The 144,131-nt window shown below is 36.8% G+C and overlaps 5 protein-coding genes, 2 long non-coding RNA genes and 1 pseudogene across 9 annotated transcripts; 4 read left to right on the forward strand and 4 right to left on the reverse strand.

Annotated features, from left to right (window-relative positions):
- Positions 1-5,049: 5,049 nt before the first annotated feature.
- On the forward strand, positions 5,050-8,020 carry LOC141282347 (guanylate-binding protein 1-like; annotated as a pseudogene).
- An 8,531-nt stretch (positions 8,021-16,551) lies between these two features.
- helz2b (helicase with zinc finger 2b) lies at positions 16,552-50,513 on the forward strand. Of its 2 annotated transcripts, XM_065266893.1 has the most exons (19): positions 16,552-16,708; positions 19,880-20,463; positions 22,405-22,512; positions 22,607-23,127; positions 31,024-31,662; positions 31,742-32,534; positions 32,757-32,832; positions 34,738-38,740; positions 38,836-38,921; positions 39,209-39,352; positions 39,597-39,752; positions 39,831-39,975; positions 41,123-41,260; positions 43,239-43,431; positions 43,772-43,906; positions 43,978-44,199; positions 44,749-44,908; positions 48,081-48,248; positions 48,705-50,513. In XM_065266893.1, the coding sequence occupies exons 2-19, from the start codon at positions 19,966-19,968 to the stop codon at positions 48,815-48,817; spliced, it is 8,298 nt and encodes a 2,765-aa protein (XP_065122965.1). In that variant the 5' UTR covers positions 16,552-16,708; positions 19,880-19,965; the 3' UTR covers positions 48,818-50,513. The 2 variants fall into 2 exon arrangements, with proteins under 2 accessions (XP_065122965.1, XP_065122973.1); XM_065266901.1 differs by lacking the exons at positions 48,081-48,248; positions 48,705-50,513 and having other exon boundaries at positions 44,714-44,829.
- A 9,653-nt stretch (positions 50,514-60,166) lies between these two features.
- ebi3 (Epstein-Barr virus induced 3) lies at positions 60,167-65,774 on the forward strand. The gene is made up of 6 exons (XM_065266915.2): positions 60,167-60,363; positions 60,491-60,694; positions 60,865-60,982; positions 62,735-62,913; positions 63,068-63,225; positions 65,241-65,774. Exons 1-6 carry the CDS (start codon positions 60,267-60,269, stop codon positions 65,388-65,390), a joined length of 906 nt encoding a protein of 301 aa, XP_065122987.1. The 5' UTR covers positions 60,167-60,266; the 3' UTR covers positions 65,391-65,774.
- An 83-nt stretch (positions 65,775-65,857) lies between these two features.
- Positions 65,858-70,112, reverse strand: odf3l2a (outer dense fiber of sperm tails 3-like 2a). The gene is made up of 4 exons (XM_065266924.1): positions 69,417-70,112; positions 68,612-68,722; positions 67,984-68,097; positions 65,858-66,517 (listed from the first exon to the last, which is right to left on the reverse strand). Exons 1-4 carry the CDS (start codon positions 69,463-69,465, stop codon positions 66,030-66,032), a joined length of 762 nt encoding a protein of 253 aa, XP_065122996.1. The 5' UTR covers positions 69,466-70,112; the 3' UTR covers positions 65,858-66,029.
- Positions 70,113-73,492: 3,380 nt separating this feature from the next.
- Positions 73,493-95,187, reverse strand: crlf1a (cytokine receptor-like factor 1a). 2 transcript variants are annotated; one of them, XM_065266936.1, is made up of 8 exons: positions 94,809-95,187; positions 90,278-90,556; positions 86,758-86,887; positions 86,036-86,205; positions 80,519-80,676; positions 78,991-79,159; positions 78,022-78,203; positions 73,493-74,640 (listed from the first exon to the last, which is right to left on the reverse strand). In XM_065266936.1, the coding sequence occupies exons 1-8, from the start codon at positions 94,864-94,866 to the stop codon at positions 74,617-74,619; spliced, it is 1,170 nt and encodes a 389-aa protein (XP_065123008.1). In that variant the 5' UTR covers positions 94,867-95,187; the 3' UTR covers positions 73,493-74,616. The 2 variants fall into 2 exon arrangements, with proteins under 2 accessions (XP_065123008.1, XP_065123016.1); XM_065266944.1 differs by having other exon boundaries at positions 78,018-78,203.
- Positions 95,188-113,266: 18,079 nt separating this feature from the next.
- keap1a (kelch-like ECH-associated protein 1a) lies at positions 113,267-137,759 on the forward strand. The gene is made up of 7 exons (XM_065266953.2): positions 113,267-113,587; positions 117,606-118,214; positions 126,484-126,840; positions 129,965-130,641; positions 134,891-135,096; positions 135,465-135,641; positions 135,726-137,759. Exons 2-7 carry the CDS (start codon positions 118,005-118,007, stop codon positions 135,899-135,901), a joined length of 1,803 nt encoding a protein of 600 aa, XP_065123025.1. The 5' UTR covers positions 113,267-113,587; positions 117,606-118,004; the 3' UTR covers positions 135,902-137,759.
- LOC135747165 (uncharacterized) lies at positions 122,555-126,246 on the reverse strand. The gene is made up of 5 exons (XR_010531717.2): positions 125,962-126,246; positions 124,938-124,968; positions 124,556-124,711; positions 124,327-124,422; positions 122,555-123,268 (listed from the first exon to the last, which is right to left on the reverse strand). It is a non-coding gene; the product is annotated as an uncharacterized lncRNA (long non-coding RNA).
- LOC141282295 (uncharacterized) lies at positions 137,506-140,187 on the reverse strand. The gene is made up of 2 exons (XR_012336819.1): positions 138,937-140,187; positions 137,506-138,773 (listed from the first exon to the last, which is right to left on the reverse strand). It is a non-coding gene; the product is annotated as an uncharacterized lncRNA (long non-coding RNA).
- Between the last annotated feature and the right edge of the window lie 3,944 nt (positions 140,188-144,131).

The following is a 144,131-nucleotide window of genomic DNA, read 5'->3' on the forward strand; positions in this document are numbered from 1 at the left end:
GCCAACAATCTCTGAATTGTAAATTTACATTAATAGTCCTTTATTAAGCCAATATTCATATTCTGACAGCATACAAAGAAAATAAGTTTAAAAACACTGCATTACTTTCTTGCATATGACGTGTGTGAATAAATAGATACACATAGTATACTTTAAATATTGGACATATATAAATATTGGACATAAGGAGATTGGTTTAAAGATGTTTAAAATCTCCAGCATGTCTCTTGGTGTGTCAGAGCCAGAACACAGAAATGGATGAAAGTAGCCAGATTTAGTGCAAAGGCTTATTTATCTCCACATATATTAAGATTATTAAGGCGACAGGCAGGGTTGTAGAAAGGCTACATGTGTTTCAAACTGTACACGGGAAGGCACGTGTACAGTGTACAGTTTTATAGGACCTTTTGCAATAAGACCACGTTATATTGTGCTAAAAAGTTTGCAATATAAAAGGTAAAAACAAATATATAAACATGCATTTAAATCCAGAACAAAAATGCCACTGTGAGTGTATAATGAGCACATTAAAAGCAAAAGTATTCATATAAAGGCATTTAATGTCTTGTATTACAATAAATATAGCTCTCATGACTTCACATAACAGCATAAATTCATGAATAAACATATAAAGAAGCAGCATTGATATGCAAACTGTACTATTATTACTTAAATAAAGGTAATAATACTGAAGTAAACTTTGAGGTAAATACGCTAAGCGCTAACCGCTATGTTTAAATAAGCTCAATAACAGTAGAAAAATTAAATTTTCTCTCAAAACGGACACTATAAATGCCAATAATTATATTTAAAGAAACTTTACATGCATACTTCACTACCTGTGAATATACAAAAAGTTATCTGAAATTATCAAAGCCCATCTGACGGTTATCCATCTTCACCTGCACGATCGCCTGCTTTGAGTCGCACCGAAGTGACGTCAACACCCTCTCTTCGACTGATTGGCTAGAGGAGGAGCTGTCAATCTAAAACTAGCGGACCAATGGCGACACTTAAAGTCTGCCCTGATTTGCATGAAACTCTAACTGCAACTTTTGGAAATGCAAGCGCAGAATGTGGAAATAAGAGCAAGGGAAAAACAGTACAAGCATAGAAAATTTTTTAACATGAGCAGAAAATATTAGAGAGAAGAAAAAAATGAAAAATATAAACAAAGAAAAATGTCATTTTGTATGCAATTTGGATAACTTTGCATTCGTTTTTCAGTTTTGTGCAATATAACTTTAAATCTGTTTAAAGTTTTGATTTGCGCTTATTATTATTAATAATATTTTGATTTGCGCTTATTTTATTCATGCATATTATTTTTTAATCCGTGACCTCAATACATTAGGCGGGAAATTTATTCCATAGAATAGCCCTGCCCTAGAAGCTGAAAACATCCCAGATCTTTGAGATCAGCTCATGAAAATGGGGGCAAAAACAAAAGTGTTGTGTTTATAATTTTGCTCAGTGTATGTGCTTAGCTTATCCGTAACTTGTTTTTACTTTATTTCATACAATATAAAGCAGCACACAGTATATTCAGTAAAGTGTTTCTGGGTGCTAAAACGTTTGCTAATCTTAAAAATATTAAATCTTATCCTTTTCATCTGCAATAAAAAGGCAACGCGATCGTCACAGCAGCAAGCAACAAGTGTCCGACTTAACAGCCCTGTTTTTAGTTTTCTTCCGATCTTCCAGATCTTGGCAGTTGATGCTAAACGTGGCAAGGCTTAACTAAGGATTTGTACCAACTACGCCACCCGGGGGCTACTCCCGGGACTGCCCTCAATTTAACAGCACACAGGTTCGTCACGACTGGGTCAGGTATCAGACAAGAGTTGAGTCAATCAGAAAAACTTCATTTAAAATGAATTCAATTTTATTTATAGTATCAAATAGTAAAAGCAGAAAAAAAGAAAAAAAGACAAACAACACTTCAGGGTGGGAGAAGGCCTGACGTTCGTTAAGCAAAAAGCACCAGCACTCATACGTGCACACACGCACCACAGCACACTACAGCACGGCACACCTCACTGTGAACACAGCACTGCAACCAAATAAGGAGCCCACCACCTTAGAGGAACAATCTGCTGGTACGGCCAACCCACTCCTGAAGAGAAAGCAAAAACAAATAAGTAACCTTTAAAAGACACAGTAAAAGGACATCACCTCTAACAATATGGGTTTTTGTCATAGAATCAACTGCCCCAAAAGTTGTCACTGTAGGCGCCGCGTCCGGTCACCCCAGCTACCAAACAGCCAGCAGGCTTTAATAGGCAGGAAGCCAGTACACTGGTTACAGAGTTAAAGAGAACTATACTGAGGGGAAACACCTCACAAGTCACCAAAATAATTAGAAAACAGTTAACTTAGCTAATAAAGAAAAAACAAAATTATAGCTCAAGACTTAAACCAATAAAGAAATAAAGACCAAAAGAATTTAGATTCCATTAAAGTAAGATAATCAAAACAGTAATCAAAACGAATAAAGAATAATTATGCTAATGAGAATAAATGACAAAAAAAAATAATACGAAAAAGACAAAACAAATTAGAAAATCAAAACCAAGAGAGTTCAAAGTAGAAAAATAACGACAGTCAGGTAATGACTTCTGTCACACGCCCATTTTTGAATCAGTTACTCACGCTACAGTTGGATAACACCACGCCCCAAGTCCAGACCACGGTCCAGCTGATCCTGTAAATACTGCAATGCTGCAACAATACACGGTTAGCATAGGAGCAGCGCAATGTTAATCAGCTGGTGTAACCCAGCAATCGCCGCAAACAACGGAGATCAGCAGCAGCACAGAGCGCCACCCGCCAGAAATGTAAATTTGAATGCCCAGCTGAACCAAGCGAAGCAGACAATGCAGAGCATTGCACGCAAAGCAGAGCACAGATGACGTAGCGCAGAACCCCTCAGTAGAGTTAGTACAGCCCAGATGACATAGCGCGAAGCGGCTGCAGATGAGCAATGCACGTAGCGCAAGAAAGCCACGCAGCCAGCAGCAAGCCCACTACAGCAACCCACTGTAACGTCCCTTGCACATTGACCCACACCTTAAATAGGAAAAAAACACACTTTACTCAATCGATCAATCATTACAGCCTTTATAACATTAGGAGTAAAGTCACCACATACCTGTATTGGAACTCACGAAGCACAGATGGAGACGTGTAATATAAACGTCTCCATTCACGCAGCGATTGACGGGTTTCCCGAAAAGCTCCTCAGTCCACCCTTAAGTCAATGAATTTCATAAAGCCCAGTGTAATACACCATAATCATTGCAAATCATTCACTGAAAGCAGCCCTTACCTTACTACCATTCGTACACAAAACCCCGGAAGTACGGCGGCTCCCTCGATGATGGAACAAACGCACCTGCATAATGTGAACTGAAACGCTTTTATAGGCAGATACATGATCATCAACAACACACGCATCAGCTGGCTAGATGACGTCAGGGGATAGCAAACCGTACTGCTACATAAACATTGTGACAGCATTGGCAGTTCACCCATCACTCAAGTGGCCACAGCCTTAAATATGCAGAACTTTAAGGCTTAATATAATTTAAATGTATAAGTTACAAAAAAATTCACCCTCTCAAAGTTGTCATGAAGGGCAAAATTAACTATATACACTAAAAACACTTTGTACCAGGCAACACATTTATTTCTGCTGTAAAGTTGGCCGTTTTAGCATGAGGGTGTCTATGGGATTAAGGGCGCACTCACATTATCCAAACCAAACCGCGCTCGGGCGCGTTTGACCCCCAAAGCCTGGTTTGTTTGACTAGTGTGATCGCTTCGTTCGGCGCCCGGGCGCGGATTGTTTGATCGCGCCGCGGCCGGGTTGCAGAGGTGGGCCGGAGCGCGGTTCACTTGGGCTCAGGCGCGGAAGTCTGTGGTGTGAGCGCAATCGCGCCTGAGCGCGATTCAAAAGGTGAAGACGTCAGTTGCGCGACCACTCACCTTCATCTGCCTCCATAAAAACCTTTTGATGCACGCAGTGGGGTTACGTGAATGTCCGAGCTGCGCACGTGACAGATCAACTAAGCAATATGATGACATGTGAGAGGGCTGTCTGTAATCGCGCACCAAATGACTCCGAATAAAAAAACACAGACTTATCATTACGGTGGGTTCCAGTGTTAAGAGAGCGCTTTACTTCCTGCTTTTACAAAACAATCGCATCTTAATGACGAAAGCGCGCCCGGACTCGGATCGATAAGAAGTACAGTGTGAGTGCGTGCACCTGGGGGAGTAGGGAGGGGTGGCAATCGCGCCCAGGCATGGTTTGGTTTGGTTGGGATAATGTGAGTGCGCCCTAAAGGGCGGGTTATAGTTGTGCATAGGTCCTACGCCGTGGCCGCGACGGCGTAGGTTCCACGTCGGTTTTCAATTATAGTTTTGCGTTGTTGTCCGACGTGCAAACACACGCGCAGACCGATGGTAGGCAGTATCCACACTTGTAACCACAGTAGCAGCGCGACCATCAGTGAAGAAGCAGCTTGGCAAGTTAACCCACAAACGAAGAAGAAACAGCAACTTGTTGTGTATGATTTGAGAAGACCAGCAATGATGGAAGTAAATGAACAGCGACTTTTGTTGCAGTTTGAGTTAAATCACCCCTCAACTTGGCCCATCTTTGTCTTCACCATCGCAACGGAAATACCTATGACACAGTTTTTTTACCTGACAAGAGGGGTTCTGGTGGACCAATCACAGCGTTTGCGGTCCGCGTAGAACTGACACGCTGTTTAAAATTTTGTGAGGTGCACGTCAGGCTACTCAGAGCTACGCACAGGCTACGGATAACCTATGGCGTAGAAATTAGCACAACTATAAATCGGGCTTAACTCCCATTTGGAGCCAGCCTCTAGTGGCCAGTCAATGGATTGCATTTAGTCACTTCTATGTTGGCTTTACCATAAAGATTGGAAGGTTGTCCCTTGGTTACCACACACTTTATTGTGAATGTGGCTGATTTTTCTTTTCTGTTTTCTTTATAGAATCATGGCTTGTGGTGAACTCATGTCAGCTCCAGTGTGTTTGATTGAAAATGATAAAAATGGGAAGCTGAGTGTCAGGAAAGAGGGCAAAGACATTCTGGATGGAATCAATGAACCGGTGGTGGTGGTGTCTGTTGTGGGACTCTACAGTACGGGGAAATCTTACCTTATGAACCGCCTTGCAGGACAACAGACAGGTGTACAATTTTTCCTTTAAAAAAAAATTTTGGACCAGAAATGCTAACAGCATCCCTGTCTGTGTACACTCACCGTGACAACCTCAAAACACTAACTATATGTGTTTTAAATAATAGAGATTTTAAACAGACATTTTAAATAATAGTGTGATTATCTTAGGCTTTGCTCTCAGCCACACTGTCGAGTCAAAGACCAAACGCATCTGGATATGGTTCATTCCTCACCCGTCTATGCCAGGACACAGAAGGACTTGGTGATGTGATAAAGGTGAGACTAGCAACACATCTGAATAATTTCAATAATAAAATGTTTATATGGTTAAGTATTTAACTTGGACTGGTAAGGAAGTTAGTTACTATTAGAACACTGGTCAGTTTGTAATAGGTTTATAGTGTGGTGTTTTAAAAGATTGAGCTATATTATTATAACCAACTCAAGACACTGAACTGTTTGTTTCAGGGAGATACTGAGAATGACAGCTGGATCTTCTGTCTTGCGGTTTTGCTCAGCAGCACCCTGGTGTACAACAGCAGAGGAACCATTGATAATGATGCAGTGCAAAGGCTTCAGTATGCTTTATTATTTTGCATGCATGACTTTCTTACACACAAATGCACACACATAAGATGCTGTTATTCCTGAATGTTGTGCAGCTATGTTGTGGAGCTCCCTGAGCAGATCAAGATCAGATCACCATCATCTGCATCAGAAGATGAAGAGGGGGAAGAAACTATTCAGTTTGTGTGTTTTTTCCCATCATTGTATGGTCCGTTAGAGATTTCAACTTGGAATTGAAAATTCAAGGAAATTTGTGTTACAGAGGATGAGTACCTCGACTTTGCCCTTAAGCTGAAGCAAGGTATTGCAGACAGTATTGCACACAAAGTGGACCCTTGTTTTGGTGTAAAATCTTTATGCAAATAAACACAAATATTGTCCCATAATATCCATTCTATGAGGACACTGATACAAATCATGCCTGAAATCAACACAGTGCCTACCGTGGCAGGCTACTATGACAATTAAAGCATTTACTACAACTACATTTTTACTACAATTATAGGTGATTTTAATAAAAAAAATTATGTACTGTACTTACAATTATACAACAGTTCTTTCAGGTTCTCGAATCTGATTGGCTAAGAGCTGTTCCCAGCCATTCAATATCCTACTGATAACACCACAGTAACCGTTTCACCGTTTGTATCATTCTGCCACCTACTGGTCATTTTAGAATTAGTGAGCGAGGCTTCTTTAAACATGTGAGTCATTCACATGACATATCTCTGCCGCCATGGGCGTTTTTGCTTAATATGGGCTTTTGTGCTGACATGTATGCAGTTTTGTTTCGTTTTTTCACCCCTATGCCTACTGTGTAGAACGGGTTTCCCCAAATCTTACCCTGTAGGGCCGGAGCACTGCAGAGTTTTGCTCCAACCCTTATCAAACACACCTGAGCAATCTAATCAAGGTCATTATGATCATTAGAAAATCACAGGTGGGTAAGTTTGATTAGGGTTGGAGCTAAACTCTGTAGTGCTCCGGCCCTCCAGGGTAAGATTTGGGGAACCCTGGTGTAGAATGTGCATTACTGTTTCCAGATCTTCACATTTAATCTGATCTCCAGCTGTACCTGCTTGACACTCTTATTCAGCCAAAGTTTATTATTGGCCCATAAATCTGCTTGTACTTAACAGTGACTAAGTAATGTTACACATTTGTTATATATTTATTTTACAGAATAAGGCACCGTTCCCTGATAACGCTCAGTCTTAGCCCGCTGAGGAGACTCAAAAAGATATATCTTACCAAAGTTGTTTATGTTCCTAAGTGTGTTCCCCGAAGTGTCCCTTAGGAAGCTTCTTAACACGTTGCCTCTAAATCCGACGTAACAATGGCGCTGTCCCAAGTGAAGGTGCTGAATTATTTGCGATCGATTGCTCAGGGATCGATTTTCCACTTCACGCAAAGGTGCATTACGGCATTAAGAAAGACAACATGTTCTATACAAATGGAACATTACTCAAACTATTCCAGTAACATTTATTTTAACATAGTTTAAGTTATCCGTAAATATAGACTATTAATTAATTATCAAATTGTCAGTAATACGGGTAGACAAACAATATTCCTAGCTAATCATCCACCCTCCTTATCCCGTTGTGCCACTTGTGCCGCGTCTTGACATGGGTTTAACGACTTTTAAAATTATGTAATACACTTTTATACTAATGGTGAGGTACTTTACAATCAGAATTGATTGGCAAAAATAGTTTTATTCATTGTGGTAGCCCTTGCTCATATAAAGGTTGGAGACCCCTGTGCTAGAAGCATATGAACTTGCTGAAATATACACCCTTAAATAAAGTTAAATGACTACTGTCTGTAACAACACTAATAAATCTTTCACGAGCTGCAGCTTTCCTTGTCGACTAATTGATTGATCTACAACAGTGTATTGTGATGTCATGAGAGGCTACACAGTTTTCAGCAGGATGGCTCAAGTAGTGTGAGGAGACAAAGTTCAAACAAAACAAGGATTTTATTATAGTTTTTGGGAATTAACAACAAAAATCATTCTGGCATCTTGTTGACCTTCAAGCATCAAACTTCAATGAGGTCTCTTCTCATAGTCCTGATTCCCTCAGGTAAATAAACATTCTTCTATTCTTACTTCAGTCCATGTAGATTGTGGTCAACCCAGTAACAAGCCCTTCTTCAGTCTGATAAGGATTTCCAACGGCAAGGTTTTTCCAATGTTAGTTTCTCCAGCTTTTGTGTTCCTCTTCTGCTAGTGCAGCTTAGAGTTTTATTTCTCAAACCCCACACACACACTGATTGTGTCTCTCACCCTTAAAAAGCCTTCAGCTCATCAGATCCTAATCAGTCTCAGCTGTGTGGGAATATTGATTTATTTGAGGGGTGACGTTCCCGACTAGCCCAGCAGATGGAGCCATAGCTGTTTGTGATTGAAGCCATCTCAGAGAAATGTACCGTCCCTCCAGGACACAGCCTCTAGTGACATCACACATTCCTCCCCTCGAGACCGACGTCCTCGTCGGGGTAAAGGCAGAGAAGAAGGCATCACGCCGGGAGAGGGCATCTGCATTGCCATGGCGCTTGCCAGCCCTGTGTACAACAGAAAAGTTAAACGGTTGCAAGCTCAAAAACCATCTGGTAACTCTACTGTTAGTTTCCTTGTTCTTGGCCATCCATGGCAAAGGGGCGTGATCAGATACCACAGTGAAACGTCGACCCAGGAGATAGAACCGCAGGGACTCCAGGGCCCAGGTTACAGCAAGACATTCCTTTTCCACGGTTGAATAATTCTTCTCCCTTGGAAGTAACTTTCTGCTTAGATAGAGAATAGGATGTTCTTCACCGTCGTGTGCCTGGGTGAGGACAGCACCTAGACCCACCTCTGATGCATCCGCTTGGACAATGAATTCTTTCTTAAAGTCAGGCGCCACCAGGATTGGACTGGAGCAGAGTGCTCGCTTTAAGTTAACAAAGGCTGCCTCTGCTGCAGGATTCCACTTCACCATTCGTGAGTGGCGTTTGATTGTCAGCTCTGTTAAAGATGTAGCTATGGTAGCAAAGTCCATAATAAAACGTCTATAGTAACCGGCTAGGCCCAAAAATGACCTTACTTGCTTCTTGGTGATGGGCTGTGGCCAGTCCTGTATGGCCTGCAGTTTGGCTTTTTGAGGTTTGACCAACCCTCGCCCAATGGTGTACCCCAGGTAATTTGTCTCATTGAAGGCCAACCTGCACTTTTTTGGGTTCGCTGTGAGCCCTGCCTCCTTGAGCGAATCCAGCACTGCTTGTACTCGGGGTATGTGGCTGTCCCAGTCTGGACTTTGTATGACCACATCGTCCAAATATGCTGCTGCGTACCTCTTGTGGGGAGCAAGGACTCGATCCATTAGGCGTTGGAATGTGGCAGGTGCCCCGTGGAGACCAAATGGAAGATGGGTATAATGGTAGAGGCCGTCCGGGGTGGTAAAGGCTGTCTTCTCTTTGGATGCCTGGGTCAAGGGCACTTGCCAGTAGCCTTTGGTGAGATCAAGGGTGGTTAGGAAGCGAGCATGCCCCAAGGAGTCTATTAAATCATCGACACGAGGCATTGGGTAAGCATCGAATTCTGACACCTCGTTCAACTTTCGATAATCATTACAAAACCGTACTGATCCGTCTGGTTTGGGAACTAGTACAATGGGACTTGCCCAGGCACTTTGGGACTCTTCAATTATTCCCATCTCTAGCATCTTCCTTACCTCCTCTTGTATAGCTACTTTTCGGGCCTCCGGCACACGGTATGGACGCTGATTTACCGTTTTGCCAGGCCTGGTGCGGATCTCATGTTGAACCACCTCTGTGTGTCCTGGAAGGGAGGAAAAGACCTCCCGGTTCCGATCTACGAGTTCCAGGGCCATCTGTCGTTGATGTGGGGACAGACTCTGACCCAGCTGAACCTCTTATCGCACCAATTCCTTGGTCCCTGTGGGGGGTAGACAGCTGAACATCGCCTCTCTGGCGTGCCACTTCTTTAAGAGGTTAACATGATAAATCTGCTCAGTTTTCCTTTACCCAGGTTGCCTCACCTTGTAGTTTACCTCTCCCATGCGTTCAATGACCTCATATGGTCCTTGCCAGGTTGCCAGGAATTTACACTCAACCATTGGCACCAGGACCAGCACTTTGTCTCCCGGCTTAAACTCCCTGGGTTGAGCAGACCTGTTGTAGGAGGCTTGCTGTTGCCGCTGACTGGCCTCTAGGTGTTCACGCATCATGGGATAGATGGCCTTCATTCTGTCCCTCATGTTCCCGACATGCTCGATCAATGTTCGCTGTTGGCATGGCTGCTCTTCCCAGGCCTCCTTGGCGATGTCGAGCAGTCCTCTGGGTCTGTAGGAAAGCAAGAGCTCGAATGGTGAAAAACCAGTAGAAGACTGAGGTACCTCTCTCACCGCAAATAGTATGTATGGTAACAGCTGGTCCCAGTTGCGTCCATCTTCCCCAACTGCCTTCCGTAGCATGGATTTTAGTGTTTTGTTAAAACGTTCGACTAAGCCGTCCGTCTGGGGGTGGTAGACTGAGGTTTTCAGCTGTTTAATTTTCAGTAACGCACAGAGTTCTTTCATCACCCTAGACATAAATGGAGTCCCTTGATCTGTCAATATCTCCTTTGGGATTCCCAGTCTAGTTGAGAGGAGGAACAGCTCTTTGGCGATTTGTCTGGATGTAGCCTTCCTCAGTGGAATGGCCTCAGGGTAACGGGACGCATAGTCCAGGATGACTAGGATATACTGATGTCCCCTGGAACTTCTTGGTAAGGGCCCAACTATGTCTAACCCAATCCTCTCAAATGGAGTTCCGATAATGGGCAGGGGAATGAGCGGGTTTCTATATGTGGGTCTCTGTATTCGAATACAACTAGAAAATACAGAAAGTTTGTGCATTATGAAGTTTTTTATATTACTCTTTTGATTATCATGTTAACCTTACATCGTTAATGTAATCACACATGGTAATCATCATATGTATTAGTTATCATTATTAAAGGATTAAATCATTTCCTTTGCACATCCTCAAAGTGAACTGGTCAGCTCAGGCCAGACTTGTTCCTGTTCTCAGTTTTAACTTCCTTATCCAGTTATATATCTGTCAATGAATCATTAAATATCATATATCACACTTGTTTGTCACATAAGATTGTTTAGATGCTATTGATGTTTGGAGGCGATTCCAAATGGTCCCTGAAATCAGATCTCTGCTGCTCAGCTCAGACCTCATCGAGACCAGGGGCGTCACTAGGCTCATTTTAGGGGGGCTTCAGCCCCCCTAAAATTCTGTCCAGCCCCCCTAAAAAATATTTGAATATTAATTTGTGATCGCTTCAGTCCCCTATAAAAACTCTTTAGAAAAGGCGGCATGCTGCGTCAAGTTCGGCTCCTCCCCTGATCTGAGTCAGCATGGATTTAGCGCGTTTTTCAATCCGCAGGGGGGCCGAGCAGAGCGAACATCAGTAGTACAGGGCGGACTGGCCATCTTGACCTGGCGGCTGTTCTAACCTGCCGTGCAGTCAGCTCAGGTTGACATGTGAAATAATATGATATGAATGAATGACGGACCTCTTAAAATCTACGAGTCAGTCAATCGCGGTGAGAAAATGCCACCACATGACCAAACGGCGGCAACCCACTGCTTTTTGACTTTATCTAACAAATATGCAGCGCAAAGGAGACGCAGAGAGAGACAGACGCAGCGAGATGCTGCAAAATCAATCACAGAAATATTCGCCAAGAAGGGAGCAGGTCAGTCAAGTTACCAGTAAAAGCACGCATCTATATTGCTTATTAACGTTACAGGTTTTTAAGTCAGGTGCTGGCGTGATGCATTGCTTTACAGTTGTTGTACTGAACCCATCAGGCAGATCATTTCATGCAGCGAAATACCAGGTTATTGTGAAGTGTATCCTTTAATAAAACTAGTTTTTTGTGTGGAAAAACTGGATCAAACGTGCAAATCGAGCTTTTAATGGGCTATTCACCTTATATTTGCAGTAAAATAACTTTTTTTTAAATCTAACAGTAAAGTAAAGTATAGCTTATTAAATATGTTTGTTTCATTTCATTTAAAATATTAATATTTCAACATTTGAACTCCTTCCTTTTAAAAAGTGTAAGGCACTTGTAAAGTATTTGTCTTTGGCATTGTGTATTCCTAGTCAGTTTTTGGAGGGTTCAATGTGGTATTTTTAATATTAGCTTGGCTTGCTTTACCTATCTTAACATTTTAAACAATACTAAAACGTATCAACAAGTAAAAGAAAATAAAACAACAAGTAAAAGAAAAAAGTTTTGATTAAACTATATCAGAAAGTAGTAAGTACCCATCCAGATAGTTTTATCCATTGTGGTAGCCCTTGCTTATAAAAAGGTTGGAGACCCCTGACCTACAGTATAGACATAGGGGCTGTTTCCCAAACAGGGCTTAAGTCTAGTTCAAGACTAAAATGCCTGTTTGAGTTTTAGTTCTTAACTAAAAGTAGCTTGCACTAACATATCTTAAAATACATCAGTCACATTGTTTTGTCTCAAGATGCACACTTAAGGTATGCTTGTAAAAACTACATAAACATCCTAATATATCTAAGGCCTTGTCCTGGCTTATCTAAACCCTGCCCTGAAAACCACATCATACTGCATTTTGACAACTCAGTATTAAGGTAGATCACTTGTTGGTCATTCCCCTTTTCTATATTTTAGATCTGTATAATTCCCAGATTAACACAGTGGCTATCAACTAATAATATTAACCTATAAGATTAGCAAATCCGGTTTATGTTTACATTTATGTTAACACACACATTTATCTTATTTTCTGGTTAAAAGTTTATTTTGTCAAAAAAATCCTATGTGAGCAAAGAAATGCAAACAGTAAAATTATGTGTTTGTACTGGAAATGTGTATGTGTATAGAGTGCCGAAGTCATGACGTCACTTTGTAGGCCAACCCGGAAGTTAGCGGCGCATGGGTTCCCTCGATCGAAAAGCCATTCATTTTTCCCATAGACTTTTGGAAAATCGCAAAAAATAAGATCTGTGTTCAACAAAGAGTTATGAACCTTACACGTTTTGTCTATCAAGATAATCTTTATAAGTTAAACGAAAATGTATACATTTTGAAGCCTAAATAAAGCCGTCAGATATAAAATGCTAACGGTATGCTATAAACGGACTACAGCGCACCGGTCGCGGATCAACGTCATCATCAAGCTTCCTCAAACTTTATTTAAAAAACATGATCTGCGCTGTTTATGGACACTTATCCACTTTTTCATGATAAATATTGCCCATTCGTTATTTCCAAAAATGTTAGAAATATTGTTTACACGTGCCTCTTTGAGATTTTTTGTTAATGTTTTATTTATTTATTAGTTTATTATTTCGTTAGTTTATATAAACCTTAATATTATTTTCTTTGTGATTAAGGTTATGATGCATGATCATTGTGCCCCAAATAAACTTTAAAGATTATCTTTCACTGTATTATGTTTGATTGTATGTTTGCATACCATTTGCTAATTCGCCAGAAAAAAAAACATATCAGAAGCCCTAGCTATTGCCGTATCAATTTCCAATCTTATGTACTTTTTCTTACTTAGACGATAGAAAACCATAGATCGAGGAGAGAGAACCACTATAAATCTGGACATAACAGTGCAGCTAAGATGCTGGTTTACTTACCGGTATTGTAAGGGCCAGCATGAGGGACAAGGTTTATCAAGTCTCATTAAGTAAAACTATGGAGAGATAGAGGAGTTAAATAAAGTGTTCTATGTATTTATAAGATAACTATACAATCTCTGAACAAACAGAACACAGTTAAATTCCAAACATTTAATATAATGGTTATATATATAATTATATATGTTGAATTTAAAGAGAATTGTCCAATAGCATCAATGCTTAAATACAATATATTATAATTAAACCATACATGTTCCCTAAATAAACCATATATACTAATTTTGTTCACATTTTCTATATATTTTTACCTGGTAATCCACAAGCCCCAATGTGAGAGCCTGTGTAGTAAATTTTATCTCACATTACTGTGAGCTGACTGGTGTATAGTTACAATAGTTTAACATTTAATTTTTGGTATTTGTTAGACAAGTGACTTACAGTGCATTCAAGCTATAGATATCAGCGTGTTTTCTGGGAATTAAACAAAAGTTAACAAAATGCTCCAATCACATATCCACAGAAACATTGCAGCAAGTTTTGTAGTAAACATCTTTATTTTCATAAAATAAATAAACTGAAAACAAACTATATACTATATAATTCACATGACAAGTCTCTACAGGGAAAGAAGGTATTTTTGCAACACAATGTGAATGCCCACATGGAAAATGCAAGTGCAAGTGTGTATAGTTGTGGCGAATTTTAATCAAGGTCCTCAAGGATGATTTCTTTGGGTCTCCTCCATCCAGCAAAGTACGTAATGGAATCCTCAAAATGAGCAACATATTCAAACACAGCACTGAAAGTATCCCTATCTGGCAATTCCGTCTCCATTCGAATCACACTTTCACTCATCTGAAAAGCTGAATACCTGTCATGACAGTTACTCGTTTGCCTTTGGAGTTAGTCTTTGAGAAGCTGAATCTCTGTTATGGAATGCTCTAACTCAATCTCAAGCTGGATTCTTCTTCTTCGTCCAGACTGCAGCTCTTCTTTAGTTGTGCTTTTATTTGGTTGTTCCTCAGAATTGATAGTGAGGGTTTGATCAGCCGGAGATGGTTCATCATCTTTGTCAGCCATAAATTGTAGCCATTTCCTCCTCTTTATAAATGGGTGGTGGAACATTTTTAGGCACATCAGCCCTATCCTGTCTCAGGGAGTATGAATGATCTTCCAAAATTTGTCCAGTGGGAACATCATTTGTGGATATAAACAAAACGGGGACATTTTATCCCCTGCAGGAAAATGACAGCTGCAGATGCGAGAATGGACACTGGGCATCCGGTCAGCTCGTCTAAGGATAAATTCAAAATAAGCAGTGTTAGTTTTATGGAAGTTACACCTTTACAAATTAAAATTACAAAGATCATACTTTACTACTAAAATAACAAAGATTAATATCATTGCTATCTAATGCCTAACTAGTGCTGTTTACAAATAACTACAACCATTATTATTAGTGGGTAAAGCAAAGTTGAATAAAAGTCAATAAACCAGGTATTATTTTGAATATTTTAATTAAACACATTTCTCGAAGTAACGTTAGCCTTTAATAAAACTGCAGCGGATCTAATCTATTAAACAGCAAAGTAAACAAGCTTTAAGATATTTTAAGAGAAAGACACAGGTAAGTTATTTTAGCTGTTGATTTTGTAATGAAAAACGTTTATTCTTGCTAACTTAGCCTTTTTAATTTCATCTGACCGTCAAAGTATCATATCATTCGCGTGTTGAGCAATATGCACCATTAAAGTTTGGTCGTGCATGGCCACATTAAGGCAGTAAATACGGTGTTCACATGGAAATCATCGTTGTGTTAGCTTACCTTACGGCACAAACGCTGGGGAACTTCGGACTGTACACGAGCATCTTTCATCGACGACTTGTGGTTGCATCTCCGGACAAAACAAAACATGTCAAACTACAGTCTCTCCACAGTACAACAATATTTGGAAAAACTACAATTTGAAAAGACTAAATATATAACGTTATGTATATTAACTGAAAGGTAAACTTGAGAACGTGAGGCTGAAAGGCTAGTGACAGATTTCCTGTCATGATGACGTCTAAACTCCCCGCCAAGGATGTAGTCCCTATTAGCAACTTGTTAGCAACCACCGTTTTATAGGCATAATAAAGTTTTAAAAAATCACAAGCAGATTATAACTGGTGTATTTTATGTCATAGAACAAAACGTGAAAATATTTAGAGGTTTTGTTAACCACAGACCTTATTTCAGGCGATTTAGCAAAAACCCATTCAAAAAACCCATTGACTTCAGGGCGAGGGAACCCGTAGTGCTAAAATGCTAACTCACTTCCGCGTTTTAGCCTACAAAGTGACGCCATTACTTCGGCACTCTATTTGCACAGTGAATAATGAATCAGGAAGTCTTCATTGTAAAAAATCTCCATTCCCAAATAAACATTTTCTAGTCCCATATATGACACACAGGGAATACAATGGAATAGTGGATTGCAATAAGGTTAGTAATAGTAGTATACAACCTAATAGTTAAATAATATTTTTTTAATCATACCCTTACTGGGGGCTGAGCCCCCCTAAAATGAAAATCCTAGAATCGCCCCTGATCGAGACTACACTAAATATCTCTAGACTAATAAAAATTTTATTTTAACAACAGTATTATGAAAAAACAGAAAACCTTACACTTGAGCAATAGCAAGAACCTACAGGCTCTTTTAGACCTACATGACTTTTGCCTGAAGAAGCCATTTTATCTGGCGGATAGCACTGGCTCAAACACTCTTTGTAAAGAATTTCTTTATGACTATAACAGCTTATGTGTCATAATGTTATCTGTAATACTATAATAGTATCTTAGTACTATTGGTTTTTTTTTTTGCAGAAATTTAAAGAGGGTTTTATTTGTGTGTATCATTGTAAAGTGATAGAAATGAATTGCCTAAAGTCCCTGATAGTAATAAGCTCCGGATCCGCCCCGTAGCTTATTGTTATCAGGGATGTTGGTAAACAGATCAGCTGACAAATGTAAACTATTTGATTGCTTGCACTTTCATTATGCAAACAAAAGGGGGAGGGCGAACGTGACCTCACCGTCACCCTTCCTCTGCGCTTCTCGGTAAACGAAAGTTAAGGAAGCGCTGAGATACCCTAATAAAGATGATGATGGGCTTGCATTTTATGTACTTGATGTCTGAGGTGATGAAGATGGCAGCTGGGGTGCATGTGACAGTGCGCGTAAAAGGTGAGTTCAAGACTTTATTCAATAGTTTAGTTTAGCGTGAAAGTGATGGGTGGTTCTCTTAGCGCGTGATCTTTATAATAGATGCGCGCGCTGTCATCGCTTTTTATTGTAGTTTTCGTCTAAGACGTCTGACATCGTCTTTCATTTTTTCTTTTAAATGTATGGATTACAAGAGTCTATTGTTGAACTTGGGTATGTTTAAGTCAATGTTCAGTGTCGTATCGCATCAATATGTGGTATTACATCAGCTGTTGAGTGTAAACAACTGTTAGTTGTAATAAATTAATATTAATAAGTCGGTTTTGAACAAGACGGCACGATTTGTCCTTTCATTAAATTTTCCTGATGTTTGAAAGCAATAGATGTTATATAAAGATGTTATAAAGTTAGATTTTAAATTTCATCCCACATGAAAAATATAGTATATAGTATAGTAAACTAAAGTATTCCTAGCTACTATAGTCCTTTTGAACCTACAATAAATACTACATTATATTATACATAAAGTACTATACTTAGTAAAATTGCTTTAGTATACCACAGTAGTATACTATAATATATGAATTTTTATAAGCACGTTAGTGAAATACTTTTTAACAACTATCAATGCCATTTTTATAATACAAATAAATGATAAATGGCTGTTAACAAATCTCTGTAACCAGGTCTTACTAAAGCAGTCAGACAGGTAATGTAAATACGGCTGTCTGCATTTAATGACATAGTAATCATAGCTTGATGTCTGCATACATATGACATGTGAGGGTAATTTGGGCACTTGGCCAGGTTTGTAAAAAAAACTATAAAAAGTGTAGTCAAAATGAAACAAAAGTAGCTGCTGAGTGGATTGTTGGAAGTTGGGTCATGTTGCTATTTGCTTATATCAAAAGATTTGCTATTTTTGATTATAAATTATGAGCGCACATGATTTTTATTTAAATAATAAAGCTCACAGATAAGACATTTGTAAAAGAAAAAAAACTCAATATTAAACAAATGAAGTTTTTAATTTCAATTTCATTTTGACTTAAAGGTTCTGTAACAAAAGTTTTTTTTTACTTGATTACTGTCTTTAATTAAACTTTATTACTCATATTAATGTCTATGTATAAGCTAGAGTTGTTCAAATCCAAATTGAAGTATTTTGGCATTTAGTATAATATGTTATTAGGCCTTAAATATAGCTAAACTATGTGCTCCAAAACTTTGACTAAATTCACATTTAAAATATATAAGCATTCAAAACATACAATGATTTGCATGATACTGCACTTGAACTGTGGTAACTGAGGTACACTTACTATTTTCAATGTTGGAGGAGTTAGCTTAAGTTTCTATTTCCATGGAAATTAAGTAAATGCATCAAAGCTGCACATTTCTGTTTTATCTGTATTTGACAGTCTTGATGGTGAAACAGTGGGCACATAGTATTTACTTTTATGTTGATTGATGATTGCACAGGGAGTAGGGACTAGGTAGGGAGTCTGCATAGATAAAATTTAACCATGGGAGTTGAATCCTCTGATATGAGTGTATTCTTTAAATGATGGCGACTGTGAGAGGATAGATTTTGTTTAAAAGGAATATTTTGAACAGGACAAGTCCACAAGTAGGTGGTTTTTACTGACCATTTTTTTTATTTCCCCATCAGTGCATAATGTGGTACAGCTATAGTATAAAACAGATTGGTGCAAATAATTGGTGCTTAGTTAGTAGAATCCTCTGAGCATTTTGCAATTTAGACTTAATGATATATTGACATACTGTAAAACTATCCCTATATGGCATACAGCAATGTTTATTCATCCTTGTAATGATCTAAAACTACCACAGCTTTACCTATAACGCTAACTAAAAATGTTTAAGAGATTATACAGTCAATCACAGGTTTCAGGTTAACTACACTACTATCAGTTTGAAAGCTGTTTATTCAAACCTTTTGTGACACTTCACATGCAATTTAGCATTTCTCTGGGTTTTACATAGTTAATATTAGTTTGCTACTGTGAAAATAAATTTTACAGAAAGTCAGGACATGATGACCCAGCATCTAGACCCACTTTCAAATCTGAAATAACAGATGCAGATTAAGCGGCGATCCCACAGAACGCGTTTACGGCAGGTGCAGGCTCGCGTTTTAGCTGCCTCCTGACCATGCGTTTTTGCAGGAGTGCCCTGAGCGGAAAAGCGCCTGACGTCATTTGCGTTATTTTCATTGTCCAATCGAATAAGGGGAGAAGAGGGCCAACGCTATCTCACGAGAATTCGTACATATTTTAAGAGTTGGCTAATTCGTTTTAATTCATACGACCACATTCGTAAGTTTTGATATTTGCCTTGACCCCTGTGACGTTGGGGTTAGGGGTTCGTTTTCGTTGTTTTTTTTTTTCACAAAATTTTACGATTTTGCATGACTAACTTCATATGAATTGATACAAATTAGCCAACTCGTAAAATATGTCTGAATTCTTGTGAGATTAGACTGGGGGGAATTTGGTTGTGCTATTACAAGGTTACAGTTGTTTGGAGTAACCGGAGACTTCACTGCACTCACTGTCTCCTGCATGTTTGTACACCTCCCACCCTCGATCAAGGTCAGAGCAAGCTCCCTCTTTTAAAAGTTCCTGCTATTATGACAGTAAACAGCAAAAGAGCACACACACTTCAATGTTTGACTGACAGGCCACGGTGGTTTCCTAGCAACATAAAAAGCCGTTCCACACTGCTCTTTTTTTAGGGGGTGGCACACCAAAGTGTTTTATCACAGCTGAAAATGCCAGGCAGACGCCAACTGTAAGTGCTTGCCAACTTTTTTCAGTTGTGCGCTTTGGTTGATAAGTCAGTGCAGCACACCCTGTGTTTAAAACGCGTTTGGTGTGATCGGCACCTATTGGATATTGGAACAACACAAGTCAGCTGAATCTGAACTTTACATGCAACTCGAGTGATACAATGATCTAATTCCAATTTTTGTTAAATTGCATATAGATACACTATGAAGTTATTAGAGAAAAATTATGTAATCATATAACGCTTTCCTTGCTTATGTACCTGTATATGTTGTTGTAATATTTTTAGCCAGTGAGTTTTATGTACTCCTTTAAATGCCATTTGTACAGCATCTCTGTTATATACAGAGGTTACCAATTCATTTCTATTTTCTCACTTTAGGTTGAAGTTACATTAATGCTGTGATGATCAGATGAGCAGCCAGTCAAGGAAGTTTTAGTCAGACTGAGTGTGTGACTTCTGCAACAATGTCTACAATGCAGCTTAAAGATGCTCAGCTGCAGCAGTTCATGCAGGTGTATGCGCTGAGAACTGCCTGCAATGAATGTACTCGCAAACACTCTTACATTTCCTACTCCATCCTCTCAGTGCCTCACCGGTGCTCTCAAAATCTAATGCTGGTCAAAGCGAAGGCCAAAGGTCACCGATGGAGCCCTGTATCCTGTCGGCCCTCTTACCCACGACCTAGACGATATGAAGTATGTTGGTTTTTCAAAGAGGAAGTAGGGTGTACTGTTCACCGTGACAAATGCACTTTTGCCAGAAGTACAGAGGAAGCGGCGGTGTGGAACCTGGAGAAACAAACAAGTCTAGACCACAAAAGCTTGATTCATTTGATCAATCAGAGGGAGAAGGTGAACGAACACAGCAGGCGAGAGGATGTTAAGTCGAGCTCTCAAAGTCTCTCTTTGTACCAGGAGAAACTGCTGGAGGAGTTCAGACGCAGCAGCAATGAAATCCTTATTGTGGGTGAAGCAAAAAACTGCACAACAAACCACACATTTACACAAACCCAGGGAGCACAGCTATATAAAAGCTCAGTTTTCTCAGTAGCACTTTTAACTTTCACTAAAAACATTCATTCTGAAGTTAAATAATCATAAATTTCCCATATGTAGGCCTGTGTTTTTTAGTGATATACAGTTTTTTTTAAGGCACAATATGTAATTTTATCCGTTAGAGGTCACTAAAGAACACCAGGGGCGTAGCTTTATAACGCTGTGAAAGGCACTGAACGATGTGATCTGTGCCAATTTGCAAATTAAATAATGTGACACTAAATCAATAAATTCAAATAAAGAGTAAACATTGCATGATAAATAATGACTAAAGAAATGCAAAAATGCAAAGATGAGTTGTATTTTGATGCTTGTGTTTCTTAAGGATCACAGCGTTGTCCAGGCAACAGTCCTCACTTCTGTTTTGTGTTAGTACTGTATGTCCCAGTGTGTGCATAGTGCTTTGCTCCGCACTCCAAAGTATGTCTATTACCAACACAAAAACTACATATTATAAGGGTACAATATAGACGGTTTCATCGGATGCACGTGCGGTGACGCGATACGCGTCTGGTCGAAACTTTACTTCCGGTTTCAGTTTGTTTATTGGTCTGACTAGTTTCTAAACTGAACTCTAATGCTGCGTTCACACCAGCCGCGGTAGAGGCGTCAAGCGCGAGTGATTTCGATGAGAGGTTTTTGCACGGTGCGGTCGCCTCATTTGCGCATGTAGTTCGTGCGAATGGCGCGAATTGAACATTGCCACGGGAAACGCGCGAGTTAAAAAAAAATTACTTTGGCGGAAAAACGCGCCGCATTAACCAATCAGGAGCTCTAGTAGTTACGAGATTACAGGAAGCGAGCAGAGTCGCAGAAGCCCCTCCCATCACGCAAATTTTCACGTGAATGTCTCAATGACTAGAATGTCATGTGCTGCTTTCACGTGTGAATGAAACGAGTAAACTCAAAATGTACAAGTGGTAAACTAGACACGGTAGACGCGAATTTCAATCAAACGCAGCTGGTTTGAACCCACAGTAACTGTGGGTTCAAACCAGACGTGAGTTCAACGATTTGCGCGAGTAGATTACATTCAAAGTCAATGCAAAGACGGGATCAGATGCGTCCTCGCGTGGGGCGACGCGATATGGGCGGCGCGTTTGCCGCGAAAACACGCGCTATTCGCCTCAAACGTGTCTTCGCCCAAGTTAAAAAATATTAAACTCGAGCATAAAATTTGCATGACACTAAGTTAAATCCTGTGAGTAATCTAGAGCGAGTAACGCGATGCCCCGCGTTTGGTGTGTACGTAGCATTAAACAAATACCTCGTCGAAAATAACAAATGTTTTGGTTTCCTAGGTAATCTACCTGTTTTTATTTTGCTTGTTATATAAACAAACTACTTTGAAAAGGACTTTGTTGTTATTTATTCTTAGCGGAGTATACCGTAAGTTACGTGTTGACCAAGAAAGCCGCTGGTTTATGTTGTTACTGCTGAAACTGTCTATAAGTAAGAATAATTGACGACGTGCTGTTGAATTATTTGAAAATAATGTACACCCACGTTACCACAAAAATTGCTCTGGTGCCTATTTTTAAGACATTTAAAGGGTTAGGTGTGTGGTTTACAGAAAAATAATCGACACCCATGGAACATTTCTAAGCCAGTCAGAATAAAGCATTCAACAGCCCCATAGTATAAGTAGGCTTTAAGTACTCTTTTCAGCATACATCACTGCGCAGATCAATGATATCAAAGTATCACGAGAGTGACGCAACTGTTAGATCAGAAGACACTAAAAATAAACTAAGACACATTTCAAAGCCTGTATCTTCTTGTAACGAGAAAGAATACATCTTTTCCCTAAACGAAACCAAAAATGTCAAATGTGTGTATATTTTGCAGATCTCCGAGCAGGTGGATGATGTGTGCGTTTCACACGATCAGAGTCTGATTGTAGACTGTTTACAAACAGACGGTGAAATAACATGGAGATTCAAAATAACCACTGAGGTCAGCGATATATCCACAGCTTACATTTTGCTGTATTATGCACCACCTGTGCATGTGTGTGCTCACATGCATGCGTTTATTTGTGTTTGTCTAGAGGTCTTTGGTGCATGTGGCTCTGTTGAAAGTGGAAAGTGGTGCTATTTTCTCCTTGGGTGATAATTTGAACACTTTCCCCCCTATAACACACACTCCAGGCCACCACCTCCGCTCCTCGCAATCCACATATGAGCTGAGCGTATGCTTTCTGTCTTTCCGCCCCGGTGTGTACGAACAATGGCTGGTGTTCGACTTCGACATGCGACCGGTTCTGCTCAGGAAAATTAAGGTGAGAGTCGGCGAGCAGTTTCATGTCCAGCAGGATGAAGAAGAGAACAAATGTGCTGAAAATGTTTCGAATGAACGCTGGGACAGGGGAAACAGGGTCATCGTGCCCTTCTACACCACCAGTCGAGGGGTAGACGAGCTGCTGCTTAGTAAATACAAACCACCCCAGATGAATCTACATTTCAGCTCCTATACAGATCACAGTTTACCACTTCGACAGGACAACTACAGAGAGAGAGCTCACGACTTCCTGTTCAGAGAGGAAATTGCTGAGGAGAAGCTCATTAGCAGGTACACTATAGTCTGTTTATTAAGTCTGCCAATTACTTTGTGCTATGGTGTAAATGTTATTGTTTGCACATACACTCACCTAAAGGATTATTAGGAACACCTGTTCAATTTCTCATTAATGCAATTATCTAATCAACCAATCAAATGGCAGTTGCTTCAATGCATTATGGGGTGTGGTCCTGGTCAAGACAATCTCCTTAACTCCAAACTGATTGTTAGAATGGGAAAGAAAGGTGATTTAAGCAAATTTTGGCAATGCCTTGTTGATGCTAGAGGTCAGAGGAGAATCCATCATGCCTTGTTACCACTGTGCAGGCTGGTGGTAGTGTAATGGTGTGGGGGATGTTTTATGGCACACTTTAGGCCCCTTAGTGCCAATTGGGCATTGTTTAAATGCCACGGCCTACCTGAGCATTGTTTCTGACCATGTACCCATCCTCTGATGGCTACTTCCAGCAGGATAATGCACCATGTCACAAAGCTTGAATCATTTCAAATTGGCTTCTTGAACATGACAATGAGTTCACTGTACTAAAATGGCCCCCACAGTCACCAGATCTCAACCCAATAGAGCATCTTTGGGATGTGGTGGAACGGGAGCTTCGTGCCCTGGATGTGCATCCCACAAATCTCCATCAACTGCAAGATGCTATCCTATCAATATGGGCCAACATTTCTAAAGAATGCTTTTTGAATCAATGCCACGTAAAATTAAGGCAAGAGGCCAAAGGGGGTATTAGTATTAGTACAGTATTAGTATGGTGTTCCTAATAATCCTTTAGGTGAGTGTATGTAGGCATGGTCCGGTTACCCGTTTCAAGGTATACCGAGGTTTCAAAGAGTCAAGGTTTCAAAAGCACAAAAATTTTCTGTGATACCATTTTCAAGGCATTATCTTTTTTTAATTATTATCATTTAAAGGCTTTATTTTTACTTGGCATACATGTTGCATAAATGTATTGTATACAGTTGAAAAGTTGTTTGTATATGCAGACATTTTTAAATAACACATTTTAGTGTTGCAATTGCAATACCACAACACTGTAAAACTCTTAAGGTTATCAAACCGCTAAAATACCGGCCCATGCCTATGTTTACATTAAAGGATTTACTTAAGGAAATATTTTTTGAAAGTCAATATCCTGTGGTGTTTATCAGTATTAATGGCTCACATTAAAGTTAAAAGTCTCCCTGTGGTGAAAGTGTTTAATGTTGCTAAGTGTTATATGTCTGTGGTGTTTACATTTTTCTTTAAGACCATTCATGTGCAAATTCAGCAGTCACCATCATTGCTGAGTATATTTACTTAAATGCAAATTTTCTATGCATTAAGCATGTCAACATGTTGACTGAGTGGATTAGGTAGTCGAGCTGGTATGATTGTGTAGGGGCAAAACTTATTTGCATATAGGCGGATTCACGTACGCACTGGAAAAACATTTACATGTCATTGTGAGTTTTAAGGGATACAATTATTGACAGGGGAGTACAGGGAATTATAGGGCACTTTGTTTGTTTTATTCAAAAGCAACGCTGTTGAATACTTAATGAGCAGTGGAGTTTACGACAACCATATTTTGGTTGAAAGACAAGCATTTGAAAGTCTGGAATCTGAGGCTGCAAAAAAATAAAAATATTGAGAAAATCGCCTATATGTCCACATAAGTTCCTTAGCAACACATATTACTAATAATAAAGACATTCATATATATATATATATATATATTTACAATTTAATTTACAAAATATCTTTATGGAACATGATCTTTACTTAATATCCTAATGATTTTTGCTACACATATACTCATGCTACTTATGACTCAAGCAGCATAAGTATATACTACTTGTGGTCCAGGGTCACAAATAATGTTTAATAAATAACTAAAGTGATAAAAGAGGAAAGGCGGGGAGGTGGATGAACAGGTTAGGGATGGGATGTGAACAAGTGGATTCCTTTATAATGATCTGTTCTTTAGTCAGGGAAGGACTAATCGAAGAAATATGTTATTATGAAGAATCTCAGTCTGTGAAACTGTTTCTGTAAATGATGACACAAGGCTGTAGATATTAAATTATTTCAAAACATACAAACACATTCCCAGTATCAGCCACACCTAAAGGTGTATGTTATCCTATACCAGGTTACTTCTGGATCATTGACTTTGTAAAGCTGAGTCTCCTTGACGTTACCATGACAAATTCAAATAACAGATTTTACTTTTAAATTGCATGAGAAGTGTAAAAATAAAGAAGATAAAATAAATGTAATTGTTTCTGAGTTTAAGTGTCAGAGGTAACAAAACTGAAAATGGCCACACTTTTTGTTTAATCAACTCAGATTTACAGATGAAGTTGACATATTTCAACTCATCACTGGACAAGATAAACAGCAAGTTAAAATGCACTGTAAAAAGTGTTTCTGTGCCTTAGTAGATTTAACCAAAAATAAATTGAGTAAACTGTATTAAAAAAATTTAATTCTTGTTTTTTTAATCAAAATATGAGTTAAAATAAAATAAAAATTGGAATAAATTGATTAATTCTAAATGAACACATTATTGAGTAAATTCAACTTAATTTTATTATGTATAATCGATTTAAATTTGTAAGAAAGAAATGTACTTAATAATTTTGTGTTAAAACTACATGAATTATTTTAGTAAACACAACTAACTAGGCAGTGGACTTGCAGTTCCCAGCATGCTTTGCATGGGACTGCATTTGGAGAGTGAAATTTGAATTGAAACTTTTTTTGTTTTGTTTTTAACTAAAAAGAAAGACTTGTTAGTGTTTAATGTTCATTTATCTTCGATATTTGAAAGAGTTTCTGTTTCTTCTTTGAATTTTAGTTACCATTGTTCAGAAAACTGGTGCTTGTGCATAGACTGCATACTGAAGTGTGTCGCGCTTTACAGCTGCCCAAAACAAAACTGAGTGGGTGCGTTTTTTGAATAAACGTTTCTAGCCCTCATCTCACGGCATAAAAACAACAACTAACCATAAATATGTTACCTGTACCAAGAAAGTAGGTTTATCTAACTGAGTAATACTAGTACAATTAGTTAACTCAACTCAATTTTATTGCATTCATATTAAGTAATGTTAGTGTGTTCAATATACTTAAAAAAGGTTGCAAGTTGACTCAACCTAAAACTTCCCATGCAGTCACTTGCCTCACTTTTTATAAGTTAGATCTAGGTATAACTTTTTACAGTGTGTTTTGTAAATCTGAGATGATTAAACAAAAAAAATTAAGGCAGCAAATAATTTTGGTAACACTTTAGTATAGGGACCAATTCTCACTTTTAACTAGTGTCTTATTAGCTTACATATTAGCGGTTTATTAGTGCTTATAAAAGACATATTAATGCCTTGTTCTGCATGACCATATTTTACATCCCTTAACTCAATCCAATACCTAAACCTAACGTCTACAACAACTACCTTATTAGCTATTAATTAGCAGTAAATTGGGAGTTTACTAAGGCAAAAGTCATAATTAATAATCAATAAGTGTTCCCCGTACTAAAGTGTTACCATAATTTTTTACAGTTCACTGATTCTGATAGTGACACGTGTCATATGGTTGAGCAAACCATGTTGATAAAGTCATTACTACTGTAAAAGCATTTTTATTACTAGGTCAGTTGCTGTTGTCATGACTAATTAAACATGGGCAGGGCTGCTTTTGTTTTGTATTGCTCAGATGAATTCATTGAGATAAAAAGACTTGTTGACTCAATGCCAACAGCTTCAACTCTGATACTGAATGTTGACTGGTGTCGATCTGGTTTCCTTCAGTAAAATACTAGGAAATCTAGAGAAATTATCTTTGACATTAAAACAACAATAGATACAGGCTAACAAATAAAAATGAATGATGAGTGTATTATGGTAGTATATGAATATAAATATCTGGGGATGGTAAAATTCCAGTGTACCGTGGGAGGGACACTGCATTATTTACCAGAAAACTTCCTCAAATACAACATCTCAAAAACAAAAAGCTAAACGTCACATATTATCTTTGGAAAGCTAAAATTCTTGTGATTCGAATGGTGTAAACTGTTTTAAGATACAATCAACACAGCAGGTACAATTTGTGTCCTTTTTAGGTATTTTTAAGCCTTTGTTAACAACTGAATTGAGGTGTAAATACAGGACTTGGGGTTGCAGAGATTGTATGCGTTAGCTTCAGCAGATTGGTAGCACAGAAGCAAAGCGAATTTTGGAAAAGGACAAATAACACTGCCTTTCTCAAAGGAATAGTTCATCTAAAAAACAAAAAAATATTGTGTTATCATTTACTCTCATTTTATTACAAGCCTTTAGAAATGTCTTTGTTCTGATGAACACAAGGAAGATATTTTAAATGTTTGTAAGCAAACCGATCAGAGGCCCCATTGACTTCCATAGTAGGAGAAAAAAATACCATGGAAGTCAATGTGGCCTTTGATTAGTTGGTTACAAACATTCCTTCCATCTTCCTTGTGTACATCAGAACAAAGACATGTATACAGGTTTGTAACAACATGGGCAGGGCCCAGACCGGCCCACTACATACCACCCATATTTGTGCAATCTTGACTATGTATACCACCTCAAAGCCATATAATGATTAAGTAGAAAAGTAATAGAGCTGACACGTGACATTAGAATAATATAATGCAAGCACTGTAAAAGGCTTTGCAGGTTTTAAAAATCTACTAATTGTCTTAGCCAGTGTGCACAATGTGTACACTAACCATTCTGACCACCTTATGATAAAACTGAGACCCGATAAGGATTTCTTGTCTAATGGTCACACCTTAATTTTGCAATTTCTATAGCATGGCATCTTTCTTGTGGACAATTTATAAGGAATTTTCCACTGTGTCTTAAACCTTTTTTGTCCCATTTTACCTAAAAGAAAATGTGCATAATAATTATGCACAGCTAAATATAAGGTCTTTTTTCCTTCAGCCATAATTAACAATAATATATGACTTCTAGATGATTATTTACGAAAAATTAATGGTTGCAATTAAGATTAATTTGTTTGGTTAAAGGTGTCTGGAAAAAACAGTGATCAAAATTTCAACGTAGCTACTTGATAATTCTACCCACACTGTATTTTATTGCCGTGTTATCACCATCATTTTGCAAACAGCCATTGGTCTATCACTTGTGTTGTTGACCGAGTTTTATCAAAGGGATATCTACACTAACGAGTGTATTAAACACAGTTCTGCTTACTGCAGGTCCACTAGCTTCTCCCTCGTCTCTAATTACTTTTTGACAGATGATGCACACTGACGCTGCATAGAGAGAGTACAGCGCATCATAACCTGAAAACCACGCCCATCGGGGGAAAACAATCCATCCGTCTCCATTAACTTTGTATTGCGTGAGGCCGCCTCCTTGTCATTTCTGGCTTTAAAGAAAAAACTGAATAATGCCTAAAAGTTGCTGTGTGACAAGGTGTACAGCTAACAAGCCAAAAAAAAAACAGAAATAAGTTTTTATAAGCGGTCGACACCAAAAAACAAGCGTTTAAAGACACAAAAGTGGAACACAGGCAACTTTTCATAGTACTACTACTAGTAGAACTGCGGCCACTAGAGGGAAAAGTAGTTGGCGATCCACTTTTTTTTCCTTAAAGGCTGGGTTTTACGGCTCGACAGCTTATAAAAATATATTTCTGGGTTTTTTGACTTGTTAGCTGTACATATTGTCACACAGCAGCTTTTAGGCATTATTCTGTTTTTGTCATTAGCCAGAAATGACAAGGAGGCGGTCTCTTGCAATACAAAGTCAATGGAGACGGCTGGATTGTTTTCCCCCCGGTGGGCGTGATTTTTAAATTAGCATAACTGGCTTTGTCTCTATGCTCCCAAAGAGACCAAACATTCTTTAAAGATGTGATTGGGCTAGCCAAATGTCAAATATAAAGAACCAATTGGCTGATGATTATTTGTTGCATGGGCCGGTCTGTCTGGAAAAAACATCTTACGCTGTCGGAGCCGATGGTGTAGTGGGCCGCGCTCTGACATATGTAGGGCCCTATAATTTCCGCGATCACGGAATCGCGGACGGTATCGCAGAATTGGCAAATTAACACAGAATCTAGAGTTAATGCGGAATTTCACGGAATTTTACATATTTTGAATAAAATTCTGTTTTTGTGTGGGAGACGAACGTATGTCTGGGGGAAATGCAGACCGGGGGAAGTAAATCTGCGCGACAAACTACCTCCGGTCGTTTCAGACCCCCTCCAAAACACTGAAACCATGGCGAAGCGGCTCTCCGCGACTCTGCTTTCGTCAGCGAAAAAATTAAGAAATGCGACGCTAAGCACTTAGTTCTGAGCAGTTCTCACATGACTTTTATGTGACCGGAGAACTGTTATTTTGTAAGTTTTGTCAACACTGTTCACTGTGAGCGCAAAGATACATGCACTCTCTGATCCACGTGCATCTCTCTCACATGCACACGCTCTCGCATCTGTCCAAACTCCGAACACAAATCCTCATGTATTTGTTCAGTTTTATGCATTTCAAGCGAGCTGAAGCAAACTAACTATCCCTCGCATTTAAAATATAATCATCTGCATCATGGCGCTGCTCTCTGTCTCTCTTTCACTCGCACGTGCAAAGAGCTGCGCATTCATGCTGTCCTAAGTCAGTTCAGTAAGTAATAATCCTGTGTATGTTTGTGAAGTTATATGCATTTCAAGCGATCGTGTATAAAATATGTATCGCGTTTCGCTGGACCGATGTGTTTAAGGCACTTCTGAAGGCACCACTGCTTTGACACCTTGTTGTAGCCTTCTGCAACAACACTAAAAAATGCATTGTATTGAGGTGCACGTGTGGGTGTGCGTGCATGTGCGTGTTTAAATGTATCTTGTACAGTCATTAAATAATCGTGTTATCCAGTTTTTCCCCAAATCATTTACATTTTAATCATTAACATTAAAGGCACACTCTTTTTATGACTAAAATAACAGTAAAGGGTAAAAAAAATAATTGGCCAAAATTAAAACTGATAAAATGGAATTTGCAAAAATTTAAACGGAGAAAACGGAATTTGGGAAAAAATAAAATGGAATTTGGGAAAAAATAAAACGGATTTTATAGGGCCCTATATATGGTGCAAATGCACTTCCGGTGACCCGAGTGTGAATCCCTCGAGGTCCTTTGCCGCTCCTATACCCCTCTCTCCACCCTCTACTTTCCTGTCGTCTCTCAAAAACGTCTCTCTATTATCTATCAATAAAGGTAAAATGGCCCCAAAAAGAATTATATAAAAAACATCTTATGCTAATTTAAAAATAAAAATGCATTACACCGCCACCGGGCCTTGCAGCGCCATCAATTAATTAAGCAAAAATAGAAGAAAGAAATGGGCAGCAATGCACAATGTATGAGTGTTATGAGCTGGTCAGACAAAAATAAGAGTGTATCAGCCCAAAAGGTACGACAGCCCACCTGTAAATTGCTCGGTGTGCCAGATGGCCAGTCCGCCCCTAAAACATGAGTGTGAGTAAATTATGACAGAATTTTCATTATGACAGAATCATCAAGCTTTAAAAAGCATACTGTGCTTCATCCAGGCAGGGCACTGTATTTTAGTTCTACCCCTGTTGTTTCTGAAGTCTTTGGCTGCCCATAGAACAGTGTGAGTCAATGAAGTCAATAGCAATCATTTCTGAGCTTACCTTAGCAGTTTTGTATAGCACCCACTAGTGTTCAGAAAAAGAAAAATGCCGAACATTGGAAACATGTTATGTGAATCTAAAACACATATAAAAGAGTACCACAAAGTTTTTTCTTATTAAAATTCAAGTAAGTGGCTTGTATTTGCTGATTGCAGCTGTAGTTATAGTCACTCCTGTGTTCTTCTTTTAACTTTCAGATTAAATGTCTGCGGAAGCGCTTCACTCTCAGAGCTGAATGTGTCACAGTTTTCCATTTCAAGGAGGCTGTGTGCTACACTTAAGGTCTCTTGTATACTTACCCCAGACACCCCTGAAGGGCTGATGCTAAAACGAGGGGTACAGATGGCTTTGGTGAACTCCATAGCAACATACACCAGTGCACCGGCGAAACATGCAAACCGAGTCTATGAGGCGTTGGTGCTCAAACCTGCTGCCAACGAGGGTCACATCAGCCTCGAGCTATCTGCAAAATCTGTGTCTGAGCTACAGTTGAAGAAAGATAGCAGATGTGAAATGGAGGTTCAGTTTCAGCTAAGCAGGTTGTGGTTCTGTCAGATGCACCAGGCTATTGACCACCTACCAGACTTGCACAATGTTCTGCCTGACCTCAATAACTGTTGTGTCCCTGTGAATACGACCAGACAGTCTGAGATGAACAACAAGCAGCAAATTGCATTGAATTTCATCCTTGGCAAGTGTGAAGGAAGCAAGGCTGCAGCACCCTTGCTGATATACGGGCCATTTGGCACTGGAAAGACCCTCTGCCTCGCGTCAGCCGCCATACAGCTTGCCCATCAGCCCAAAACCAAAGTGCTTATCTGCACATATACTAACAGGTACAATGTTACATTAATAAGAGATAATGTAGATACAAGAAAATACAATAAATCTAATCATCGGTTTTGCTCCTTTTAGCTCTGCAGATCTATATGTCAGTGTGCACTTCCATCCATATATTACGAAAGGACATCCAAACCTCAAAATACTCAGGATAAAGGCAAACAAAGGTGGGGCTTCCATCACAGCAACTGATGACATCACTCGTAAATATTGTCTCTGCTCACCAGATGGACAGTCTTTTATCTTCCCAACACAATCCGATCTAGAGTCACAGCGGATCATCATAACTACCACAACAATGGCGCGCCGCTTTCTTGACCTCAAACTTCCTAAAGGCTTCTTCAGTCACATCCTGATAGACGAAGCATCACAGATGCTGGAGAGTGAAGCACTCATGGCTCTTGGGTTAGCAGACAAACACACTCGAGTGGTTTTAGCTGGAGACCACATGCAGATGGCTCCAAAACTTTTTTCCGTATCTAACAACAAACATTCGGAACACACATTGCTCAATCGCCTCTTCCGTTACTACCAAGATCACAGCAGCAACATCGGCAAGAAAAGTCGGATCATCTTTAATGAGAACTACCGATCCACTGCGGAAATAGTGGACTTTGTATCCACTCACTTCTATGTAAGTGATGGCATCAAGGCCAAAGGAGATGTTCCTCGTCATCCCAAGCTATACCCTATGATGTTCCATCATGTCAGAGGGGAGTGTCATTTGGACTCCATCTCTATGTCCTGGTACAACCGTGCTGAGGTCAATAGCGTCATTAATGTGATCCAAGACCTTATGACTGACTGGCCAGAGGAATGGGGTAAAAGAGAACCAATGCAGATCTGTGTGTTAAGTGAAGGCCGGCAGGTACCCTAAGTGTTTATTACCCTGGTCAATGATTATCAAGGCTAAAAATTATTATTGCTGTCCCACAATGTCATATTTATGTTTAACATATAAGTTTGAAATCATAGGCTGTTGCAATCACACAATTAATGATCCTAATGAAAGTCATAAACCTATACTACAAATCAACAAATTCCATCCTTTCATTTAAATTTTACACACATTTCTTTTTAATCTTTTCAGGTTGAAATTATCAGAAGCAGTCTTCGTTGGAAAGGAATTCATGGAATATCAGTGCAGAATTTAGCAAACATCCAAGGTATCACTGAACTCCAATGTCAGCCATATTGCTTTGTCCTCTTGACACACAGTCTAGCAGGCATTGAGGCTGTATTTTGCAATTCTTTGTTAATTAAAATAAATAAAAAATTGTAATTGTGACTGGAGGCATCCTAGAGAGACGTTTTACATGCTTTAAAGGGACACTCCACTTTTTTGAAAAATGCTCATTTTCCAGCCCCCCTAGAGTTAAACATTTGATTTTTACAGTTTTGGAATCTATTCAGCCGATCTTCGGGTCTGTCTGTACAACTTTTAGCATCGCTTAGCACAATCCATTGAATCTGATTAGACCATTAGCATCGCGCTAAAAAATAACCAAAGAGTTTCAATATTTTCCTATTTAAAACTTGACTCTTCTGTAGCTACATCGTGTACTAAGACCAAGTAAAAGTTGCGATTTTTCTAGGCCGATATGGCTAGGGACTATACTCTCATTCCGGAGTAGTAATCAAGGACTTTCCGTCCTACCAGTGATCGGAAATAGTCCTTTGCTAACGAAAGTAACCAAAGGGACTATTTTCAGGCGCTGTGTAATATCATTGCGCCTGCTGCAGCCATGGTATGGAAGCAAAGTCCTTGATTATTACGCCAGAATGAAGATATAGTTCCTAGCCATATTGGCCTAGAAAATTGCAACTTTTAATTTTCCGTCGATCTTAGTACACCAATGTAACTACAGAAGAGTCAAGTTTTAAACAGGAAAAATTATCGAAACTCTTTGGTAATTTTTAGTACTAAGAGGAAACCAACTCAACTCCAACAAACTAATATAAATGGAGTGAATATTGAGAGTGTGGAACAGTATAAATACTTGGGTACTATTTTGGACAACAAATTGTCCTTTTCTCCAAACACCGAGGTTTTGTGTAAGAAGGGGCAGCAAAGATTGTATTGTTTGCGGAAATTACGGTCATTTCATGTGGACAAAACATTGATGAGTATGTTCTACAGATCCTATGTTGAGTCATTGCTGTCTTTTTCACTTATGTGTTGGTTTAATTCTCTAAATGTGAAAAATAAGAGAAGTTTAGAGAGAATTGTAAATCAGTAAAGCAAAATAACAGGGAGGAAGCAGATGTCTATGGCCCAGTTATACTGCAGAGAGGTTTTGGGGAAAGCCCAGAGTATAATGGGTTTGACCTTCTCCCCTCAGGCATTGGTACAGGATCATTATTAGCAAAACAAATCGTTTTAAACATTCATTTGTCCCATCAGCTGTGAAACTTTTAAATATGAGAAAAGGTATTTTAAATTATTTTGTGAATTTGGTAAATGTATTGTGTTGTTATGTTCTTTATGTTCTGTGTGATATACTTGTACTATGCTGCAACAAAATTGCCTTCGGGAAATGAAATAAAGTTGAACTGAACTGATTTTTGAGCGTGATGCTAATGGTCTAATCAGATTCATTGGATTATGCTAAGCTATGCTAAAAGTGGTAGTGCCAGACACAGAGATCGGCTGAATGGATTGGAAAACAGTAAAAATCAAATGTTTGTCAGAACAGTTAGTGTTGTGGATAGTGCTCCGGCATATGGTGCAGACGCGCTTCCAGTGTCCCGAGTTTGACTCCCGGCTCAAGGTCCTTTGCCAATGCCATATCCCTCTCTCCACCATGTACTTCCTGTCGTCTCTTGATTACTGTCTGTCAAATAAAGGCAAAATGGTAAAAAAAAATCTAATGTTTAACTCTAGGGCATCTGGAAAATGAGCATATTTTCAAAAAGTGGAATGTCCCTTTAAGTACAGTTACATTATAAAAATGCAATCTACTGTATATTATATATAACCAGTGTCTAGCCCCAAAATCAGTTGCTTGCTGTTATATTGTTTAATAGTTAGTTTTACAATATATTCTTTAAAAATGCCATGTGTTCTTTAGGGAAGCAGTACAGAGTTATCATCATAACAACTGTTCACACCAGAGACAGACTTTTTCAATCAGAGTCGAGCTGTCTTGATTTTTTTGATGATATCAAGGCACTAAACACTGCCATAACTAGAGCCCAGTCATTGGTGGTTGTAGTTGGAGATGCCAGTGCTCTTTGCTGCTTTGGCAATTGCTCAAGGATCTGGAAGTCCTACATAGAACACTGCATCAGCAAGGGCAGTGCCAAACCAGGCTACTTGACCAGAGACATCCTAGAACATGAAGTGTCAGAAATTCTCAAATTTAAAAAGACAGAAAGAGTAGCAAAGACTGAGGATGGTGTACCTACCCAGCCTGAAACTGATCTTATATTGAAAGAGATGATTGATGACTATGATAGAGACACAGACTCAGATGAAGACAATGAAGGTCATCCTGAACAAAAGAGGCTTTTATTCTCCTCCAGTGAAAAGGAAGACCTGTTGAAGCTGGTTAGGGAACGGCCTGGTATCTACAGACATGGAGAACTGGTAATGGAGGGGTACAATTTAGGTTATGTAGTTCCTTACGACAACCCTACCGAACACATTGCTATTAAAGGGAGAAAAAACTTTGGCATGTCTTTCCCCGGGGATGAAGTTGTAGTGGAGACAGGATACCACCATGAAGAAGGTAATCTTACTGGGAAGGTTTTAGGAGTCACAAATAGTGCAAGTTTCTCTTCCAAATTTGTGTGCACCTTAGAGAATGAAAACTACCAAAGACGGAGGAAAACTGACACAAACAATTTCTCCAAGATAATGATACCCCTCAGCAGGAACACCACCAAAATACGTGTCATGGTAAGCAAGAAGTCTCACAACTTTATTCCAATATGGAAACTTGAAAGGGGCAAATGGAAAATTTTAAGATATTTTCCTCTGAATGAAGACACAAAGAAGAGATATGTTTTTGTTGTTCAGATTTTTACCTGGAAAGCCCATTGTTCCTTCCCACTAGGTAGCGTTACAGAAGTCCTACCAATTGGGACAACATTGGAGGAGGGACTAGAGATTTTAAAAACAGAGTTCCAATTGACACCCTTACCTCTGATGCAAGAGGCTGCATTGTTTACCACACAAAACGATGAAACTGATTACAGCATGAGATCAGATTTAACGGGTTTAAAAATGTTCACTGTTGATCCAGAAGGAGCCAGAGACTTGGATGATGCCATAAGTGTTAAGAATCTGGGAAGCTGCTATGAAATAGGGGTTCATGTTGCAGATGTTGCTAGTTTTGTGACTGAGGGCAGTCCACTTGATAGCGCTGCAAAAGAGAGGGGAGCAACTTTTTACAGCCCTGGAACAAAACCTGTTTTCATGTTTCCAGAAGGTCTCACTACTAACTTATTCAGTCTCCTCCCAGATAAAAAGCGCAAAGTAATATCATTCATTGTCACAGTGGACAAAGAGTCAGGCTTTATCAGAGAAAAGACTTTTGATCTTTCCGTGGTAACGTCAAAAAAAAAGTTCACCTATGAGGAGGCTGAGGAAATAATAAGTCAGTATGATGAGAGGCTAAAGTTTGATACTTTAGAGGACTGTGTCAGAGTGGCTTATCATTTTGCAAGAAAACAACGCAAAGACAGGCTTAAAGAAAGCTGGGCCTATGCCCAACCAGATCAACATCGTAATCCAGGAGAGAGAGAAGCTCATCTAATGATTGAAGAGTTGAACATAATGTTTAACCACGCCATGGCAGACTTTCTGACCAAGAATGCAACCACAAAATCTTACACTCCTTTAAGGTGTCAGCTTCCTCCTACAGCAGAGCAATTGGAGAAAATCAATGATCGGCATAAAGAGGTCATTCCTCTCTCCTCATATCTGACATATCACATTGACAAAAACCGCATGGACTTGCGTAACACATTCACCTTCACTGTGCATTCTCCTGATCCTAACCCTCACCTACGAGATGCCATCTCTGTCAGTGACTCTGAATATCATTATGAAATTGGATTTCACAAAGCAGAATCAAACACGTGGAGTTTAACACCAGGAAAAAATTGTCGAGCCATTTCTTTAATTCTGAAAGTGGAAAACATGACAGGCAAAATTGTAGAGCAAAAATTGGCACTTTCTTTTGTAAACTCAAACAGGCTGTTATCCATTACAGAAGCTAACAGCATCATCGATCAGTTTGCAGAACATGACAGGAGCTTTGATTCTTTGGAAGGATGTGTCCTTGTGGCTTACCATTTCGCACTTGATCACAGGCGCCGAAGACCTTTTCGAGATGTGGACAATTCTAATCCTCCAAACAGCAAATGCAGACTAATGATGGATGAAGTGAATCTGATGTTTAAAAGTGCTTGTGAACATCTAACTGGTCAAATAACACCTTCTTCAAACATTTTTGACTGTACAGTGACAGCTTCACCTGAACTGGAACAGAGAATAAAAAGAGATGATGAGGAGTTTCTGCAAGCACTTGAGGAACATCTAGACTTGAACCATGAGCCGAATGGTGGTAATTTCATCATTCTGACATCGATGTGGGAAAAGATTGAGTCAGCAGCTTTGACATGTGACTTTTACAAAATGGCTGACCTTATTTCCGCAGATGATATCCATCCACAGCTGCTTCCAGCCGTTGTTCAGTTAAGGGCCAGTTTTGGCAAAGCTTTGTTCATTCGCTCCTTCTCCTGTGAAAAGGCTTTAGTTGGGCACTATTCATTACACCTGGACTCATACACGCATGCATCCTCACCCATACGCCGATACATAGACCTAATTCTTCAGAGACTAATGCATGCGGCTCTCACTGATGGTCCACTTGAGTATTCAGAGAAAGACATTGAGCTATTGTGTGATAAGTGTGAAAGAGGAGAGAATAGGGCGAAACAGTTTGAAAGAAAAGCAGAATCACTTTGCCTTGCTGTAAATCTACAGAAGCAAAGCACATACAAGTTGGCTTTTGTCACGGTTGTTCGGCCTGATAGCGAAAGTTTCAAATTATCATTTCCGTTCGACAAAGGAACTTACCCAGACAGACTTCCGGTTATGTACAGGGACTTACAGCTAGAAGATCAACCGATATTTGAAAGGCAACAAAAACAAATGAGACTGACTTGGAAAAAACGCATGTACTCAATGAACACAACCAATATCCTAAAGAGAAAACTGAGATTCTGTTCAGAGATACAGCAGAGCACATGGCATGACATTGTTGAAGCAGTAAAAGTAGAAAATTGGGAAGAAGCAAAGAGTCTCATATTGGCAGCAGAAGTAACGGAATATCAGGAAAGAGATGATGTGTCAGATAATTCCAGTTTGGATTCCGATCACACATTTACGTCTGAAGAGGATCATTATACTAATTTCAACCTCTGTTTGAAAGCTGGAGACACTGTGCAGGTCCAGCTGACCTCAGAAAATGAAAGAGGCTACTGGGCCCCAGCTGTACAATTACTAAATGTGAGGTCAAACTTTGAGATTTGTGTGGAACATACTCGCAGTCCTATTAAATGCTTTTCTAAACATGCAAACCGCCCATCCAAACCTTCCTATCATAATGAAGAAGATTATGTGCAGATATGGAAGCCACTGTGTGAAATGGAGTCAGCTGCGACTGCCGTAGATGACAGCGATTGTGTTGTAATAGAGAAAATGCATATAGACTGGACGCAATCCATGTTTGGTGAAACTAAAAGTCTATCTGGAACCTTCTCTTTACCTGTGGAAAATATCAAGAAATGGGCAATTGAATTTGACCTGGCCAAGTGTTTCCTCTGTATCCGAAAAAGAGTTTCAAAGCCGAACTCACTAGCTTCACAGCTTGATCCAGAGTACTTCACTTGGGTTGCACATGGTGTGACATTTCAGTGTTTGGATGAACCGCATACACTTCATACGGAGAACAAATCAAAGATTATACACTTTGACATAAAGTATGCATCCATGAACCTTCCAAAAGACAAAAGGGATGATACTTATACGGTTGAAGTGATCCCTAAGCTCCTTCCAGACATGTAAGCATGTGATAAATAACCTCATTACATTATACCACATCCATTATTATTCAAATTAAAATATAATGTGTGATCTTTCTGCTTAATTTATCCAGACGAAAAGAAAGCGCTGTGAATAATTTACCAGCAGCTAATGAACTTGTTAGAAACATTGCAACAGGACATCGAATTAGGAAAGATGGTATGTATGAAGTTAACTGAAATTATTATTAATTTATTTGGACAATGCCATCTAATACACAAAATGTGTTTTCTAAGTAATAAATATCTGTCTGTTTTTTGTTATTGTAAATTGTTGTACATTAAGTTTAAGTGTCGTACTTAAGTGGACAGTGTGCTAGTGTCTTAACAGATATTGATGTATATTTATCAATTTTAGTATCAATATTAGTCTATAAAGATATATTTACATGGACTATGCACATTTAGTCCATAGTCCATTAGTTTTATATACGTATCAATCCACAGGCTTTGGACCAGCTATATACCTGGAACGGTATGTGCTAAGGAGACAGACAGCACCAAAAGGTCTGCCTGAACTGAATGAAAGCCAGTATAATGCTTTGGAACAAGCTGTGAACGGCAAATTCACCCTCATTCAAGGCCCCCCAGGTCACACTGAGTATACATCATTTATAGTAAATACATACTGTAAATACAATTACAAGATGTATGTATATAAATAATGTATTTTAATAACATAAAATGTACTGTAAAGACAACTGCAAGTATTATTCAAATATACAAATAATGTATTTTAACTTAACTAAAGATTCTGATTTTGAACATCAGCGAAGTTCATTTGGTGAAAGTCTCAGGAAATTAACATCTTCGTTATAAAATTATGTGCTTATAGGAACAGGAAAAACAGTTGTGGGAGCTTACATCGTGTACTGGTTCTCCTATTTGAACTCTAAGAAACCTCAAAACCAGAAGGGAATCAATGACGAAGAGAAGAAGGAAGTTATTCTGTACTGTGGACCCTCAAACAAATCTGTGGATGTAATTGCGGGTAAGTATATTTGATAATATGAAGTGATGAGAAAACTGCTCTGTGTAATAATCTGCTAATGTTTGATTGTGTGTACAGAATATCTGCTCAAGTTTGGGGAGAATCTGAAGCAATTGCGTGTGTGCAGCAGACAGATGGAAATGAATGAGTTTCCTTATCCTGGGAGCACCCTCCAGATATCCCAAAAATCACTGCGTCAGGAACGCTCTAAACCTGAGCTCAGGTACTGCAGATTACAAATACAATAAAACAACCACATTATTCATCACACATTACAGTACATTAACAGTTATGCATTTGGCAGACGCTTTTATCCAAAGGGTATAACAGTGCATTACAAGATACATTTGATCAGTGTGTTTTCTACCTGGGATTAAAACCATAACATTTTGTAACGCCATTCTTAACCAACTGAACTACAGGAATACTTAACTCTTTCACCGCCAGCATTTTTTCATGATTTTCACAAAAGTTAAATGCCTTCCAGAAAATGCTTCTTTTTAAATATATAAACATACAATATATGAAATAAAAGAACAGACCCTCTGCTTTCAAACAAAAAAAAATCTGTTTCATCCTACCTTCATGTGTTCTGTTTTTATCACCTCACAAATATGTGTAGGTTTCATCAAAAACACAAAATTTTGAGCAAAAAGCTGAGATAATTCCATTTTTGTGAAGGACTTTTGATAGATATGAGATGCAGAGCGATCTTTAAAACATACACGGACATACAGCTGTTTGCCACAGGGCAATACTTCCGGTTTTTATAAGTTGTGGAAGAGCGTCACCTGGTGGATAATAGCGGTATTGCAGATTGACGAGATATCTCATCAATGGCGGGGAAAGAGTTAAAGGGTTAGTTCACCCAAAAATGAAAATAATGTCATTGATGACTCAAGAGTCTGAGAGCTTTCTGACCCTCCATTGAAAATCTATGTACAGTATACTGTCCATGTCCAGAAAGGTAATAAAAACATCATCAAAGTAGTCCAAGTGACATCAGTGGGTCAGTTTGAATTTGTCGAAGCATCGAAAATACATTTTGAAAGGGAATGTATTCATCTAAACCAAAGAACAACAAAATGCTCTAACAAATGTCATTGCCATGCAATAATACATACATAGCTGGACCACGTTAGCACACAGCATGTCAGAAAAACCAACACCAGACCATCTTAAGGACATTTGCATTTACTGCATCAGAACTGTCATATTTATGTTGCCACACATCGTGCTATTTTATTAAAGTGGAGTACTTCCAGACTTTCTAAACTTATACAAAACCTAATAAATACTATAAAAAGACTCTATAGTTGCACGCTTTATATCTGTTTCCTACTCAAACTCGTTTACATTCTTATGTTTAGGGACATAACACTTCATCACAGGATTCGGATGAGTCATAATCCTTATGCCCAACCTATACTGGACTTTGATGAAAGAATAAGAAAACAAAAAGAGAGTGAAAATGACCAACATTCACTCACAGATGCGGAGATAGAAGAGTAAGTAGAAATTTCTTCAGTATTTCCTTCAATTAAAATGCTTGGTGTCAACTGCAATCCAGAACACCTGTCTAAAGCCCTAATTGGATGGCAATAGTTTTGCATGGGTATGTAAGCTATTTTCAACACTTACAGAGGCTAGTCAGTGATTTTTTTTATTGCTGTGTTGGTGATGTTTTCCTCTAACCATCCACATTAATACTCCCAGCCCAATTACCTAAATTTTTGACAAACACCCAGGTTGTGTGGTAATTAAACTGCCCTCCTAATCCACATCTCGGAGTTAATAAAATGGAAACAAGGCAAAAGTCATTTTGTACATCCTTGTAGACTAAAATCACCGTATGGTAATGTAATGCTTCACGTTAATCTCCATCAGTGAAACGACTTTCTTGCATGCATTTAAAAATGAAAACCTTCATAACTGAAATGATGAAAAGTATTTATGGGAAATCTTTCATCATTGCTCCACTACAGCGAGTGGGAGCTAATACAGTAAGCACTAAAGAAATAAAGAGAAGAAAATCACGAAAACATGACCTGAAATGGCCTATTTTTATATTAAACAGGTAATACAATTATATAGTCAGGAAAATAAGTATTTGAACACCCTGGTATTTTGCAAGTTCTCCCACTTAGAAATCATGGAGGGGTCTGAAATTGTCATCGTTGGTGCATGTCCACTGTGAGAGACATGTGAAAAATATATGATTTTTTAACTATTTATTTGTATGATGCAGCTGCAAATAAGTATTTGAACACCTGTCTATCAGCTAGAATTCTGACCCTCAAAGACCTGTTAGTCTGCCTTTAAAATGTCCACCTCCACTCCATTTATTATCCTAAATTAAATGCACCTGTTTGAGGTCGTTAGCTGCATAAAGACACCTGTCCACCCCATACAATCAGTAAGAATCCAACTACTAACATGGCCAAGACCAAAGAGCTGTCCAAAGACACTAGAGACAAAATTGTACACCTCCACAAGGCTGGAAAGGGCTACGGGGTAGTGATGCAAAGTCCGATTCATTTCCGCAAACCTGCTCTTTTCGGACAGTTCGGCTCATTGAACCGGTTAAAAAAGCAGATTCAACAGTTCCTGACGTCATCAAGAAATGACATTGCTACGCATTTATTTTCTAATTACTTGTATCAATGAAACATTCAAATAAAGTCGTTTGTGTCAACACATTAAAACATTCAAATTAAAAGTTGTTTTTGTGAAGGCATAGCTGATTTATTGCCTTTCATTCACAAGTTAGTAATGTTTGTGGTCACAGTTTCAATCGCGGTTTGTAAATGCCAGATACCAGTTTTGACTAGCCTACAACTTGAATAAGATTCCTAAAAGACATTGGTGCACAATTGCGGAGGTGTAAGTATAAAGAATAAATAAACTTGTCTTTTAAACTCATTGGTCTTCCTTAAACAACTACAATATGATTTGCATGCACAATAAATCGTACTAAAACTAAAGCTTTTTAATAAAACAAGCATATCAAGAAACTAATAAAACAAGAAAATTCGCATATCAAGCTCGTTCAAATCCTCTGTGATTCATGCGCAGTGTCAGCAACTCATCCGTCAGAATAATCGGCAATCCTCGCCTCGGCAATCATCGACAAACTTCGTTTGGTTCTTTTTTAGTTTGACGTGCTATTTCAGCTGTGCGTCCTGCGTCATCAACCTAGAACCTATGGCCAAAACTAAAGTTTGATTCAGTTCGATTTGTGAACCGGCTCGACCGGTTACTTCCTGAGAACCGGCTCAAAAGAACGATTCGTTCAAGAACCTTACATCACTACTACGGGGAAATTGCCAAGCAGCTTGGTGAAAAAAGGTCCACTGTTGGAGCAATCATTAGAAAATGGAAGAAGCACATGACTTTCGCCCCCGCTCTCCCCTATTTGTATGCATGTATGCCTGTTGGAGTGCACAATGAATGCATGACACATGACTTTGTACTGTATATCCCCAGATATAAAAAGCTTTTAAATACTGCACGTCTGTATGAACTGAAAAGGCATGATGTCATACTGTGTACCTGCACGACTGCCGCATCACCCAACCTAACTAAGTCACTCAGTGCACAACAGATTCTCATCGATGAGTCCGCCATGGCAACAGAACCCCAAACACTTGTCCCATTGGTCAGCTTCAAACCTGAGAAGGTCTGAGACTAATCCATCTAATCCATGATGTTATACACATACATACATACATATATATTTGTCAATTTACAATTAAAGATTTAAGATATATTTAAATTGTATTTGCAATTGCGCTTCCTACATGTGGGTGTAAAAACTGTGACATAATTCAATTGCACATGGACTATTCTTTTCCAATTAAAATTTGGCATACATTGTACGTTAGCGTAAATGAGAATGCAAACGGTTTGCATTTGTGTTTGAATTATGTCACAGTTTTTACACCCACAAGTAGGAAACGCATTTGCTTTTTAATACTGGCCGCAAAAATTTTTCATGCCTGATCTTTATCGTCCTGCAGGTTGTGCTGTTGGGTGATCACAAGCAATTGCGTCCGATCGTGAAAAATGAGCATGTACGGAGACTTGGAATGACACGCTCCCTGTTTGAACGCTATATGGGTAGAGCACTAATGCTGGACACTCAGTACAGAATGGTACAACACTTACACACATACATGTTAACTTAAACAAATACCAAACACTTACTGTGGGCTTCTTTCTTTAGCAAGAAGACATTTGTAAATTCCCGTCTGAGGCATACTACCAGGATAAGCTCAAAACTCAAGTGGATAAACGGACCAGCATGCTGCACGCTGAGACTGAAACAATGAGACAAAGCAAGCACATTTTGTTTGGAGATATAAGAGGTGAAGAGATCAGTTTGGTTGTTTCAACTGCACGTGGGAATGAAAACTCAAAAGCCAACCTTGCAGAGGTTAAAAAAGCTGTAAGTGAAAAATAACATGTGCATACTATTTGCATCACATAACATTTCAACTTTTGTACTGATTGAATATATACTAAGGAATGAGTTTGTGATTATAAGTCACACTGACCAAAAATGTAGCCATCATTTTAAATGGAAAAATAACAATGGGATAAACCACAAAGTCCTGTGTTTTTAAAGCTTTGATTGTGTTTACGGTGCGTAATATAACTGATGTTCATGTTTCATGTGTAAAAAATGCAGTATTTTTCACACAATTGACTAATATTTTCAGCTTGTTTAGTGTGTGGTGATTCAACAGCAGCTTAGCTTAGCCAGAGCTGAGCTTAGCTGGTGACTGACATATTCCATGGGGCGGAGTTTTGTTAAAAAATCAAACTAATATTGACATAATTCAACCAGGAAGTAGTGGGCTGTAGTCCAAACCAGCCGTTCGCTGTAGGTTTTGAAAGGGGGATTCTGTTTAAGATATGTCCTTTGGCATTGAACTTTTGAGTTTTTTTTAATTTTCTAGATGTTTCTTAGGTAGGTTTCTGTGTTGTTGAACAGGTTGAAATCTGTACTCAGCTGATATCAGCGGGTAGTGTGAGGCCAGAGGACATTGCCATTCTATCACCATATAATGCACAGGTGGCGCTGATCAAAGAAAAATTCAAAGAAAGACACCGCCCGGAGAAGATTACTGTCACCACCATTACAAAGAGTCAAGGTAATACTCTTAAATCATGTTTCTTCTGTCTTATTAATCATATTTAAATTGTGATGATTACCAGTGATGGGAGTTACGGTAATTCCACTACTTTTAGCTGTAACAAGCATGTAACAAAGTATTTTTTTAAATCAAGTAACGCAATTACAATTACTGAAATTTAAATGAGTTTGTTACTCGCGTTACTCTATTTTGTAAAAAAAATGTCTGATCTAACGTCGCAGGACCGTGTTGGGCAGCGCAATGAATCATTAAACTTCATGGCCGACAGTGAATATAGAATGAACATGAAAAATATATATATAAATATATATATAAAAATATACCAACAATATATGATCTTAAATATCACGGATGCGGTAATGAAAACTGTGCGACTCCACTGTATTCCAAAGAGAGCAAGCTTCACAGTTTCCATTGTTTCCCCTAGGTTTTAGCTTTATATATATTAATGCACACATATATTGCTCATTCATTGTTCGAGAATGTTAGTTAATACATTTATATGATAAACAAATTTTAAATGATGCATTTGTTGGGGAGAATAATCCTTTTTTTTTTTTTTTACATATGTCCCCTTTAATAATATTATCTGTTCTGTTGTCAGACAAAAAACGAGTAGACTATAAAGTACTGACGACCCAGTCACACCTCGTGTTCACACCTCGTGTTTAATCCAGCTGTCCCTTTAACTCTGGTGAAATCAGAGTAATCTGATATAAAACGCGATTTATAATTGTCTGACAAAATCAGCATACATTTACATTGAAGCCTTAATGATGTTGATTTTCTCATCATGTCTTGTTGTGTCATGAGCTTTTTTATTTCAAATGTGAGTTTTATTGTATATCGCGTAGCCTTATCGTGCAGACAATTCGGTGCAAATTCAGAAATATGACAGCATAAACTGTTACTGTTACACAGAGTCACGTGCAGGGAGCGGGCATATACAGCATGATAAAGAGGGAGAGAATGCGTACGCTAACATTTCGTCAAGTCATGATAAACTCGATCAGCCGTCTTATTAGTCAGTAACATCCGTGACTGTTGATGTTTATGCAAAAAAGAAAGTAAATGGAGCAACGGACTTTGAAAACACTGTCACCTTTTCAGGAATGTAAGAGACAGAGGCGCCCGCTGCACGCCAACATGAGAGAGAGAGCGCGCGCGCGCAGTGTATTAAGCCGAACAGTAAAATATAAATGTGCGCACTCAATTGGATAATTGTAAACGCGCAAACACAGACAGAAAAGACATGCCATCGTGGAAATAAGAGAAATAACATATTACTTGAGGGCTATTTAGTTTGTTTAATAATATCACAAATTGTTCTCTGGGTATATAAAGTAAATCAAATCAAATTTACTTGACCTTCAAGGGGGGCGGGTCAAGCCGTTAGGAGGGCGGGGCGCCCCCCTTATATAATGGTAGAGGAAACACTGTTTTCCAAATTCTTAAAGAGACAGTATGCAATTTTAACACATTATAAATTTTTTATGTAAACACACAAAATATTTGTCTAAATAATATACATAAATAAACTAAGCTTACATATTAAGATTAATTCTAACAAAAATATTCAAAGGCCAAAGCAAAATAGGCTCCTACAGTATTACCATTCACACAGACCTTTAGTCCCAGAAAATACACCAGACAAGCTTCTGTGTGAACGCAAACACGTCCCGTAAATCTTCTGAGATCGTTGCCGGAAAGAGGACCTAGTAAGATAACCCTCTGTGTGAACAAGAAGCTGAAACAATGCCGTAATGGGCGTGTTGTAGTGAGGACGCGCTCGTCATCAAAACAAAAGTTATGGTTTAGCTTTTTTAAACGAGATCTACATGCAGATCAACATTCATGACAAGAAATGCCGCAAACTAGACTGAAGCAGTTATCAGGAAATGATAAATGAGACGCATAAACAATGACGCGCCTGCCGTAGTGAGGCAACATAAAGTTGGTTCATCTCTTTAAAATGAGGGATTTACATACAATACAACATTCATGACCAGAAATAACAGTTAACTGGACTAACATGGATATCAGGTAAGTTAGCTCGTCACTTACTACGCTGATACAGAGATCATTCAGCAGCATAAAAGAATATCGTGTCACGTGCTCATTTGAGCTTATAATAATCAAAAATGCCTGCGCGTCATTCCAACAAGATATATCGTTCAGCGCCTCAAAACAGGGGTTTTAAATGCATATTAACAATTACCATGAGAAATGTATGAAAACTGGATTAAAGCAGAGATCAGGGAGCTCGTCAAATATCCACTCTGAAGCTGAGAACCCCAGCATAGAAAGGTGTGTAACGCGCTCCTTTATAGTCTTATCATAAACAAATATGCACGCAAGTGGTTTTTGGAGAGAGAAATAATATATAATATGCGAACTTCAGACGCTGCGTAGAAGAGAGGGCAGGACTTTAAACAGGTCACGTGTCTTTCCGAGACCTTGCAGATGCCGGCAAATCATTAGCAGTGTGAATGAACAAAAAAATCAAACGATCCTGGAAAAATCCAGGATGCATTTTCAGTGTATTTTCCGGAATGTCTGTGTGAAAAGGGCTTATGTGATATATTTGAATCTAACGTGTAAAATAGCCCATCCATATAAGAAACTTCACTAAAATAATGCAGTACATCTAACAAAAGAGTGACGCCCACTGTGTCCTATCATTTTATTGTTTGACTGTTGTTAGGAATGTTCATATTTACATTTTTAAAAAGCAGACATAGATGTAACTTAAAAGTTACTTACTTTCCGTAGTAACTAATTACTTTTGATATACAGTAACTGGTAGAGTAATTAAATTACTTTTAAAAGAAGTAAATAGTAACTGTAACTAATTACTAATTTTCAACTTGCTCAACATTGATGATTACATTACAGAGTCAGGGGGAACTAACCAAAATGCTGAAACTACTAAGTTTCCTGTAACACAACTGGTGAAGCATAGTAAGCTACTGTAGTTCATTTGGATAAATAGCACCTTCCAAATGCACAAATGTACCTAAACTAGATTAATCAACAGCTTAGCTGCTTTAAATATTGTGTAGCTTTTCCGTTAAGAAGATACTTTTATCAATGTGTTGCTGTGTGAAACCGTTCAACTTTTATGTTACTGTTCCCATTTGACTTCCCCTGTATCATGATGTAATTGCAGGGAGCGAGTGGCGGTATGTGATATTATCAATGGTTCGCTCCTGCCCCAGCGAAGAGATTGAACCTATGCCTTCAAGAGAATGGCTCTCCAAGCACATTGGTTTTGTTGGTGATGAAAATCAGATCAATGTGGGCATCACAAGAGCACAGGAAGGGCTATGCATTCTGGGTAATCTCCAAGTTTTATTTGATTAATAATAGCTAAATACAGATCCCACTGTCACAAAAAATGTTTCAAGAAAATAACTTTGTTAAAGGTGCAATATGGGACTTTTAGTATAGAATCTCTTGACAGAAATACAATATAATATACATAACAATATTATCAGTGGTGTATAAAGACCTCACATAATGAACTGTTGTTTTTATTAGAGCCATTTATATCTATGTACACCGCGGGTCCCCTTACATGTAAGTTACCAGGGGTGAGCTGTGGACTGAACTGTTGGTTGCAATTCGCAATACTACCACTAGATGTCGCTAAAACTCACATTCTACCTTTAAATAAACAATATTTACTATTGGCAAATAAGTTAAGTGTAATAGTAAATGAGAATTTTAGAGTAGATTTGCAGTTTGTACAGTATGGTTGACTGATTATATGTTTAATTGGTTTGTGCTGTAGGTAATCAGGAGTTACTGAACTGCAGCCCAGCATGGAGGAAACTACTGAAACATTATTCAGGTTGTGGCAGTGTGGTTCGTGCAGACCAGATAATTGTACGCAATGTCCGCTGAATTATATTTTAATTAGGGATGCACCGAATATTCGGCCACCGAAAATTTTCGGCCCCAAATGGTCCAAAAGAGCATTTTCGGTTTTCGGCCAAAAGACATTTATCAGCGAAACAAAACGGCCGAAATGTTGTGATGACGCAAACAGAAACCGCGACCTGCACGTGCTTGTCTGAAGCAACATGTATGCGGTGTGGATGTATTTAACCACAAAAGGGCGCTAAAGTAAGCAGTTGTCTGTACTCACCGAGGCACATGCGGTTGAATGTGTCCGGTCCAGACGTGATCATGACAGTCCTTCAAAGATCAGAACTCTTGATGTGTAAACTTAAAAAAAAGTCGCGCAAATGTGTCTCATACTGTAGTCCATTAATAAACATTTGCCGAATAAAGCAATGAAAAATAACGTAACGTTTTTATGCTGCGCTGTTTGGGATTCGCCTTCGGTCTCTGTGTAGGCGCGCGTTTAAGTGCCCTCAATAGTGCACACATGAGTGAGACGCAAACAAGCGAACATAAAATCTTTCTATTATTGACAGGACACATATAAACAAGATTATCTCCACAGTATTCTTTTTCTCATAAAAACATTTGTTTATGTCATAAGTGTATGTATAGATTACACTCAGAAACCAGTCTCTGCTTATTTGGTCTTAAAGAGACAGTAACCTGAATTAACCTACTTAAGTCTGTGTCATTAATGTTAATCAAACAACTCAAGACAAAGAGAAGATCAGTTCTGTAGCTCTAAAAAATAATAATATATTTGATTTATACAATAAAGACAGTGTTATGACTCATTTAATTCGACTTCTGTACCTAATGCTAATGTTAGCCCTTATTAATGTGCAACTTTGTTCTTTTTTATAAATGTTTGCAATTTCTTTATTTGTTATTAGATTTTCCCAACCCCCTTTTTGCTGATCTGAAAAATAATCCAATCTGTGCCTCAAAAACCGTAATGTGATCCGAACCGTGAGTGAGTTTTGTGATCCGTCACACACCCCTAGTAAAGTTGGTACACAGTGATAGCCATAAATGCATTTGTACTAATAGTTGGCATAATAATTTATTTCGGTGTTTCGGTTTTTCGGCCTTGGTTTCCTCTTTTTCGGTTTTGGCCAAGAATTTTGCTTTCGGTGCATCCCTAATTTTAATTTATTTATATTTGTCCTAATTAATTTTTTCTACACTTTCAAACATACATTCCAAACTCCATATCATTCCACCTCATATCAAATGATCTTTTAATGTGTTATGAATAAGACATTTAAGACATCAGGGGTTAAAATGTGAATGTGAGTTTTTTTATAATAAGCCTATTTTATGCACAAACATTATAATTAAGAAGCTATTTCGAAGCACTTAATTTTGTGACTGCACAGATCTGGAGTTCAAGACAAGATTATATATTTTTCTCATTAAAATCTGAACCAAGATTTTTGGCCATATGATTATGTCATTTTCTATGTATTTTAAAGCATGAAAACTTGAGGAGAAATTACAGATATTTTAACTATTCTCACATTGACTGCAAGTAAAATAAATTTATTTTGTGATATGTACTGTTGAAAACCTGTATTGTAATGTTTAACCTACTTAGCAATTGTCTGCCTTTTACTTAAAAGTTGTTCAAATCAATTACACTCAATGAAATTTGGTGCCGCTTTTTTGTCAACAGAAAAAAAATATTTCTAAACCACAACATATGTCTGCTTTCATTATTTGCTGACCCTTGTGTTTTAACCTGCTGAGTAATATTCTGTTTATTAAGACATGTGATATCACACCACAGAAAATTCATCATCCCCTTCAGTTTGTTCAAATTAACTGCTTTGAACATTATGAATTTTATGGAGCAACTGTTAAACAGTTAAACCATAGACTTTTATTTTAAGTGCCTCTGCATCAACATTAACTGTTTGTTTGTACAAGGTTAGGTACAAAGTATCTCAAGTCCAACGTATTTTCATGCCACATTTGTTTTTTAATTGAGTTTGACTTGTATTTAACCCAAAATGTTTCTTGTAAACCATTTCAATGACAATGTGTTCACCATACCACCAAAACGAATTGATTATTGTTTGTGTGAGGTCAAAAATTATACACACATGATCATTTCTACAGTACATACCACACAGATACAGTAACAATTCTCAGTGATGTATTGACCTCTGGTGGTGGAGTTTATATTAAGGAAGAAGTCACATTACAGTCACATTACATTCTCAAAGAGCAGAATCGATTTTTTTTTCATATTTATTTCCGCAAACATTGAACGGAGGAATGAAAGCATTTTAGATTTTGCAAGCAAGACGTGTTGTGGCTTTTAATTTCTTTTTATTAATTACCCACTTGTAAACTGCTGTTCACTGTTCTTTTTTATTAATATAGTATGTGTATTAAATCTATATTCATTGAGTTGAATCGAGAATCGAGTATAAAAACCTACCTGAGAACCAGAATCGAAAATTTAATCGAGAATCGAAATCGAATCGATTTGATAGCTTGTGAATCGAAATCGAATCGATCTGGAACATCTGAATCGATACCCAGCCCTAGTTTACGCTGGTCTTTTTTAGCGTTTTAGAGAATCTGGTCCATCTCCAGATATCAGAACAAGGCTTAAAAAAGGAGATACCACAAAAAAAAAGATTTCAGTGTCACATATTTAAAATAATAGTTCAAAACTCCAATATAATTGTATATACATTTTAATCATCATTTGTTAAAAGGGTCATATGATGAGATTTTTTAAAGATTTTAAGATAAATATTTGGTGTCCCCAGAGAGCATAAGTGAAGTTTTAGCTCAAAATACCCCACAGATTATTTATTATAACATGTTAAAATTGCCGCTTTGTGGGCCTGAGCAAAAGTGTGCAGTTTTTGGGTGTGTCATTTAAATGCAAATGAGCTGATGAAGTGCAAACACTGATCACAATTACTGTGAACCTGGCTTGCAACTACCACCAAACCCCACAAGAAGAAGATTGCGCTCGTGTTGGCAAGACGCTTGACCAGGGGGGCAGGGTTTCATATTTTAATGAAGCTTCCCCGGGCTCCGCCATTGATTAGCCGACCCCCACCTGCTGTTAGCATTCCATTGACTCTAATTCACTTTGGCGTCACTTTGACAGCGAATAACTTTACATATGAGGTGTTTAAAAACTCCATTTGTCCATTAATTATTTCTAAAGAAACAGAGAAATGTATAAAAGGCTCCATTACCATGTATCTTACGTCATGGCCCAGTAGAAGCAGTTTTTGTAAAAATAGGCTAACGATTGCGTCATAACCTGTGACTTTCTGTCGCACAGTAGAGAAATTACCGTATGGACAGAAAGTGAAGCTCGTAGGCAATCTTTAACTGTCTATGAGGCAATCGGGTGGACGTGGAGGCATAAAGTCAAGGGAGATTATTAATAAGAATACTTAACAAAATTTGCTCCTGTTCAAGCTTGTATGCTCCTGTGTTCTTTTTTTTTATTATAGTTCGTTGAACTCCGTTCTTTTATTTCAATAGCCTACCTTACCATTTACGGTGTTGGTAATTATTTTGCTGCTAATTTCTGATCAGGAAGTGATTTGTTTGTTCAAAAATTATATGGTACTTTATTATAAGTATTGCTCTTAAGCCATTGTGCATCCTTGAGGACATTTTTGTCTTTTTCAGTTTAGTTTTTTGATAACTTTGCCTGCGTTAATGCTAACTGCATAAAATTTGCCACAGGTGTGCATTTTTATTGGAATTTTAATATTTCACCTTCATTTCCTTTAAAAAATCTATTTTCTACTAGGTACACAAAATACTTCCTCTCAGGACCTTTTGGACAAAAATGTCCCCATTGAAACCCATTAAAACTGCAATTTTTGATCCCGGTGCCATTCAACTATAAAATGATGCAATCTTTGTTAACAGGCTTTCATTCTGTTGGCAAGGCTTCAAAATTTACATTTTTACAATTTTTTTTACCAGATGGTGCCTTTTTTTAGGTTTGGCATATAAAGCAAATTATCGCTTTATTGTTGTTTTCTGCTTATGCATATTATAGAGCCAATTAGATATATTATGAAGCTATAATTGTGTGGGTGTGTTGGTATGGATGTCAGAGTGTGGTTTGTATGTGTGTATTGAAAATTTTATGTGTATGTGTGTGTGTGTGTGTGTGTGTGTGTGTACCTGGTAATTATCACGATGTGGTGACCAATTGTCCCCACAAAGATAGGAATACCAGTATTTTTGTGACCTTGTGGGGACATTTTGAGGTCCCCATGAGAAAACAAGCTTATAAATCAAACAGAATGATGTTTCTTGAAAATGTGAAGCAGTAGAAGGGTTTCTGTGATGGTTGGGGTTAGAGAATGGGGTAGATAAGGGGAATAGAATATACAGTTTGTATGGTATAAAATGCATTACGTCTATGGAATGTCCCCATAAAACATGGAAACCAGAATGTGTGTGTGTGCATGTGTGTGAGTGCGTGTGTGAACAGTTTGAATGAAAAAAATATATATTGTACTGGAAATCACAAGACTACAACCGCTGCAAAGGAGGTGTCGTTTTTTATCATAAAAAACAACAGTGGCATTGTGTAAACAAACCAGCATTTGAAGGGTTAAAATTCTGAAAATTAATTAATGTTTGGTCATTGTGATTAGAGCTGATGCTGGTTAAAAAAATGGCATCAGTGAAAGTGGAAAAAATATAAATCTATAATATTTTTATGACACTTTTTGGACATGGACATTTTGTCCCCTGTGAACCTATGTGTAACTTTTTTTAATTGATGCACAAGGGTTAACAGTCTGTGTGTTTCATTTTACTAGTGCAGTATTCCGTTCTCAGAGCATATGCTGTGCCCGCGTAAGTTTATTTTGAACTGTCCATATTGCACCAAAATGCTAAAATTAACTCCCTTTGCCTGAAGTTGATAGGATTAATGGTTCTCAACATATTAAAAATGCAATAAGAAAGACAGACAGACACAAACACAGGAGATTCCGTCCTCACGTTTGCGTTGTTCTCGTAGGATGCATGAGGCACGCTGCTTCCGGCTTGCACTGTTCTGCAGTTTATTAAGTTTATTAATTTTGAACGTGTCACATGTCCATACTGCATCAAAATGCAACACTACACTCCCTTGGGTCCGCAGCAACACGTGACATAATAAAACTGCAAACAGACATAAAAACACAAAGAGATTCCTTCCTTTAGAGAGAAAAATGTGTTCAGCCCCTCCTTCCGAAGCTTTGAATATTCGATTTGATTTCTACTAGAGCTTCAAAGCTCAAAAAATGCTATTCGGACCAGCCCTAACTCTTAACAGAGTCAATAGTTTTAGGTATAACTCATAATTTATATACTTCATACGTCTTGCAATTAAGTTTCATCAACCCTTTAAGACAGCATGCACACTATGTGCTGTCTGCTTTTTTCATGAGCTTCAATGTTTTGTTTACGGTAGTTGCTTGGTCCAAAAAAAATGCTCGCAACTTTTTCTTTTACTTTTGGTCTGCTTTACCAGGAAACTGACGGCAAACTGTGCAAAACATTGCATTGTTTCTTTCATTGCATCATTTTACATAAGTAAATGTTTGCTTCCAAGAAGTTAAAAAATTCAGTTTTCATTTGGCCTTAAAGCTAGAGGGCACAATCGCCATCTTAACGTCTTTTAGTGGTTAAGGTACAGCACTGGCCCGATCTGTAAAAGACATAAATCAGCAGAGGCCAAAAAATCAGATGATTTGAAAAACATAAGCAGAACAATGAAAGGTCCTGTAGAATGGCTTCAAGTTCAATGCTAGCAAATAAAGTAAAGTAATCCTTAAATAAGGCCTAACTCTGTCCTGGGTGAAATTACAATTACTAATTGTAATGCTGCTACATAGGGCTGTTAAATAATGGGCAATATCATAATCACGGTTATTTACACGGTTAGTATTGTCTCACAATAATTGTTTTACCTCTATCAAAAATTTTAATTGAAAATCAAAAACGATTAATCACACAACCCTAAATAACATATAAAACAAAACTATACCTGTAACATTAGTACACCTTGTCAGAACTCCGTAACATTGTTGAAAAACTCTTGCTATGCACATCAGGGACAAGCAGATTAGCTTAAAGAGTAACTAAACCCCTGGTCAGAGCCTGACTCCACCCACTGGCAATATTTGAAAAATGCAAGAAAAGTGGGCAGATCCCAAGGAGATAGAGGGGACGAACTAAGTGTGTGGTGAGATCGTAGCAAGGGCGTGGTGATCTTGAACCTGCTTACGTCATGAGTCATTTTTTGGACCCACCATCCAATAGAAAAATTAAACTGTAGTAGCCACCGTTCAACCTGAAGAGGGCAGCACTCAGACGTTTTTACAACATATATTGTATTATTGAAACACTTTACATCCAAATGTCAAAAAACTTACTAAAATCAATGAACAGCACTAATAAAGCATCATTCTTACAGATCATTAACTAAAAAAAGTTGGTTTAGGGTTTAGTTACTCTTTAATGAAGAAGAAAATTAAGAACTACTTATTATATGGATAATAATTGTTTTACACAACAAACTATTATGCTATTGGACATTTGGTAAAATGGCCATGGACAGGTGAATTCCTATTAAAATGCAATGGCAGCCAATACCCACAAGATGGTGCATGATGACTCTCGTTGTGTGTGTTGTGTGTGTGTGTGTGTGTGTGTGTGTGTGTGTGTGTGTGTGTGTGTGTGTGTGTGCGTGTGCGTGTGCGTGCGTGCGTGCGTGCGTGCGTGCGTTGTCAGTTACAGTATGGGAATAAAATGTCCACACAATTTCAGAAAACCTAATATTTGGTACTTAAAAAAAATCACATTCATCTTATTCAAACAGCTTCATACAAATAACTTTGTGTAAATGTAAAAATTCCAATAGGTTTATCTGATGATTATAGGGCAGAAAATATAATTAGCTCACTTTAAAAGCAATAGTGTCAAAGGAAAGAAACTGTAATGGTAAAAATAACAGTGCATATGAATACCATGCTGTATGATGACATTCTACTTCTTAAAGTTGTTAAATTATTATTTATTGTCCAAGGTCAAAAAGTGTTCCAGTAGCTCAATTGGTAGATCACTGAATTAGCACAAAGGTCATGGGTTTGATTTCCAGGAATAACACAAAGCGTATACATTATAATGTCCTTTAAATCACTGTGAAATGCATAAATAATTCTTTGTGCATTTTTGTCACAGTGTGTTTACTGAAATGGAGATATGATGGTATGGGCTGTATGACACTTTCTCGGGTCTCATGTACCAAGATCCGACTCATTCAAATTGTTTGTTGTTTACTGGCAATCAATACTTTTCCTTCATCAAGGCTGATCAGCACAAACCACAAATACAAAACGAGCAGTGTAGATAATGCCTCAACAAGATAAAGTTATTTCTGCTAATAAAACCTTACAGAATCTACACCGTAGGACGTGCGCAGAACCATAAGGAGCCCTTAAGCATTAACAATGCATCAGTGCACATAAAGCCGGTCTTCTCTACAAGCATTAAAACCCACAGTGATCTTGTTTTTCTTTTCAACATTCTTAGTGGATAAACTTTTTTACAGCATAAAGACACAAAATCTAGCCAACCAATACAATTATATCCTGTAATATGAATCCCAAAATTTAAGCATAATCTTAATCCAGTCTGTCAATATACCTAAGCCCTTAGTCTCCAATGATACTAATTTCTTAGTCTGCCTAACTCTCTGTCTCAGCCAAAGAGCTCAGACACAAAATATGTTTTCATTTTAAGTTGTTGGCTTTTTAAGGCTTACACAAATTAAGTTTTCACTTGGGGTTGTGAAAATACATGGAAGAATGAGAACAATCCCACACACTCGATAAACAGACACATTGTGCTGTTTACAGAAGGATTCTGACCTCATTATATCACAATCCACATGGTAGCTGAAAGCTGTTAACTGAATCCTGCAGTATATGTAAACTGTGAGGTTTTAAAGTATAACTGTGGGAAGGATGAAAAAGTTGCATCGTTACAAGCCGCTATTCAGGTAAAAATGCGGCCTTTACACGCTTGTTAAAAGATCCTGTTTCCCACTGTAAAGACGTAATTACGAGCATGTAACATTCAACTGCTTTGTGGTCGGACAGAATAGGTAAAAAACGGCAAATAAACTTTTTTCCAATACATGCTATTTTTTACATAAAACGTTAAAAACAGTAGATAATGTATGCATAAATGTATAAGAGCAAAACGTCAGGGTAGAGAAATCGTATGACAATTTCCCAACTCATATGGGCAGTTTCCCGAACAGGATTTAGATTAATCCAGGACTAGGCCTTCGTTATATTAGGACATTCAAGTCGTTTTTACAAACATATCTTACAAAAACACATTAGTGCTGTGCATATTTAGACAAAACACTGGCACTGATGTATTTTAAGATGATTAAAGTTAAGGCCGTTCAAACAACAATTTTAGGCAGGGACTAGACTTAAGCCCTGCCCCGCCCCATAGTGTCTACACAATAGACAAAATATTCTAACTAGAGATGCAGTGATATATCGGCCAATAATAGGTATCGGTCAATAAAAGCATTTTTCTCGCAATCGGCCGATAGTTTATGAATATCCGATAGTCATGGCCGATATATCCTCTCAATCAAAAGAGAACAGAAAAATGCAATGAATTTGAGCACTGTGTATAGAAAATTTAAAGTGCACCTATTTCATTGCTAAAAAAGGTAATTTTGTGTATTTGGTATAATACAATGTATTCGCGTGGTTTATGGTTAAAACTATGGATGCCAATTCATGCAATTTCCCATATTCCATGATCATTTAAATTAACGATCAATCAATCGAATAACCGTTAACAGTGCAATAAGCCTTTACTGAAGTGGCATATAGCCAATGACAATGTAGTTGGTGTTTTGATAAAATCATCAATTTGATCTCGTCATGAAATATAATGACTTATAGACACAGTATAACTCTGCCTCATATGGGCACTTTGCACCGTCGCATGAAAGTCTGTGCGCCAATGACAAAATAAGTGTTTCATTATCATCAAGTGTTATTTTTCTAGTTGTACCCTCAGAAGACCTTTGTTTATCATCCTGAAACCGTTTGGATTTAATTTGTGAAGGATGGACGCACTTTATTTGGACTTGAAGGTCGTGGACTATGGGTGGACCCCGTAACATTACATTTAATCAACTGAAAGATCTAAAATATTTTCTAAAATATCCGAAAATTTGTTTGTCTGAAAAACGATGGACATATGCAACTCGGACAGCTTGGGGGTGAGTAAATCATGGGTTTAATATCATTTTTGGCCGAACTATCCCTTTAATTCATGTTAAGTCATTTTGAGGCCCCCTGACATATTCCAGTGTTTCCCACAGATCTGAAATTTACTTGTGGTGGTAGCTGGTGAAAAGGGCGATCATTATTATCCACCGACAAAAAATGGTCTACTATACATGACATGTAACAAAGAACTAATAATGTGTGACACAACACAATACTTTGATTTATAAAACATTCATATTAATTTCACATTATAGTTCATTAATCTAACCACCCCAAACTTTTTTTGCCATAAACAAAGCTGACACTGTTTGTCAAAGCACCACGAAAACACTTTATGTTTTTGCACTGATATATGAAGCAATTTGATGACCCCTTTTATCAAACTCAATTATATACAATACTATGTACAGTATATTAATAGACAGTGCAGGTCTATAGATTATAAATGTGACTGATGTTATAATGTTAAAAACTTCTATATAGGCACTTTTACTGCTTCTGCTTTCTATTTCTCTTTTGCCAATTAAAAAAAGCTTAATCCACTCATTATTTCAGATTTAAAAGTCTACTTGCTGTCCCGATGACAGACTTTACATTACAGCTTTGCGTTTTTTATATCCTGAGTCAGCTAGAGCTTTGCTCATTCAGTATTAGCACTGCTTTTTGCTACAATCTCTGTGCTAACTGTTTAGATTTTAGTAAAGATATTGTCTATTAATAGTAAGATTAAAAAATGGGATAAAGAAAATGAAGCGGCGCGTGGTCGTGACAAGAGCCAGTTGCTATCGCCATAGAAACCGGAGGCACGCTAAAACAGCACTCGAGCTTTAGCGCGGTAGCGCTCACGGCCGTTCTCCGATCGACTCGGGTTTTACACACAATATTAATCAGACTTGGGACCCGAAGTAATGAACTAGGACCGACCCGGACCCATCTGACCATTTAAATATAAACCCGGAACCGTACGGGTCCCGCGTCCTCAGTGAAGAAAGACCTCTAATGGTAAAACTCTGCTCAAGTTCAGAAACATGAAAGGATACAATGTGACACTGAGGTTGCTTCGCGTCGCGCCCAATTCATTGAGAAACAGAGAGCACGTGAACGGACACTCAACCGGAGAGACACAACGTGCTTGCACGCAAAATGAAGCCAACTTAGATGCTATAAACACACATGCACATAAGCATATGCGACCATTTTGGTCGCAGTGTGTTCCCTGGCTGCTCCGTATGTGCTGCTGCAGTTGATCCAGTTTGCCGCGCTGGATGATGAGTTTATGACGCGTGCATCATCTTCACGGTCACCCGACCCCCACCTCTCTCTCGCGCTCTCTCTCTCGCGCTCTATCTTTCGCTCTCTCTCTCTCTCTCTCTCTCTCTCTCTCTCTCTCTCTCTCTCTCTCTCTCCAAAACACGGGTCATCCAGTCGAGTTCAGAAAATACGGAAATTCGTAAAGTGATTTTTTTTACCTGGGCGGGTCGCAATTTACCTGGGCGCAGCACCCAAGTAGAGCCTATGTATGGGAAACACTGTATTCCCTATTAAAGCTTCATGTTAAAAGACTATAAATCATTGAAAACTGGTAACCGGTATCAAAGTTATCCCTAAGGTTCTCAGTCATAATGGGATGTTCCTGTGCAATCTTCTAAAAAGTCTGAAACTTAATATGTATTTTTGATTATCGATGAAATAATGCTTATCAATGCAGCATAATTCCTCATTGCTAAAATGCACTTTGAAGTATGACCCCATGAATTTGGGTCTGATGTCACTGATCACCTAAGCTTTTAGTGAATTCTCAATAAAATCTTAAAGTGCTGTTGTCACCAATTTATACAATTAATCATTCAATTTAATCTGTTCACTTATATCAAGTCCTTTACTGTGGTAAAATCACTTTAACACACAGCCTCTAATCACTTGGGCTACTTTATAAACCACAAGTGTGTTCAAACCTAAAACTGAAAGTACCTTCTTTTCAAATATGTTTACCAACTAATGATTAACAAACCTCTACAACAGAACTTGAACCTCTAAATGTGAGCAAGTGTGTTTGTGAGACAACACACATACTGGCTATCCTAGCACAACCTTTCTCTCTTGTGTGGATATGATATGAAACCAACAAAATGTGTTTGATATATATTTTTGGAGCACTGGTCATCACAGGTGGAGTCTTTAGCCAAGACACAACAACTTTACCAGCAAAACAAAATTCTGTTCGAGGTAAGCTTTGTTTGTTCAGAAAACACACAGTGTCTCGCATGTACAAATCTACACACACACACACACACAGACAGACCTGTTGGATCTGTTCAAGCCTGTCTCTTTTTCTCCTCACCTCCTTCAATAGACCTGTTTGTAGCAGTGGGTTCATCTGTACAGATACCATGCATTGACGGAGAGAAAAAAGGGGTGGAGTGGAGACTTAACAACGCAGTGCTTTTCTTGAGCTCTGTTCTTTCCATAAATAACATCAGCCTGCAGGACCAAGGCATCTACACCTGCCACCAACCGAATGGGGACCTGATACAAAGAGTCTCTCTACACCTGGGCTGTATGTTCACACATTTTGTGTTTATCTAGTGCTGTGTGTGTATGTACATGTTAGTATGGCTGAAAACGTTTGATTGGGACAAAAGCGATCTGCCTACAGTTACACAGCATGACCTTGCTTAAAGCTTAAACTGAAATTTACAGTATACTGTGTAATGTTTGTTTGTTTAGATCCCCCTTCGCCTCCGGATGTGTATTGTTGGTCTCCAAGTTACCCTAAAAGGGCAGTATGCTCCTGGACACTGACTCCAGACCCTATAATTCCAACACATTACATTGCTACATACAGGTATTGTAAATTGTGCAATGAATGACATAAGTATGTGTTGTAAATGGTATGACAATTGAACTATGGCTAAGCCACGCCCCCTCCACTCACTCGGACAAACAATCAACATTCAGTAATAGGCGCTTTGGCAGCTGTCTCCGTAGGAGACATTTCACAGGAGGCAATTGATGTTTTTTGGAGACAGAAAGACTACATATCATCTCGAAGTCACCAAAAGGGCCTTAACTATGCATTGAAGGGTTATATTAATAATTTTCTTGTTGAGAAGGTCGATAAAAGGCTTCAGCTCCAGGCAAACATTTACAGGTCACAGGGTAAACAGGATAAACCGTATCTCGTTGCCATCATGATCATATTAAATACGTACAGGTCTTAGTTGCATACGTTTCCAGGACAAGAATTTTTTACCATCTTTAACAAGAGTATCTCTCCATTAGTTTGGTGCTACAGTATTTACATGAATCATTCAGCACAACATTGCTATTACAAATAACAAATGTTATCTCGGTTATTTACAGATTTGTTAATGAAGCTAAGTGACATGATGTATGAGGCAGCTACAAGCTAATGTTAACGTTTTCTAATGTTAGGCTAACATTACATTTGAGATGTTAAAGATAACATTGTTATATGTTGTTGACTTAGCTTAGAACAAATGTAGACATCCTTGTTTAATTCATCCATGTTTAGTTGGTGTTGTTGTGGTCTACCGCATAACTTAATCCAGAGAAGCCACTTAACGTTACCTCAGTTGAGATGTGGCTTGGAAAAGGGTAAAATAAATACACAACTTTGCCCAGCCTTTTGGGATACCTAGTGTCTGCATTGCATGTATCCCATGCACACCGTTTGACCATTTTAAACTTAAAATGACAATAAAAACATATAAAAACAAATGAAAACTGGCTAACCGCAATGTATTTCTATGGACGTGTTAGCAGAGAATGTCCGAGTGTATTGGGTTAGCAATGCGCACTGTGATTGGCTCATTGGTTTGGGGGCGTGGCTTAGCCATAGGTCAATAGGCTATTCTGTAGGGCCGTGTATCAGCAAAAATCTTGCGATATGATACGTAACACAACGCAAGGGGTTGTTGCAGTGCAGTATGTTGCGATACACTGCGATAATGTAAAGCGATGTATTGGGGTATTTCCTATTTTTGGAATATAATGCTACATGTTTTCGTGGCAATCGTGCCACCTAATTCGCTTAATGCGCATTGCCCCATGAAGTTCGTGTCTATTTGCATTGACTTTGTATGCGTTGTATGTAATCTACTTGCGCAAAACGTTGAATCTGCGTTTGGTGTGTACGCCCCATAATAGGATATAACACACCACCATATGCAAAAAAATTGTGACGTGCAGCTATTCTAGTACTTCCAGTCACTGTTTAAATTCAGAGATAAGAAAAATGCTATATAGTGGTCGGGATGTAAACTCTAAACAAAACAATTCATGTAAACTCAATGTATTATTATTATTATTATTGCGGTATTGCCTAACAAAATATCGCAGTTCTCACATGTGGCGATTTTTCCTTGGACCCCTTCTATTCTGTTTCGATTTGCTGTTTTTGTCTATATAAATGTGTGTTTACCAAAATGAACCAAACTACTTTATTTTGATCATTGTAATTTTCCATAAATTACACATTCTACTTGCATCTATTGTCATTCTTATGTTTTTTAAATGTGTCCTATAGTGTAATAGTTAGGAGTATTCACTTATTTCCATATACATTTAAATATAGGAGCTACTCAGACCCATTCTCGAGTGCCCATCAATGCCATAAATGGGGAGAGCAAGACAGGCAATGTGTGCTAGAAGACCTAAAGATATTTGAAAGTGAACCAACGCTTTTCAACATCACAGCTATTAATGCTTTGGGTAGCGCAACACGCATATGGCCATTTGTTTTTGAGGAAATAGGTGAGATTTTTCAATGATTCGTGCCATATGAAATGATCCGAAAATTTCAAATTTGATTAACTGTAAAATAAACATTTATTTTGAAGAAAATCTTCATGCATCGTTAATGAACTTCTATTCAGTGTAATAATTTCTATCATTGGCTAATTTGCAGTTAAACCAGATCCTCCAGAGAATGTGGTTGTGATGGTAATATCAGGGAAGAAGTTATCTGTGCAGTGGGATCCACCAACCAGCTGGCCGGATCCTGTCAACTTCCCCCTTAAATACACAGTGAAATTTCACTGGGGCAAACCTGACACAGCTAGAACTGTGAGTTTCCTACAAACAGCATTAAAACAACTACAATCCTAGAACGAAGTTACATAAAAACACAATTTTATTTTTATCAGTACCTTCAACTCAGATATCTTTAAATACGCTTAATAAACGTCGACTATAACCTTCTAACTAACGTTAGCTCAACAGTTATCAATATTGTAAACTAACGAAACAATATTAAAATATAATTCTATCAATCTGATATGTACTCACCTATGTTTGGAATAACTTCGTTGTGAAAAATGTAGATATGGACTTTCAGTTGTTTTGTGTTTTAATCGATATTTTACCTCAAATGGATTTAAAATCTCTCTTCCCCGCTGACTACAAGAGAATGACGCGCGAATGTAATACTGAAAGCTAATTGGCTCGTGTGACTTGCACGTCTATTCTGATTGGATAGTTTATTGTCAATCATGTAGACTCTGTGTTCTTAGTGGCCGCCTGGAGTTCGTGCAGGTACCGTAATAAATATGTAAAAAAAATGCATAAGTTAGGGACATATAAGTAAGTTATTTGATTAAATTAACAAGTTATTTTATTATTTAGTTACTCTTATACCAGCTCCACCAACGCCAGCCTCATAGTATAGTAGATCCCCAGGGAACATAAGTTTATACTAATACTGTACATTGAATGCACGCTTCATTAAAAATTGTCTGGCAAATGCATTATTAACATTAAATGTAAAGACGGGTTCCCCGACAAGACTTAAGCATAGTCTCAGACTAAAATGCATGTTTAAGCTTCCTTAACTGCAGCTTGCACTGACATTATTCTAAATATATCAGTGCCATTGTTTTGTCTCAATATTCACATTAGTAATGTTTTTCGTAAGGAAATGTCCTACACTGTAAAATGCAAAAGTTGGATCTACTTAAACACATTACTTGGATTCATTTTTTAAAAATATTTAAATTGGTGGTAACACATTATGGGGTGATTTCCCTGACAGGGTTTAGTTTAAGCCAGGACTAGGACTTAGTTATATTAGTACATTTAAGTAGTTTTTAGTACACAAATTGGGTGGTTTCCCAGACAGGACTTATCCTAGTTCCAGACTAAAATGCATGTTTGGGCTGCCATCATTTAAAAATATCTTGCCCTGACATATCTTAAAGGGACACTTCACTTTTTTTTAAATATGCTCATTTTCCCAGCTCCCCTGGAGTTACACATTTGGAGCAGTTAAATCTGTCGCACAACAGCTTTTTCGATTTAAGATGTTTTTTTCGCTGATTTTACACTGTACAGAAATTCTGCCACTCTGTCTTTTGCCACTCAGTGGGCGTAACCGCAGTCACTTTCGCCGAAGGTGACGTCACGTGCATACCCTATTGAAAGTAATCAAGGGGACTATTTTCAGTTGCTGCGTAATATCATTGCGCCTCCTGTAGCCATGTTAGAGCAGAAAAGTCTTTGATTATTATGTCAGAATGAGAGTATAGTTCCTCGCCATATCTGCCTATTTTTAATTTTACATCAGTCTTAGTACACGATGTAACTACAGAGGAGTCAAGTTTTAAATAGGAAACATATTGAAACTCTTTGGTTATTTTTTGTGCAATGGTAATGGTCTAATCAGATTCAATGGATTGTGCTAAGCTATGCTAAAAGTGGTAGCACTAGACCCGGGGATCAGCTGAATGGATTCCAAAATGGTAAAAATCAAATGTTTAACTCTAGTGGAGCTGGGAAATGAGTATATTTACAAAAAAGTGGAGTGTCCCTCATATATCAGTTTTAAAAACTACTTAAATGTACTAATACAACTAAGTCCTAGTCCTGGCTTAACCTAAACCCTGTCTGGGAAACCAGAAACCACCCCGTGTTACCACCAATTGAAATAATTTTTTTAAATGAATCCAACTTTCAATTTATAGAGTGTATTATAACTAAAGCCTAGTCCTGGATTATTCTAAACCATCTCTGGGAAACTGACCATAATGTCCTGTGTCCACTACATTTTATTCTTTAATACTGACTTGCAACTGATCTGTTTGCAGCTGGGCCCTTATGAGTCTAAAAAAATGATTCTCAGTGGACTAGTGGCTGGAAGGACATATCACATCCAAGTATCTGTTAAGGACTTCCTGGACAGTGGACAGAACAGTGACTGGAGTTCAACATTAAGTGCCACTATACCTATTAACTGATATGATGATTAATGACATTATACAACATTAACCAGACTAAATTTTAAGTCAAATATAGACAGTATTGAAGTTCAAAGTTTATTTTAAAAGCAAATAAATAAATAACATAACATACCTCCATCCCATACACAATCATATGACATTTTGAAAGCTTACTGATTTGTATATCATTGATAAATTAATTGGTTTGTGAAATAATAAAATACAGTTAAAGAAAATGTTTTCTTGCCAGTTCTGTAGTAGCTGTTATTGGACATAACCATACAGTTTCACAATGCAAACTACAATTGTCAATCACATGTTAAAAACAAGACTCAAAAGATCAATATTTTGTTAAGTATAGGGATATACATGTAATGTATAAAATAAAATAAAATACAAAAACACAATGTAAATGAAAGGCAGATAAAGACAAAAAAAATGTGTGTTCAAATATGAATTTTCAGAATTTCTATTGTCAATGTCTGATTTTGGGAATCAAGAGTTTTTGGGAAGTTTCTTAATACATAAGACCACATATAAAGTAATGAAGACTGTGACTTCACCTGCCATTTGACCTTTTAAACATATTTTACTTACATGTACACATCCAACTCTTGAATTTTGTGAGAATGTCTGCAAAATACTGAATGAGGTTTTTCAGTCTGAAACATGAACAATCAGTGGTGTCACAAACTCTGAGTGACGAATACCAAGGGAGAAAGATGGTGCACGTGGCAGGTGTGTCATCACCTTCTCCGGGCTGTGTGTTCCTGGGCCGGGCTTCCGAGTGGCATCGGTAGGAATATAAGGACGGCTTTGTATGGAGAATGATGGCTGTCTGTTCAGAAAAACACTAGGGTCTGTGCTGTTGTACCGGCCAGGTCCTGGGGTCATGGACAGGTCTTCTGATGGTCCTCCTGTTTTCCTGCGTGATGACATCGTGAAGCTGGCACTAGACGGTTTGTGGGGAACGTGGGAGCCAATGAGATTGGGCAAGGTGTAGCGGTTGGGGCCAGGTACAGCATCCACAGTGCGGTAGCGTGTACGAAACGCCATGGTGTAAGATGGAGGTCTGGTGTGCAAGTTTAAAGGTGGAGCTTTCTCAGGGCTGTAAGCTCCTGGTCCAGGAGTCTGAAATGTTTCACCTGACAAAAATGGAAAAGGAATGCATTTAACTTGCATATTTTTTCTCTCTTTACTTTTTTACATCCTGGTGTTATTCTAGTTTTATCGTTTTTAAGTTACTGGCTAAAAATATATGTGACCCTGTCTGTGAAATTTAGCCCAAGTCTCATTATGAGTTTAGGAGAATCAAACTTTTGATGTTTTTTCACAGGCAGGTTCACAAACAAGTATTTGTATAATGAACGTACACTCACCTAAAGGATTATTAGGAACACCTGTTCAATTTCTCATTAATGCAATCAACCAATCACATGACAGTTGCTTCAATGCATTTAAGGGTGCGGTCCTTGTCAAGACAATCTCCTGAACTCCAAACTGAATGTCAGAATGGGAAAGAAAGGTGATTTAAGCAATTTTGAGCGTGGCTTGATTGTTGGTGCCAGATGGGCCGGTCTGAGTATTTCACAATCTGCTCAGTTACTGGGATTTTCACGCACAACCATTTCTAGGGTTTACAAAGAATGGTGTGAAAAGGGAAAACATCCAGTATGTGGCAGTCCAGTGGGTGAAAATGCCTTGTTGATGCTAGAGGTCAGAGGAGAATGGGCCGACTGATTCAAGCTGATAGAAGAACAACTTTGACTGAAATAACCACTCGTTACAACCGAGGTATGAAGCAAAGCATTTGTGAAGCCACAACACGCACAACCTTGATGGGCTACAACAGCAAAAGACCCCACCGGGTAACACTCATCTACACTACAAATAGGAAAAAGAGGCTACAATTTGCACGAGCTCACCAAAATTGGACAGTTGAAGACTGGAAAAATGTTGCCTGGTTTGATGAGTCTCGATTTCTGTTGACACATTCAAATGGTAGAGTCAGAATTTGGCGTTAACAGAATGAGAACATGCATCCATCATGATTCGTTACCACTGTGCAGGCTGGTGGTGGTGGTGTAAAGCTGTGGGGGATGGTTTTTTTGGCACACTTTAGGCCCCTTAGAGCCAATTGGGCATCGTTTAAATGCCACAGCCTACCTGAGCATTGTTTCTGACCATGTCCATCCCTTTATGACCACCATGGCTACTTACAGCAGGATAATGCACCATGTCCCAAAGATTGAATAATTTCAAATTGGTTTCTTGAACATAAAAATGAGTTACTGTACTAAAATGGCCCCAACAGTCACCAGATCTCAACCCAATAGAGCATCTTTGGGATGTGGTGGAACGGGAGCTGGATGTGCATCCCACAAATCTCCATCAACTGCAAGATGCTCTCCTATCAATATGGGCCAACATTTCTAAAGAATTCTTTCAGCTTCTTGTTAAATCAATGCCATGTAGAATTAAGGCAGTTCTGAAGGCGAAAGGGGGTCATAGTATACACAGTATTAGTATGGTGTTCCTAATAATACTTTAGGTGAGTGTATCAGCACAGAAAAGCGAAGTAAAAAACATCTAACATCAAAAGAGGACCCACCTGCCGTCTTATTTCTTCCAAGCATGGAGTACGACGGAGTACCATCTCTTCCAAAGCGTGTCACTTTGGCATCTATGTGATACTGAGGACCCGGACTGGAGTCAACAGACACCACTATTCATGTACAACATAATAAGAAAACACACCAGGGTTTACTAAATTAAATTGTTACATATGGATTTGATTAACTTAATATGCCATTATAATCATTAAATTGCATGCCATTGTTCGCGAGATAAAGTCCAGATGTGTTTTTGAGTGTTTTTGCATTAACACTTTGATCAGACTGGGTGTTCCGAACTCTCTGTTTTGTGACCCTTGTCGAAGGAAGCAGGAATTACACGTCACTAATTAGGCGTGCAAGCGTTTGAATGTGTAAGCGTGCACGTGTGCGCTTATACATTTGTATCATTTAAAAAAAAATTCAAATTCAAGTTTTAGATGTAAATTAAATCAAATGAAAGTTTTAGATGTAAGTGTGATTCACTGTCATGTTATTATATCTCATTATTCTCTGTGAACCACAAGCATGCCCACGGGCACTCACATGATCAAACTAACCCGGCAATAGTTCTAATGTGAGAAGTGATTGATTTCTTGTCATGTCACTCATCGTGATGTCACTCACTGTTGCTGCTCATGCGGCTGTGGAAGGAATAGGCCGGGCTGCTTGGTTTGGTGTAGTCATGGTTTATGTAACCGATAGTGGGGGGAAGAGCATAGCGCCCAGGCCCGGGACCTGTGGGCATAAACAAACACAAGGAGTGAGACATTTATCTCTATTGGTAAATGATTCATAAATACTGGTTAACATTGAGAAAAAATGCTTTATTAGCATTTTACGACTGTATAAAAAATGATTGTGCATAACAGTTATTGTGTATAATAACAAATAATTACAAAAAGAAAACAAACGCCTCCTTAGGATGATTAATTTGGTGACAGTCAGTATAAAGTATACAGCTGCTGGCTATGATCCTCGGATTCGTTTTTTTATCATTAAATTGAAAATAAAATTGTGGAATGTTACTCATTTGAGACATGAAAGGTCACACATGCTGCGCACATTTCCAAAGTCCTAGAGAGGGGCCTGACTGTAAACTTCCATTTGAAATCATATGACTTTTCATAGAGAGTAAACGTCACATAACCTTTTTAAAGCTTCGGCAAAGAAAAGAAAAAAGACGGTCTATTCTCAGAACGATACAAACAGGTGTTGCAATAAAAGACCTAGCTGACAGTTTCTTTCATCAAACTGCCAATCCGGTCTCGAGAGCCAAATGGGAGCATGCAGTGCATGTTTCAACTCCTTGCAGAACGTTGTGCTTACAGAGCCCTGCGCTAAAATAAATTGTCAGACTTCCTTGCTTTGCAGAATAATTCTTTCAACACAATCATTTACCCAAATGAATCTATTGAAATCACAAACTCACCCCTTTCTCTGCCAGCAATAATGGGGCGCCGTCTCACAACCTCCCCCATGCCGCGCGTATTTTCCGGCCGGCTCTAATAGCTTACAGCAAAATCCAGCAACAGGAGGATTCAAGGAGGTCCGGCAAAGGTTGAAGTTTCAGCTTATACACACCGAAGAAACAACTGCAGCCTGAATTATAAATGAAACTTACAAGCACAAGAAACCTTACACTTGTCCAGGCTACAAAAACGCCCATCTTGATATCTTTACACATCTATCAGCACCAAAAATGGACACTTACAGGTACAACTTGGCAACCTATTTAAAGCCCTGCTTATAAAGTAGTCGGGTGGAAGACAATCAACATAGGATTGTTTTATTATAGAAACATGTCTTAAAGAAATATCATAGACACCAAATTTTTGTTTTAAAGGCAGATTATATAATTGTGGCAAACTCAATTCTTACTTTGTTAACTTGAGACATGACAACATTTTAACATAAATGGCAACAGCATTCATAGAAATGGGATTTGGTATTTAAAAAAGTAGATTTTACGAATTTGACGTTGTCACGTGCACAACCTAGCATTGGGTCAAAAAGGAATAAACCCAACACGTCGAGTTGTAATTGAACCTATGCTTGGGTTACCGAATTGCTTTAACCCATTGTTGGGTCAAACATGAAAATTTTCTAGTTTTGTCCCAACTTTGGGTTGAAACCCCCTTGCATTTTTTAAAGCGAGGGTAACCTTCAACCAGTACTCAAAACTAATTAAACTTCTCTTCTTTCAGTGGCATAGCTTTACAGCGTAGCCTCCTATATCAAGTTTCTCTCTTTATTTCAGATGTAATTCCGAGACGTTGTGTGATTTATCTGTGTAACGGTATTTTATGCATTAAATCACAAAATCTGTTTTTTGGCAGCTTTATGCCCTAAGAAATATTTAATGCTGGGAAAACTTTACTGCAAAAAAGTAATGGCTGAAAGCAGAGAAGTCAGTCCTGACCAGTGATCGGACATTAAACATTAATCTGATCTATCTGTGGACTCGATGAGTCATGTAGAAGTAGGTGACGGCACGGCTGACCTCTGGCATGCAGCCAGAAAAGATTAAGGTAGAGTAGGTTACTCCAAAGCCAAGAAAATAAAACTAAGAATTTGCATATAAACAAAACAGACCTGGTTTTCATTTCACTGCCACTAAAAACTAATTTAATTTACTAACTAACATCCACTTCAATAGTTAGATGCCTTATGGTAAGAACTTCAAATAAAAAAACAGGAAATCTAATTCTGCAACATGATATTGGACACATTATTGATCTCTGTACCATGAAAGTACATGAGGTCTCACTTTGTGATATATAATACTCCAGTGACCAGTAAAGGGATTGCTATTACAGTCAAGATCATTGTTTCAATCCTTCAAACAACATAGGCCATTTTTTTATTAGTAATTTAACCCTCAGTAAACGTGTTCAAAAATTGCAACACTTGTGTAAAACGATTAAACACTCAATTTTCACTTTACAGTCAGAAAAATAAGGTCAAAAATATTCATATAAGCTGTCCCTGGGGCAGTATCATTTAAGTATCAGATATGAATACATTTGGTACCAATATGTACCTCTGAGGTACTATGAACTATTTAGAAACAAAGGTACTGCCAGAGTGACAGCGTAAATGACTCATGGCGTAAATACTTGTAAAAACATACATTTAAAGGGTCCCTAACCTAGGTGTTTTCAGCAATATCTCTGGTATCCCCAAAATGTGTCTGTAAAGTTTCAGCTCAAAATACGCCACAGATCTTTATTATACAATGTTGAATATGGCCATTTGTGGCTGCAATGAAAAACGCGCTTTTTGTGTGTTTCTTTAAATGCAAAGAAAGCTTCTGTTCCCTCCCCGTATACAAAGTTGGGGATAGAGCGCTTACACGTGCTTTGGACAACATCAAAACATGTGTCTGGCAGAAGGTTGAACTACGCACTCATAAGTCGGGGTCTGTGAGCGGTCATGGGTGGGGCGTAATCAATGTGACATCACATTGATAGGGGATCCCCAACAGCCTGTTTTGTGTGACTGTTACACAAAGAAGAATGGACGGATTTGTATAATAGCATGATGTTTCTGCACAAACACTAGTGACCTATTTATGCTAGAAACACATTTAAAAGTGCATTTTCTAGGTTAGAGGGGCTTTAACATCAGCTCACCCTTAAAAATGTATCGCTGCAACATATTTGGGAGAAACATATTTGCAGTACCACATTATGGTTCCACCATGCCACTCGCAACAGCTTTAGTGACAAAAAACAGCAATGTTGCAAAAATAACCCATATGGGTCAAGAACAACCCAGTGTTGGGTGAAAAAGGGAAGGACCTAACTCGTTGGGTTGCTTAAGTTCTGCTGACAAACCCAAAATGCTGGTTTGTTTTAACCCATTGTTGGGTCAAATATAAATTTTACATTTACCAAACATCTGGGTTTGTACCTTTTTCACCCAATGCTGGCTTGAAAATAACCTAGCGAATTTTAAAGTAAAACTTTAAAGGGATAGTTCTCCCAAAAATGAAAATAATGTCATAAATGACTCACCCTCATGTCGTTCCAAACTCGTCAGACTTCCATTCATCTTCGGAAAACAATTTAAGATGTTTTAGATTTAGTCCGAGAGCTTGTTGACCCTTAATTGAAAATCTATGTACAGTATACCGTCCATGTCCAGAAAGGTAATAAAAACATCATCAAAGTAGTCCATGTGACATCAGTGGGTCAGTTAGAATGTGTTGAAGCATCGAAAATACATTTTGGTCCAAAAAAATAATAATTACGGCTTTATTAAGCATTGTCTTCTCTCCGCGTTTGTTGTGAAGCGCATGCGCAAGACTAAAGTCATGTTGCTGCAGTGATGCAGCTGACGTGTTATCCTCTCAGACATGTTTGAAACGTTTTTTTTTATCAAATTTACAGCGTGCGTCTCCCTCAGACTGTAAACAAAGGCCGGGCGCACAAAAAAAACAGCTGGAGCCACGTATGTCGTCCTCGTCACTGCAGTCGCGTGACTTTGGTCTCGTGCATGCGCTTCACAAGAGACATGAAAGATTATTTTTGGACCAAAATGCATTTTTGATGCTTCAACACATTCTAACTGACCCACAGATGTCACATGGACTACTTTGATGATGTTTTTATTACCTTTCTGGACATGGACAGTATACCGTTAATAGATTTTCAATGAAGGGTCAGCAAGTTCTCGGACTAAATCTAAAACATCTTAAACTGTGTAAGATGTATGGAGATCTTACGTGTTTGGACTGACATGAGGGTGAGACATTAATGACATTATTTTCATTTTTTGGGTGAAATATCCCTTTTAAGATTGCAAGAAAACTACTCTTAAAAAATATCCAAATTTCAGACTACACTGTAAAAAGTGAAAATTAGAAGTACTTAAAAACAACTTCAATCGGTAACACCTAAAAAAAAATTTCAACTTAAACATTTTAATTAAAGTTAGAAAATTAAAGTTGATAAAACTACCAGCATAAGTAATTTTTTAATTAATCCAACTTTTTAACAGTGTACTAGCTTCTTGGAAAGGCTTTATACCCACCCGCAACACTTTTTATATGCATAAACATCATGATTTTAATAACTCGTGACCTCATAAAAACACGTTAAATGGGTGAAAAGAATCGTCAATAAAAAAGCACATCAAAATTAGTGCTTGGGTGTGTGAGGGTTAAACTATTTTTACTATTGGACTTGGCAGTTTCGAGTCACAAGACTAAAATCACAAAGCTAAAATGTGGAGGACTTTAAGCCCAATAGCCTAAAGCGTTTTTATTTTCTTTGTGGGTGTCACTCAGGGAAAAGTGTGAAATACTGACCGTGGAAGAGGCCAGAGCAAGAACGCTAATTTAACCAGACAACTGTTCATACACACATTAATCATCATCTCTGTAGAGAATCATGCTTTTGCTCTATCTGGCAAAACACTTTGTTTTGTGCAATTGCGACTTTTGCACATTTTGTACAATTCAGAGATGTGTTTTTCTGCACATAAAAGACCATCTTCATGAGCTTGATATTTAAAGAAAGATTTTATGAACAATATTTAGGGTTTAACAATTCAGTCAATAATAATATAATCTACCTACACATAACTTAAGAGTCAAAACATAACTTTACACTTAAATATGTGGATACAATTCAGTACAAAAATAAAAGCAGTAAAATGTCTCATTACATAAAATTTGTTCAAACAGTTCAATGCTACAAACACGGTTACAGCTCGTTTCAACTGCAACGCATATATAAACACATGAGAGAACATTTGTTGGCCATAACTTTCCTCTCCATTAAATGGCCATTTACTGAGGGCTTTTAAACAGCTTTGTTGTTGTGTATCCTAAATATATTGTCCGTGGGTGCTGCTTAATAACATTTGTTTAACTTAAAAAGAAAAGAAATGGAACAAGTCCCACTCATAGTTCCAAGTTTCGATATTTTCAGTATTGCATGCTAAAACGTGTTTCAGCAACTGTTGATATGGTATGTACAGATTAATGCAATGCAATGTAGACTGTAATTTGGCAATATACGTTCTGTGAGGTATACCTGTGGGATTTTTAACGTAAACTGCTGCAGTATAGTCACACCTGTAACTCACTTGTGCAAGGGACCCTTGATAAAGCTTAAATGGTAAATTACATTCCTATTTTCCAATTTCCGCATTTGACATTTTCCATCTGTCCATAAGGAACGTCTCTTGAACATACAGGTCAGCTAAAGTTAGCAGTTGGGAGAAATTGAAAATGTCACGTGCGCTTCGCGCCGGCTAAGCATGGCATCGTCATCCTCTGTGTAAATGTGCAAATTATGACCTTTAGGTATTCGCTCTCCGACACAAACGGAACCTCGTATCTCCACTAATAACCGAAATAATCCACGTGGGCTCCTTGGCTATTATCAAAGACGTTGAAGTAGTGTGTTTTCCTGTTTTGTGAGGCATTTTAGAAAACTGCACAATTAAAGCTGTGTCCAAAGACCCAAATGCCTGTCATTCTTTTGTTGTTTGTACGTTCCATTTTAAGTCCATCTGTACTTTAACTTTCTCGCACCGAGCCAAGCAGCAGTCTGGAAATTGTGAATTCTTCCTCAGTGTGCTGTTGTTGTTAAAACGTTCTGCCTGCCAGGAGCGACGTGCTATGATTTATCTCCTTGAAGAACCTGAAAGCAGACGGTATGACAGTGATCAGATATGTGCATACAAAAAATGAAACTCTATAGCCATTCCACAACAACCAGAGATCATTGATTTGTCATGGATTACGGTGGGACGAAATTACAGTTCAATTCTTTACATATTTGCGCCATAAATGTTTGGAGTACGTAAAACTTTTTACTTTGTTGTTTTGAACTGTTTTCTTGATAACATTGTGTGGCGGTGGATCATTTTAAATGATGCTGTAACGCTCTTCTGTGATGCTGACAAGCATTTGGGTCACTTTATTTTATAAAACACAGAGACCACAACATGCACAAATACTTGCTTGATGCTGTAGGGCAGGCCCTGTCATTTCCTGACAACACCGAACTGAAAACATATGTACAGTACTGTGCAAGTCTTAGGCCACCACCAGGTTTATTGTTTTAAAGTTAGTTTTATTGAATATCCATATTTAAAGAGGTCAGATTTAAAAGCCGTTAAACACCACCTGTGTCAAAAATGAGATAATTATATTAAGCGAATGCTCTTGGAAGCAAAAGTATTAGATGAATGTATAATATGTGCCATCTCACAGTTTTTCTCAATAAAAAAAAAGAGATTAATACTGTAGAAATATATGAAAAATTAAAAATACTTTAGTTTTAAATCGACTTTTATTCCGGCCTCAGGCCATTCAGAAATACTGCTTTGGCAATATTGGTTAAACACCACGCCGCTTTTTAGCAAAATCCTTCAAGTGCACTGAAGACGAATGTGAACGACCATGGATCACATTTCAAATTTCCTCCCTTGTGAGAACTTGGACCTGAATACAACCCGAATGTGGCAGCTACATGCATCACAGCGCCCCCTAATGTGTGGTTCAATTTCTTAATTTATACCTTTTGGTTTCTGACTTTTTAAATGTTTCTAGTTTGAAGTGGGGGTTTTGCCAGAAATGCTTGCATACACATAGAGGGTATTGCAGCAAACGGCAGTCAAATTTGTTTAATAACATTAAAATGCCTAAAATGGCATTCAGTTACTGACTAATAACCTTTTATTGCCAATAAAGTGAAATGACTGAACCTAAACATAAGAGCCTGGTAAAATGGTAATTTACAAGAAAACTTGTTTTGCATTGGAACTCACATATATTTTTTGGGTCTTTTTATTATAACACACACAGAAAATACAGGAAATATGTACACAAAATGCAAAAAAAAAACATTTGAACAATATCTTTCAGGCTAAAGTCAGTATTCAGTGTGACCTCTTAGTACTAAGCACATCTTAAAGGGATAGTTCACCCAACTTGGTTCTTGGTTCTGATAAACACAAACGAAGATATGTTGAGGAATCTTTTACCCAAACCGTTAATGAGCACCATTCACTCCCATAGTATTAATATTTTCTACTATTAAAGTGAATGGGGCTCATGATTGGTTTGGTTTCAAACATTCCTCAAAATATCTTCCATTGTGGTCATCATAACAAAGACATGTATAGGGGTTTGTAACAACACGAGGGTAAGTAGATATAGGTTAACTATTCCTTTAAACTCCTTGAGTCTTGAACTCATTAGAATTAGAAATTAGGCTTTCGTTTAATTAAGGTTTAAGAGAGCCTGCCTGTCATTGCTCAAGTGTAAGAGGAGCTCACACTAAATACAAAAAAGCAGCTTGTTTCCATTTTTTTATTCTTCATAATTTTTTTTCTCTCTTTTTTTCTGTATTTAGTAGGACTTTTCCTACTAATAAAATTAGGGTTTTTTTCTCCTAGAAGTTTTTAACACCTAGGCAATCAGCTGACATTGGCTTAACTTAGAACTCCCTTTCATTCGTTACATTATTACTTTGCTCGCTAGAAGGGTTTAATTTTAGCCGCTGTACCATCTTACTTTTGTTGTCCCCTGATTTTTCTGGGTTTTCACCTGCTTTAAGCAATCCCTCTAGAAAAACGCGATTATGCGATCGCATGATTCAACGCATAAACAGCCTTAAGTCCGCATATTTATTCGTGGGCCTCATTTTTTAATATACAACACACTTTCGCAGCATTAATTGAAGATTTCTGCAAAATATGCAGGGCTTGCACGATTTCATTTGTAACAAAAATCACATATATCTTAGAAGATTGTTGAAAAATGTTGCATTTACTTCACACAAGCGCAGCCATGTCCCCTGTTGCAATGGGAACGTTATAAAGTGACGCGATTATGTGATGTGAACATCATTGAAAAGCTGCAAACAGTTTTTGCAAGTTCCCGCAAAAACAAAAATTGCATAAATATCCCGCATATTCCATCGCATTTTTTAAGAAAGCGTGTCGCAAGATCAAGGATTTTTGCCCGCAACAATCACAAAAACTCAGCGTTTTTCTGGAAGGACTGTTTTAATAATGTAAAGCTTCTTTGAAACAATTAAACACTAGTGAAGAGTGCTATATAAATAAAATTGAATTGAACTCTACCATTAAAAAACAACAAATCTAATGGTGGCATGGTTGACTTTTGCACAGGTTCTCAAACATTTTTGGCGTGCGGCCCCCCGCGTGTGGTATTTTACATGCCTTCACGGCCCCCCAAATACAATTTATGACAAAAAACAGTTCTAAAACGTAACATTTTATTTAACAAAACATTAAATTATACAAAGTAGTGCTGTTGGCTAGTAGCCTTATATTTTTTTTAGAGTTTAATTACACAGAATTCATGATGAATGTATTATATAAAATGTCATAAAACTGGGGCCCCCCTGGCACCACTGCTGCAGATTAATGGTTTTTCGCCATGCAGGCCCCCTTTTGTATGGTACATCCCTTTGTGCCCCCCCCCAAGGAAAATGTATGACATAAAACATTCTAAAACTTGAAATTTGTATAATTTCATATGTTTTGTTTAATTCAGTGTATTGCTGTTGGTTATTAGCCTTATTTTTCTGAGGTTTAATTACGCAGAATTGTAATTAATGTATTTTATAAAATGTCATAAAACTGGCCCACTGGCACAATCCCACAGCCCCCAGTTTGATGTCTGTGAACGTTCAGAGTGCTAACTAACTGTTGGAGTTCATTCTGCAAGTTTATTTAAGTGGCCTGGTTTTCTACAGTGGAATGAAAAACTACCTGATTTTGCCCCGCATTATTTACTTGTGTGGTTACCAAGCAAAACACCGGAAACTCGCTACAATAACACCAGAAACGCTTTAATTAAATTAACTCTGGCAACTTCAGTAAGTCATTCCGTCCGTGGATTACATTTCTCGATGTTATGATAGCAAATATTCCTATCATAACAAAGTCAAAGAAACTGAAGTTGAGGAAAACCAGACCCTCAAACACTGTGATAAATTGGATTTAGGTTAAAGAGGTAGAGCACATATAAAAAGCTCCTTACCTACCTGGTTGCGGGTTTTGTGAGATTTCTGGAGCCAGACCCGCCACTGGTCGTAAAGTTTGATACTCATACCGCTGCAGCCGTAAGCGTGTTTGCGCACCCAGCCGAAAAACTGCTTCAAGTCTCGCCTCAGGGTGGAGTTCTGTTGCCCCGCCTTCGAGTCGCATGACCCCGTCATCAGCCGCTCTGCAAAACGCGAGACGAAAATCAACACACGCATCCATGCGGAGAAACACGCACCTATCGCATGCTTATCGCACAGATGCGGCCGTTTACACAGCCAGCCAAACACACGTTGGGATAAAAATAAATCCTATTCCATTTTAAATAAACAGCAGGTTTCTGAGTACCAGATGTGGGAAGAGTTAATGTGCAGAAAAGTTAATCTGTTAATCTTCAGAAACAAACCTCTGAAAAAACACATCCAACCCTCCCTTGTGAATCTCTGGCAAGCCGCAAAACGGGGAGATGTATGAGTAAAGTAATGCGTTGCATGTGCTAAGCTGGTGTCTTCTGGATCCAACATTGTCTTGGAAATATGTAAGTGATTATGGAGTGGACTGCACGACACATTCGAAATGTGAAAATATGACGAAGGCAACATCTCAATCCGCCTCTTATGGCTACCATTTAACCAGTCACAGTGTGGCATGCCTCAAGTCTGGATTTGTTTATTTATGTTAATATTGGGCCTTCTGCCATTTTATAACACACACAAAAAAGAGAGGAAATTATGGAGAGAGGGTTTGGCACACTATCAAAGATTTAAATGCGTGTTTTTTGTAAGCGACTCGGGTATGGGTGCCAACCACTTGGCCATGGGTGCAAGAAGGGGTCAAAGTTTGACTTGTCCCTAAAAAGCACCTTGTTCTCCAAGCAACATAAATTCATGCAAATATTTCAATATGCCAATTGATGTTTTGCCATTGCACAAGCTTGCATTGCACTTGTAAACAACAGATATTTCTCTCACCACTGTGTGGTGTCGAGGCTGCCGTCGGGTGACTCCACTCACTCCAAATGCCAGCTTTCCTGGAGCCCAGGATCCCGACGGGATTACAGCGCACCTGCACGAAATACACCGTGCCTGGCCTCAACCCTGCCAGCCTGCAGGAGGTCTGATTCCCGACGTCATCCACCACCTGCGAAGAAAGACGCCCAAAATAATCCGTTAGATCAAACGGATTACCCAGGCACCACACACAGGATCACCCGCCGGCCTTGTTTAATGTTCTCTATATGAAGAAAAAAAGCCATTCACTTTCAAATCCTTAAGCAAGTTCCTACACGTTCACCTACAAAGAGGAAGAACAAAAAAAATCCCCCCTCTACGTGCTCCCGGGGGGATATACCAACATATACCCGAGACACAAAGAAAAATACACACAACCAGGGCCAATAGGTACATGACAGACACACACACAGACAGATAAATAATCAGACTACTTTTGGCCCACTCTACACAGGAAGTGCCTACAATACCCTGAGAGAAAATCTGTTATCTATTACTCCATATCGAGGAATTGGACGGGTAAAGACAACATCGACAGCGACATTAGAGAGCGACACGCCAACACCGTTCTCGTTTCCAAAATGATCCATGTTGAAGCAGAGGTATAGTCGGGATTCACATGAAGGAATGTCAACATGGCTCGGAGAGGGAAAATAGGGCCTGGGCCCCCTGTAATTATTTACAATCCCGCGACCCCTGAATCATTCCTATTTCGAGACTCGCATTTCAAAAGCTACAAACACAGTTAATATGCGTGACCCGTAATCCGAGGACCATTACTATTGGAACGAGATGAGCGGCAGAATGTTAACATCATCAGGTTGCTGTGTAACAGGCATGCTGGGTAATTAATTCCCTTCGTACAGACTATGTAAGCAATCCATGGGTCTACGAGGACGGGCCGGTCGCTAATATGATTCGCTAAATGTGATTAAAAACAATGGTTCATCTGCTATTGATGTGCTTTTCACGGTCCGTGTCATATTTAGACTTTGTCAAACCGTGTGAGGCTGTGTAACTGACAGCACAAAGATTGGTAAGAAAAAAAAAATGATGTAACCAAACTCTGCCCAGCTTCACAAGGAAACCTGCCAACTGATTGGATCCATATGAGTGAAATGGGGACAAGTTTATTTGAAACCCTAAAAGTTTAGCCGGACTTTTCCGTGTCTTAAGAACTGGAAACCATGTGGTGCTCTGCTACAGCTGGGACTGACATATTTCAGGCAAGTAATACAAACACCCAAATTCTACTGAAACATGGCTGTTGTCTTTTGAACCACACTAATTAATCATCGCACCATTAGCTACTTTGGAAATGCTTCAAAATTGAGAAACTGACATCAATGCGGGTTAACATTACAAATAAAATTGCACGTGTTGTGGACTTGGTAATGAATACCGTCATGAGAAAAACGAATCGGTCGCTCGGGCAGAGGGTATGTAGAGGGTACGGTAACAACGGATAATAGGCATGGTAGTACCGTACCTTCCAGTCGCTGCTTTCTTCCAGTCTGTATCTGATCTGGTATTTGGCTTGAAACAGGAAATCTTTCAATGCAGGAGGAGTCCCCCAGCGCACGGTCAGCTGGTCCTCCAGGTCGCCCACTCGGCTCACGGTCACATCTGTCGGTGGGTCTGTCGTCACTGGGAGAGGACATAATAAACATAAGATGTAGATTTGAAATTTGCAATAATCTATACCTCATCTCATTTGTGCATCTCATTACATCTCATGGATGTCTTGTCATATTTGGGTGATTCTCAATTAGGCTTGCTATCAAAATAATAAGCATATAGTTATAAACATATCTTCGTGTACTATTTTGCACATGATTTCAAATGACATCATAAAAAACAATTTTGTTTTCCAAATTTAAGGGGAAAATTTTCATTACCGCAACGTGTCCATGACTGGATTTGGGTTCTTTGAATGGAAATATTTATAATTAAAAAATAAATAAAAAATAAAAAACTTCAGTGCATGTTATACTATAAACATTTACAGTAAAGACACATGTGGTATTTGGTGATTATTGGTAAATGTATAGACAATAATAAGGAATATAAATGTGTCCAAGACCAATTTTCTCATCCTCCGCAACAATTTTCAATTTTCATTGTTTAAGCCCTCAAGGAACTAACATTTTCAAAAAAACAATTGCTGGAAGGGACATAATTGACTGTGACACTCTTTTTTTGTTTAGTACCTAGACAACTTTTTAGTTCTCATTACCGAAACATGAGTTTGTAAATGCATATATTTAATGTAATATCATGTTGCGGTAATGATATTTTTTATAATGATAATCTAAAAAATTTTGATAATTCTATAGGAAATATTTTTTAAATCCTCTAAAAATAATAATTATAGTAAGTTCTTAAGAAAAAATCTTATATGTGCAAAAGAATTGGCTTCAAGGGCTTTTTAAAAATTCTGATGCTGGACACCTTCTTAACCTGGATTTCGTGAGAATCACCCATTTGTGTTTCATTACATGACACGCAAGAACCAGTGAGATTTAATATTATCAACGTGATGCCATATTTGAATCTACAGTGCTGATCTGTATGTTTGAATGAATGTGTGATGTATCGATCGCCAGCCCAAAATATATATCATGCTTCATAAGACTTTAAATTTGGATCACTTTAATAATGGGTGTGTGCATTGTTTTTTGGAGCTTTGCCATGTTAAGTTCCATATAAGAAGATAACATGACTGCATTATTAAATACTTATTAAATTATTAGTTCAACTAAAAGAAAGCTAGTCATATACATTCGAGACGACATGAGGGTGAGTAAATTATAAGATAATTTTTAGAACTGGGTAAACTATTCCTTTCAAGTAAAAATATATAGTGTACAAAATTATAAATGCAAAACTTTAGTTTTTGCCCTTGTTTTTCATAAGATCAACTCAAAGATCTAAGACTTTTTCTACGTACACAAAAGGCCTATTTCTCTCAAATATTGTTCATAAATCTGTCTAAATCTGTGTTAGCGAGCACTTCTCCTTTGTCGAGATAATCCATTCACTTCACAGGTGTGGCATAGCAAGATGCTGATTAGACGGCATGATTATTGCACAGGTGTGCCTTAGGCTGACCACAATAAAAGGCCACTCTAAAATGTGCAGTTTTACTGTATTTGGGGTGGTCCTAAACCATTTGCCTCATGCAGTGCAATATTTTCTTAGCAGACAGTTGATCGGGTTGTTGATTGTGGTCTGTGGAATGTTGGTCCACTCTTCTTCAATGGTTGTGCGAAGTTGCTGGATATTAGCAGGAACTGGATGTCTAATCAGCATCTTGATATGTCACACATGTGAAGTGGATGGATTATCTCTACAAAGGAGATGAGCTTACAACGCAGATTTAGACAGATTTGTGAACAATATTTGAGAGAAATGGGCCTTTTGTGTTTGTTCAGTGTATAAATACCTTAGACAAAAATATTAAAGGTGCCAAAGAATGCATTGAAATAATATGTTAAATTGTTCTTTGATGTTTACATAGAATGTACGTTTTTACATATCCATTTACAATCCTAAAATCCTAGTCCTTTGAATGAAATGGTCTATTTTGCCCTATCTGGAAGGATCATGACTAATAATATTGAGCTTTACTTTTATTGCTCTGCTCTGAGGCTCATGTCAGTAGCTCACACAACTAAACATTTTAACAACTTTGTACTTAATTTAATGTGTAATTTAATGTTGGTGCGTACATCTTGACTGTGACATCATGTTGAGAATAGCCTGGTTTTCCAGCGGTCTTTTGCATGCACAAGGTTTACATAAAAATTAAGTAACATACGCATTTGAGGCTCACAATATGTCATTACCATTTACAGAGCTCTTATTATTCATCTATGTCTAGGTAAATACAGTTTTATATTCTATGGCACCTTTAAAGCTTCATGAATTTATTTAGTAAGGGATAATTTATAGGCAGCCGGTTGTTATTGCAGTAATAAGCACAGACAGTGTTTTCAGGTCTGATCTTGTATCACACTGAAGGGGCTTATTTCACGATAACAACCGACTGTCTGTACTTTATCCCGGTTATTACATGGCTATTTACCTTATAAGTAAGGTAAGAAACATTAAATATTGATTTTAATCTGATCAGTATTAACAAGTTAATTCTTAATTTTATATAAAATCCGTGTTATTCTTTCATCTTTTATCCCTTTTTCCCAAAACGCGATAAACTCGTCATCCTTCTCTGCAGAATGCAATAAATCCGCTTAAATAAATCACAGTGCATGCATTGTAAACAACAATGACGGCGCGTTGAATACACATTGCAAAAAAATATTTTCAAGAAAAAAGTTCTTAGTATTTTTCTCGTTTTCAGTAAAAATTTCAAAAAATTCTTAATATAAAGATGCTTTTCCTTGATGAGCAAAACGACACAAGAACATAAGTCTAGTTTTTAGACCAAAAATATCAAATTTAAGTGATTTTGTGCATAAAACAAGCAAAATATCTGCCAATGGAGTAAGCAAAAAAATCTTTAAAAAATTTTCTTAAACACTAAATTCATGAAAAATTCAAGAAAATTTTGCTTACCCCATTGGCAGATTTTTTCCCTGTTTTATGCACAAAATCATTTAAATTTGATATTTTTGGTCTAAAAACTAGACTTATTTTCTTCAATCGTTTTGCTCATCAAGAAAAAGGCTCTTAATTTAAGAATTTTTAGATATTTTTACTGAAACAAGACAAAAATACTAATTTTTTTTTAAATCATTTTTTGCAGTGCATACAGAATCCTACACTGAAAAAAAATGATTTTCAAGTAAAAAAATTCTTAGTATTTTTGTCTTGTTTTCAGTAAAGATATCTAAAAATTCTTAAATTAAGATGCTTTTCTTTATGAGCAAAATGACCTAAGAAAACAAGTCTAGTTTTTAGACTAAACATATCAAATTTAAGTCATTTTCTGCATAAAACAAGCAAAAAAAAATCAGCCATGATTTTTCTTGAATTTAGTGTTTAAGAAAAATATTCAAGATTTTTTTGATTGTTTTATGCACAAAATCACTTAAATTTTATATTTTTGGTCTAAAAACTAGACTTATTTTCTTGCGTTGTTTTGCTTATCAAGAAAAAGCATCTTAATTTAAGAATTTTCATCTTAAAAGCATCTTAATTCGATTTTTTTTACTGAAAACAATACTTTTTTTCTTAAAAATAATTTTTTGCAGTGTAGTTTTCCTCATCTACTTTGTACTTCATGATCAAAAAACAAACAAAAACAAAAAAAATACTTTAAATGGTATTGATAAACCTGTGGTGGTTTTCTGTGGAGAGGAAGAAACGTAAGCCATCAAAATCGAATAATTTACGCGAGAGGCACTCAGGCGAAGGAAAAATGCCGGCTGTTGTTTGTTCTCACACGCAGCATCAAGCTTCTATCATGATAACACATTGACCCCAGGGGATCTTATGAAAAACTTTCCATTATTTAACGCGAAGTCAACGAAAATTGTGCAGGACCAAAACATTTTACAGCTAATCGCTGTCAAGAATATTCAGCGATGACATCCCAAGGATGACAGGAGCAATAACAGTGTTATAAATATGACAAAGGAAGTGTTTTGATTAATGACATTAATGTTTATATTTTTAATCAGTGTAAACCACTAATCAACTAAATGAATATAACATGGCAAAGATGAATTCACATTTATATATTGATTCAATAGATTTATAGCATTTTGCGGAAAAAATAATCAGTTTTTATAATAAATCTTTGAAAATCAGATTATGGATTTGAATTTGTAATGTTATTATAACCTAAAGATGCTATGTGAAAGTTTGTAACAGAAAATAGTGGTTTTCATCTCGTCACTTTCTTGGTATAGAAAACACATTTTATTATTATTATTATAAGCCGTGTAATAAGGCGAGATAATGCCGACTTTATGTTTAACCGATCTGCTGAAAGTCATGTAAATGAGCACTAGACGTAGCAGAATTATAGCACCTTGTCTTTAATAGGATACAGTCCATAGCCGACTACACATTGGTTGGAAGTGACTTCCAATTGGTCTGACACTTGTTACCTGACCAGGTAACAGAACAGTAAAACACCTAAAATACTGTAATTATAATTTTGCATTTAAGTGGGGAAAGGGTCATGGGGTGGTTCGCTCCCACTTATAATGGTTACCACACTGTTGGATTTTCTCCACAGAAGAACAGATCCAGAAGCACTTGGATCTCAAAACTGTTGTTTAATTAACTAGTAACATAGATGAACATTGTCTCTGTTGCTAAGGAGGGGTAGGCCTTAGGTGTGGTGGCTGTCTCATAACTATGGCATGTTTTAAGCAGCACCCACCTTCCTCTCACTGCACTTTCCATTCAACTGCCCTGCCTCCCCCTTCAGGTGCAGTAGCCCTGATTTATACACATACGGATGCAAAAGTTCATAATCTTTCCTAAATTGATTTTTAAAGAAAGGGGTCTTTACTGTAAGTCAAGTCCATTTTAATTGAATTTTTACAAAAAAACCTTTCTAATGTCTTGCCAACACAAAACGCCCCCTGACTTAATAAAATATAACAATACTAATTCCATTTTTATGAACATGATAAACGTGTCCCTGTAAAGAGATTATGTATAAGTTGGCCTCTACTCAAAGATAAGATAAGATCTTAAGGATTCAAAAAAACAAAAAAAACACAGACTTCACCCTTTTAGTCACATTATTAAATGGTAGCCCCGGGCTGGTCACGGTTAAAGGATTAGCGAAACCATAAAATGTAAAATTCCACTAAAAGCGGGGGCTGTAAGGTTTCTCAGGTATGCGTGAGTAGGTGGGCCGATACGTTACGAGGCGCAGAGATATTGATGACGCTATGACGGGCCGATGCAATTCGTCACACCTCCACCCACATTAACAAGGAGTGCCGCTCTCGGGTTGCACACTGGCCATGAGGAGAACACCTGGCGCTTGCGCCACAAAAGGGGTCGAAGGTCACGCACTCACCCACGTCTAGGATATCCAGGTAGATGACGTCAGAGATGGCCGTTCCGAGTTGATTGGAGGCCTCCACCCAAATCTCATAAGGCGTGAAGAGGGCGAGGTCGCGGGGGATGTAGCACTTGTACGGATCTCCTATGCTGTAGTCGTCGCACTCTTTTTCTCGCCCGTACCACCTGGACGGGCAAATGTGAGATGAGGGAATATTTACCAATTGCGGAAATAACACAGTCATATCGATATTTATACATTCTGCTGAAATCTATAGCTTCCAATATTTCATATGATTTTCTATATGAACAGTGTTAAAGAATCATTTAAGTCTCAGTTGTGGGAATTTTTCCCTCATTATGGCTTCTGGAATAGGAATGAGGATATGGAAGCTGCTGTCTGCGTTCCATCTGCTCACTGGGCATGAAAGCTAGTGATGAATTAATTATTGCATTGTCTGGGAAAAATAACACAACTAAAGTAACGCAAAACTACTGTTGTTTGGCCACAGTAGTACTAGTAGCTAACAATCTTAATAATTTAAAGGATTTTCCTCCAGACAACAAACGTGTTTGGAGTCTGTCCATCAGAGAGGATTAGTACAGATTTGATTTGAGACATCCACGAACACTGTCCTACAGTGAACGGGCATGTACAAACTCGAAACATACAAACATGATAAGGCGTGAATCTGGAAAGAGGCATCGACATGAAACAGACTGACCCGTGCCACTGACCTGAGCTTATATTTGAGCGTGTATTTCGTCTTGATGAAAGTTTCCCCCTGGCCCCCGGGAGACCACTTACAGGTGAGGTCTTTAGTGTTCCTGGACCAGCAGGTAAGGTTCACGGGTTTCTCAGGAGGCACTAAAAGAAGAAAGCAGACGAAGAGCTTTTGTTTACCTGTCAAATTAAGTTAGCGGAAAATAACTCATTACAAAGAATGACAGTTTGCTAAGCACTTTAAAGGGATAGTTCACCCAAAAATGAAAATGCTCTTATCATTTACTCACTCTCACCTGTATGAGTTTCTTTATTCTGTTGATACAAATATGGTTCAGTACCCATTGACTTCCATAGTATTTGTTTTTCCAACTATGTTAGGTCCATCACCATCACCTGTGTTACCATCAAATATTTCAAAATTTCATCTTTGTGTTCAATAAAAAAAGAAACTCATACAGGTTTAAATAACATGAGGGTGAGTAAATGATGACAGAATTGTCATTTTTGGGTGAACTACCCCTTTAGATAACAGAGAAAAAAGGCAAAAAATGTAAGTGTGTCTAATATGAATGACTTCACTTTTTAATGATTAATAATAAATAGTTTCAGCTGTCATCGCCATTTAAGTTAAGGAACGAGGCCAAGATTCTAGTGTGGTTTCCCAGAAGGGGTTATCCTAGTCCCAGACTAAAATGCATGTTTGAGCTGCCTTTTTGAAAACACCCTGTACTGACATCTCTTTACACACTGCAAAAAAATTATTTTCAAGAAAAAAAGTCTTAGTGTTTTTGTCTTGTTTTCAGTAAAATATCTAAAAATTCTTAAATTAAGATGTATTTTTTATGAGCAAAACGAACCTAGAAAATAAGTCTAGATTTTATTCCAAAAATATCAAATTTAAGTGATTTTATGCATAAAACAAGCAAAAAAAATCTGCCAATGGGGTAAGCAAAAAAATTGTGAAAATATTTCTTAAACACTAAATTCACAAAAATTTCAATAAAAAAAATGCTTACCCCATTGGCAGATTTTTTTTGCTTGTTTTATGCACAAAATCACTTAAATTTGATATTTTTGGTCTAAAAACTAGACTTAGTCGTTTTGCTCATCAAGAAAAAACATCTTAATTTAAGAATTTTTAGATATTTTTACTGAAAACAAGACAAAAATACTAAGAACATTTTTTCTTGAAAATAATTTTTTGCAGTGCATATATCCTCCTGCAAAAAAAAATGACTTTCTTACTTAGTATTTTTGTCTTATTTAAAGTAAAAATATTAAAAATTCATAAATCAAAATGTATTTTCGTGATGAGCAAAATGACATAAGAAAACAAGTCTAGGTTTTACACCAAAAATATAAAATTTAAATGAATTTTGTTTAAAATAAGTAAAAATATCTGCCAACGGGGTGAGAAAATTTTGCTTAAATTTAGTGTTTAGGAAAAAAGAAAACTTATTTTCTCACCCCATAGGCAGATATTTTTGCTTGTTTTAAGCACAAATTTACTTAAATTGTCTATTTTTTTTTTAATCTAAAAACTAGACGTTTTTTGTTAGGTCAATTTGCTCAACAAGAAAATACATCTTAATTTAAGAATTTTTAGAATTTGTACCTGAAAACAAGACAAGCGTACTAAGTAAGAAAGTCATTTTTTGCAGTGCAGTACCATTGTTCACTGCAAAAAATAACTTTCTTACTTAGTATTTTTGTCTTGTTTTCAGTAATAATATCAAAATAAATTAAGATGTATTTTCTTGATGAGCAAAATGACCTAGGAAAATAGGTCTAGTTTTTTAAAAAAAAAGTAAACTTTAAGTAAGTTAGTGCTTAAAACAATCAAAAAAAAATTCTTAAAATAAGTTAACTTTTTTCATAAAAAAGTAAACTTTTTTCAAGAAAATGTTTCTTATTCCATTGGCAGATTTGTTTTGCTTGTTTTAAGCACAAATTTGCTTAAATTTTATATTTTCGGTCTAAAAACTAGACTTATTTTCCTAGGTCAATTTGCTCATCAAGAAAATACATCTTTATTTAAGAATTTTTAGATATTTTTACTGAAAACAAGACAAAAATACTAAGTAAGAAAGTCATGTTTTGCAGTGTTTTGTCTCAAAATGCCCACCAGTATTGTTTCTGTAATGTTTGTTTGTAAAAACTATAAATGTCCTAATATAACTAATGCCTAGTCCTGGATTAATTTGCTGCACCCTGTCCGTGAAACTCCCCCTATATGAACTAAACCTTACAGAGACCCGGCGAGTCCCCTTTGAGTCAACACAGTGTTGATCTCTTTTCCAAATGACCAGACACTCACTTCCTTTACTCTCTCATTCTTCACTTTTTTCCTTTGCATGTGTCTGTGTTTGTCATTTTCCATACCGTCACATGTAACCTGGTGTATGCGTCAGATGAAAAAAGTGCCTATGAAGGACCACACAGATGCTAAATGCGTTACATCGTTAACAGGCCGATACCTTAAGGGGTTTTATGCAACACTGAGTTCACTGGTGAACAAAGCACATGTGGCCCAGTGGCAGGGGTTGAATCGTAAAAGCTGTCTGATACCTCTACTTCCCTATGGCTTATAAACTTCCATCCAACAAATCCATCCATTTAAATCCATTTGAATTGGTCTGCACCAAATAACAAGGATGAATTACGGCCTTACGAGACCCTCGGCCAAATGTAATTGCCAAATGCAATGTACGCATTACGTTACAAATAGGTGAAATTAAATTGCAATTATGAGAACGATATCAAGGTATATATATAAATAAGCAAATGTTAGAAAACCCAGCTACTGTACCCATTTATTGATTTTACATAAACTCATCCTACATAATGAAAAAATATAACCTATCTTTGATATTGACTTAGTAAAGCCACATCAAATATTAAAGTCATTAAGGAAGCCAACTTCCTGACAACTTTGATGATCCTAATCTCATAATTAGATCATGAGAATTTATCATAGATTTTACCGACAGGGTCAAATACGGGTTAAGAATATACAGTTATAGCCATGAATAAGAGACTCTGGGTACATATACCATCTCATTTCTTCATTTCTTTCATTGCGGTAGTAATCACATTTAAAGGAACAGTATGTAAGAAAGTAATATCAATTAATTATAAAATGGCCCTGATATGTCACTAGACGTTAAGAAATCATTTTCATTTCTAATAATTATATCTCCGACAACAGTGGTCCGGCCAGGATATTGTCATTTAAAAAGTTGAGTTGCAGCCCTCAACTGATGTTTATGTTGTCATTTTGTGTATTGGCCACCAGTTGTGTGATTGCAGTACCAGTTTTGGCCACAAGTTTTTTGATTGCAGCACCAGTTTTGGCCACAATCCTACATACTGTTCCTTTAAAATCTTTCCCTAACCTCTATCAATTACATCTGCAGTTTCTTGCTTTATCTCAGCTGGAGGCCCCTGGTAGCCAAAGGCCCCACAGCACCGGCCTTGCCAATTAAACACACGCTCGGTAGTAAATACAAACAATATGGTATACACACTCACTGCCAACATAGATACAGGAGCCGGCCAGAACGTGACCCCCATTGTTATGGCACACGAGGTTGTCTCCAGAGCGCTGGCGAGACCCCGAGAGCCGTGGCAGCGTTACACTGATCACGGTGGGGCTCAAGATGCTGTAAGTGCTGCTGGGAAGACGCTTCCCATTCAGAGTCCAGTACAGCGAGCCAGCATGCAGGCCATGATCTGGATTCACTGAGCATGTCGCTGTCAGGCTAGAGCCAATGGGAAGGGCAGGGTCTTGAGGGTAGATGGTAGCCAGCTCTGAAGGAGGTAATAGACAGTGTGTTAGTGCTGGAGAATGAGCTTGTTTATTATTAAAGTGTTTGGTTATGGTTAAGTTCTCTTTATGTGACATTTACAGTGATCTGTGCCCATCTCTGACAGACTAGACTCATGACTAACACATCGTAAAAGTTTATAGTGACACTGTAAATCAGACAGGGGTTTACAAACTTTTTCATGGTACTAGGACCCCCATATATGATGAACCTTTAGAACCTTTCCTAAAATACATACACTACCGGTCAAAAGTTTTGAAACACGTCATTATTATTTATTTATTTATTTATTACAGAGTAATAATAAGTTCATCCAAACTATTGCATAACACGTGTAATTATGTTGTGACTAAAAGAATCCAAAATAAATCATTTTTTTCATGCAGTCACCCTTTGCCTAGACATTTGCAAAACCGTACTTGTGTCTTTTTTTCAAGAAGCTTCTTGAGGTTTTACCTAATGAATTTTAAAGAATATTAAAGGAGTTCACATTTAATCTGGGCTATTACTGGCTCCTTTCTTAATGTTCAGTATAAGTAATCTATTATTTTTTTATGTAAATAAAATGTTTGTTTTCTAATAACCGAAATAAATCTGTTTGGCACAGGAATATTTTTGTCTACAAAAGTAATTTTGGTAAAACTTTACAATAAGGTTCATTAGTTAACATAAGTTAACTACATTAGTTAACATGAACTAATTATGAACTGCACTTATACAACATGCTAATTTCAACAATTACTAATACTTTATTAAAATCTTGTTGACATTAGATAATGCATTCACTGTGAGCTAAGATAATGCATTCACTGTGAGCTTACATGAACAAACAATTAAAAGCTTTCTTTCTATTAACTAACATTAACAAAGATTAATAAATACTGTAACAAATGTATTGCTCATGGTTTGTTCATGTTAGTTAATATTAATACATTAACTAATGTTAACTAATGAACCTTATTGTAAAGTGTTACCATAATCTTTAAGCATTTAACCATTCACCTTTAGATTAAATAATTGTGTTAACCATTGTTAACATTTTAGTTAAGTGTTAACTGTGTTAGATTAATAGTAATGGTTTTATCATAAAGACAGCAAAACATTAATGTAAATACCAAACTTAAATAATTGGCTACACATAGACTTTTTACCATTTTTGCTTTGTCTCTTTTTTAAATGTTTCTACGGACCCCTTGGAACCTTCTGGGGGACCCCTGGGGGTCCCTGGACCCCAATTTGAAAACTCCCGAATCAAAGCAACGTGCACTGACAAATTCTTGAGTGGATTTTAAATGCAACTTCCACAAAAAAAAATTTCATTGTATTAAATTTATATGCAAAAAGTGTTGGTTTAACCTCCTGAGACCTGTGGGCAGTTGCATAAACATAGCCCTGACTGACTAAGTAACTAGCAATTAGTCAGGGCTAACAGTCTTATTATTTGTATGTAAATTAAACCAATCTACCTTTCTATGTGACATACTTAAAACAGGCATGATCAGTCTTGAAGAAAAAAATTCATGTCAATTCAAATTTTTTGGTGTTTGCATGCTAATACTTAATTCTGAGTAACTGGAACCTGTTGTACACAAATATGGACAATTAAACTGCTTTATGTTCAAAGAAAAATATTTGGTTATTACATTTATTGGTTCTTCCAAACCCCAAATAGCTGGAAGAAATCTGAAATGCAAGCCAAACCAAAGCTCTGGTCTAAGAAGGTTAAGTTAATGACAAAAATACCTCATTCACAACCAAACTGTCCTAATCATGTTAAACTACTAGACTTACACATTCGTCACTCATATAAATAACCACCGTGTTTTTGTCATGATGTTGTATTGCCTGAAGTACCAAATGAGTCAGAACCCACCAGTTTCACTAGAAAACATGCACATGACACATGTGAAAGTAAGATGTCACAAAAGAGATGACAGTTCATATGGACACAGTTTCTAGTAACTATAAATGGATACAAGTTAATATTTCTCAAAGCTGCTCAAACTTAAACACTAAAAGATCCCAGACAGCGAGAATAATCCCAACACAATCGATTGTAATTGTTTAAACCCCGTTGGAGATCTTTATAATATGACACTGTAGAATTCATCAGAAAATCTGTCCATCCAGTGCAGTTTGGTAATTGGATAAGTGAAGAGGGAACTGCTGTGTGATTACGCCAAATTACAACAAGATGCTTGGATTGACTAACATTAAAGAGTCAGACTTTAAAAGTTAGACTCTCCACGTAAGAACAGACAGATACAGTTAAATCGGCTCTTTAATCTCAGATCACTAATGAAACGGGATGAAGGTGGGCCATTGTGTTGCTTTTGAATAATCATGGCAAAACTGCTTCAATGAAGTGGATTGAGAGAAAAAAAATCTGACTGTAAACATTTTACTTCAAGGAGTTTAATGACAGTAGCAATTACAAGTATTTATCGCAGGTGTCTGAATAGGAAATGAGCTGTAAAGGATTTGTTTTCAAAAGGTCTCATGAGGTAATACCAGAGTCATGTAATCAGGGGTGCAACTGCGTAGGAAACCAAGCAAAATTAAGATGCTAATAGGGTTTTTTAAAGCGATGCCATGGAAGAACCATTTTTGAAAACCCCAACAAAGTCCTATTCAGTCAAAAAAAAAAAACATTTCTTGTTACTTTAACTTAACAAATTAAGTTAAACAATTTCAACTTGTTTTTCTCAGTTATGTCAACTTATCACAAGTCAAAATTTTAAAAAGTAGGTTGAATGAACATGCATAATTAAGTTCTTCATGCTTTTATAAGTTTTTTTCCGGTCTACTTACTGTTTTATTGTCTATAGATATTTTTTCCACTAAAAGGAACTTTTAATTTCCTGAGACAAAGCACCTTTTGGAAAGTTCATTTTTAAGACTGTATACATGGGTGCAAATGATTGAACCAGGGGATGTCCCTTTGGAAATTCCTGCCCATGTTGTCATGCCACAATGATGTTTCAAAAGGTTACTCCTGTCTATTTTAACTCTGTTTATATTTTACAGAGGCCCGGAAAAAGTCATCCTGATGCTTTTGTGTTTAATGTTAACTGTAAAGTACTTAAACAAACGCACACCTTTTTTGAGGTGCAAAGTTAAAGGATCATGTTGAATAAAGAGAGAGCCCAACTGCACACTCACTTAGGCATAATTTATTACCAACCTTTTTGGCGAGATAAATCGCCTTTGTCAAGGTATTATTTACATCAAGTGAAACTGTATAACAAAGCCGAGATCATCATCGACTGCAATGCATTTTAACGCATTTGCACTTCTCGTAATCCCCTGCCTGGCACTCAGGGTGTGAATGAGGCAATACTTAATTAAATGTAATTAGTCTCCCACTAACACCTGGGAATGTCACGTAAGGGGAATGCGATAAATAATGGCACTGTAAATTTCTTTTACAATAACTATTAATAATTTTGCCTCTTGTTATTTGCATCACAATCATGCTCTTTGATCCTGTTACAGTGTCCTCTGCAGTTCATTAAAAACGAATTAAACCTCAAAACCACCTATATTTCACCAAGCCCAAAACATCACCTCATATCAACACTAATACTAATCTGAGATTAACTTTCTTCCACACACATGTGCATTATAAAAACAAGCTCTAGTAACATGATGTAAGAGCCTTTTGAGGTTAAACCCTCCACGTGTTAAATGAATTATGTTCTGACCTGTTGAAATTGTAACCCCTTTATAATGCAACATTTGGTCCAATTTGTTGCAATTTAAAACAGCAGTGTGATATAAATAAAAACTTGTAGAACTGTTATCAGTTAAACATTACATTTCCCATGGTTTTACTGTAGTAATCATAGTTTTACTATGGGAATTGTGGCAAAACCATAGTAACAACAGATTTATATGCTCTCATTAAAGTACCATGAAATGTGTATGGTAACAGAAATGGCAATCCGCCCAAAACCACTTAAACTATAATAAAACCATGGTTAATTTTCATGTTTTTTAAATAGTTTTGTATGTATACATATACATTACATCCACATAAATACATTTGCATAGGTTATGCAACTACATTTCTCCTTTTAGAGGATAATCTATTTTGCTTAATGTATTTAACTTTCTTGCAAAACATAAATAATAAATTGTTAATGTTACATTTACTTATGTCAAGGCAACGTTGGACACCCATTTGATAAATACAGGATGTGAAAACACATGTAAGAGGGTTTATATATACTCACGGGTGGCAGACGACAACACGCCGGCAGCACATAGGAGCAAAAACAACAACCAGATCATCTTACAAAAACTTCTCGCCTTCGTTATTTAAACACAAGTGTGTCTTATTGGTCTATGCAGGAATATTTTATCCACGCATGCAACTAAGTTGAGAGCATTCACGCCGAGTCCAGCTTCAATGCGCCCGATCTGTTGATCCCAGAGCCCGTAAGTTAAACGCTAAAGTCTCACAGACGTTACGGAGCGATACACTTTACAAATTATCCGCCAAATGTTCTGTTAATGCGCTGTTGCACTCGTCCTCTTCATTTACTTTTGGCATCGTATACGGTCGGTGCTGTTTCCCAGTGCTAGGAAACATCCAAGTTTATACTTCGCAGACTCCGCCCATGTCTTCCCACACAGTCGTTAGGCGTGTTCGACTTCACGCGGCTCTGCGCAGGTAGATAGGCACATGATATCAAAGTATCGCGACAACGAATCGAAAGTATTTGCTCTCGCGATACTTCAATGTCAAAGGCTTAATTGTTTGCGCAGAGCCCCGTGAAAACTAACACGCCTATTTTTTGCCTGTTTCGTTCCCTCTCTGTGTTCTTGGGCGACCAAGACCTCTTAAAAATCCGCCAAACTTTAACCTGCCTGTCGGTCGATTAACTAGAGATACTAGTTCAACTTAAAACCTCGCGTTTAAGGTATTAGTGCAATCATTATTTAGGGGTAATACAATGGGATGCGTGCAGCTGCAGGTAATACCCACTGCAGGTAATAGGCCTACCCATGATCCTTTGAAGTTGCGCTCATTCTGCATGACATCTATGTGTCATCTGCCATTTGGAACTGGAAGGGGTAATAATTTGAATTTAACCTATGCCCTATTTGTTCTAGACCTTGCATGTTTGTGAGGTAGTAAATCTAACAAGATTATATTAACAATTTGGTAATTGGTTTCATGAGATAAGTGCGCAATACAAATATATAATTAGAACTATATTTAAATAATAGAGTATTAAGGAATAACAACAAGACAATGATTTAAAAGTAAAATGTTATATTGCATTAATCTTTGGGTGATTGTTTTGATATAAAACATTGTTAGGTAATAATACAATACATATATAATTATACAGGATTTAGGGTCTGTTTTGATATTATATGTGTGTAATACAAATATATAATTAAAACTATATAAATAATATAGAATAAAAAATAACAGGACAATTAGAATAAAAAAGTATAAATCTTTAAACAACTATTTTAATGTTAAACATTGTACAATGAAGAAAATTTATTAGATAGTATATAGAATTTAGCACTGGTTTGGTTTAATATGTGTGCAACACAAATATGTCAGAAATATATATGTAAATAATCTAGAATTGAAGAAGTATAACAAGACATTAAGACTAAAAAAAATACAAATCTTCAATAAAAGAACAATAATTTCAATTATATCAACTATACTGTAAGCATTTTAGGTATATATTTGAAATAGGATATTTAATTATGTTCTTTCTTTCTTTTAATTAAATAAATTGATGAAATCAATGATCATTCAATTTTAATGCCTAAAATTTGTCATGACTAATGTTTGACTAATGGAGGTTATGAGCTGTTGGGGGGATATGATCCTGGTCCCTGAGTCACTCATTCGCCGAGGGTGTATATTTTGAAACAATAACCATGACAGGCGGTTCGCCCATGGGTCAGCAAGCCACAATGCAGTGCTTTATCTACTGTAGAAGAAACTCTTGTTAAGGCCGAGTTTACCGTTAGTTTCATGCTGGATCTGTCTCGTAAATGAGTGAGTGGACTTCCTTTCCGGTTATCACCATTATCAATGCTATAATAAGAAGAATGTCACCCAAAGTCTGTGAATGAGGACAAAGACTATTCTATATCTGAAATAGCTGCAGCTCTTAGTAAAGAAATTCAACATTCATTATACACTTCTTATTCTTTTACTAAATCCTTATGTTTCGGTATTCCAAAAGTTCTGCACTTTTAAACACCCCGTCACAGTTTACTAATACTTATACGGTATTAAATACATCGCCTCTGGGAAGACTCACATTTACAAATCAAGATGTTGTAATCACAATAACCTCCACATGATTATAAAAAATTAAACCTTTACCCAACACATTAGTAACATATAATTATCTCTGAGTAAAGTAGCAACCCAAAACAAGTGAAACTGGTTTATGTGGTCATAGTAAACTCCTGGAATCTGAAGAATTAGGCTTTCTATCATATTAAGAAATCCATTACTCTAATCAACGACTTTGGATAAACATAAAAGATTAGTGGGATTATGCTTTTCGCTAGATCCTAAAAAACGAGACAATAATCCAAAACATGGGTCGTGAGGATTGAGAGAGACTTCTGCTTGTAATAAAATATTTGACTGATGTGTTAAAGTGTTCTGCTTTGGAGACAGAACAACAAAGATAGTTAGAAACAGAAAATCAAGTACTTCCTCCCTTTAAATGAATTACACACTAAATCTCCCAGCCCAATCACGGATCTGACTGGACACATACCCAGCTAGGTGACGCTTATTCCGAAAAACGGCTATCTGTATCTAAGAGAACATCTATCCTCCAGAAGCCAGCTCAGAGACAGCACAACGGCACATAATGAGACATAAAGAAGCATTGATTACCAGGACCTTGTGATTTAGTGGGTGAGCTCTGGCATGTGGAACAAATTATCCCACCATAAAGATTTCATGGAGAATTCTCTTTGGGACAAAGACTTGGACTCGTAGCGTTCAAGTGGAGTGTGAAAGTATTGGTTTCTTTGTTTTGAAGCACTCTGAGGAACTCAAATTGGACATGCAGTAATATCATGATGATTACCCAAGGGGGGTCAAACCGCAGCCCAGCACACCTCAGCATTTTATGTCCAATCAACTTGGCAGACACAGAAAACCTCTTAAAGCGTCTGGAGACCTGGGAGAGGCTCCATCTCTGTGAAACACGTGCTGAAATCACTGTAAATCAAGCAATATCCTCATAATACACTGAGACAGTCATTGACCCCGAAGGTACAATCCTCAATGATTGGGAAAAAATGTTTGATTGAAGTAGGGTCACAGCCTTTCCAGACTTGGTTAAGCTTCGTTTATACATTGTAATGTATGTAACAATGCATTATTTCCTAGAATATGCTCTCATGTGAATTAAATGGAACTGAACAGCCGAACAAAAGAAAATGGCGATCAGATCATCATTTTTGAGTTTTTAAATCCAGCTAAGCACCTTTGGCAGTCCCTCCAATAATGCATGGCAGATGTATAGCACAGTGACGGCAAGATCTAGCAAATGTGTAGCCAAAAGTCCCACTGGACCCTGAATTGTTAACTTGCCTTTTTCTCCTCATTACATCTGGATTCAATGTGTTGGGTGAAATGCATTGACAATTACACAAGAAATGGGTATTGTGTGTATTTTTTTGCTAATTCTTTATTCGTTCCCCATATATAGAACTTCCTCTTTTCTCTTACCGTTGCTTTTAAACTGCTCATGCAAATCCTGAAGTATTTCCTTGCAAACTAACTAATTGCAACACATTTGTGCTATATACCAAAATATTCAAATCAAATTACACTAAAGTGAGATCAGATTAATGCATAATATGAAAATTATACATAAAACAAAAAATAAAATAAAATGGTAATTTATGTTTTACCAACAGACTTACTAGGTTTATGTGAATGATATTACTTGCTTCTATTTAGTACCTTTAACTAAATAAGACTGCAGCAGCCCTATCTCTGTGTGTTGCATTCAAAGGCTACCAATAGAGGGAGCACAAACACAATGTATATAACTCAAAATGACAGCATTGTTTCCCAAATGAAGAATTATAAACACAAGGATTATGCTGCACATCAAAACACATCAGTATGTTGTTTACTAAACCCAGTGCTTTTCATTTGGTTCTTTGACTGATTTTGATTTAACCGATTCAATCTGCAAATTGCTTTAGTAAATCTATAAGACAGTCATGTTATGTTTGGGAAGATGTTTATATGTACGTTATATTTAATAACAATGGGGCTGCATATTGACTTATGGTGGGAGGGAATGCAGCTGTTTGGAGAAAGTGTATGTGTGCGAGGTCATCAGGCAATGACATGTTGTGCTGTACTGCTGTGTCATCGTGCTGTGCAGATTTTTCTGCATTCTCTGCACTGAAATTTTCTGTAAAAGAGCGTTACACAAAACTGCAAGGAATGCTTTGTATATTATGCAATTACAGGACAAAGTGCAATAACCTATGTGACATAACTGTACATATATAATCCTATAGAACTTTGATTCTAGTGTCTTGATTGTTTTCAAATGATAAGCATTGACGGATACAAATGTATAATCCAAATATTAAAGAATGTACAATACACTGTACCTTTTAAGAATGTCCTAATATGTACCATTTATGTACCTTGGGTACAAGAGTGCACTTCTTGAAAATGTATTGTCCCAGTGTACCTTTTTGTACCCTTGTTTAAGTTTATAAAGTTGTTTTGGTTGATTAAATATTTTAATCAAATTTTTGGAACAAATACAGGAATATTCACTATAAAAAGTACTAAAATGTGTCACAAGTGTTTACCCATAAACTTTGCTTTCTGTTGCTGAACCATTGTTTGTATTTGCACATCCTGAATTGAGGGAACGTATAGAAAACAATTGAGCTATCTGACTTCCTTAGGACCATGACAAGGCAAGAATCAGCAAAAACAAACCTCAAAAACTCTGCGCAGGTCAAAGGCCTGGGTGTAACCGAACAAGAAATATAATCTTCGGAAAGCCTTACAGCAAGACTTACTGTAAAACTATCTGCTATCAGTTAGAGATACATAAAATCTGATATATAAACACAACAAAGGACTCAACACCTTAACAGCTTTTTGACATTTTACACATTTGTCTCATTTATATATAGAGCTAATAAACAATGTTGTAAACTACACTGGAGTTTGCGATAACTGATGTGAGACTATAGGCTACAGAAAAATGCATGTTTACATGATATCGTGAATATCGAATATTATTGAAAATTTGCATTAATGTGCCTAAGACAGCACCAATAAGAAATTACATCTCAAATGGTGCAAAACGTTACTCATTGTTATGAAAATATTGTCAAAAAAAAAAAAAAAAAGATATTGTGATGTTAGGTTTATCACCCAGCCCAAAATGAAAAAACCTATGTAAACTAAATAAGTGCATAAATAAGAATAAGTGCAAGATCTTAAGGTCAAATTTTAACTTAATAACAATAATGTATGCAACAACAAGTGCAGGGTCATTTCTGTTAAACATTTGCCTGTTTTAACTGCATGCTGCTTTTTACTGCACACAATCCTGTCAACATTGTTAATGCAAAAAAAATATGGCTATAGTTCTTGCTTATTCATTCGTGTGGAATGTCAGCCTCCATATTCTGACTCACTATTAGTGTGTGACAATTAAAAAACAACAAGTCCAAACTAATACACAGCAAATACACTATCTAGGATTAGCAAGAGGGTTTCCCTGTGGGCGTCTGTTTGCTTTTACATAATAGCTTCTAAATATGTATATGCCATAAAGACTCCAATCCAGAAATGATTAGATGAGAGGTAAAGTTAAATAAAAACAGTGCAGTTGACAATCCTCTGTATCTTTGCTTTCGCTTCGTCAGACGGCATTAGGTTTCATTGCCGTTCATCTAAATAGAGGAGTTGCACAGTCATGCTGATGTCAAAGGAACTCTGTGACATTGGAACACAGCCAGCGGGCGCGGGCGCGTGCGTGTACGCGCCTCTGTAGAGTTCTACTGTTGTCAGTCGCGCTGTGTGAGTTTGGCAAGACGCCAGCGAGTCCGCGCTCGTGTACGCACCGTCGCGCCCGCTTGCTTCATAGTCTTTGACAGCTGGAAGACGGAGGAGGTTCGCCACACAACATAGATAAACTTTCGATTTGTGTTGTACTTTGACGTTTTAAGCGCCGACTGACACAACCAACGGGGTGAGAAAATTTTGCTTAAATTTAGTGTTTAGGAAAAAAGAAAACTTATTTTCTCACCCCATAGGCAGATATTTTTGCTTGTTTTAAGCACAAATTTACTTAAATTGTCTATTTTTTTTTTAATCTAAAAACTAGACGTTTTTTGTTAGGTCAATTTGCTCAACAAGAAAATACATCTTAATTTAAGAATTTTTAGAATTTGTACCTGAAAACAAGACAAGCGTACTAAGTAAGAAAGTCATTTTTTGCAGTGCAGTACCATTGTTCACTGCAAAAAATAACTTTCTTACTTAGTATTTTTGTCTTGTTTTCAGTAATAATATCAAAATAAATTAAGATGTATTTTCTTGATGAGCAAAATGACCTAGGAAAATAGGTCTAGTTTTTTAAAAAAAAAGTAAACTTTAAGTAAGTTAGTGCTTAAAACAATCAAAAAAAAATTCTTAAAATAAGTTAACTTTTTTCATAAAAAAGTAAACTTTTTTCAAGAAAATGTTTCTTATTCCATTGGCAGATTTGTTTTGCTTGTTTTAAGCACAAATTTGCTTAAATTTTATATTTTCGGTCTAAAAACTAGACTTATTTTCCTAGGTCAATTTGCTCATCAAGAAAATACATCTTTATTTAAGAATTTTTAGATATTTTTACTGAAAACAAGACAAAAATACTAAGTAAGAAAGTCATGTTTTGCAGTGTTTTGTCTCAAAATGCCCACCAGTATTGTTTCTGTAATGTTTGTTTGTAAAAACTATAAATGTCCTAATATAACTAATGCCTAGTCCTGGATTAATTTGCTGCACCCTGTCCGTGAAACTCCCCCTATATGAACTAAACCTTACAGAGACCCGGCGAGTCCCCTTTGAGTCAACACAGTGTTGATCTCTTTTCCAAATGACCAGACACTCACTTCCTTTACTCTCTCATTCTTCACTTTTTTCCTTTGCATGTGTCTGTGTTTGTCATTTTCCATACCGTCACATGTAACCTGGTGTATGCGTCAGATGAAAAAAGTGCCTATGAAGGACCACACAGATGCTAAATGCGTTACATCGTTAACAGGCCGATACCTTAAGGGGTTTTATGCAACACTGAGTTCACTGGTGAACAAAGCACATGTGGCCCAGTGGCAGGGGTTGAATCGTAAAAGCTGTCTGATACCTCTACTTCCCTATGGCTTATAAACTTCCATCCAACAAATCCATCCATTTAAATCCATTTGAATTGGTCTGCACCAAATAACAAGGATGAATTACGGCCTTACGAGACCCTCGGCCAAATGTAATTGCCAAATGCAATGTACGCATTACGTTACAAATAGGTGAAATTAAATTGCAATTATGAGAACGATATCAAGGTATATATATAAATAAGCAAATGTTAGAAAACCCAGCTACTGTACCCATTTATTGATTTTACATAAACTCATCCTACATAATGAAAAAATATAACCTATCTTTGATATTGACTTAGTAAAGCCACATCAAATATTAAAGTCATTAAGGAAGCCAACTTCCTGACAACTTTGATGATCCTAATCTCATAATTAGATCATGAGAATTTATCATAGATTTTACCGACAGGGTCAAATACGGGTTAAGAATATACAGTTATAGCCATGAATAAGAGACTCTGGGTACATATACCATCTCATTTCTTCATTTCTTTCATTGCGGTAGTAATCACATTTAAAGGAACAGTATGTAAGAAAGTAATATCAATTAATTATAAAATGGCCCTGATATGTCACTAGACGTTAAGAAATCATTTTCATTTCTAATAATTATATCTCCGACAACAGTGGTCCGGCCAGGATATTGTCATTTAAAAAGTTGAGTTGCAGCCCTCAACTGATGTTTATGTTGTCATTTTGTGTATTGGCCACCAGTTGTGTGATTGCAGTACCAGTTTTGGCCACAAGTTTTTTGATTGCAGCACCAGTTTTGGCCACAATCCTACATACTGTTCCTTTAAAATCTTTCCCTAACCTCTATCAATTACATCTGCAGTTTCTTGCTTTATCTCAGCTGGAGGCCCCTGGTAGCCAAAGGCCCCACAGCACCGGCCTTGCCAATTAAACACACGCTCGGTAGTAAATACAAACAATATGGTATACACACTCACTGCCAACATAGATACAGGAGCCGGCCAGAACGTGACCCCCATTGTTATGGCACACGAGGTTGTCTCCAGAGCGCTGGCGAGACCCCGAGAGCCGTGGCAGCGTTACACTGATCACGGTGGGGCTCAAGATGCTGTAAGTGCTGCTGGGAAGACGCTTCCCATTCAGAGTCCAGTACAGCGAGCCAGCATGCAGGCCATGATCTGGATTCACTGAGCATGTCGCTGTCAGGCTAGAGCCAATGGGAAGGGCAGGGTCTTGAGGGTAGATGGTAGCCAGCTCTGAAGGAGGTAATAGACAGTGTGTTAGTGCTGGAGAATGAGCTTGTTTATTATTAAAGTGTTTGGTTATGGTTAAGTTCTCTTTATGTGACATTTACAGTGATCTGTGCCCATCTCTGACAGACTAGACTCATGACTAACACATCGTAAAAGTTTATAGTGACACTGTAAATCAGACAGGGGTTTACAAACTTTTTCATGGTACTAGGACCCCCATATATGATGAACCTTTAGAACCTTTCCTAAAATACATACACTACCGGTCAAAAGTTTTGAAACACGTCATTATTATTTATTTATTTATTTATTACAGAGTAATAATAAGTTCATCCAAACTATTGCATAACACGTGTAATTATGTTGTGACTAAAAGAATCCAAAATAAATCATTTTTTTCATGCAGTCACCCTTTGCCTAGACATTTGCAAAACCGTACTTGTGTCTTTTTTTCAAGAAGCTTCTTGAGGTTTTACCTAATGAATTTTAAAGAATATTAAAGGAGTTCACATTTAATCTGGGCTATTACTGGCTCCTTTCTTAATGTTCAGTATAAGTAATCTATTATTTTTTTATGTAAATAAAATGTTTGTTTTCTAATAACCGAAATAAATCTGTTTGGCACAGGAATATTTTTGTCTACAAAAGTAATTTTGGTAAAACTTTACAATAAGGTTCATTAGTTAACATAAGTTAACTACATTAGTTAACATGAACTAATTATGAACTGCACTTATACAACATGCTAATTTCAACAATTACTAATACTTTATTAAAATCTTGTTGACATTAGATAATGCATTCACTGTGAGCTAAGATAATGCATTCACTGTGAGCTTACATGAACAAACAATTAAAAGCTTTCTTTCTATTAACTAACATTAACAAAGATTAATAAATACTGTAACAAATGTATTGCTCATGGTTTGTTCATGTTAGTTAATATTAATACATTAACTAATGTTAACTAATGAACCTTATTGTAAAGTGTTACCATAATCTTTAAGCATTTAACCATTCACCTTTAGATTAAATAATTGTGTTAACCATTGTTAACATTTTAGTTAAGTGTTAACTGTGTTAGATTAATAGTAATGGTTTTATCATAAAGACAGCAAAACATTAATGTAAATACCAAACTTAAATAATTGGCTACACATAGACTTTTTACCATTTTTGCTTTGTCTCTTTTTTAAATGTTTCTACGGACCCCTTGGAACCTTCTGGGGGACCCCTGGGGGTCCCTGGACCCCAATTTGAAAACTCCCGAATCAAAGCAACGTGCACTGACAAATTCTTGAGTGGATTTTAAATGCAACTTCCACAAAAAAAAATTTCATTGTATTAAATTTATATGCAAAAAGTGTTGGTTTAACCTCCTGAGACCTGTGGGCAGTTGCATAAACATAGCCCTGACTGACTAAGTAACTAGCAATTAGTCAGGGCTAACAGTCTTATTATTTGTATGTAAATTAAACCAATCTACCTTTCTATGTGACATACTTAAAACAGGCATGATCAGTCTTGAAGAAAAAAATTCATGTCAATTCAAATTTTTTGGTGTTTGCATGCTAATACTTAATTCTGAGTAACTGGAACCTGTTGTACACAAATATGGACAATTAAACTGCTTTATGTTCAAAGAAAAATATTTGGTTATTACATTTATTGGTTCTTCCAAACCCCAAATAGCTGGAAGAAATCTGAAATGCAAGCCAAACCAAAGCTCTGGTCTAAGAAGGTTAAGTTAATGACAAAAATACCTCATTCACAACCAAACTGTCCTAATCATGTTAAACTACTAGACTTACACATTCGTCACTCATATAAATAACCACCGTGTTTTTGTCATGATGTTGTATTGCCTGAAGTACCAAATGAGTCAGAACCCACCAGTTTCACTAGAAAACATGCACATGACACATGTGAAAGTAAGATGTCACAAAAGAGATGACAGTTCATATGGACACAGTTTCTAGTAACTATAAATGGATACAAGTTAATATTTCTCAAAGCTGCTCAAACTTAAACACTAAAAGATCCCAGACAGCGAGAATAATCCCAACACAATCGATTGTAATTGTTTAAACCCCGTTGGAGATCTTTATAATATGACACTGTAGAATTCATCAGAAAATCTGTCCATCCAGTGCAGTTTGGTAATTGGATAAGTGAAGAGGGAACTGCTGTGTGATTACGCCAAATTACAACAAGATGCTTGGATTGACTAACATTAAAGAGTCAGACTTTAAAAGTTAGACTCTCCACGTAAGAACAGACAGATACAGTTAAATCGGCTCTTTAATCTCAGATCACTAATGAAACGGGATGAAGGTGGGCCATTGTGTTGCTTTTGAATAATCATGGCAAAACTGCTTCAATGAAGTGGATTGAGAGAAAAAAAATCTGACTGTAAACATTTTACTTCAAGGAGTTTAATGACAGTAGCAATTACAAGTATTTATCGCAGGTGTCTGAATAGGAAATGAGCTGTAAAGGATTTGTTTTCAAAAGGTCTCATGAGGTAATACCAGAGTCATGTAATCAGGGGTGCAACTGCGTAGGAAACCAAGCAAAATTAAGATGCTAATAGGGTTTTTTAAAGCGATGCCATGGAAGAACCATTTTTGAAAACCCCAACAAAGTCCTATTCAGTCAAAAAAAAAAAACATTTCTTGTTACTTTAACTTAACAAATTAAGTTAAACAATTTCAACTTGTTTTTCTCAGTTATGTCAACTTATCACAAGTCAAAATTTTAAAAAGTAGGTTGAATGAACATGCATAATTAAGTTCTTCATGCTTTTATAAGTTTTTTTCCGGTCTACTTACTGTTTTATTGTCTATAGATATTTTTTCCACTAAAAGGAACTTTTAATTTCCTGAGACAAAGCACCTTTTGGAAAGTTCATTTTTAAGACTGTATACATGGGTGCAAATGATTGAACCAGGGGATGTCCCTTTGGAAATTCCTGCCCATGTTGTCATGCCACAATGATGTTTCAAAAGGTTACTCCTGTCTATTTTAACTCTGTTTATATTTTACAGAGGCCCGGAAAAAGTCATCCTGATGCTTTTGTGTTTAATGTTAACTGTAAAGTACTTAAACAAACGCACACCTTTTTTGAGGTGCAAAGTTAAAGGATCATGTTGAATAAAGAGAGAGCCCAACTGCACACTCACTTAGGCATAATTTATTACCAACCTTTTTGGCGAGATAAATCGCCTTTGTCAAGGTATTATTTACATCAAGTGAAACTGTATAACAAAGCCGAGATCATCATCGACTGCAATGCATTTTAACGCATTTGCACTTCTCGTAATCCCCTGCCTGGCACTCAGGGTGTGAATGAGGCAATACTTAATTAAATGTAATTAGTCTCCCACTAACACCTGGGAATGTCACGTAAGGGGAATGCGATAAATAATGGCACTGTAAATTTCTTTTACAATAACTATTAATAATTTTGCCTCTTGTTATTTGCATCACAATCATGCTCTTTGATCCTGTTACAGTGTCCTCTGCAGTTCATTAAAAACGAATTAAACCTCAAAACCACCTATATTTCACCAAGCCCAAAACATCACCTCATATCAACACTAATACTAATCTGAGATTAACTTTCTTCCACACACATGTGCATTATAAAAACAAGCTCTAGTAACATGATGTAAGAGCCTTTTGAGGTTAAACCCTCCACGTGTTAAATGAATTATGTTCTGACCTGTTGAAATTGTAACCCCTTTATAATGCAACATTTGGTCCAATTTGTTGCAATTTAAAACAGCAGTGTGATATAAATAAAAACTTGTAGAACTGTTATCAGTTAAACATTACATTTCCCATGGTTTTACTGTAGTAATCATAGTTTTACTATGGGAATTGTGGCAAAACCATAGTAACAACAGATTTATATGCTCTCATTAAAGTACCATGAAATGTGTATGGTAACAGAAATGGCAATCCGCCCAAAACCACTTAAACTATAATAAAACCATGGTTAATTTTCATGTTTTTTAAATAGTTTTGTATGTATACATATACATTACATCCACATAAATACATTTGCATAGGTTATGCAACTACATTTCTCCTTTTAGAGGATAATCTATTTTGCTTAATGTATTTAACTTTCTTGCAAAACATAAATAATAAATTGTTAATGTTACATTTACTTATGTCAAGGCAACGTTGGACACCCATTTGATAAATACAGGATGTGAAAACACATGTAAGAGGGTTTATATATACTCACGGGTGGCAGACGACAACACGCCGGCAGCACATAGGAGCAAAAACAACAACCAGATCATCTTACAAAAACTTCTCGCCTTCGTTATTTAAACACAAGTGTGTCTTATTGGTCTATGCAGGAATATTTTATCCACGCATGCAACTAAGTTGAGAGCATTCACGCCGAGTCCAGCTTCAATGCGCCCGATCTGTTGATCCCAGAGCCCGTAAGTTAAACGCTAAAGTCTCACAGACGTTACGGAGCGATACACTTTACAAATTATCCGCCAAATGTTCTGTTAATGCGCTGTTGCACTCGTCCTCTTCATTTACTTTTGGCATCGTATACGGTCGGTGCTGTTTCCCAGTGCTAGGAAACATCCAAGTTTATACTTCGCAGACTCCGCCCATGTCTTCCCACACAGTCGTTAGGCGTGTTCGACTTCACGCGGCTCTGCGCAGGTAGATAGGCACATGATATCAAAGTATCGCGACAACGAATCGAAAGTATTTGCTCTCGCGATACTTCAATGTCAAAGGCTTAATTGTTTGCGCAGAGCCCCGTGAAAACTAACACGCCTATTTTTTGCCTGTTTCGTTCCCTCTCTGTGTTCTTGGGCGACCAAGACCTCTTAAAAATCCGCCAAACTTTAACCTGCCTGTCGGTCGATTAACTAGAGATACTAGTTCAACTTAAAACCTCGCGTTTAAGGTATTAGTGCAATCATTATTTAGGGGTAATACAATGGGATGCGTGCAGCTGCAGGTAATACCCACTGCAGGTAATAGGCCTACCCATGATCCTTTGAAGTTGCGCTCATTCTGCATGACATCTATGTGTCATCTGCCATTTGGAACTGGAAGGGGTAATAATTTGAATTTAACCTATGCCCTATTTGTTCTAGACCTTGCATGTTTGTGAGGTAGTAAATCTAACAAGATTATATTAACAATTTGGTAATTGGTTTCATGAGATAAGTGCGCAATACAAATATATAATTAGAACTATATTTAAATAATAGAGTATTAAGGAATAACAACAAGACAATGATTTAAAAGTAAAATGTTATATTGCATTAATCTTTGGGTGATTGTTTTGATATAAAACATTGTTAGGTAATAATACAATACATATATAATTATACAGGATTTAGGGTCTGTTTTGATATTATATGTGTGTAATACAAATATATAATTAAAACTATATAAATAATATAGAATAAAAAATAACAGGACAATTAGAATAAAAAAGTATAAATCTTTAAACAACTATTTTAATGTTAAACATTGTACAATGAAGAAAATTTATTAGATAGTATATAGAATTTAGCACTGGTTTGGTTTAATATGTGTGCAACACAAATATGTCAGAAATATATATGTAAATAATCTAGAATTGAAGAAGTATAACAAGACATTAAGACTAAAAAAAATACAAATCTTCAATAAAAGAACAATAATTTCAATTATATCAACTATACTGTAAGCATTTTAGGTATATATTTGAAATAGGATATTTAATTATGTTCTTTCTTTCTTTTAATTAAATAAATTGATGAAATCAATGATCATTCAATTTTAATGCCTAAAATTTGTCATGACTAATGTTTGACTAATGGAGGTTATGAGCTGTTGGGGGGATATGATCCTGGTCCCTGAGTCACTCATTCGCCGAGGGTGTATATTTTGAAACAATAACCATGACAGGCGGTTCGCCCATGGGTCAGCAAGCCACAATGCAGTGCTTTATCTACTGTAGAAGAAACTCTTGTTAAGGCCGAGTTTACCGTTAGTTTCATGCTGGATCTGTCTCGTAAATGAGTGAGTGGACTTCCTTTCCGGTTATCACCATTATCAATGCTATAATAAGAAGAATGTCACCCAAAGTCTGTGAATGAGGACAAAGACTATTCTATATCTGAAATAGCTGCAGCTCTTAGTAAAGAAATTCAACATTCATTATACACTTCTTATTCTTTTACTAAATCCTTATGTTTCGGTATTCCAAAAGTTCTGCACTTTTAAACACCCCGTCACAGTTTACTAATACTTATACGGTATTAAATACATCGCCTCTGGGAAGACTCACATTTACAAATCAAGATGTTGTAATCACAATAACCTCCACATGATTATAAAAAATTAAACCTTTACCCAACACATTAGTAACATATAATTATCTCTGAGTAAAGTAGCAACCCAAAACAAGTGAAACTGGTTTATGTGGTCATAGTAAACTCCTGGAATCTGAAGAATTAGGCTTTCTATCATATTAAGAAATCCATTACTCTAATCAACGACTTTGGATAAACATAAAAGATTAGTGGGATTATGCTTTTCGCTAGATCCTAAAAAACGAGACAATAATCCAAAACATGGGTCGTGAGGATTGAGAGAGACTTCTGCTTGTAATAAAATATTTGACTGATGTGTTAAAGTGTTCTGCTTTGGAGACAGAACAACAAAGATAGTTAGAAACAGAAAATCAAGTACTTCCTCCCTTTAAATGAATTACACACTAAATCTCCCAGCCCAATCACGGATCTGACTGGACACATACCCAGCTAGGTGACGCTTATTCCGAAAAACGGCTATCTGTATCTAAGAGAACATCTATCCTCCAGAAGCCAGCTCAGAGACAGCACAACGGCACATAATGAGACATAAAGAAGCATTGATTACCAGGACCTTGTGATTTAGTGGGTGAGCTCTGGCATGTGGAACAAATTATCCCACCATAAAGATTTCATGGAGAATTCTCTTTGGGACAAAGACTTGGACTCGTAGCGTTCAAGTGGAGTGTGAAAGTATTGGTTTCTTTGTTTTGAAGCACTCTGAGGAACTCAAATTGGACATGCAGTAATATCATGATGATTACCCAAGGGGGGTCAAACCGCAGCCCAGCACACCTCAGCATTTTATGTCCAATCAACTTGGCAGACACAGAAAACCTCTTAAAGCGTCTGGAGACCTGGGAGAGGCTCCATCTCTGTGAAACACGTGCTGAAATCACTGTAAATCAAGCAATATCCTCATAATACACTGAGACAGTCATTGACCCCGAAGGTACAATCCTCAATGATTGGGAAAAAATGTTTGATTGAAGTAGGGTCACAGCCTTTCCAGACTTGGTTAAGCTTCGTTTATACATTGTAATGTATGTAACAATGCATTATTTCCTAGAATATGCTCTCATGTGAATTAAATGGAACTGAACAGCCGAACAAAAGAAAATGGCGATCAGATCATCATTTTTGAGTTTTTAAATCCAGCTAAGCACCTTTGGCAGTCCCTCCAATAATGCATGGCAGATGTATAGCACAGTGACGGCAAGATCTAGCAAATGTGTAGCCAAAAGTCCCACTGGACCCTGAATTGTTAACTTGCCTTTTTCTCCTCATTACATCTGGATTCAATGTGTTGGGTGAAATGCATTGACAATTACACAAGAAATGGGTATTGTGTGTATTTTTTTGCTAATTCTTTATTCGTTCCCCATATATAGAACTTCCTCTTTTCTCTTACCGTTGCTTTTAAACTGCTCATGCAAATCCTGAAGTATTTCCTTGCAAACTAACTAATTGCAACACATTTGTGCTATATACCAAAATATTCAAATCAAATTACACTAAAGTGAGATCAGATTAATGCATAATATGAAAATTATACATAAAACAAAAAATAAAATAAAATGGTAATTTATGTTTTACCAACAGACTTACTAGGTTTATGTGAATGATATTACTTGCTTCTATTTAGTACCTTTAACTAAATAAGACTGCAGCAGCCCTATCTCTGTGTGTTGCATTCAAAGGCTACCAATAGAGGGAGCACAAACACAATGTATATAACTCAAAATGACAGCATTGTTTCCCAAATGAAGAATTATAAACACAAGGATTATGCTGCACATCAAAACACATCAGTATGTTGTTTACTAAACCCAGTGCTTTTCATTTGGTTCTTTGACTGATTTTGATTTAACCGATTCAATCTGCAAATTGCTTTAGTAAATCTATAAGACAGTCATGTTATGTTTGGGAAGATGTTTATATGTACGTTATATTTAATAACAATGGGGCTGCATATTGACTTATGGTGGGAGGGAATGCAGCTGTTTGGAGAAAGTGTATGTGTGCGAGGTCATCAGGCAATGACATGTTGTGCTGTACTGCTGTGTCATCGTGCTGTGCAGATTTTTCTGCATTCTCTGCACTGAAATTTTCTGTAAAAGAGCGTTACACAAAACTGCAAGGAATGCTTTGTATATTATGCAATTACAGGACAAAGTGCAATAACCTATGTGACATAACTGTACATATATAATCCTATAGAACTTTGATTCTAGTGTCTTGATTGTTTTCAAATGATAAGCATTGACGGATACAAATGTATAATCCAAATATTAAAGAATGTACAATACACTGTACCTTTTAAGAATGTCCTAATATGTACCATTTATGTACCTTGGGTACAAGAGTGCACTTCTTGAAAATGTATTGTCCCAGTGTACCTTTTTGTACCCTTGTTTAAGTTTATAAAGTTGTTTTGGTTGATTAAATATTTTAATCAAATTTTTGGAACAAATACAGGAATATTCACTATAAAAAGTACTAAAATGTGTCACAAGTGTTTACCCATAAACTTTGCTTTCTGTTGCTGAACCATTGTTTGTATTTGCACATCCTGAATTGAGGGAACGTATAGAAAACAATTGAGCTATCTGACTTCCTTAGGACCATGACAAGGCAAGAATCAGCAAAAACAAACCTCAAAAACTCTGCGCAGGTCAAAGGCCTGGGTGTAACCGAACAAGAAATATAATCTTCGGAAAGCCTTACAGCAAGACTTACTGTAAAACTATCTGCTATCAGTTAGAGATACATAAAATCTGATATATAAACACAACAAAGGACTCAACACCTTAACAGCTTTTTGACATTTTACACATTTGTCTCATTTATATATAGAGCTAATAAACAATGTTGTAAACTACACTGGAGTTTGCGATAACTGATGTGAGACTATAGGCTACAGAAAAATGCATGTTTACATGATATCGTGAATATCGAATATTATTGAAAATTTGCATTAATGTGCCTAAGACAGCACCAATAAGAAATTACATCTCAAATGGTGCAAAACGTTACTCATTGTTATGAAAATATTGTCAAAAAAAAAAAAAAAAAGATATTGTGATGTTAGGTTTATCACCCAGCCCAAAATGAAAAAACCTATGTAAACTAAATAAGTGCATAAATAAGAATAAGTGCAAGATCTTAAGGTCAAATTTTAACTTAATAACAATAATGTATGCAACAACAAGTGCAGGGTCATTTCTGTTAAACATTTGCCTGTTTTAACTGCATGCTGCTTTTTACTGCACACAATCCTGTCAACATTGTTAATGCAAAAAAAATATGGCTATAGTTCTTGCTTATTCATTCGTGTGGAATGTCAGCCTCCATATTCTGACTCACTATTAGTGTGTGACAATTAAAAAACAACAAGTCCAAACTAATACACAGCAAATACACTATCTAGGATTAGCAAGAGGGTTTCCCTGTGGGCGTCTGTTTGCTTTTACATAATAGCTTCTAAATATGTATATGCCATAAAGACTCCAATCCAGAAATGATTAGATGAGAGGTAAAGTTAAATAAAAACAGTGCAGTTGACAATCCTCTGTATCTTTGCTTTCGCTTCGTCAGACGGCATTAGGTTTCATTGCCGTTCATCTAAATAGAGGAGTTGCACAGTCATGCTGATGTCAAAGGAACTCTGTGACATTGGAACACAGCCAGCGGGCGCGGGCGCGTGCGTGTACGCGCCTCTGTAGAGTTCTACTGTTGTCAGTCGCGCTGTGTGAGTTTGGCAAGACGCCAGCGAGTCCGCGCTCGTGTACGCACCGTCGCGCCCGCTTGCTTCATAGTCTTTGACAGCTGGAAGACGGAGGAGGTTCGCCACACAACATAGATAAACTTTCGATTTGTGTTGTACTTTGACGTTTTAAGCGCCGACTGACACAACCCCGTGTATACGCTGAGGAGAATCCATTTATTAGTCTTTATATAGGGTGCAGGTTGACGCGAGTACAGTGGATGTGGGAAACTGTCGCCGGTTCCAGATATGAGGTAAGTATTAAGTGGGTGTACAGTACTAGTAAAGGATTGCGTTACATTACTATGGATGGAGAACAGAGCGCAGGGTAAACGCGCGCTCCACTTAGGCTAAATTACAATATAAACCGTCGTTTTTGCTTTTCAGCGCATCAACATTATCTTAAACGTCGACACGTTGCGCAATTACAGAAGTGATAATGTAAGAGTTCATAAAATATCAGTTCATAAAAGTTCTTTTTTTTTTAGATGAAAACATAAATATAAACTGAATAGTGCAAGTTATGTTTCCAAAAATGTTATCTCTGTGTATGTCATTTTATATGCTTTCGCTTACCTGACAGGTTTAAGTTGATGTAAACGGACTTGTTGATGGTTTTTGTTTTATCCATGCGCATCTCGCGGCGAAGGGTTCGCAATGTTTGGTATGTGATCTAATAACAACTAAAGTGCTGTACAGTAAGAGATTTTATCTAAACAAAATGCTTTTTTATGCTGACCCAATCAGGTCTGTAGTTGCTTTGTGTGGACTTTGTGCTTTGTGGTTATTGTACTCACTACTAAACATTTTACAAGTTTTTTAAGTTTTGGATGCAATGTTTTGTTATCTTTTTAGTAAAAGAAAAAAAATTCTGTAGCGCTTTTTACAATTTTGCATTATTGAAAAACAGCTACATTATGTAATGTTTTTTTACTTTACAAAAAGTAAAAATAATTAAAAATTTTCTGTAAATCCTCCAAATATTTTTTTTACACATTTTCTGCCGATTTAACCCATGACCTTTGCAATGCTAACACAATGCTCTACCAGTTGAGCTAATGGAAAAACTAAAGTGTTTTGGTTAGTAAAAATGGTTTTAAAGGGGACATATCATGAAAATCTTTAATTGGGTCCCCAGTTCCAAGCATATGAAAAAATAGGTCATTAAAATTCGGCTCCCCTTGTGATGTCAGAAGGGGATCTTATTATAATAATGTCGCCCATTTAATCTGCACTATCCAAACACGACACTACCATTCAGTGCAGAGATCAACTCATTTGCATAAAAAAGGACACACTCAAAAACGGCTAATTTTTGCTTACACCTACATAGTGGCTATTTTAACATGCTATAATAAACTATTAATATATGGTAATTTGAGCTAAAACGTCACATATGTACGCTGGGGACACCAATTTATTTTACATCTTAAAAAAGTGTAGTAAATGCTGCTCCATCTGAAAGCAGGTGATGGCGATTTACTACTAACGAACCACTGACTATCGCATACGAATTATTGTGAAGCCCTATTTTGTATTATAAACTTAAGTCCATGTTTCATGACAGCTATAAATGACAACATGACAAGTCACATTTAAAAATGTCACATTCCCTGAGCCGTCCTTATTGTTAATCCCCATAATTAAACTATCATAAATTATCTCTTCAACTGCATTGCATTCTTGATGATGTGTGCATGAGCATGTCTAATTCTTTTCTTCAAAACTGACAGATCACTCCAATATGCAAACAGACCAATAACAAAATTTGCACAAAGCATTTCCCATCAGCCTGGTAATCACCACCCAGCTATTCCACCCAGTGTTTGTCTTCATGATTCATAACTTGCTTCTGGCCATAAACACCCTTCAGACTGCTCATAGTCTGACTGGCTCTTTATCAGGGCAATAAAAATGTGTCATGCTGCAGTTATCAGTTAGATCAGTGGTTCCCAAACTTTTTTATTACGCGACCAACTTAGACAGGTATAATCTATCTCAGGACCCACGGAATTTTTTAATGGAGATATGCAGAAAAAATACATTTAAAAATACAAAAATAAATGTGTTCTTTTTTAGTAGAGAGTAGTGCATCTTTTCATTGTAATTGTATGAATTATATGTAAGTATAATTGCAATCCCAAAATTCTCACTGTAAAAAATATGCAGCATTTTTGTCAAATCAACATTTGTATTACTTTTAACTTAAAAACAAAAGTTAAACAATTTAAATGTGATTTTATAAGTTATGTTGACTTATCGCAAGCCAAAACTTAAAATTCTAGGTTGAATTGACTTGCAAAACCAAGTTGTTTTAACTTCATGCTGCATTTTTTACAGTGTATCAAAACCATTACCATTAATTGCCAGTAATAAGACAAATATGTTCTTTCTATCTATCATCCATCCATCAAAAGCAAATCACAGTGCATTCAAGCTACACACTTTTAATCAGCATGTGTGCTCCCCAGGGTTCAAACCCATGACCTTTGCATTGCTATTATAATGCTCTACCAATTGAGCTATAGTTATTTATGTCATGCTGACATTGTATGACATGCAAGTATTGATGTAATTTTTAAAGGGACACTCCACGGTTTTTTTGAAAACATGCTGATTTTTAAGCTCCCCTAGAGTTATACATTTGATTTTTACAGTTTTGGAATCCATTCAACTGATCTACGGGTCTGGCCGTACCACTTCAAGCATAGCTTAGCATAATGAATCAGATATGGCTAGGAACTATACTCTCATTCTGGCGTAATAATCAAGGACTTTGCTGCTGTAACATGGCTGCAAGAGGCGCGATGATACGCAGTGCCCAAAAATAGTCCCCTGCTATTGAATGTAACCAATGGGATTATTTTCAGGCTCTGCGTAAAAATATTGCGCCTGCTGCAGCCATGTTAAGGCAGCAAAGTCCTTGATTATTACGCCAGATTGAGAGTATAGTTCCTAGACATATCGGCCTAGAAAATCGCAACTTTTAATTTTCCGCCGGTCTTAGTACACGATGTAACTACAGAAGAGTCAAGTTTTAAATAGTAAAAATATTGAAAAATCTTTGGTTCTTCTTTAACGCGATGCTAATGGTCTAATCAGATTCAATGGATTGTGCTAAGCTATGCTAAAAGTGCTACCGCCAGACCCGGAGATCAGCTGAATGGATTCCAAAAAAAGTAAAAATCAAATGTTTATCTCTAGGGGAGCTGGAAAATTAGCATATTTTCAAAAAAGTGGAGTGTCCTTTTAAGATAAGGGAAGATTACCAATAATTTAAATGTCTATACTGTATAATAAATCATCTTTTTAGAAGATTTGGAATACAGTACAAAATCAAAAAGTTTATTTGTGTTTTATGATAAAGAAACATTTGGAGGAAAGGTTTTTTGGGGAAGGGGGTGACTTTTCCAGTTATTGCATGATCATCCAGGTGACACATGGGTGGATTAACCAAGACAAACATTTACTTGGCAGCACCTACCACAACTGTTCCACTTCTATTTACTTTGATTCTGTGAAATAGACCAACACTTTAAGTTAATGGTTAATCCCCTCCTTCATCGTATTAAAACTTTACAGTATGGTATATGAGAGCACAATGAGCCTTTATAGGAGATTTAGGCCACATTTAAAGGGGCTCTGTCTGTTATTTCCAAAATAAGCTGTCAGAACTGTCTTTTGATGATAAGCTGGATTTCAAGGGAAATAGGTCTGGTTCCAACGGTCGGGTTTGTGCAATACCAGTGATACAAAGTCTCACAAGGAATAAAGATGACATGCAAGTCTGAGCTGTTACATAACCCGTGAAAAAAAATGGTTTCTGGTTAACAACCACATCTAGACTTGATAAACATCAAGACTTCACTGAGAACCATGTTAGTGTGAACAAAGGTTTCAGGCATTTTATACATCACTATTCCTGTTGAACCACAAGTATTGGCTGCATTATGCAGGAAGTCACTTGTTCGTCTTTGATAAAGGGTGTGGCTTCGCTGGTGTGTTTTAAAAGATTGCTTGACATCCGTCAAACAATAAGGAAGTGAAACGTGACTCAGACAGTTTTGATCAGCTGTCAGCATAGACTGTTAATAGTTTTTTTTAGTACATACAAAATCACCTCTGCAGGATTTGTGTAACATTGCCGCTGTGTTCTTCGTATATTATGTGTTGCATGTATTTCCTGTTTAGTTTTAGATTTAAGACAACCTTCTCAATCATCTTAGTTGTGCAAGGTATATTTTTTAAATGCTATATCTCTGTTTTTCACAGGATTTAAAAGGACACTGATCTCAGAAGGAAACCGTTTAATTCACATTGTTGTATAAGTTCAGTCCTGACTGCCGTGGATGAAAACGTTTGAAGCATGTGACTAAACTCATTTAAAAAAAGCCCCCATCTATAAAAGATGGAGAGTATTTAAAGTACCGGATTAAGTGATACACTTTTATTATTGTACATCGCTGGATATCTCAACGATGCCAACGTGGCTAGAGAACAATCTTTCGTATGATGGACTTTTAACCAGACAGAAGAAACATGGCTCTCTATCCTTAAGCGATCACCAGTTGTGTCAGAATTTCTTTATGACACGTGGATGGATCTAGACTTTATAACGCTGCAGTCGCCATCCATTTCCTACATATATCAGTGATATTCCTGCTTAGGAGAATGATATGTCAAAAAAAGAGGAGACCCATCAAAGAAGAGGATTTTTCCGCTATTGTTGTGCCCTCCATGAGGGGTCATGGGTACTTGGATTACACTGTTGAAAGTCATCCGTCCAGGGCCATGCAGATCATGGATGAGTTTCGAAATCACGAGATGCTCTGTGACGTGGTTCTACACGTGACATACAAGGATAAGATGGCGGATTTTAAGGTGAGCGGTACGGAGGTCGTCTTTAAAGGTGCATTTTAAAGGTGTATACACAATCTCACACCAATTCGTAACTATTTTACGGTGTGGTATGAATTTGTATGATTCATACATTTTTGTATAGTCTGCTTTTGCCCCAGTGAGATTGTTTCCCTATTCTCTATTATTTCAAATAGTCATATTATTTTGCACCATTCTACGAATTTGTATGAGTAAGCTACTTTGTTAAATAGTTACAAATTCATTTGACATTGGCTGATATGTCCCGATCCTTGCTGCATCTGAAATCAAATATTGTGACAGTAGGTACTAAATTAGATGAAGTACCTACACTGTAAAAAATACTTTGCTGCCTTAAAATTTTTTGTTGAATCAACTCGGATTTACAAGTCATTTCAACTTACTATTAGAGTAGACTAGAGATGAGTTGTTATAACTACAGATGAGTTGTTATAATTTATAAAATTAAGTTGACTTTTCTCAACTATATTTTATAAGTTGTGACAACTCATCTCTATTGAAATGACTTGTAAATCTTTGTTGATTTAACAAAAAATTTTAAGGCAGCAAAGTTTTTTTTAACAGTGTACTCATTGACCGTTAAAACAGTAGGTACTATATAGTATAGTATGAATATGGATAGTATGAATGAATTTGGACGTTCTACATCTGCTATGTTGATACAGTAACATGCTACAAGTAACAAGTTAGTCGTTATATGGAATTATGTGAAACAAGTGCAATTTAACCACAAGGGAAAAGCTGTTTAATAAATGTATTTGCATTAGATAACTTCTCTCCTGTCACCACCAGTGATGCGTGGGTTGATCCAAAATGAGCAGGTGCCTATGGTCATCCACTGTTACGAGTCATTCAAAAGATTTTTTATGATATTCGGGTCGTGGTTGATTGGGTCGTTTGAAATAAAGATGCCAATTAACTATTTCAAAGGGACCATGGCATAAAAATATGACTTCCATGTTTAAGTGCTATAATTGGGTTCCCAGTGCTTCTATCAACCTAGAAAATGTGAAAAATTATATATATAAATATATATATATAAATTTTCTCATATATATATAAAAAGTATATTTTTTTGTGCAGTCCGAGTTGCGGGCAGGTTAGTTGACAACGTTGGTCAATTGCGGGTTTGTTTATACATTGACTGCATCACTGCAAGGGACAGCTGTTTAATAGATGTATTTGCATTTGCAGTAGGCGAGGTGAGAAGTATGTCTGAATTCATAATATTCGCAAAACAGTAGTCGAAAAGTACCGGGATGACCTACTACTTCTGTCAAATCCCAAAGTGTTTATTCAATGGAATGGCACACTCCGTACTTGTGAACTTCCTCAGAATCCACACTTTGATGACATCATGTTGTGCAGACCTTAGGGACCCTTGACGTGAGTCCACGAGGACACACCGGAGTTGTATTTTGGGACAGACTCAGGCGTCACGCCGGGAATAGAAAGAGAAATGGTGTGAACTTATCCAATCCGTCGTCTGATGGCTCTTTTGCAAGGACTTCTGGGTTGGTAATGTGTGTGGAGCCTGCAGCAGTGTGGGCTTCGCCGAAGACCACATCAAGGGTGCAAAGGGGGCACTGATGAGCACACTTCGGAGCATAAAAATGACAGATGGGACACCCCAGGGACTCGTATACTAAGCGAGAATGTGCAAGGCCACGAGACCGACAGTCTACATGAAGTGAGCCATTTGGGACAGGGCCGTTCTCATGAGGCCCAGGAGAGAAGTTATCAAATGGAGAAGAAGAAGGAGAGGCGTTGTTTTATTAAAAATGTCCGAAAGCTGTAACGTAGCTTTATTCAAATGTAAATACATATATTAAACAGCTGTCCCTAACTTGTAGTGACTACATATTTTATGTGATGTATCAACATGGCGGATGTAGTATGTCCGAATTAATTCATACTATAGGGAACATCTCTCCTTCTTCTTCTTCTTCTTCTTCTTTGTTGGGTGACTCATCTCCCGGGGGCTTACAGGATAGTAAAGTGTCCATCTAATGCAGTGGTTCTCAAACTTTTTCAGCGTGCGGCCCCCTTTGTATATGGTGCATTCCTTCGCGGCCCCCCCCAAAGAAAATTTATGACAAAAAACAGTTCTAAAACTTCACATTTTAATTAAACAAAACGTTAAATTATACACAAGTAGTGATGCCTTATAGGTTTAATTTCACAGAATTCATGATAAATTAATGTATTTTATAAAATGTCATAAAACTGGGGGCCCCCTGGCACCATCTCGCAGCCCCCCTGGGGGCCCCGGACCCCAGTTTGAGAACCACTGATCTAATGCATACTCCAAAATCTTGCCGGAAGTACAGTAGTAGGTTATCCGGGTACTTTACGCCTGGTGCTTTTCGAATACTATGAATGAATTGTAATATACCCTAAATTACTTTCAGCTGTTTGCCAGTAGCTTACTGTAGATTTAAATTTATGTTATTTACTGGCAACAGTTTGTTAAATATTTAAATACAATTAAACATTAACAAGTCTTTATCTGTATAGAATTCAACTAAAATAACAGCCTTATGCAAAGCATTTTGGGAACCCATATCTGAAGAAAAAAAATTAAAAGGTTGATAAGGGATTTTTGTTTCCCAGAATGCTTTGCATGAGGCTGTTATTTTATAGTTATTAAACTTTGAACAAACTATTGCAAGTGAATAACATAAATTTACATCTATAGTAAGTTAATGGCAAACCGCAGCATAACTACAGCAACATTGTTTTTACTGATTTTCACCTAATATATAGTAAGTATTTGATTTCGGATGCAGCACAAGTCTCCCTTTCATGGTAATTATTATGTGGCTGAATACTGCTGACTGATGCTAATGTTGTTGACTTACCCTTAATTATGTTAACAAAATAAGGACGTTTATCAGTGCCATTTGATAACAAAAAATATGTTGCCTCTGCACCAACAGTAACACCACATAAACAAAACAAAAACAACTGTAAACAAACACATTTTTGCTGCACCTTGAGCCAGGGATGATTAATGGAGAATGATATAAATCAGTATTTCTCTTAGAGTACCATAATTATATTTCCAGCATCAGCCCTTGAAGAAACAAGTTCAAGTTGGTTTTATAGTTAATTTTATATGGTGTCAATGCCAGTGTAAATTACAGATCACAAAGGTAAATTGTGCTCATTACAAGTGCAGAATTATGTTAGCACATGTTAAGGCATTTGATTGTAATAATGAACAACAAGTACAGTCATGTGATTTTGTTTCAGGAGGTGCTTACCGCTGGCAAAAATAAGGGTTATTGGCTTATAGGGTTAGAAAAATAAATTCAAAACAAAGTACTACTCTACTAAAATCGGTACTACTTTTAGCATAGCTTAGCATAATCCATTGAATCTGATTAGACCATTAGCATTGCACTAAAAAATAACCAAAGAGTTTCGATATTTTTCCTATTTAAGATTTGACTCTTCTGTAGTTATGATATTACGCAGTGCCCGAAAATAGTCCCCTGCTATTGATAGTTACCAAGGGGACTATTTTCAGGCACTGCATAATATCATTGTGCCTGCTGCTGCTATGTTACAGCAGCAAAGTCATTGATTATTACGCCAGAATGAGAGTATAGTTCCTAGTCATATCGGCCTAGAAAATCGCAACTTAAAATTTTCCATCGGTCTTAGTACACGATGTTACTACAGAAGAGTCAAGTTTTAAATAGGAAAAATATCAAAACTCTTTGGTTATTTTTGAGCGCGATGCTAATGGTCCAATCAGATTCAATGGATTATGCTAAGCTATGCTAAAAGTGGTACCGCCAGTCCCGGAGATCAGCTGAATGGATTCCAAAACAGTAAAAATCAAATGTTTAACTCTAGAAAATGAGCATATTTTCAAAAAAGTGGAGTGTCCTTTTAACATAATGTTGGATGATTTTATGTACACTGAAAAAAATTTGGAGTAGAATTTACTTGAAAAAAGTTAGGAAAGTTTTTTCACTTAGAAAATGTGAGTAATTTCAATAGCATTCCCAAGTAAAAACTAAACACAAGGAACTGTAGCTTTCATTAGAAAATCTCAAGTAAAGTTTACTTGGAATTTTCCAGTAAATTGTATTGACTGTTTGTTTATATATTTTACTTAAGTAATGCTTATAAATTATTATTTTTTTACACAATGATCCTAGTTATTTTATTTAAAATTTTGAGTAACCTTTACTTTTAATATATTTTAACATTACTTGATGTTGTTTATTTAAATGGTGTTCAATAAAATAACACTGACATACATTTTACTTGAATACTTTTATTTCTATAAGATTCCTTAAATATGGGAACATGAAATAAAACAAATAGTAAAACTCCATCAGTTTTATGGTTCACTATAGTGAATTTACTCCAGTAAACCACACAGTCCATTAAAATGCATAAACATTTAAACATAAACATTACAACAATGTCAGTTGCAGATATCAAAAACAAATGTGCAAATAGTCAAACTAGTAGCTGCCTTTCATTAGCTTATTTTAATTTCAATTAGATTAAATTAAGTGAAAAAAGACATCAAATAAAATAATTATTCTTCAGCAGAATAGTATTACTTAAAATGCATAAGAATGGCTATGTTAAATAGTAATGTAGTTGAAGTTGTTTTGTGAACAACATTTCTTGCATAAAACAAAACAATAAAAAAAAAAAAAACAGTACAATAAGTGCAAGTAGTGCCCAACTAGCAGATTACATTAGAAGCTTTCTATGCAGAGTTAACCTTTGGAGAAAATTTAAAAAGCATCTAACCCAAGAAAAATTTTCTGAAACACTTCAAATGTGTTTCTCAGCTTTGGGGGACAGCTTAAGTTTAGGGAGTAAATGCAGCCTGTGAGTGAAAGACATGTATTTGTGAGATTCTTACATCCCACCAGCACCTCAGTTCCCTCAATGACAATGATGAGATCAGACATACCGGCATCTTCTTCCACAAATCTGCTCAGTACGATGATTTTAATGACATGACTGAATAAGGTATCCTTAATCATGTCTCTGCTGATATCCTGTGAAATACACAAATCATTGCAAAGTGGTTAAAATACTGTACAGTATTCAGCAGTAACTGTATGATGTTAAGTTATACTTTTACATTGAACACAACAATGAGACTCATACGCAATTATTACAGTAGAAAGAAACATGATGCTAATAAAGATAACTATATACATTTATAGTCAGGAGGGTGTAAACCTCTGGAAATTATAATTGGTGTAAATTGTTGTCTTTTGGGAAACATTACACAATGGTTTCTAAAGACAATATATATAGTAGTCAACATTTGAAGTGGATCAAAAACATTCACCAAATTTGTCCTAAAACAAGAACGGGTATTGGATATTGGTTTTTAAGAAAACTTTTAGAAAAGGTTTTGATCCACTTCAAATGTTGACTAGTGTACATTAAAGAAATATAAACAACATAACAATTTACATTGGTAATCCTGTCCAAAAGTTAACATACACCTGACATTTAAATGTATGGTGCTGCGTTCTTGACCATCACTGAGTGTTCTTTAAGTTTTGTAACAATGGTGTATAAGATTTAAAATGTTCCATCCTCAGTATGAAAAAATGGATCTTAGCATCATTGTCAGTGCTTGATAGGGTTCAAATATGCAGAAAAATTAAGCAAAAGGAAAAATTATGGAAGATTTCCTTGTAGACGGTTTAATGGCTCAGGAATAAAAAGAACACGTAACACAAATAGAGTATATCAGTCAAACCACTACTGTCTACATCCAAAATAAACGAAAAATAGAAATGGATGTAGCTGTGTATGTAGCCAGCTAACTGCTAGCTGCTTCACTTATTCTATATCCATATCTGGACCCCGCCTCCCAGTAAGACATTAGATGATCCAAGACTTGTGCAATGATGACACCAGGCCATGCAAGGACTTCAAACAAAGTCAGCACTAGACTATTAATTGATTATTTCTTTTTCTTTGATTTGTTTCAATTTATTGATCATTCAACATTGTGTTTTTGTAAAGCTGCCTTGTAACATTGTACACTGTAAAAAGTACTATACAAATAAATTTGAATTTAATTTAACTGTACTACCTGGTGGTCTTCAATGAGCTCCTTAGCTGATTCTCCCAGGAAAGATAGGAGGCAGCGAATCACAACGTCTCACCTGTCTTCAAGGCTATCTTCTTGCTGTTAAACACAGAAGGAAAATGCAATGAACATTAAATGTGTATACATCTACATATAACATATTTACAGAGTCAGGAAGCAGCATATCATCACACAAGTAATTCCCAATTGTAAAAAAACATTTACATTTTACCTAGCTCAGTGAATCCAGCAAATGTTTAATTCTTATGCCAGCAACCCCAACCCTCATCTCAAACAAAGCCAGGAGTTTTGGGGTATAGAAGTCCAGCTTTTACAAGAATGTACGCTCCAAGGAAATTGTGGTGATTCGTCTGAAATCATTTTTTATCTAAAACAAAGAAAATAAAATGTAACACAATCAAGTGATGATTAGAGTTGGATGCACTTAAGTGTATTGATAGCTGTACAGTAGTCTTCGGTTTGACTGAAAGCTGCATTTTTTACATAACCACCTCATGCTTTGGTACTTACAGTAAACAAATGATGCACATGTGAATGCATACTTATTGCTATATATCTGTGAGGTGTGCTGTAATAAAGTATTGCCAACTTACCTTGCATTAGCTTGAATAGTGGGTGAAATATCTGTAAAAGAATGTAAGAAATGTTCACGTCAGAAAATATTTTTTTTTTAACGATTGTAAATATATTTACTGATCTTACTGACATGAGGTATGCTTACAACTAAACTTACCTTAACAATTCATTGACTGTGGTTATGCAGTTATGTAAATTAAACATTAATAATTTGCCGGTGTCATTCATGACATTCATTTTGAATCATTTATGATAATATTTTAAACTACACTAACGTTTTTACTCAAGAGTAACACCCATATATCTTTTAACAAATTAGAATCTCCAACTACTTGTAGATATCAACCACGTGCAAAGTGGATGTTGGTCAGTAAAAGAACATCATGAAATAAAATACAGGCTTTACAACTTAAATAAGGTTGATTGTTAAGTAATTAACATTTATCTAAACAAGCATTTAGCATTGTGTAATTGCAAAAGTGTGCAACACCTTATCGATTTCTATATAACTTACCTATCATAGCCAATAGTATAGGTAAACAATATAAATAAAGTTCATAATATTTGTCTTGTACACGTGCATTTTAAAAAGTACCCTATGGTTAATCATGTGTGATTAATACGCGAAAAACAGGGTGATTATTACATTTCGGCACTTCGAACTTTTCTGGGACAGAATGCTCGACCACGACACGCAAAGCCTCGAGCAAGGTTTGCGCGGATGTTTTTAAAATATTCGTCTGACAGGATTAACGTTATATATAAAACTTAAGACAATTGTTTTCTACAGAGATCGCGTTTGCTAATAACGGATGCAAATCCCAAACTCCATGTGTTTAACAAAACAAAACTAAGATTACGTTTTAACGTTATCCAAAAATCTGTTATCCAAAAACATAAACATGAACACTGTTAGCATCTGTAACTCGATAAAAGGAAACAATAGGCACAAACCACTGGGACTGCAGATAGCTTAATAACTCTACACTTTTACCAAACATACCTCAATTAATTAATAAGCATATTAATAATTTAACTTACCGTGGTAAAATTCAAAGTAGCCGTCCTGAAGTCTCCCTTCCTTTCCTCTGTCCGCGCCACTTCAGACTCGAAGTCAAATACGCATGCGCATCAATTATCTTGCTGTACTGAGTATATTTTACTTGAGTTGTTCATTTGTTGGTGTGATTTGATTAGATGGCGAACAATAAGTAAATATTACTTAGGAGATTGTATTTAAATTTACATACGTATTTTAGAACAATAAATGACAAAGAAACTGCAAGTAATGTACTGAATTAAACATGCCATTTTTAAGTAAAAAGACAAACTACTATTTGCTTGTAAAACATACTTAAATAATGTTTCCATTATTTACAAGGTCAAAAAATCACTTTTTACAGTGTAGCAAACAGTAAATCCCAAAAAAATACTTAAGCTGGGTTTTCAGAGAAATGTGATTTCCTTTCCAGGTATTCTTATAGTGACGTACAAGTGAGGGAGCTTTCAGCAGTTTAGCTATGTTAACTATTTCAGTCACGAACAACTGTCTATATTCCCCAGGTGCATAAACTGGTACTGGCCGCCTGCAGTCCTTACTTCAAAGCCATGTTTACCAGTAATTTCAAAGAATGCCACGCCTCAGAGGTCACCTTAAAGGACGTGTGCCCCCAGGTCATCAGCCGCCTCATTGACTACGCCTACACCTCACGCATCACGGTGGGAGAAACCTGCGTCCTTCACGTTCTCCTGACCGCCATAAGATTTCAGATGGAAGAGGTGGCCAAAGCGTGCTGTGATTTCCTCACGAAAAACCTGGACCCGTCTAACGTCATTGGCCTCTCGAGATTCGCTGAGGAGATCGGTTGCACAGAGCTACACCTTCGTACAAGAGAATACATCAACAGTCACTTCAATGAGGTGCGTGCCCTTTAGTTCCTGAAGTGTCAGTTGGCGGAGATCGATAGTTGCCACCTGCAGTGCTCTTCTAAGTAACTGCACTGAGCCATTGACCTGTAACAGTTTCCCTGTGAATGAAAGAGCTGTACTGCTAATTGATATGTCAATGGAGCTTTGGTCTGCTTTGCAGATGGATATGGATTCGTATAAATTATCCATCTGTCAAATAATTAGAAATGCATTCAAGGAATAGTTTGCCCAAGAAATGTTTATGTCTAAGATGTTTCACCAATCATTATTACATATTTGGGTCTTTAGCAACCCAGAATGTTTATCTAACACTGTTGGATCTTTAAACTAAGGTGACTAGATGTCCCAGTTTTCTGGGGACAGTCCCGTTTTTTGGTGTTCGGTTCTCCATAAACCCACAACAATAAAAAGATGAAAAGATTCAAAAGGGTTTTGTCCCCGATTGTAAAGTGATAGACAATAACAAATACATTTTTAAGGATATTTTAACCATTGAACTACGACATGTTCCTTGTTATTTGAGAATTTAGTCACCTTACTTTAAACTGCCCCAATAGTCCATACATCCATCTATTCATCTATCCAGAATGGCTTATGCAAGGTCATTAGACAGTTGTAGCCTATTACAGACTCGCGGGCCATAAGCAGGGTACACCCTAGATCAGAATTCCTTGATTCCTACCCTGATGGGCCGGTGCCCTATAGAGTTTAGCTCCAACCCTGATCAAACCCACACATCTGTGATTTTCTAGTAATTATGCAGACATTAGTTTGCTAAGATGTGTTTGATCAAGGTTGGAGCTAAACTCTGCAGGGCACCGCCCCACCAGAGTAGGATTTGAGGAACCCTGCCCTAGATGGTCAGTCTATTGCAGGGCATTTACAGACATAGACAAGCACACAACTAAGGACAATTTATTAACTTGAATTCATACCTCATCTGCATGTTTTTAGACTGTGGGGGAAAACTGGCATACCAGAAAGACATCCACGTTAACATTAGGACAACATGCAAACTCCAAATAAAAAGGTTCTGTGAAGGCTGGGCTCGAGCCTTTTTGACCCAAAGCTGGGTTGAAAATAACCCAGCGTTTTTTAGAGTGTACACTTTTTACAGATACAATATAATAAATAACAAATATTATTTGAATAAATGAGAGATATTATTTTAATAAATGGCAAATATTATTTTAATAAATTACTAATATTATTTGATTAAATTACAAATATTATTTGAAAAAATTACAGATATTATTTGAATAATTGACATATATTATTTTAATAAATAACAAATATTATTTTAATAAATTACTGATATTATTTTAATAAATTACTGATATTTTAATAAATTACAAATATTATTTGAATAAATGACTGATATTATTTGAATAAATGACAGATATTATTTTAATAAATTACAAATATTATTTTAATAAATGACTAATATTATTTTAATAAATGACTGATATTTTAATAAATTACAAATATTATTTTAATAAATTACAAATATTATTTTAATAAATGACTGATATTTTTTTAATAAATGACTGATATTTTAATAAATTACAAATATTATTTGAATAAATGACAGATATTGTTTTCATAAATTACAAATATTATTTTAATAAATGTCTGATATTATTTTAATAAATGACTGATATTTTAATAAATTACAAATATTATTTTAATAAATGACTGATATTTTTTTAATAAATTACTGATATTTTAATAAATTACAAATATTATTTGAATAAAGGACAGATATTATTTTCATAAATTACAAATATTATTTTAATAAATGTCTGATATTATTTTAATAAATGACTGATATTTTAATAAATTACAAATATTATTTGAATAAATGACTGATATTATTTGAATAAATGACAGATATTATTTGAATAAATGACAGATATTATTTGATTAAATTACGAATATTATTTGAATAAATAACAGATATTATTTGAATAAATTAACAATATTGTTTTAATAAATTACAGATATTATTTTTAATAAATGACTGATATTTTAATAAATTACAAATATTATTTTAATAAATGACAGATATTATTTGAATAAATCACAGATATTATTTGAATAAATGACAGATATTATTGGATTAAATTACAAATATTATTTGAATAAATGACAGATATTATTTGACTAAATTACAAATATATTTTTTTTTATAAATGACAGATATTATTTGAATAAAAGACAGATATTATTTAAATAAATGACAGATATTATTTGAATAAAAGACAGATATTATTTCAATAAATAACAGATATTATTTTAATAAATTACAGATATTATTTAATAAATTACAGATAATTTTAATAAATTACATATTTTATTTTAATAAATTACAGAACATTTTAATAAATTAAAGATATTATTTTACACCCGAACTATGCATTTGACATAGTTGAAATCATGACATTTGAAATCACCTAAGCAAACACGCATAGAATAGAATAGAATCTGGACCTTCTTTTGATAGACCCGCCCCACACATATGCAACCCAGGCAACGATGTCGGGGTAGTAGACATGCCCCTTACTGCTGATTGGCTACAAGTGTTTTGGTAGTCGACCCGACTCCCTTTTCCAAAGCGGTTTTCAGAAATCGTGCACTTCGCCTTTAAGGGTTAACGCTGGATTTACTCTGCTGCATGTACACATATGCAAACACACATTCAAGCTTAATAATGAGATTAATGGTAAAACTATACAATAAGGATGTATTTGTTGGCTAATGTAAACTAATAATATGCAATAGTATATTAATCTTTGATAATGTTATTGTCAATTGTACATGTTATTCCATTCTGCATTAACTAATCTTAACTATCACAACTTTTGATTAAAAAATATTAGTAAATGCTGAAATTAACATGCACTAAGATTAATAAATACTGCTTGTTCTAAATTTTCTTGCATTTTTTTGGGTTCATATTAAATGATAGCACACAGTTAAATTTTTTGAATAAACTATTTTTTGTATAATAATATTCAGATTTTCAAGCATATTTAGCCATAAACATAGTCCTGTAGACTTGTTTTAGCATATTTTTCTGATCTAAATGCCTCTTTATGCTATGCTTGTGTCACAGGTAACCAAAGAGGAGGAATTCTTCAGTTTGTCCCACTGTCAGCTGCTGGAGTTGATCAGTCAAGACAGCATAAAGGTGCTTTGTGAGTCCGAGATCTACAAGGCCTGTATCGACTGGGTCCGCTGGGATGTGGAGACCCGTGCCCAATACTTCCATGCCCTCCTCAATGCGGTCCACATCTACGCCCTGCCGCCCACCTTCCTCAAAAGGCAGCTGCAGCACTGTCCCATTCTGAGCAAGGCCAACTCCTGCAAGGACTTCCTATCCAAGATCTTTCAGGACATGGCTCTCCGAAAACCCTTGCCCCCAGCTCCTCATCGCGGGAATCAGCTCATCTACGTAGCAGGGGGTTACAGGCAACACTCCCTGGATTCTTTGGAAGCCTTCGATCCAAGGACGAATGTTTGGCAAAAGCTAGCCGAGATGGGATTTCCTTGTAGCGGCTTAGGGGCCTGCGTGTTGTCCGGCCTTCTTTATACGGTCGGAGGACGTAACCTCTCTTTGCAGAACAACACCGAGTCTGGAGCTTTGTCCTGCTACAACCCCATGACTAACCAGTGGACCCAGCTGGCTCCTCTCAACACGCCCAGAAACAGAGTGGGTGTCGGGGTCATTGACGGGAGCATTTATGCCGTAGGGGGTTCGCATGCCTCTACACATCACAACAGCGTTGAGAGGTGAGGCTAAGAACAGGAAGATAACTACTCAAAAAGGTTTTGTGTCGAGGTTTGCTTTACACTGTAGGGGTTTTCCTCTTTATTTTGTATTTCCTTTCTATTATACATACGAATCAAAACATTAGCGCGGGGCATAGTGACAGATCAAAACGATAGAGCTTGTATTATAGTAACCGAAGGTCGTTTACCACACCTGGCTGTGAGGAGAACAATACATGCAAAATATGAACAAAACGGTTATGTTACACACTACTAGATATGTTGCTTATCAAGTACAAAATGTTTGTCAAACTAGAGACTGTTTCGGTTTATACTCTAGAGACGTTTCACTTGACTAACAAGCTTCAGGCAAGTTTCATAACATACATTCCACAGATAAGAGTCAGGTATGGGCTTTCGAAGAAAAAACATAGATACAGAATAGAATAGGTGTAGCAATGTTCATTTTTTAAATACATTAACCAGTCAATAAGCATAAAGTGTCAATTCAGATTTCCTTGTGAAAACAAGGCTCTTTGTTTAGTACTATACAGCGCATGTAAATGTGACGGATCCTACAAAGGACTTCATTGTGTTGTGATAACTAAGGCGGTTGCTATATTTACTTTGGAAAGGCTACTGAAACGCATTTATCAAAGGTTTGTTTGGGGAAATGTCTGGCGTGCAAAAGTAATTATGTTGATGCTCTAACTAACAATGATTACAGCTTGATAAGACCTTCATTACACTTTTAAATTAAAACAGCATTGCTACAAATTACGCTTAAATGTGATTAAGATTATATTTTACGCACATTACTGTGAACAATTACATTAATAAATCAAATAAAACAAATCTGTAGTACACATTGCACCTACAATACGGCTAAAATTGTACGTACATGTATCGTATTAGTCTTGTAATATTTAATAAGAATACAAATTGCCGTTTTGAAATATTTAGACTTTTTTAATGAGTTGTATTAAGCAGTTATTTTTACAGTGAACCTGTTTTTGATAAAATGATTAAAAAGCTTTCATTTAGATTGATTTATTCAGGCCTAAAACCTATTGAGTGAGCAGCTCAACGTGAGAAGTTAATCCAGGAATGTCGGAGAGAGAATGTGCATGTATTCAATTTAGAGCTTGATGGAAATTTAAACAATGAGCATCAGTAGATCATCTGAAATTTCAAAGCTGTGTGAAATTTAAGACACAGTGTGTGCCTGTTTTGCTGGGACATAGAAACTATTGGGTCAGTAACAGTAGCCCTCTCCGCAAGCTTTTTAATAGAGATGTTGCATTGTTGGCAGGATATATTTAACATCTCTCGCTGAAGGTTTTTTTGAATTGTGACATTTCTGTTGATCATATAACAACTCTTAGGAATTGTGTGTCATTATGATTCAAGTGCTATTTATGGCTCAGGCTTAAAATGTTATTTAACTCTACACTGTAAAAATTCCATCTTGTACTTAAATTTTTAAGTTTAATCAACTTAAAAATTACAACTTTCTTTACTAACTAGTAAGGAGTTGCTATAAATGATAAAAAATACATTTTAAATAACTACTCCATTTTCTTAAAAAAAAATCCAGATAATTTACTCACTCCCATGTCATCCAAAATGTTTGTCTTTCTTTGTTGAGTCGAGAAGAAATTACATTTTTTGAGGAAAACATTCCAGGATTTTTCTCATTTTAATAGACTTTATTGGACCCCAACCCTTTACAGTTTGAATACAGTTTCAAAGGGCTCTAAATTATCCCAAAACAAGGCATAAGCATCTTATCTAGTAAAACCATTGTCATTTTTGACAATAAATATAAAAATATACACTTTTAAACCATAAATTCTCATCCTCCACAGGCCGTGTATCGTGCCAGCGCGACCTCACATAATTGCGTAAGCACGCCGAAAGGTCATGTATTATATATGAAACACACATTTGCAGACCATTTTAAACAATCAACATGAATTATTATCATGCAACATACAACAACGTCGGAACGGTCCTCTTCTCCATACTTGTAAACACTGGGCGGTATTTTCGCAAGTCATCCATGACCTTTTGCCGCGATGACGTATTACGTGAGGTCTCGCTTGCACGTCACACGGGCCGCGGAAGACCAGAAGTTGTGGTTTAAAAGTGCATATTTTTTTGTTTTCTTGTTGAAAATGACAAATGTTTTGCTAGATAAGACCCTAATGCCTCGTTTGGGATCGTTTAGAGTCTTTTGAAGCTGCGTTGAAACTGTAAAGTGTTGAGGTCCAATAAAGTCTATTAAAATGAGAAAATCCTGGGAAGTTTTCCTCAAAAAATGAACTTTCTTCTCGACTGAACAAAGAAAGACATCAACATTGAGGGTGAGTAAATTATCAAGAAAAATGTTTTAAGAAAGTGAAGTAATCCTTTAAGTTAATTCAACTTTATTTTTATTATTTATAGCAACTCCTCACTGATCAAGTATGTTGAAATGAATTGTAATTTTAAGTTGTTTTTTAAACTTAGAAATTTAAGTATAAGGAATTTCTTACAGTTAAGATACTACTTTGATCATTTTGATAGCAAAGTATAAGTGAAAAGACTTGAGATATTCATAAAGGTGTGATAGTGTGTCATATCACAACCAGAAAAAAACACAAATTAATTTCTTTAAAGGGACACAAGGCAGCATTTTTATGTTAATAAATCATCTTCGTAAGTCGGTATATGGTTAAATGACTCATTACATGACGAATGAAGACTCTCTCGCCCGCCCCTACCGTCTGTAGGAAGAATACCCCACTTGCAAGTTCGCTGTATCCGACCCGGTGTCCTTCAGTCTCGTATAGTCTTAGATATAGAACGCATTTACTCCCAGACACTAGGGGGAGCTAGTAGAGAAATAATACTCAGACTTGCCTTGTGTGCCTTTAATGTCCCAATTATTTCAATTAACTAAATTACTTAGCTATGCCATCCGCATTACATTTCTATACATTTACTGTATGTTAAATTGAGATAAAGTTGATACTCGAATGAAGCTGAGAACTCCATGAGTGGCTATGAAACAGCCACAGCGTAATACAATTTACTTCAAAGGATTTCAGTCAGTGATGGCCGTTGACTTATCTTTTGAGGGGCGCAAATTCAAAATATGTGTTGGTGTGTCATGTGAATCTATGTGCATCATGCGTCATGTCAAAATATGTGCCTACTGCACACATGTCGAAAGGGTTTATGATAAAAGAGACACTCACGTTCACAAAATACTCCCAAGACACTAATTTAACGCTAAACTTGGATTACGCATGAGATTAAGTGAGTATCTTGCAAACGCGAGTGTCCCTTTATCATAAACCCCTTAAAAACCTCTGCAGCAGGCACTTATTTTGACATGATGCGTGATGCATAGGTTTACACGATCGTGCGCCCTTGAAAAAGAAGTCTACTACTGATTTCAATATACTTAAAAATAAAGTGTTGTTGTTTGAACCCATACGCTCTAAAAATGCTGTTATTTTTAACTCAACATTGGGTCAAAAAAGGAACAAATCCAACCCATTTAACATATGCTGGGTTGTTACAACCCAAAATGCTGAGTTGCTTTAACCCATTGTTGGGTCAAATATAAACATTTTCTGGGTTAATTTAACTGAACGACTGGGTTTGTCCCTTTTTGGCCCAGCACTGTGCACTCAGAAAAAAATTACATTACCTTTTAAAAAGATCCTAATATTTACTATTTAGATGTGTACCTTTGAGGTAACAGTACTGTACTGTATGTGCCTCTAAGGTACCGGTGTTTACCTAAGGTGTACTAATATGTACCTTTTAGGTACAAAAGTTTACTTTTTGAAAAGGTACCTTCCCAGTGACAGCATTTGTACCTTAATGTACCGTTTTTCTGAGAGTATGCATTGAAAATAACCCAGAATTTTTTATTGTGTGGTTTAGGTTAGCATGTACTAAGTAAGGAATAATATACGACGGGCCGTTGAATTATAAGAAAATAATGCACACCCAAGGTGATAATGCATCGTGCCGTTACACCGCGGGTGTGCATTATTTTCAAATAATTCAAAGGACCAGAGCCAATTATTCCTCTTATCCCACGGTTACCACAAACATTGCTCTGGTGCCTATTTTTAAGACATTTTACAGATTTACAAAACGTTTATGTTTATCCATACTTTTCCAAACCATTAAAAGAATGCAGAATTTTTTGTGTATTTTCTCGTCAACAACTACTTGGTTTGATAGGCTTTCTTGCTAATTGTTTTCACAGGTATGACCCAGAAACAAATCGTTGGACATTTGTGGCACCTATGTCAGTGGCACGACTGGGGGCCGGTGTTGCCACGTGCTGTGGCCATCTGTATGTGGTGGGGGGGTTTGATGGAGATAATCGATGGAACACAGCAGAACGCTATCAACCAGACACTAATACGTGGCAGCATGTGGCACCTATGAACACTGTTCGGAGTGGACTCGGTAAATATATTGCACTGTACATGAACCCTCACATGATGTATCCAATATGTGATCTGTCATAAGTCGCCGGCATATATTTGTAGCAATAGCCAACAATACATTGTAATGTCAAAATTATCGATTTTTTATGCCAAAAATCATTAGGATATTAAGTAAAGATCATGTTTCATGAAGATATTTTGTGAATACCCTATTGTAAATATATCAAAAAAATTCTTTATCATTAGCAATGTGTCTGTTGCTATATATATATGTATTGAAATAATGCTTGTTGTGTACACTTATGTGTATTATTTTTCCGTTATTTCGGATGTTTACTTAATATGAAATATAACATGAACACTTATTGATTTCTGTTCTGTGTGTAGGCTTGGTGTGTATGGATACTTGCCTGTATGCAGTTGGTGGCTACGATGGTCAAACCCAGCTCAAGTCAACGGAGAGATATAATGTAACTCGAGATGTATGGGAACCCATGGCCTGTATGAACAAATGCCGCAGTGCACATGGAGTAACCATCTTCCAATGCAAAATATATGTTTTAGGTGAGATGAATTGATGGATGGATAGATTATTCAAATAAAAATGTGTGAAATATATTTTTTAATCTGTACTTTATTCAATTTTAGGTGGATTCAATCAAGAGGGTTTCTTATCCAGCGTGGAGTACTACTGTCCATGCAGTAATGTATGGACGTATCTAACAGACATGCCTATTGGCCGCAGTGGAATGGGTGTCGCTGTAACCATGGAACCTTGCCCTGGAATACTGCCGGATGAGGAAGACAATGAGGATGAGGTGTAACAATCCGAACCATGTGCCATCTGAAGACAACTCAAAGTTGTTGCATTTACCTTAAAACTCTTTATGCATGAGATGCCAATAAGGACATTCTTCTTTAAAATATTTAGTTTTTTAATAAATTGCTCTCCACCACCAAGTGATTCATGGAGAGAAATGTCTCTAATCACTGGACTAATGAAGCTCTGATCACATGATCAGGTCTGGATGATTGAATGAAGATCACAATCGTATTGTCAAACTGCTGAACACTTTGAATTTGAATGTGAGTCTTGTTTTATAGGACTTTTCTTGTCCAGATAAGCACTGTTTAACGTGAAAATGTGATAAAATATTGAAGGTTTGGCTTGGTTTGTATTGTTGTTTTTGAAACTCTGCTCTTTATCTATGTACAGGAGTGTTTGCAGTGACGCTTTCCATGAAGCCTGTATAATGCATTATAATTATAATACTTGATAGTATTCCTAATGCATTCATAACTTAAGTTTATTTGTATTTTCTTATGAACTAATGTAAACCGCAGCTATAATCAAGTATACAATTCTCTTATCTGTGTAAATATATATACAGTACTGTGCAAAAGTCTTAGGCCACCACCACCACCAGCTTTGTTGTTTTAGCAAAGCATCCATTTTTATTTTTCACTCTTTTATTAAGATACAACCAGAAAATACAGAAAAGTCAGGATTTAGTGTGACTTCTCTTGGCATGAAACACATTTTGAGCTTTTTTGAGGAGACTGAAGTCTTGAAGTCATTTGATTAGAATTAGAAATTAGGATTTAATTTTATTAAGAGATCCTGCTATTGCTCAAGTGGAAGGGGAGTTTACTGTAAATATTTGACACTTTAGCTTATACTTTTATACTGTTTTTAATACTACATACACATTTTCTGTATTTTCTGGTTGTATTCTAATAAAGAGACAGAAATAATTATATATGATCACTATACAATGCAAAAACAACTAATCTAATGGTAGCATGGTGGCCAAAGACTTTTGCACAGTACTGTATATATAAAATACATTAAAACAAAATATCAACATTAAAACAAAGTATCAACATTAAGGTGGTCCTTATAATGTGTCAATTTTTTTTTAATGTTCAACTCTCACCCCCTAAATGTGTTAGGATATCAATAAAAACACACTATGCAAGATTTTGAATTGTTCCTACAATTTCTAGAGGTTGCTCAAAGCCTTTGAATATTTCCGAAATCACATATTTTTGCAAAAACTGTACCATTTAAAAACGCAGAACACACATAAAACTTGCTTCTCGGAGGGTAACTTTGTTCCAGTTATTTCAGTCTCTTCTGAGTAACTATATAGCGGACTTGCTTTGTGTTGCTTCAGCCATTGTCTCAGTGTATATTGTCTATTGTGCTTCATTCACATTGTAGCTTTCTTGCATTGAAAGACATCACAACTAAACTAGAGTTTTAATTGCATGGAGCATGGTCAAATAATCCATTGTTGCCATAAGTATATATTATTAAACAATTATACATGCTAGCACAAAGTTTCACATAATACGCAAATGTGTTAAAATTAAAAGGTCTTGAGCAACCTCTAAATATTAATTAATATTGAAAAAAATGTGCCAGATTTATTTATTCAAATATATTGGTGGGGTGAGAGCATGAACTTTTAAAAGTTGAAAAATAAGGACCACCCTAATCATAGATGCGTATAATCATGAATTATATTACACTATTATAACAGTGGACACGGTTATTTATAAGAAGATAAAGGCCTGGTTTCACTGACAATTAAGTAGATTTTATGAATGTTCCTTAGAAAAACATTACTAGTGTTCATCCTGGGACAAAACAATGGCACTGATGTATTTTAACGTATTAAGTTGTTTTTAGTTAAAGGGATATTTCATCCCAAAAAAATAAAAAATTCTGTCATCATTTATTCACTTTCATTTTGTGACAAACCTGTATAAATTTCTTTGTTCTGATAAACATGAAGGAAGATATTTTGAGCAAAGTTTAAAACTAAACCAATCATGAGCCCCATTCACTTCCACAGTATTCTTTTTCTATGGAAGTCAATGGGGCTTCTGATCGGTTTGGTTTAAATCTTTGCTCAAAATATCTTCCTTCGTCTTCATCAGAACAAAGACATTTATACAGGTTTGTAAAAATATGAAAGTGAGTAAATGATGACAGATTTTTCATTTTTGGGTGAACTATCCCTTTAAGACAGCTCGTATATCCTTTATAGTCTGGGATCAGGCTTTAAGCATTTTCTGTGAAACCAGGCCATAATAGATTTCAATGTGTACCAGAAAGCACAATAAAAAACAAATTTACCTCGTATTTCATACACAGGCTTCATAGAACGTGTTACTGTATTTTCTTATTACCACTAGGTGGAGGACTTATACTTCCAGTTGCAATGGGAGCACTTTTAGTACTGATGCAGGGTACATACTATAGTAAACAAGCATGATTTTTTGTTAGATATATCAACAGTTTTAATTGCTTATTTATTGTACTTGTATAAATTAACAGTATATATAAGCTATTTTATTCACAAATTCATTTCGATTAAATCCTGTTCAAGAGATAAATGTACAATGATTTCATTTGTCCTTTTTCTTGAGATAGAGTCTAACAAGTCTGTTCGCATCTTCATCATTCTTCAACTACACTGCCGTGTCATATGGCATCCCTATAGGGCTCTATAGCATCTCATAGACGACAGCTTGTGTGCCGTTTCATTTCTTTAAATGAAGACACAATTATTCTCATGATGTCACAATATTAGTCATCCGGCATGCGTCAGTGAATTGTTTACCAAAATTGGCAGCGTTTTTTCTCTCATGCGCAGATTTCAGATGGATGGATCTCAGAAAACCCACCTGAAAATTAGATGTGCAAAGAAATAGTGCCATGTTAAACTGTACAAAATCAATAATCAATGTGTAATATTGATATATGGTTGTCCAGATGTAGATGATGCTGTGTAAAGAGTTGAACTAAGGGTTAGAAGTGCATCATCAGCACAAAAGCAAGTGAACTCACTGTCTGCACATGTTATGGTTTACAAAAAGTGGCTCCAGGTTGGGATCAGTAGTTTGTTTACTCAGTGATAGCTGTTTAATCCACACACATGGAGCTTCCTGGCACTATCATTTGGTATCAACCAGATTCCAGTCTTTGGGAAATTCACTAGAATCCACTCACGCAAATACATGCTGAAAGACACAAAGACAAGTCCTTGTTTTGGCTCATCCCGAACTCTGATTGGACGTGAGCAGGGGCCGTCTCTTTCCAGAGCCTAACAATATATCTGATGACTCACATGGCAAAGTCATGACGCATTCTCCAGTACACAAACATCCACGCTGACGTGAACAACAAATCTCAGCCGCTGCTTTCTTCATCTGGTGTGACACACAGCCGCCTTCCATAATGTGATGACTTGGGGTGACAATGCTCGGTACGTGAATACTAACTGGTCAAAGCAGAGAAAGCTCATAATGCATCAAGTCAATGTGAAAGATGTCATTATGAATGCAGAGGTGTGGGCTGCCAGGACATTTAATGTAGTGGAAATGACTCACTACTCCACAAAAAGATATTACCACCACCACCACCACAGCTGCCCAAGTTATCGTCAGCTGCATATCTGAGTTGCCTTTTACCATATTTCATTTTAATATTAGTAAGCATAAAATTTGCCGCATTGGCTTTTAATTTCAAAAATAGCCTCAAATTGGTAATTTTTCTGCTCATCTACATATCTACACGTAGGAGGCGCTGAGATCCTTTGCATGTACACTTCTTCAAAAAAATTTACTTGGGCTGACAGCAATGACAAAAAGACTGTGGTTTCCCACTGCTGGTTTCTTAGTGTCCTGATCTGGGAATAGCAGTTATTAATGTCAGTCCTCAGTTTACTAAAGAGGGGAACATGCATCAGTTAAACGATGCCATATGGCCACGGCCCCATACCTCTGTAGTGTCACAAAACTGCATACTAAACATTAAACGTATCATTTTAAGCCTTATCATTTAGCATTCACATGCTGGCTTGGCATAAAGGTGTTAAAGTGATTTTAAAGGGCTTCAGTTGGGGACCACAAATAGATGACCTTGACAGATGTCAATTTTATATGTAAATGGTAAACCTTTAGATGGCGTAAATATTGGTTAACCCTTTAAATGTTCATTTATTTGTAATTCTTTTTACACAGAATCAAGGGACTAATTATGAAAAATAATTACGTTCACACATAATAATGTAGTACTTTAGTATTTACAATAGTACAATTCCTTGATTCCTATGGTAGTTTTGAATCATATCAACGCATATTTTAAAGTATACAACAGTTTTTACTAGTTTATCAATTCTCTAGAGTTAATTGATACAAAATACTATAATATACATTAACAAAGTGTAGTATTTACTAGAATATACTATAGTAAATACTAAGTATACTACGTACTTTTTCCTGTGAGCTCGTAACCTGTGACCAACGTAAGGGATAAAATTTTGTACCACAATATTTTTATACACGATCAAACACACGAATACAATATGTGACGTGTGATTTTGATTAAAGGATCGTAGGGGCACCGTCGTTAATTTTCATTGGTGTGAAATTCCACGTGACCTTTGACTTTGCGGGAATTCTGAGATCACACGCGCTGTGCATGCAAGCCGAAGATTACCAATAAAACATAAATCTTAAATAATTTCTGCAAATACCACACCATAAACACAGAATGATGGTTATGTTGCTGTCAACAAAAGATACGTGATTTAGTAGCAGCGTCAACTTATACACGGTCTAACTAACAAACACACGATGAGTCGTGCACGAACAAGCAAATCTCTGTTAACGATTAAATTTCACATGTTAAACGCCGTAAAAACGTACAGTTCGTTCGCAAACCTTCACTCGCAAACCACATCGTACAACTTCCAGCTCTAAACTGTGTTCGACACTTATTTTTCCCAAACTGAACCAAGAAGCGCGAGTGGACGGTTTCAAGCTCCCCACTCTGTGAATTGATTCTACTATGGGTCTGCCTGAAAGACAGCTTCCAAAGGCGGGGTATATAATACACATCGTTTCTATTTACACATAAAATATTCAAAAAATATCTGTTTATATCATTAAGATGATCGCTAAAAGACGAGTCATTTTAGTTTAATCTTTAAACATTACATTTTAAGAACTTTACGGTTTTATTAATGTTACATAGGATCTGGTGTGTTACCTTCTGCGATAGTGGAACATTCCACAATTTATTCCAGGGAAAGACTGACAGTTTTTTGGGTCATGAAGCAGCTGTTCGAGTCAACGTCTCACACTCCCTCCGCGAGAATAAGAAATTAGTACATTTGAAATTAGATAACCAAGATTTAAACGCAAATAAACACAGACTCAATTTCAGTTTATAACATGCAAAGCAATCATATTAATAATATGCGTTATTTTGGATGTGTTTATTTATCTTTTTAAATGTTTTATGCAAAGGAATGAATATTTGCACGTCCTATGCTGAATTCACAGTTTGGCCGATATTTGAAGTAAGTATAATTGCAAAAATGTCTTATATGGTCAAGTTTCACGTTTTGTGGCTAAGATGTACAAGATGTCAGTGACAGTCGTACATTAAAATGGTTGATGTGATGCTCAGACTTTCATTAGGTACTCAACAGTACGCAATAAAGAGTATAGTACAGTTAACCAGTTGGGCACGTTAGTATTTTATGCTGAGGTTTATGTCAAGATCAGAGCTGTTTTGTCACTGATAGATATTACGTTGACTGATGCTGAACATCTGAGTTGAGATAAGCATGGTCACCACCTCTTATGCCAATCTTTGTTATCAATTATTCAAATGGAAATGACTTTTGCTTGCAGGCTTATCATTGGTACGCCTCTGGGACTTGCACTGGCCAGTTGCGAAAATACCCATCCACAATAAATGCATATTTCAGTCAAGAGTATTGCACAGTTTATGTGCATATATTATCTTATCCATACTTTGTAATGTATTGTTGCATACTGAAACTGTAAGAGAGTTTGCCATATGAACCCCTAAGTGCATGCAGTGTAAACTGAAAAGGATGAGGGTTAAATTGGTGTGAGAATAACTTTTGTCTAATAATATGAGTTATTTGATATCATGTGCATAATACAGTTGTGTCCTGTGTTTCAGTAATATAAAATTTAAAGTAGATGTCGCCTCCGATTTCACTCAAGAATACCTGCCACTGTCTTTGCATAAAAATCGCTGCATGTACAAAACATTTATTTACTGTTTTTCGCCTGTTTTTATGAACACTCTCTCCATTTTTTTCTTTCATTGCAGTTTACAATCGATCAATTTAATTGGATGTATCAGTAGGCTACTACAGTGTAAGCAGGTGTTGTTGTGATATATTCCAAATTTGCTGTGTGACATCACGTCTGTTTCCAACAAACACAATTTCTAAGAGAAAACCATAAGAGTAGAGATTGTTTAATTTAATCTCATGTCTTTTTCATTTGACCAGGATGCTTTACCCTTTGTGCTACAACAGGTTGAAGGTCCAAGTTTTCTGAGACACAATGGTAACCCAATGGTAAGTTTTATCAATAGCTACAGATGTGAGCTATTTTTAATGTGCAAATTTAGGTATAACTTTGTGTGTGTGTGTGTACCTTACACTATTTTGTTAAAATTGTGGGGACATTTTTGGTCCATATAAGTAAAATAGCTATAATAAAGCAAACAAAATGATGTTTATTTGAAGGATGGAGGTTTGGCAAGTAGTTTCTCTCTTTTCTCCCTTGAGCTCGTTTAGTTCCTATTGAGGTTAAACCATAGACTGTAAAAAAAGATGGACGACGCGACGTCGGCTCCCACCATTGTAATGAATTGAAGCCAAAAATGTCCGACCATGGTCGCCGCCATGTTACGTAAAAACGTCAGTTTGGAGCCAAGGCATGCGCAGAAGGAATCGTCCGTGGAGCCAGAGGCGGAGCCGTGGTATCAAACTTCCGCCCAAACGCCCTCGCGACCAATTCAACCACGCCAATCATAACGTCACGCCCCGTTTCTATTGCATCAAATTACATGCTAAAATGAAACTTACCACAATAATGAAGACTTGAACATATACCAGCGTGATAAAAACTACTTAAAAGGACCAAAACCATCTTTCGGAAACTTTTATTGGAAGTGTAAATCATTTTTTTATTTAAAGCAGAGTCCCATTCGTTTGAATGTAGAGGGCGGGGTTTATGACTTGTACTGCAGCCAGCCACCAGGGGGCGATCAAAGAGCCAGAGGCTTCACTTTTCAAGGCTTATGAGGCACACCCGGGTTAAACATAGTAAAACATAGCATAAATTTGACCAGGACCACTTAAAAATATAGACATGAAAAAATTGAATTAAAGGGATACTCCAGCCAAATATCAAAATTACCCTCTGATTTACACACCATCGAGCAATCCGAGATACATATGTCCATCAAATTTCAGACAAAACACTTTAAGTTATTTTAGTAAATGTCCTTGCTCTCCCAAGTTTTATAATGGTAGAAAACAGGGATCAGGCAACAACTTTTGACTTTAAACCCCAAAAAAGTGCATTCATCCTTCACAGAAGTAATCAACACGGCTCTAAGGGGTTAATAAAGGTCTTCTGTGGGTAATCGATGCGATTGTGTAAGAAAAGTATCATATTATATACTATAATAACTAGCTTCCGGTAACAGCGTCATCTTGGACTCAAGAGTTTTAGAGTAGTGAGCGCTCGTTGACATGGGTAGGTTGCACAGTGAGTCCAGGATAGCGTCGTTACCGGAATAGCTGTCATTAGTTATAGTTTATAATGTTTAAAATATGGATATTTTCTTACAATATCGCATCAATTACCCGCAAAAGACCTTTATTAACCCATTGGAGCCATGTGGATTACTTCTGTGAAGGATGAATGACTTTTTTGGGCTTTAAAGTTAGAAGTTGTTCCCTGGTCCCTGTTTTCTTTGGAAAATCAAGGACATTTAATAAAATAACGACAAATGTGTTCGTCTTAAAGATGATGGACATATGTAGGGGTGCGCGGGGCAAAAACTAAAACAGGATTAGTTGTAACACGGACTGTTTACATTGTTGCACAGACTTGAGCAATTTGGTTTTACATTTTTTTTCATGCTGCCAGAAGACGATCTCCCCCAAATTTTTGGAAATGTATAATGTTTTTCCAGAGAGT

Source organism: Paramisgurnus dabryanus, chromosome 6 (genome assembly GCF_030506205.2).
Source record: "Paramisgurnus dabryanus chromosome 6, PD_genome_1.1, whole genome shotgun sequence".
Taxonomy (NCBI): Eukaryota; Metazoa; Chordata; class Actinopteri; order Cypriniformes; family Cobitidae; genus Paramisgurnus; species Paramisgurnus dabryanus.

Coding starts and splice junctions, on each gene's coding strand:
- helz2b (XM_065266893.1), top strand. CDS start 19,966: ATGTCTACAATGCAGCTTAAAGATGCTCAGCTGCAGCAGTTCATGCAG. Junction 22,513..22,606: donor GATTCAAAATAACCACTGAG/GTCAGCGATATA, acceptor GTGTTTGTCTAG/AGGTCTTTGGTGCATGTGGC. Junction 39,353..39,596: donor CCTCATTCAAGGCCCCCCAG/GTCACACTGAGT, acceptor ATGTGCTTATAG/GAACAGGAAAAACAGTTGTG.
- ebi3 (XM_065266915.2), top strand. CDS start 60,267: ATGTGTTTGATATATATTTTTGGAGCACTGGTCATCACAGGTGGAGTC. Junction 60,364..60,490: donor AAAACAAAATTCTGTTCGAG/GTAAGCTTTGTT, acceptor CTCCTTCAATAG/ACCTGTTTGTAGCAGTGGGT. Junction 62,914..63,067: donor ATTTGTTTTTGAGGAAATAG/GTGAGATTTTTC, acceptor GCTAATTTGCAG/TTAAACCAGATCCTCCAGAG.
- odf3l2a (XM_065266924.1), bottom strand. CDS start 69,465: ATGGGGGAGGTTGTGAGACGGCGCCCCATTATTGCTGGCAGAGAAAGG. Junction 68,098..68,611: donor CAGCCGCATGAGCAGCAACA/GTGAGTGACATC, acceptor GTACATGAATAG/TGGTGTCTGTTGACTCCAGT. Junction 66,518..67,983: donor TGGAAGAAATAAGACGGCAG/GTGGGTCCTCTT, acceptor CATTTTTGTCAG/GTGAAACATTTCAGACTCCT.
- crlf1a (XM_065266936.1), bottom strand. CDS start 94,866: ATGATCTGGTTGTTGTTTTTGCTCCTATGTGCTGCCGGCGTGTTGTCG. Junction 79,160..80,518: donor AAGAAAGCAGCGACTGGAAG/GTACGGTACTAC, acceptor CTTTCTTCGCAG/GTGGTGGATGACGTCGGGAA. Junction 78,204..78,990: donor AGCCTCGACACCACACAGTG/GTGAGAGAAATA, acceptor CGCGTTTTGCAG/AGCGGCTGATGACGGGGTCA.
- keap1a (XM_065266953.2), top strand. CDS start 118,005: ATGATATGTCAAAAAAAGAGGAGACCCATCAAAGAAGAGGATTTTTCC. Junction 130,642..134,890: donor CATCACAACAGCGTTGAGAG/GTGAGGCTAAGA, acceptor TTGTTTTCACAG/GTATGACCCAGAAACAAATC. Junction 135,642..135,725: donor ATGCAAAATATATGTTTTAG/GTGAGATGAATT, acceptor ATTCAATTTTAG/GTGGATTCAATCAAGAGGGT.